Source organism: Saccopteryx bilineata, chromosome 3 (genome assembly GCF_036850765.1).
Source record: "Saccopteryx bilineata isolate mSacBil1 chromosome 3, mSacBil1_pri_phased_curated, whole genome shotgun sequence".
Lineage (NCBI taxonomy): Eukaryota > Metazoa > Chordata > Mammalia > Chiroptera > Emballonuridae > Saccopteryx > Saccopteryx bilineata.
This window is the reverse complement of record NC_089492.1, coordinates 304526976-304654397: the sequence shown is the minus strand read 5'-3', so window position 1 is coordinate 304654397 and position 127422 is coordinate 304526976. Positions and strand designations below refer to the sequence as shown.

The 127422-nt window shown below is 43.7% G+C and overlaps 2 protein-coding genes across 9 annotated transcripts; both read left to right on the top strand.

The window, feature by feature from the left end:
• The first annotated feature begins 19818 nt into the window (after positions 1 to 19818).
• Positions 19819 to 38176, top strand: LOC136332037 (zinc finger protein 345-like). 6 transcript variants are annotated; one of them, XM_066271283.1, is made up of 6 exons: positions 19877 to 20048; positions 26601 to 26761; positions 27776 to 27869; positions 33701 to 33771; positions 35384 to 35576; positions 36189 to 38176. In XM_066271283.1, the coding sequence occupies exons 4-6, from the start codon at positions 33703 to 33705 to the stop codon at positions 37505 to 37507; spliced, it is 1581 nt and encodes a 526-aa protein (XP_066127380.1). In that variant the 5' UTR covers positions 19877 to 20048; positions 26601 to 26761; positions 27776 to 27869; positions 33701 to 33702; the 3' UTR covers positions 37508 to 38176. The 6 variants fall into 6 exon arrangements, with proteins under 6 accessions (XP_066127378.1, XP_066127377.1, XP_066127376.1 ...); XM_066271284.1 differs by lacking the exon at positions 27776 to 27869 and adding an exon at positions 25435 to 25556; XM_066271281.1 differs by lacking the exons at positions 26601 to 26761; positions 27776 to 27869 and adding an exon at positions 25414 to 25556 and having other exon boundaries at positions 19819 to 19921.
• Positions 38177 to 45701: 7525 nt separating this feature from the next.
• On the top strand, positions 45702 to 80188 carry LOC136332031 (zinc finger protein 420-like). 3 transcript variants are annotated; one of them, XM_066271261.1, is made up of 6 exons: positions 45702 to 45840; positions 60674 to 60831; positions 63245 to 63291; positions 65308 to 65434; positions 75414 to 75487; positions 76898 to 80188. In XM_066271261.1, the coding sequence occupies exons 4-6, from the start codon at positions 65401 to 65403 to the stop codon at positions 78623 to 78625; spliced, it is 1836 nt and encodes a 611-aa protein (XP_066127358.1). In that variant the 5' UTR covers positions 45702 to 45840; positions 60674 to 60831; positions 63245 to 63291; positions 65308 to 65400; the 3' UTR covers positions 78626 to 80188. The 3 variants fall into 3 exon arrangements, with proteins under 3 accessions (XP_066127358.1, XP_066127356.1, XP_066127357.1); XM_066271259.1 differs by lacking the exon at positions 63245 to 63291; XM_066271260.1 differs by lacking the exon at positions 63245 to 63291 and having other exon boundaries at positions 45713 to 45892.
• The last annotated feature ends 47234 nt before the right edge of the window (positions 80189 to 127422 follow it).

Genomic DNA, 127422 nt, shown 5'->3' with positions numbered 1-127422 from the left:
GGCCTCAGGGGGTTGCATGCAGCCCACGGGCCATAGTTTGGGGATTCCTGACTTAGACTCTAGCTGTAAAGTATAGAATGTGACCACAACTCCAGTGCCTTGTGGACTTTTCCTGAATATGTGTAACTCCTGCTCTTTGGGACATTTCTTAGAATGTCACATAAAGGCTATTTTGCTTTGATGTTGAATGTCTCTTCTTCTAACTATATGTAATAAAAGAAATATAAAACAAATGATTAGCCTGACCTGTGGTAGCACAGTGGATAAAGCATCGACCTGGAAATGCTGAGGTCGCTGGTTTGAAACCCTGGGCTTGCCTGGTCAAGGCACATATGGGAGTTGATGCTTCCAGCTCCTCTCTCTCTGTCTCTCTCTGTCCCTCTCTGTCTCCTCTCTAAAATGAATAAATAAAATAAAAAATTTTAAATAAATAAATAAATAAAATATTAAAAAAAAAACCAAATGATTAGTACAATCCCTCCTACAGTTCCTCCAAAAATCTTAAATTGTTTTAGAGGATAAAAATTACTGATTCCATCAGAAATAATAGTTAGTAAGTAAATTTTTTCCATCAATCAATTTCAACTGATCCTTAAAAGTAGCATCAATATGCTTTTGTAAATCTAGAATTTCCATAGTTAAGTTTCCATATTTAACAAATGCTTTTTAACATTTTCCCAAGGGAAATAAGTATGATTCCAAGAATAGGGGTAACACAAAAAGTAGTTACATTCCAGTCAGATTTTAGCTTATTATCTTTGCAGGCTAACAATCTGATCTCCTAACATAATCACAGCCTGTTCTAGATCACTAACTTTAGCATTAGTGTTACTATCTATACATCTTTGAGAAGTCCACAGTTGTTCTGAATCTTCATGCCATTTTTGTACAAAGTCCACAGTCTGTATACTTTGATGTAATGCAACTCCAGATACAGCAGCCACAGTGGTTACAGCTATTAGTCCCATAATGATGGTGATGATCAGTCCAACCAGTCTCTTGGTTCACTTCAAAGACTTAATGAGATGTTGTAACAGCATCATGGAAGGAGAACCCTGCCACATCTGATGCATCTGTACTGGAATCCAGACTCCTGATCTGGCTCTTAAAATGATAGACTTTGACTATTTTTATTAAAAAGACTAGAAGAGTTAATACATGTATAAAAAGCACACTTATTGCAAATTATAGAATAATTTTCAGCTGTCCATTTGGTTTCACCTACAATAAACATGTAAGGCAATCTAACACAAGCAGATATGAAATGTGTCTCATTCTTCTTAAAGGTTAACATAGTATAATTAGAAGGATAATTCCTCCAAATTTCTCCTTTCTACACTGACATATGTTTAAGTGCCATGGCGGTTTTCCACAAATGATATTGTATAGGACCAAATTTTATATGAGGAGCTTGAGGTGACATCCCTCCTCCATGCCATACAATAGAGAGCCAAGCTTGAGCTTCTATTTTTAAACAATGTGGCTCATATCCTATACATATAGATAATCCCTCAACTCCTGTTGTATAATTTTCTAATCTTATTCCTTCTTCTGAAGGTACTAAGGGACCTTTATTATTAAAAGGTCCTGGAAGTCAATAGAGTCATTAACAAAAATAGGAACGGCACTATCTTCCCAATGAATAGCTCTACTTAATGGAGGATTAGGGACATATGCCCAGTAACTAAAATTTTCAGCTCTACTTACCATAATTGTTACCAAAGCAATCATTGCTAAAAACAGATTATTAGCATTTTGTTCTTTTCTAGTAGCTTGTAGCATTTTTTTTTTTTACCCTCAAGGGTCAGCTTTTTTTTTTTTTTTTTTTTTTTGTATTTTTCTGAAGTTGGAAACGGGGAGGCAGTCAGACAGACTCCCGCATGTGCCCGACCAGGATCCACCTGGCATGCCCACCAGGGGGCGATGCTCTGCCCATCTGGGGCATTGCTCTGTCACAACCAGGGCCATTCTAGCACCTGAGGCAGAGGTCATGGAGCCATCCTCAGTGCCCGGGCCAACTTTGCTCCAATGGAGCCCTGGCTGCGGGAGGGGAAGAGAGAGACAGAGAGGAAGGAGAGGGGGAGGGGTGGAGAAGCAGATAGGCACTTTTCCTGTGTGCCCTGGCCAGGAATCGAACCTGGGACTCCTGCACGCCAGGCTGACGCTCTACCACTGAGCCAACCAGCCAGGGCAAAGGTCAGCTTTTTACGTTGACCCCATCTTGGTATTTTAGCCTTTTCAATACTAGGCAGCGGCACCTTTAAGGTTCTTCTTCTAAAGTTCAATGTTTCCATCTTGGTAATGGGCGGATATGGAAAAAATTTATTTCTCTTACTCATGTTGTTAGTTTAATTCTTCGAACAGGGATCCAAAGGACTTCACTAGTTTCTGCAATGACACAAGCAAACCCTCTTCCCCAATGTTGCACTACACCAGGTACCCATTGATCCAACTCATTTTTATAATGCACAGGTTGATTAATCTTAGAATTATTTTTTGTCCAATGTCTGTCTGCAGCAGTCAAATTATCTTCTCCTGTATTTAAAAAATTTAAAGTAAATAAAGCTTTATGTAACGTAAGTCTAGGGGATAATCTCCTTCCTTCTCCTCCCTTTTGTTTAGTAACATATTTTTCAGAGTGTGATTACTATACTCAATAATCACCTGTCCTTGTGGATTATACAGAATTCCAGTAGTATGTTTAGTATTCCAAAATGCTAAGAATTGTTGAAACTTAGCAGATGTATAGGCAGGACCATTGTCAGTTTTAATTGCTTTAGGAATGCCCATAACATTAAAAGCTTCAATAAGATGTTGAATGACACAATCAGCCTTTTCTCCAGGCAAAGGTATGGCCCATTGAAAGGAAGAGTGTCAATAGAACAGTGTACATAAGATAGTTTTCCAAAGGAAGAAATATGAGTAACATCCACTTGCCACAGGTCATTACTGTGTTGTCCTCTAGGATTCATTCCTCCTGGTAATGGAGGAGCATTTATAACACTGCATTGAGGACAGTTTCTAACAATAGTATATGCCCTAAGTATGTAAAAGGACAAGATGTTTGAATTTTGTCTTCAGCTATAATTAAACCATACTGATTCAAGGTTTCAGAAGCATCTTTAAGGATGACTGGAAGTTCGGCATTATTTTCACAAGCTATCAGTATGTCATCTATATAATGGGTTATTAAAGATTGAGGATATTTCTGATGAATTTTTTCTAAAGGTTGATTTACAGCTTTTTGTGTTGTAGTTGCCTTTATCTTTATTTCTATAATAGCCTTTGGCTCTAGGCTTAATCTCTTTATTTCTTCTTCTGACGACTCAAAGATGTCAAGTCTCCCTTTCTTCTATTTCCGACTCATGCCGAGGCTTCAATCTTCTGGAAGGTATCTACTGGTCTCCCATATCTGTGGAGATAAGAGCAAATCCTCACCTCTATATTTTGCATATGTTGCTGTTGTAAATTAGCAAACTGTCCCTGTATAAAAAGTTCATCTTGTGTAATATTAACAGGAGGGTTAGCATTAGCATTCTGATTAGCTTGAATACAAGCCTGATACTCCTACTAAGTCATAAATTGTAACTATTCTGCTTTTGAAACAACAGTCCAAGCTAACATTTCTAAATTTTTTGAATTAAAACATTCAGAGTCTGTGAAGGAGGCTAGCAGTTCCTGCATATAAGGACAGTTAGTTCTATACTGGAAGAGAGCCATTTTTAACTCTTTAAGAGTTTTGACAGGGATTTAGGGAATTGTGGATTAGGTCCAAATGGAGTGAATGTGACAGAAAAAGCTTCTAATGCTGGACATATGAATTTTAAATCTCCTTCTTTAACTGCATGATAAGAATAGGTCCCTTAGCTTGTGTTTTAGGTGCAACAATAGGTACTGAATTTACAAATGGATTAGCAGAGGGGGGCAGAGGCTAATTATCTTGGTCAGTTTTGAAAGGGTTAATACTATATCAGATCTTCTTGTCAAAAGTTTAGACAGCCCTGGCCGGTTGGCTCAGCGGTAGAGCGTCAGCCTAGCGTGCGGAGGACCCGGGTTCGATTCCCGGCCAGGGCACACAGGAGAAGCGCCCATTTGCTTCTCCACCCCTCCGCCGTGCCTTCCTCTCTGTCTCTCTCTTCCCCTCCCGCAGCCAAGGCTCCATTGGAGCAAAGATGGCCTGGGCGCTGGGGATGGCTCTGTGGCCTCTGCCTCAGACGCTAGAGTGGCTCTGGTCGCAACATGGCGACGCCCAGGATGGGCAGAGCATCGCCCCCCTGGTGGGCAGAGCGTCGCCCCCTGGTGGGAGTGCCGGGTGGATCCTGGTCGGGCACATGTGGGAGTCTGTCTGACTGTCTCTCCTTGTTTCCAGCTTTAGAAAAATGCAAAAAAAAAAAAAAAAAGTTTAGACTGTATTTTGCCTGACCAGGCGGTAGCACAGTGGATAGATCATCAGAGTGGGATGTAGAGGACCCAGGTTCGAGACCCCGAGGTCACCAGCTTGAGCACGGGCTCATCTGGTTTGAGCTAAGCTCACCAGCTTGAGCCTAAGGTCACTGGCTCAAGCAAGGGGTTACTTGGTCTGCCAAAGGCCTGCGGTCAAGGCACATATGAGAAAGCAATCAATGAACAACTGAGGTGTCGCAGCGAAAAACTGATGATTAATGCTTCTCATCTCTCTCCGTTCCTGTCTGTCTGTGTCTGTCCCTATCTACCCCTCTCTCTGACTCTCTTTCTGTCTCTGTAAAAAAAAAAAAAAGTTTAGACTGTATTTTAAAAAAAGTTGCTCCTTTAATTGTTTAGAAGATAAATGTTTTTCCTCATCAGAGGCCAAATTCCCAATTTCTTCAGTGCCTGTTTTGCAGAATATGGCTTGACAAGCAGCCAACTGCCTGAAGCAGCTTGAGATAAATTTTTGAAATGACTTATAAGGGCCCTGCTTAATTTTGCTTAATTCCTTTGTTTTATAGATCTGAGCTTATCTTTACACACAAACAAAACAATTTTCAGCACAGAAACACAAGTATAACATGTAACTTTGATTAATCCTAATACTTAAATTATTATTTAACTTCTAACTTTGAATAAACCTTATAATACATTAGCCAAATTAAAGTCTTAAGGATCCATATTCTATTCAATTTAAATTTAAATGAGCGCTCCTTACAATTTCTAATTTTAAAACAAAAAATATATGGATAAAACTATTTTTTCAATATAAGAGCCGGTATTTCCAATTTTTGCGTGCAAAAACTTAATTCAGGCCTTAAAAAATAACATTTTAGACAACATTAGACAAAAACTAAAAAAAAAAACTAAACAGAAACTAGAATCAGACAAACCAGACAGAAACCCGGGGTTTCAGAGTACAATCAGACTAGAAAGATGCCTACCTGAGTTTAGTCAGGGCATTTCCTGACAGAGACTAAGGATGGATGAGACTAATCAAAATCTCCCGATAAGAAAATGAAACTCAGTGGCCACTAAGAGATTTTGTAATTGGATCCATCAGGAGTCCCCCGTCTAAATTTCTAGGCAAAGAATAATAAAGAAACAAAATGATAATTCAGAGGATTGTAGCTAAAACATTAAAGAAAATCAGTAAGCATTCTTCATTTTCTATATTTTTTTCTTTATTACTAAGACTGGAGAATTCCAAGGACTTCGTGATTCTTCTTCTTTTTTTTTTTTTTCCTTTTTATGTTTTTCTGAAGCTGGAAATGGGGAGGCAGCCAGACAGACTCCCGCATGTGCCCGACCAGGATCCACCTGGCATGCCCATGGAGGGGGGTGCTCCGCCCATCCGGGGCATCGCTCTGCTGCAACCAGAGCCATCCTAGCGCCTGAGGCAGAGGCCACAGAGCCATCCCCAGCGCCCAGGCAAACCTCGCTCCAGTGGAGCCCCGGCTGCGGGAGGGGAAGAGAGAGACAGAGAGGAAGGAGAGGGGGAGGGGTGGAGAAGCAGACGGGTGCCTCTCCTGTGTGCCCTGGCCAGGAATCGAACCCGGGACTCCCGCACGCCAGGCCAACACTCCACCACTGAGCCAACCAGCCAGGGCCGTGATTCTTCTTTATGTCCTAATTCTAATTGAGTTTGTACCAATTGATGTAATGCTTTAAGCTTCTCTCCTTTTAATAGGTACTGCTCCTTTAACAGCAACCTATATCAATATCAAACATTACCTGACGAGCTAGAGGCTGTAGGAATTCAGAATCAGACTGTAATGGCTGCAAAGCTAAAGAAATTAAATTACAGAGACCAAACAGAAAGAGGAATAGTGTCTCCTTGTTGATGATCATGCCGTAAAGCTCTCATTACTTGGTTCCAGTTTTTTAAACTTAAAGCAGCCTTTCCTTGTGGCTGAAACCAGTAACAATGCTTTCTTATATTTTAAAATAATAACTTAATATTTTTACTTTTTACAGTTATACCAGACCCTTCTAATAATGTTTGCAGTGTTTAATGTATTTGGGGGTCTTCATTGAGGAATTGGCGTGAGAATTCCCCATCACTCTGCCTCCCGAAGGATTCGCTTACCTTCTGAGAGGTCTTATACCCCCTTGGTCTGATGATCCTGAGACTGCAATCTCTGACCTCTTCAAGCCCCCATTCGGGGGAAGAGACATTCAACGTCAAAGCAAAATAGCTTTTATATAGCATTCAGCTCTAGAAATTAGAAAGGAAATGTATTGCAAGTTTCTAAAAAAGGTAGAAACATCAGCTGCTAAAACTAAGCATTTAGGCCTAACCAGGTGGTGGCGCAGTGGATAGAGCGTTGGAGTGGGATGCCAAGGACCCAGGTTTGAGACCCTGAGGTCGCCAGCTTGAGTACGGGCTCATCTGGTTTGAGCAAAAGCTCACCAGCTTGGACCCAAGGTCGCTGGCTCGAGCAAGGGGTCACTCGGTCTGCTGAAGGCCCATAGTCAAGGCACATATGAGAAAGCAATCAATGAACAACTAAAGTGTTGCAATGCGCAACAAAAAACTAATGATTGATGCTTCCCATCTCTCCATTCCTGTTTGTCTGTCCCTGTCTATCCCTCTCTCTGACTCTCTCTCTGTCTCTGTAAAAATAAATAAATAAATAAATAAAATAAATAAATAAATAAATAAATAAAACTAAGCATTTAGGAAGGGACGTTGCTCCTCCCTCACTCACATAACTATAACTAACTCTGGCCTCTAAGATGGCTGGTTAGTCACTCCTCTCTAAAATGAATAAATAAATAAACAAACAAAAGGAAGAGACTGATCTACAAATTAAACTGATGTCAAGAGAGTTTCCCCATATGTGTAATGCCTTGGACTGATCTGTTTAAGTAACACAGATTTTAATATAAGTAATTGAACTAGGTTGGTTCTGTTCATATTTTTTTTTAACTTTATTTATTTATTTATTTATTTATTGCAAGAGAAAGAGAGAGAAGAGGTAGAGGAACAGGAAGCATCAACTCCCATATGTGCCTTGACCAGGCAAGCCCAGGAATTTGAACTGGTGTCCTCAGCATTCCAAGTCTCCACATCTCAGTCCCGCTGCCTGGTCAGGCTGCTTCTATATCTTGGCCATTGTAAATAATGTGGCAGTGTATATATCTTTTCAAACTAGTGTTTTGTTATCTTCAGATAAATACCCAGAAATGGAATTGTTGGCCTCTTCTGTGTCTCCTGTTATAGCTTTGTTTAAAAGTCTATTTTGGGCCCTGGCCAGTTGGCTCAGTGGTAGAGCATCATCCTGGCTTGTGGAAGTCTTGGGTTCGATTCCCAGATGGGGCACACAGTAGAAGCACCCTTCTGCTTCTCCACCCTTTCCCCTCTTCTCTCTCTCAGTCTCTCTCTCTCTCTTTCTCTCTCTCCCCCCCTCCTGCAGCTGAGGCTCCATTGGAGCGAAGTTGGCCTGGGCGCTGAGGATGGCTCCATGGTCTCTGCCTCAGGTGCTAGAATGGCTCCTGTTGCAGTGGAGCAGCAGCCCAGATGGGCAGAGCATCGCCCCCTAGTGGGCATGTCAGGTGGACCTTGGTTGGGCACATGCAGGCGTCTGTCTCTCTGCCTCCCCACTTCTCACTTCAGAAAAATAAAAATAAAAAGAGTATTTTATCTGATGTAAGTATTGCTATCCCAGCTAATTTTTTTCATTTCCATTTTTAAGAAATATCTTTTATATCTCTTTACTTTTTGACTATATGTGTCTTTCAATCTGGAGTCTTATGTAGGCAGCATATGTGAAACTCTCATTTTTTTATCTCTTCAGTCACATTGTTGTTTTCAGTGGAACACTTGGTCAATTTACATTTAAGTAATTGTTCATAGGTATGTACTCATTGCCATTTTAATTGTTCTCATACTAGATTCATATCTGGTTGGTCCACTATCCTTACTCTTTGCCTTTACTAATAAGATATATTTTCTTTCATATATTCTCTTATTTCCCATTTTGACCTTTTCTTTTTCATTTAAAGAATTTCCTTTAGCCTGACCAGGCAGTGGTGCAGTGGATGGAGTGTTGGACTGGTTCACAGAAGATTCAGGTTCGAAATCCCAAGGTCACTGGCTTGAGTATGGGCTCATCCAGCTTGAGCACAGGCTCACTGGCTTGAGCCTGGGGTTGCTGGCTTGAACATGGAATCATAGACATGAACTCATGGTCACTGGTTTAAGCCCACAGGTCGCTGGCTTAAAGCCCAACGTCATTGAATTGATCCCAAGGTTGCTGGCTTGAGCAAGGCATCACTCACTTTGCTGTAGTCCCCTGGTCAAGGCACTTATGAGAAAGCAATCAATAACGAACTAAGGAGCCGGAGCAAAGAATTAATGCTCCTCATCTCTCTCCCTTTCTGTATGTCTGTCAATATCTGTCCCTCTCTCTGTCTCTGTCACAAAACAAAAAAGAGAGAGAGAGAGAGAATCTTAAAAGCAGCAAGAGAAAAACAACTAGTAACATGCAAGGGAATGTCCATAAAACAATTAGTGGACTTTCCCACTGAAACTTGGCAGGCCAGAAAAGAGTAACACGATATATTCAATATGATGAAAGGAAAAAACATATTAATACAACCAAGAATAGTTTACCCAGCAGGGTTATCATTCAGAATTGAAGGAGAGATTAAGATTTTCCTGTACAAGCAAAAGCTAAAGGAATTAATCACCAATAAACTGGCATGACAAGAAATGTTAAAAGGGAATTTTTAAAAATTTGATTGATTTTTGGAGACAGGAACGAGAAAGGGTGGCAGGATGAGGGAAAGCATCAACTCATAGTAGTCACTTCTTAATTTTTTTTTTTTTATGTGCCTTGACCGCGGGCCTTCAGCAGACCAAGTAACCCCTTGTTTGAGCCAGCGACGTTGGGCTCAACCAGATGAGCCCTCGCTCAAGCTGGTGACCTTGGGGTCTCGAACCTGGGTTTTCCAGCATCCCAGTCCGATGCTCTATCCACTGCGCCACTGCCTGGTCAGGCTAGTAGTCACTTCTTCTATGTGCCTTGACATGGTAAGCCCAGGGTTTTGAATCTAAACCTCAGTATTCAAGGTTGATGCTTTATTCACGTCAGGTCAGGCTAAAAAAAATTTTTTTTTGAGAGAGACAGAGAGAGGAACAGATAGGGACAGATATACAAGAAGAGAGAGAGATGAGAAGCACCAATTCTTCATTTCGGCTCCTTAGTTGTTCATTGATTGCTTTCTCATATGTGCCTTGACCGCGGGGGCTACAGCAGAGTGAATGACCCGTTGCTCAAACCAGTGACCTTGAGTTTCAAGCTAGTAACCTTTGGGTTAAGCCAATAACTATGGGTTCACATCTATGATCCCAGGGTCGCTGGCTTGAGTATGGACTCATCCAGCTTGAGCACAGGCTCACTGGCTTGAGCATGGGATTGCTGGCTTGACTGTGGATGAGCTGTGCTCAAGCTGGCAACTTCAGGGTTTCAAACCTGGGTCCTCCTATGACCAAGGCTGATGCTTTATCCACTGCACCACTGCCTTGTCAGGCTATCCTCAACTTTTTAATTCTTTTTTTATTTTTGATCTTCCAAATGTTTTTTTTTCACTATCATGTTTTTCTGATTGTTGCTCCATTCTTCTGTGTCATCTGATTTTCAGATGATTTCCTGCAGTATATTTTTCCTATCAGTTATTAAATTCTTCAGTTTTGACAGGCCCTTTGTTATCATTTTTATCTCTTTGAAGATATGATTGAGTTTATCCATTTGTTTATATAATTCAGTGAACATCTTTATATGATTATTGCTTTGAACCCTTCATTTAGTAGACAGTTTAGTTTCTTTTAGTTCTTCTTCTGGGGTCTTGTCCTTTTTTTGGTTTGGGACATATTCTTTTCTCTTCATTTTTCCTGTTTGTTTCTAGGTATTAAGTAGGTAGGGCTAAATCTCCTGGTCTTGAAAAAGTGGCCTTATTTGGAAGAGTCTTGTTGGGCCCTGTGGTGGAATTTCTCTGGTCATCAGAGCCAGGTGCTCCAGCAGTGTTTCTCGGGTGGACTAGTGTGGCCCTCTGTGTGTCCGGGCCACAGTTTCTATGGACACAAAGGCAGGCGAGTCTGGTCACTGGCCTGTTGTCTGTGAGGCACGGGCACAACGGGAGGCGGATTTAACGGCCAGCGTACTGGATGCGTGCCCTGGGCCCCAACTTTTGAAGGGTCCTGCAAAACCCCAACTTGACACTTGTTTCTAATGACACCAAGTACTAGGGGCCCAATATTTTCTTCTGCGCCCAGGACCTCAACCGACATTAATCTGCCTCTGGACACAACTATTATAGGCTCACTGGTGTGCAGGGCAGGCTTTGGGTGCGGCTGGCTGTGTGACTCAGCCTTACTCTTGTAAACACATTGGTGCGCAGGTGTCAACGAAGGCCTGCTCACTCGGTGTGGCAAAACAAGAGTTGTTTGAACGGGTGCTACGCTGAGTGGGTCCTCAGGGAAATGCCAGGGTGGAGTAAACCATGTTAGAAAAATTAATAGTGTCAGAAATGGTGCCTGCCAGTGTCACACCAGCTAGATTACAGAAAATGGGAAAGAAGTATGGCACACACCAGTACCGTTCAGCGAAAAGTTCCATCAAATCCTTGTCTCTCCAGCACACACCCTAAAATTCCTCAATGCATCAGCTTCATGTATGACCCAGCTGATCTTCAAACTGCTGTCTCTATCCCAGGACCCAAAAAGAATACAGCTTGTGTTACCTACAGCCCTTTGACTTTCCCAGACATAAGCCCCAGTGGTTTTCTTTTTTTTTTTCTTTTTCTTTTTTTCATTTTTCTGAAGCTGGAAACAGGGAGAGACAGACGGACTCCCGCATGTGCCCGACCAGGATCCACCCAGCACGCACACCAGGGGCGATGCTCTGCCCACCAGGGGGCGATGCTCTGCCCATCCTGGGCGTCGCCATGTTGCGACCAGAGCCACTCTAGCGCCTGAGGCAGAGGCCACAGAGCCATGCCCAGCGCCCGGGCCATCTCTGCTCCAGTGGAGCCTTGGCTGCGGGAGGGGAAGAGAGAGACAGAGAGGAAAGCGCCGCGGAGGGGTGGAGAAGCAAATGGGCGCTTCTCCTGTGTGCCCTGGCCGGGAATCGAACTTGGGTCCTCCAAACGCTAGGCCGACGCTCTACCGCTGAGCCAACCGGCCAGGGCTCCAATGGTTTTCAAAGCCAGATTTTATGGGCTTTCCTTTCCTGTTGCAGGTCTCCTACACTAGGGTTCGGACTTCTGATTCTTTAGGGAGATCCTCCATGCTTGTGACATCCCTCCCACTTGTGAGTCACTTTATGAGGAGTGAGGGAGGGTAGGTCCTGACTAGACTAAGGCTCCACCATGCCTACTTCTTTCAATGTGGTTTCCTCATCATTTACCGCATTTTTTGCTCCATAACACACACCTGACCATAAGACACACCTAGGGTTTGTTTTTGTTTTGTTTTGTTTTGTTTTGTTTTTGTATTTTTCCGAAGCTGGAAACGGGGAGAGACAGTCAGACAGACTCCCGCATGCGCCCAACCGGGACCCACCCCGCACGCCCACCAGGGGCGTCGCTCTGCTGCGACCAGAGCCACTCTAGCGCCTGGGGCAGAGGCCGAGGAGCCATCCCCAGCGCCCGGGCCATCTTTGCTCCAATGGAGCCTTGGCTGCGGGAGGGGAAGAGAGAGACAGAGAGGAAGGAGGGGGGGGTGGAGAAGCAGATGGGCGCTTCTCCTGTGTGCCCTGGCCGGGAATCGAACCCGGGACCCCCTGCACGCCAGGCCGACGCTCTACCACTGAGCCAACCGGCCAGGGCCACACCTAGGGTTTTTTTTTTTTTTTTTATTTATTGATTTTTTTTAATTGATTTTTAGAGAGAGAGGAGAGAGAGAGAAGGGGGAGGAGCAGGAAGCATCAACTCCCATATGTGCCTTGACCAGGCAAGCCCAGGGTTTCGAACCGGCAACCTCAGTGTTCCAGGTCGACGCTTTATCCCACTGCGCCACCACAGGTCAGGCCCACACCTAGGGTTTTAAGGAGGAAAATAAGAAAAAAAAATATTCTGAACCAAATGGTGTGTTAAAATATTTAGTAAAATACTGTATTTTTCGCTCCATATGATGCACGGGCATTTTCCTTTCCACTTTTTTTGGGGAAAAGTCCGTCTTATGGAGTGAAAAATATGGTATGTAGTTGTAGAAAATCCATTCTGCTAGTAGTCAGGTTGTTCTCAGAGAGAGCTGTTCTATATGCAGTTGCAGTTTTGGAATCAATGAGAGGAGGTGAGGTCAGTGGGTCCTCAGGGAAATGCCAGGGTGGCATTTTTTTTAAAAAAATTTTAAATATTTTATTTATTCATTTTAGAGAGGAGAGAGAGAGAGACTGAGAGAAAGAGAGAAGAAAGGGGGGAGGAGCAGGAAGCATCAACTCCCATATGTGTCTTTTTTTTTTTTTTTACAGAGACAGAGAGTGAGAGAGGGGGATAGACAGGGACAGACAGACAAGAATGGAGAGATGAGAAGCATCAATCATTAGTTTCTCATTGTGCATTGCAACACCTTGTTCATTGATTGCTTTTTCATATGTGTCTTGACCGCAGGCCTTCAGTAGACCGAGTAACCCCTTGCTTGAGCCAGCAACCTTGGGTCCAAGCTGGTGAGCTTTTTTACTTTGCCATCTTGAACTTCTAGCAGGTGCCTTGCTCTTGAATGCCAGTTTTCCTCATCCATGAAATGTCATTCCTGTAGAACTAATTTCTCCACATTGTTATGCACTTCTCATTTTTTTTTTGTTTACTAGAGTTACTTTAGTGAGACTTAAATATATCTCTTTGTGGTTTTCAGGTTGCAATGTTGTTGTTTTTTGTTTTGTTTTGTTTTTGTGACAGAGACAAAGAGAGGAACAGATAAGGACAGACAGACAGGAAGGAAGAGAGATGAGAAGCATCAATTCTTTATTGTGGCACCTTAGCTGTTCATTGATTGCTTTCTCGACTGGGGGGCTACAGCAGAGCGAGTGACCCCTTGCTCAAGCCAGTGACCTTGAGCTCAAGCTGGTGAGCCTTGCCCAAACCAGATGAGCCTGCACTCAAGCTGGCGACCTCGGGGGTTTTGAACATGAGTTCTCTGCATCTCAGTTTGATGCTCTGTCCATTGTGCCACTGCATGGTCAGGCCATGTTGCAGTGTGGTTTGTGTTTGTGTGTGTGTGTGTGTGTGTGTGTGTGTGTGTGTATGTGTGTTTTTAATTCATTTTTTAGAGTGGTCAGAGAGAGAGAGAGAGAGAGAGAGAGAGAGAAAGGGAGGAGGAGCAGAAAGCATTAACTCACATATGTGCCTTGACCAGACAAGCCCAGGGTTTTGAACCAGCAACCTCAGCATTCCAACTTGATGCTTTATCCACTGTGCCACCACAGGTCAGACCATGTTGCAATGTTTTACAGACTAATTTTTTGAACATTTTTTTATAGGTTATTTTTTTGTCCATATGTAGATCTTCCGTGGAGAATATTGTATTAAAGTATTTCTGACTGTTACTTAAAATGTTTTAATTTCAATTGATACAATAGTCTTTTATATCACAATTAGATGTACATGCTAGTTGTTAGACATATCTATAACTTACAGAGTGATCCTGCCAATAATTCTAGTACACACCTGGAACAATACTGTTTATACAATAATATTGTCTACATTCCCTATGCTGTAATATACATGCCAGTGACTTTTGTAACTACCCATTTGTAGTTTTTATTTTTTTAGAAATTAAAAATTATGTTGTTGTACTGTCACAGATCTTCAAAATCTAGGTCATTTTTCTTCTGTGGTGAATGTTATATCCTTGCCCGGGAGCACAAAGAGAGGTGACTCTGCCTTTCTTAAATGCATTACATCAGGATACTAATAGGATATCACACATGATGTTTACATGAACAATAAATCCGATGAGGCAAATAACAATATACATAAAAATAAGTATTTAGAACAGAATAAATACATCAAAAAGTAAATATACTGCTCACAAAAATTAGAGAATATTTTATTGCTTCTTATTTATTTTGAAATATCTAATTTTTGTGAGCAGTATAGTTACCATTGCCATTTCCTTCTCAGACATGCTCACAGTGAAATAAAAATCTGAGTTCATTTCTTTTTTTAAATTAAAAAAAAATTTTTTAAGGGATAGACAGGGACAGACAGACAAGAATGGAGAGATGAGAAGCATCAATCATTAGTTTCTCATTGTGCATTGCAATACTTTAGTTGTTCATTGATTGCTTTCTCATATGTGCCTTGACCGCGGGGCTTCAGCAGACCGAGTAACCTTGCTCGAGCCAGCGACCTTGGGTCCAAGTTGGTGAGCTTTTTTACTCAAACCAGATGAGTTGGTGCTCAAGCTGGCAACCTCGGGGTCTCGAACCTGGGTCCTTTGGCATCCCAGTCTGATGCTCTATCCACTGCGCCACTGCCTGGTCAGGCCCCATATGTGTCTTGACCAGGCAAACCCAGGGTTTCGAACCAGCAACCTCAGTGTTCCAGGTCGACACTTTATCCACTATCCACTGTGCCACCACAGGTCAGGCTAAGAGTTCATTTCTTTTTAGAGAATTAAAAAAATATATATTGACTGAGTTTAGAGAGACAGAGAGATGAAAGGGGAGAGAGAGTGAGAGAGGAAAGCATTAATTTGTTTTTCCACTTAGTTGTGCACTGTGGTTATTTCCCATATGTGCTCTAACTGGGGAATTGAAACTTCAACCTTGTCGTTTCTGGATAACGGCCTAAACTACTGAGCTAACTGGCCAGGGCTAAAAGTTCATTTTGAGAACATCACCTAAGAGGCAATATCTTTACTCATGCATGCAAATTTTGTAGTACCCTTAGGTTTTAAACAGACTTTAAACGTCAATTTTTACTTTTTAACCTCTTAATCTTTTGCCCAGCTCTCCAATGGCTCCCATCTAAAAACAGTCAATTTAGCCTGAACTGTGATAGCGCAGTGCATAAAGCATTGACCTGGAATGCTGATAACACTGGTTCAAATTCCTGGGCTTGCCCTGTCAAGGCACATATGAAAAAGCAACTACTACTACAAGTTAATGCTTCCAGTTCCTCTCTTCCCTCCTTTCTCTATCTCTTTCCTCTCTTACTATATAAATAAATAAAATCTTTCTGAAAATAATAAAATAAAAACCATCAGGGCCCTGGCCAGTTGGCTCAGCGGTAGAGCGTCGGCCTGGTGTGCGGGGGACCCGGGTTCGATTCCCGGCCAGGGCACATAGGAGAAGCGCCCATTTGCTTCTCCACCCCCACCCCCTCCTTCCTCTCTGTCTCTCTCTTCCCCTCCCGCAGCCAAGGCTCCATTGGAGCAAAGATGGCCCGGGCGCTGGGGATGGCTCCTTGGCCTCTGCCCCAGTCCCTAGAGTGGCTCTGGTCGCGGCAGAGCGACGCCCCGGAGGGGCAGAGCATCGCCCCCTGGTAGGCAGAGCATCGCCCCTGGTGGGCGTGCCGGGTGGATCCCGGTCGGGCGCATGCGGGAGTCTGTCTGACTGTCTCTCCCCATTTCCAGCTTCAGAAAAGTACAAAAAAAAAAAAAGAAACATAAAAAACAAACCAAAAAAAAAAAAACCCATCAGTTTAGTTAGCTCAGTCAGAGAGCAGCTTCCTGAAATGACAAGTTCATGGGTTCAAGCCCTGGTTAGGGCACATATGGTAAGCAAATGGTGAATTCTCAACTAAGTGGGAAAATGAATGGATGCTTTTATCTCCTCTCCTCTCCTCTCCTCTCCTCTTTCTCTCTAAAATGAATCAATAAATAATTTAAAAATAAATGAAAAACCATCAGTTGGTTTTCTGTGTCTATAAGTAAGTGTGTTTGTTTTGTCTTTCTGTTTACTTTGTTGTTTAGATTCTATATTAAGTGAGATCACTTGCTCTTAGTCTTTTTATGTTGGATGTATTTCAGTTAGCACAATACTCTCTAGTAACTTTATCTGTGTCTGTGTAATATTCCCCGTACCAAATTATTTTTATTCAATCATCTCTCGATGGGCACTTAGTATGCTAATGTTTTGGAATTCTTATGCTAAATACTTACAGATAGAATTGCTAGATCATTAGGAAGTTCTATTTTTAATTTTTTTAAAATTTCTTCTTTATTAATTTTTAGAGAGGAGAGAAAGAGAGAGAGAGAAGGTGGAGGGAGGAGCAGGAAGGATCAACTCCCATATGTGCCTTGACCAGGCAAGACCAGGGTTTTGTACCAGCGACCTCAGCATTCCAGGTCGACGCTTTATCCACTGCGCCACCACAGGTCAGGCTATTTTTAATTTTTTTGAGGAACCTCTTACAAAGGCAAGACTCAGTTTTCCTCCTTTTGTGAAGGGAGACATCCAGTTCTTCTCTACTGAGGTTTCTTCCCTCTGTGTCCCCTTCACTGTCACATGGCAACCACACTCACACAGACTATGAGACTTCTGCCACTTCTGGTCAGCAAATGTGTTGAGTTCTTTTCCCTTCCAAGCAAGTCTCTGGGACACCAGCTGGTTGTCCTAAAATTTAAAGCAATTCTTCTGACACTCTCACACAGAAGACAGCATGAAATCCCACAGGTTAAGGATTCAGGCTACAGGCTGCCCGTTCTGCCTACAGCACACATGAGCAAACCTGTGCCTGGCAGTATTGTTAGAAACTTCTAGGTATTTATTTATTTTTCTTTTTGTGACAGAGACAGAGAGAGGGAGAGACAGACAGGAAGGGAGAGAGATGAAAAGCATCAATTCTTCATTTCGGCTCCTTAGTTGTTCATTGATTGCTTCTCATATGTGCCTTGACTGTGGTGCTACAGCAGAGCGAGTGACCCCTTGCTCAAGCCAGTAACCTTAGGCTAGGCCAGCGACTTTGGGATTCAGGCCAGCAACTTTGGGCTTAGGCCAGTGACCACAGCATCATGTCTACGATACCACACTTAAGCTGCAACCTCACGCTCAAGCTGGTGAGCCCAAGCTTACGCTGGCGACCTCAGGGTTTTGAACCTGGGTCCTCTGTGTTCCAGTTTGATGTTCTATCCACTGTGCCACCACCAGGTCAGGCCTAACATTGTATTAAAACAGACAAACAGGCCCTAGCCGGTTAGCTCAGCGGTAGAGCGTTGGCCTGGCGTGCAGGAGTCCCGGGTTCGATTCTCGGCTAGGGCACCCAGGAGAAGCGCCCATCTGCTTCTCCACCCCTCCCCCTCTCCTTCCTCTCTGTCTCTCTCTTCCCCTCCTGCAGCCCAGGCTCCATTGGAGCAAAGATTGCCTGGGCACTGAGGATGGCTCTGTGGCCTCTACCTCAGGCACTAGAATGGCTCTGGATGCAACTGAGTGACGCCCCAGAGGGGCAGAGCATCGCCCCCTGGTGGGCATGCCGGGTGGATCCCGGTCAGGCACATACGGGAGTCTGACTGCCTCCCTGTTTCCAGCTTCGGAAAAATGAAAAAGAAAAAAAAAATAAAACAAACAGACAAACAGGCCTGACCTGCAGTAGTGCAGTGGATAAAGTGTCGACGTCGGAATGCTGAGGTCGCTGGTTCAAAACTCTGGGCTTGTCTGGTCAAGGCACATATAGGAGTTGATGCTTCCAGCTCCTTCCCCCTTCTCTCTCTCTAAAAATGGATAAGTAAAATCTTTTTAAAAAGTAACAAAAAGCCCTGGCCGGTTGGCTCAGCGGTAGAGCGTCGGCCTAGCGTGCGGAGGACCCAGGTTCGATTCCCGGCCAGGGCACACAGGAGAAGCGCCCATTTGCTTCTTCACCCCTCCGCCGCGCTTTCCTCTCTGTCTCTCTCTTCCCCTCCCGCAGCCAAGGCTCCATTGGAGCAAAGATGGCCCGGGCGCTGGGGATGGCTCTGTGGCCTCTGCCCCAGGCGCTAGAGTGGCTCTGGTCGCAACATGGCGACGCCCAGGATGGGCAGATTATCGCCCCCTGGTGGGCAGAGCGTCGCCCCTGGTGGGCGTGCCGGGTGGATCCCGGTCGGGCGCATGCGGGAGTCTGTCTGACTGTCTCTCCCCATTTCCAGCTTCAGAAAAAAAAAAAAAAAAAAAGAAAAAAAAAAAAAAGTAACAAAAAATAAAACAAACAAACAAGTGGCACTTGTCATTTAGCTCAGTTGGTTAATACAGTGTCTCCACGTGCCAAGTTTGCGGGTTACAGTGCCACTCAGGGAACATAGAAGAGTCAACCAATGAATACATTAATAGGTGAAATAAGAAATTGATGGTTCACTCTTTCTCACTCTCCCTTTTTTCCCTAAAATTAATCAAAGGAAAAAGTAAAGTTCAGGAAACAAATGCATGGAATGATTTGATAAAAGGATTGAATTAAGCTTCTTTTACATCAGGGTAAACCATGAAGATTAAAAATGACAATACATATAAGAGTAATCAAGTTGCCTGACCAGGTGGTGGTGCAATGGGTAGAGCTTCGGACCAGGATGTGGAGGACCCAGGTTTAAGACCTTGAGAGTGCCGGCTTGAGCGCAGGTTTACCAACTTGAGCGCAGGGTCACTGGCTTGAGCCCAAGGTCAGTGGCTTGAGCAAGGGGTCACTAGCACAGCTAGGACCTTCTAGTTAAGGCACATATGAGAAAGCACTCAATGAAAAACTAAAGTGAGGCAACTACAAATTGATGCTTCTTATCTCCCTCACTACCTGTTTGTCCCTGTCTCTCTGTCTCTGGCTTAAATTATTTTTTAAAATATTGAAAGAAATCATTTAAATTTTAGGAATAATGGCCTAGGTTGGTTCGGTCAATGGAGAGTGTCGGAGCACAGTATGGATGTCCATTATTTGGGGTCTGGGCACACAAGAGAAGCGACCATCTGCTTCTCTCTTCTTTCTTCTCTCACTTCTTTTTTTCCTAAAGGAAAATTTATTTTAAAAATGCCTGGGTGCAGGTGGCTGAGACCAGCAAAGGGTGTCAGTCCCCCATTCTCTCATTTCTATCCTTCTTCCTTTCCCTCAGCCAGGGTCTTAATTGGTTCCAGCACCGCCCTGGCATCGAGGATAGCTACATTGGTCAGCGCCATCAGACTCTGGTGCTAAAAATAGCTCGGTTGATTCCAGCAGCATCCTCAGAGAGGGATGCAGGGTGGGTCCCGGTCCACAGCGCATGCCTGAGTCTGTCTCTCTGTCTCCACTTCTCTCAAGAAAAAAAAATTTCTTAGTAATAATAATGTGGGTGTGTCATACCAATAAACGAGAAAAGACCATAACCAGTGAGAGGAATTAGAGGAAAGCCCAAGCTCCGCCCCTGCACCCGCCCCTCGCCCGCCGCTAGTTGGGCACCAACCCACCTCTGGTCCCCGCCCCGCCCATTGCGGAAGCGCTCGGGGGCGGGCGGTCCCCACCGCCCACTCCTCCAAGGTTTTGAGGCGATGCGCACGCGCGGCTGCTTTCAGACCTTGAAGTGGCTGTGGAGTCGGTAAGGACACGGAGGTCTGGAGACGGTCTTCCCGGTTTAAACTCGCTCCTCCCCGTCCCCATTCCTGCACGCGGGGCACCTGAGGGTCGTTGTGGACGCCAAGAGCCCCGCTCCCGAGCCCCCAGCGGTGAGTGCGGAGTCCCGGTGAGAGGCCCCGAGCCTGCCCGCTTCGCTGCCTGGTGGGGGCTCCACGTCGGTTTCCGGGGAAACTGAGGCCGCCCCGCCCGTGTCCCCCCCCCCCCCCCGCCGTGGGGCGTGGGACCCCCCTCCCCTGCCGCTGGGTTTCCTGCCTCGGTCCCGAGGGGGCAGCTCCCCTTCCCCCGCGCTGTTTAAAGTCCCGGGCGACGGACAGTGTGCGCCCCTCCCCCCGCCCGGCCTCTCTTGGCCCGTAGAGCCCAGACTGCACCCTCGGGGGGCCTAGGGACCTGCGGACCCCCTCCTGAAACCCCAACCCATTTAATAAGAGGCCCGGGTCCAGGAAGAGCACTTATATTCCTTCTTTCTTTCTTTTAAGTGAGAGGAGGGGAGATAGATCCTAGCTTGCGCCATCCACCCCGCCACCACCCTCTCCTGGGCCAGTGCTCCAATGCAGCTATTTTTAGCGTCTGAGGCTGTTGTGCTCGCTCAACTAGCTCTGCTCAGTGACAGCGCCTGGGGCAGAAACTTGAGCCAATCAGAGCCACTGGCTGGGGGAGGGGATGAGGGAGAGAATGCGGAGAGGGAGGAGGAGAGAAGTAGATTGTCACTACTCTCCTGTGCCCTGACCCAGATCCAACCTCAGACGTCCATACTCCTGGCCTGCACGCTATACGCTGTGCTAACCGGCCAGGGCCTGGAAGAGCACACTCTCCATGGGGAGGGGATCGGGGTGGGAATGCGGGGTCCCCAGAAGAGCCCCCGGCCCCGCGCAGGGAGGGCTGTGTGGGAGCGGTGACAGCGAAGGGGCCCCGGGACTCGACTCGCAGAGCGGGGCTGGGAGGGGTCAGGGGACACGGAAAGACACGGGAGGGGGAGGAGAGGTCAGTGAGGGGCCATGAAGAGATGGCCACGTGGAGGTGCGGGGGGGGGGGGGGGACGGGGGACGGACCGCGACGGGGAGAGTGACAGTAACCGGAGAAAGGAGCGCGAGGGGAAGAAAGGGGGAAAATCCCGAGGAAAGGGAGGGGCCCGGAGAGAAGGGCTCAGGGAGGGGGCTGGGGAGCAGAAGTGGGGGCGCAAGACGGGGCACTTCAGAAGGAGGGAGTGGATCAGAGGAGGAGAGCTGGGGGGGCAAGTAGGGACAGAAAGGGGGTTTAGGGATGAGGGAGCCGAGGGAGAAACAGCTCTGAGTCAGCCTGCGGGTAGGGGTGGCAGGAAAGAATAACAGGGCAGCAGGAGACACAGGTATGCGAGAGACTCGCAGACGTCCTTGTAAATGGGATCAATCACAAAGTTTGAGATAGAGAAACGGAAGATGAAATATATTACAGGAGTTTCAGTGAACAGGTGTAGGTACAGGAATAGAGAAAAGGGGAGAGAGAGCAGGGGAGGATAGAGGGAAACAGAAAAGGAGGATGGTGCACAGAAGCAGGGAGGGGATAGAAATATACATAGAGAACAATACAACAAAGGGCTACCTTGTCAACACGTGATGCTTTTTTTCTGTTTATAATTTTAAATTGAATTTATTGTGATGAACTTGGTTAATAAAATTATGTGTTAGCTTTTTCAAGGAGTATTAAAAGCATTGGGTCTTTGTTTCTTTCCACTGGATTTGCTTTTTTCATTAGATCTCACATTTAATGCATTTTTAAAAAACATTCTGAGACAAATTTAGTCTGTTGAATATCTGCTTTTTTGTAGTCATTAACTCCTGAAATAAGCATTGGTGATATTTGATAATGAGTTTTTAATAAACATTTTTTTCCAAATATGAGGTAGTCTCAACTCTTTAAAGCTTTTTTTTTTTTTTTTTTGTATTTTTCTGAAGCTGGAAACGGGGAGAGACAGTCAGACTCCCACATGCGCCCGACGGACCAGGATCCACCGGGCACGCCCACCAGGGGGCGATGCTGCCCACCAGGGGGCGATGCTCTGCCCCTCCGGGGCGTCACTCTGCTGGGACCAGAGCCACTCTAGCGCCTGGGGCAGAGGCCAAGGAGCCATCCCCAGCGCCCGGGCCATCTTTGCTCCAATGGAGCCTCAGCTGCGGGAGGGGAAGAGAGAGACAGAGAAGAAGGAGAGGGGAGGGGTGGAGAAGCAGATGGGCGCCCCTCCTGGGTGCCTTGGCCGGGAATCGAACCCAGGACTTCTGCACGCCAGGCCGATGCTCTACCACTGAGCCAACCGGCCAGGGCAACTCTTTATAAAGCTTTGACCATAGAAAACATTTCATTAAGAAAGATTCCGTATCATTTTCCCTTTAAATGTATTGGGTCTAGTTTAATTTATGAGCCCTGCATCCTTTCTACTGTGTATCATGTGTTGCAACAGCCATTAGTGCTTAATAACTGTTAGGCTATCTGAGAGTGCATTTGGTAAAAATGTCTATGATCTTAACAGTCAGGATCTAGTATCATGAATTCATCTAATGCAACTTTTTCATTAATTTTGTGTAAATTATTGATTTAGTGACTGTGAGCCCCCAAGGAGCTTTTCTCAAGTCTCTCTTTCCACTCTGAAAATCCTGAAGGACCTGAAACTTGGTTCTCACAGAGCCCGTCTGGTCATTGTGCAAGTTGATGCACATATTTTCACAGCTAACATTTTTTTCCAGCCTAAAAACCTGTGTATACTCTTGTTTTTAAAATAAGTCCTGTAGTTTTCTGGAAAAGAAGAAGGAATTCTGCCAAGGGAGCCAGTGTTAGAAGTTCAGCCCCAGTTTCTCACGGTACCTGGAGGTCTGAAGTCTGATCCCTGTCAGCCAGTGCTGCTGAAAACAGCTCTGAGGGAGCAATGCAGGCACCGCAGGGACTGAGATAAAGATGCCGTATCCTGGGCCCCACTGCAGACCTGCAGAACCAGAGCTTAGCGTGGAGCCCTCATCCCTGAGGGATCTGTATTTTTATTGGAGCTAACGGGTTCCCCACTTGTTTCAGATTAGATTACTTGAGGAATGTTAGCCCTTCCCCACAGTCTTGGAGAGCTGCTCTGCGTGGAGCAGCATTGTTGTTTTACTGAGCTGCTCCAGGTGATTCCAAAGTGAGCCCAGGGATTTACAGGAAGGTTCCTGGATGCATTTGTTTTACTTTGTTGTTTTGGGTTTTTTTACCTCTTTTTTTTGTTTGTTTTTTTTTTAAAGAGAAGGTGGCTTGGCAGAAGTCAGTTCCATTTACTCCTGTACTCATTGATTGACCTTTGGTGGTTGCACCTGGTTGGCAATTTATCCACACAGCCACTTGGCCAGGGTCATGAAAGAAATTGTATATAGAAGTCATAGAGCTAGAAGAAGTAAACACAGGCAACATGTGTTTGTGGCATAAGAGGAGCCCTTGGATCTTAGGAGAGAGTCAGGCACAGGTGAGTGGGGGGCACAGACATGCCCCAGAGAGGAGAGCTCCTGGGATGCATTAGTGAGAGTGGGGAGCAGGGATGGTCAGGGGAGGTGACAGGGTGTTGTGTTGGGTTTGGGCGTTCAGGAGAGCAGCGCCCGTTCTCATTGCTGTGGGAATGTGTGGACATCTGAGGGAGGAGAGCACGTGAAAACAAGAAAGAAAAGTCGTCTAGTGTGGTCGTGATGTACGTTGAATAGGAATTCAATGTCTGAAAATTTACATGTTAGAATAAATGAGATGCCATCAGAAACTATTTTGGAAAATCACTTTCTAAAATATAATATTCTACCATATCTACGCCTGAGCACAAACTGGATTGGAAATTGATTGAAAAATCTGTATCAAAACATCCATGGGTTGTTTGGTTTGTTTTTGTTTTTTTGTAATAAAAAGGTCTTTCTGTCTCTAAGCCAGTCACAGAGGAGGGCAGACCTTACAGCAGGGGTCTCAAACTCAACTCAGCATGTGGGCCGCAGAGCTAGATCACAGCCGTTTGGCGGGCCGCACTAGGTCTACAAAAGGCAACTGTTACGCAACACTTTTCTCACTGCAGTTGGAAACAAAAAAAAATCAGTACAACAAGCACAATCGTACATGCAGTTTACTCAGTGTCACAAAATGACCAGAAACTGTAGTTCGCATCACAACTCCTGTTAACTAAGGTAATATCTAGCTAGGATGCTAGAGAAATGAAAAATACAAGTAGGCCCCTAGGCTTACTTAATTTTATCCAAAATATTTTGAACTTCGTGGATTAGTCTGCGGGCTGCACAAAATTGTTCGGCGGGCCGCATGCGGCCCATGTGCCGTGAGTTTGAGACCCCTGCCTTACAGTGTGGTTGGGAAGCTGCTGCAGTGGGAAGGGCTGTGAGAGGCCCAGGTGTATCCCTGTTGTCATAGAGGGACACTGGTCTCCAACACGTCCCGTGCTCCTGCGTCCTCTCGGGACTCTGCTTTTGCTCCAGTGACCTCCATCATCACATTAGCAGTGGGGGCGCCTTGGTCTGATTCTTTAATTGCTTTGAAGACCTGGGAAAATATGCACATTGTATGCTAAGCTTTCGTGTTGTTTTAGTTTTGTTTTGTATAAAGAATGTATGAAGAAAATGGTTGACATCCTGGAATTTATTGCAGAAATCCCAGGCACATTGGTGATAGTTGTCATGCTTTCTGGTTTATAATTTCTATTTTTTTTATAGATTTTATTGATTTTAGACAGGAGGGGAGAGGGGGGAGACTCGTAGGGGTCCCCAAACTTTTTACACAGGGGCCCAGTTCACTGTCCCTCAGACTATTGGAGGGCCGCCACATACAGTGCTCCTCTCACTGACCACCAATGAAAGAGGTGCCCCTTCTGGAAGTGCGGCAGGGGGCCGGATAAATGGCCTGAGGGGGCTGCGTGTGGCCCGCAGGCCGTAGTTTGGGGATGCCTGGGGGAGAGAGAGAGAAGGAGGTGGGGGAGGAGCAGTAAGCATCATCTTTCAAAAGTGTCTTGATCAGGGAAGCCCAGGGTTTCGAACTGGCAACCTCAGTGTTCCATGTGAACGCTTTTTTTTTTTCCATGTGAACACTTTTATTCATTGTGCCACCACAGGTCAGGTTGGTTTATAACACCACAGGTCTAATTCTGGTTTCTAATTTCCAACAAGTTTCTATTGCATTTAGTCTCAGTAAATTCATAACAGCACAATGCACCTCACCAAAGTCAGAAAATCTAATTTTTTTTTTTTACTTCAAAATGTCCTTTGACTTTGTGCGAAATAAAGGAATTTCTACTCTGTATTCCATAGTTGCTCTGTGTCAGAATACTAATTTATTGTATCTATTTACCTCATAGAGTCCTTCAATAAGGTACTGCTATAGGGGACCTTAGAGTATTGCCCAGCAGGTAGGAAAGTGTCCACTGTTACCTGCTTTCATCATCACTGTCCTCCTTTCTTTCTTTCTTTTTTTTTTTAGAGACTTATTTATTCATTTTAGAGAGAAGGGAGGAGGAGCAGGAAGCATCAACTCTCACCTGTACCTTGACCAGGCAAGCCTGGGGTTTCAAACCAGCAACCTCAGTGTTCCAAGTTGACGTTTTATGCACTGCACCACCACAGGTCAGGCCTGCTTTTACTTTTTGATGATGTCTTTGTCATAGTTGTCTTTGGGATTCACAAGTACTGATACATGCTGAAAAGTTCTCCTTTGGTAAGAAGTGGGTTACAGAACTACTGGGCACTTCATATTTAGGAAAGAGTTTTGTTTTTCAGTTGAAGTTTACTTCAGTCCTTGGGGATTGCTCGGTTGGTTGTAGCGCTGTTGTGGAGCGTGGAGGTTGTTGGTGCCATCCCCAGTCAGGGCACATAGTGGGGCAGCTTGATGTTCTGTCTCTCTCTCTCCTTCCCTCTCTCAGATGAAAAAATGAAAGTTTACTTCTGGCAAAAGCAATGATTAGCTTTTTCTTTTTTTAGAATTAGATTTATTCATTTTAGAGAGAGGACAGAGGGATAGAATGGTGGGTGGCGGGGAGGAACGGGAAGCATCAATTCTTGGTGCGGCGGTTCTGTGCCTTGACCCGACAAGACCGCGATTTCCAATCTCCAACCTCAGCGTTCCAGGTTCAGGCTTTAGCCACTGCACCACCACAAATGGGACAGGTTTTTTTCTGAGAGTGATTACAGCCTGCACATTTTCTGTAAGGAGAGCTGAAATATAGTAAAACTGTACTTTTCTGACCTGTGGTGACTCTGGATAAAGTGGCAACCTGGAACACTGAAGTCACTGGTTCAAAGCACCCAGGTTTTCTGGTCAAGACACATGAGAGAAACCGGTGAACAACTGGGTTGAAGCCATGTGATACTTGTCTAATGGGTGCACTTTAATAAATAAATAAATAAATAAATAAATCTTTACATAGAAAAAAAATAAAATTATTCTTTAGACTTATTTTTGAACACTTTGCATTTTCTATGAAGTTTTCTTGCTGTGTAGTGCATGTCCTTCTGCACGTTTGCTCTTTGTGGGGTATGCTCACACTTAGAATTTATGGTTATTTACAAGGTTTCCTTTTCAATACTACTTGTATGTGGTATTTAAGATTTTGGGGATGAATTTCCTGTTCATGTTTTCCATTTTCTTTGACTTTTTTTTTTTTTTTTTAGATATTTTAAAATCATTTTTAGAAAGAGAAGAGAGAGAGAGAGAGAAGGTGGAGGAGCAGGAAGCATCAACTCCCATATGTGCCTTGACCAAGCGAGCCCAGGGTTTTGAACCAGCGACCTCAGCATTCCAGCTCCACACTTTCTCCACTGCGCCACCACAGGTCAGGCTTGTTTTCTTTTTTTTTTTAATTCAGTATTATTTTGTTTCTTTTCACTGTACAGCAGAGTGCTTATACCATCATATAATTTACAAAGTCTTTTGTTTTTTCTAATTTTCTAAAATTATTGAGTTTTAGAGAGTGTGAAGAAAAGAGAGACAGAGGGAGGCAGACAGGATCATTGATCTGTTTCTGTATGTGCCCTGACCAGGGGTTGTACTGGCAACCTCTGTGCTTCTGGACAATGCTCCAAGCCTGGGATATTTGCTGTACAGAGTTGGTACCATACGCAGTTCATACAAGATTATTTACTTTATTTCTTAGGCTGTACTTGGCATCCTATGACTGTAGTACATGCCAGTGTATATTTCTCAGTGGCTTCACCTTTACCTGCCAATTTTTCAGCCCCCACCCCCCTCCGGCCATCATTAGTCTGTTCTCTGTGCCTGTGAGTGTGTTTCTGGTTGGTTGGTTGGTTTGGTATTATTCTCTAGATGCCACATATGAGTGAGATCATATGGTCTGTGTCTTTCTCTGACTATTTCACTTAGCAGAACACACTCTAGGTGCATCCTTGTGACAAATGGTACGATTTAGTTCTTTTTCGTGGCCATTTATTATTCATATTCTTGATTTTTTTTTTTTCTGTGACAGAGACAGAAGCTGGGACAGACAGACAGGAAGGGTGAGATGAGAAGCATCAATTCTTCATTGCGGCACCTTAGTTGTTCATTCATTGCTTTCTCATATGTGCCTTCACTGGGGACTACAGCAGAGCGAGTGACCCCTTACTCAAGCCAGTGACCTTGGGCTCAAGCCAGCGACCATGGGGTCATGTCTATGATGCCACACTCAAGTCAGTGACCCCGTGCTCAAGCTGGTGAGCCCGTGCTCAAGTCAGTGACCTTGGGATTTTGAACCTGGGTCCTCTGTGTCCCAGACTGATGTTCTATCCACTGAACTACCGCCTGGTCAGTCTATTATTCATATTCTGTATTTTTTTTCTTTGTCTTAAAGAAGACCCTGCCTGACTTGTGTTGCTGCAGTGGATGAAGCGTCGGCCTGGAACACTGAGATCACCAGTTCAAAACCCTAGGTTTACCTGATCAAGGTATATATGAGAAACAACCACTATGACTTTTATTTATTTATTTTTTTGTGACACAGACAGAGACAGAGAGAAGGACAGACAGGAAAGGAGAGATATGAGAAGCATCAATTCTTTTTTTCTTTTTTTTTCTGAAGCTGGAAACGGGGAGGCAGTCAGACAGACTCCCTCATGCACCTGACCGGGATCCACCCGGCACGCCCACCAGGGGGCAATGTTCTGCCCATCCGGGGCGTCACTCTGTCACGACCAGAGCCACTCTAGCGCCTGGGGCAGAGGCCAAGGAGCCATCCCCAGCGCCTGGGCCATCTTTTTGCTCCAATGGAGCCTTGGCTGCGGGAGGGGAAGAGAGAGACAGAGAGGAAGGAGAGGGGGAGGGATGGAGAAGCAGATGGGCGCTTCTCCTGTGTGCCCTGGCCAGGAATCGAACCCAGGACTTCTGCACGCCAGGCCAACGCTCTACCACTGAGCCAACCAGACAGGGCAAATGTTCCAGGTTTGATTCCTGGTCAGGGCACACAGAAGGAGTGACCGTCTACTTCTCTATCTTTCCCCTCCCCCTTCTTTCTGTCTCCATGTCTCTCTCCTGCAGCCATGGCTTGATTGCTTCAAGCACATTGGCCTGGGCACTGAGGAAGTATCTCTGGAGTTCCACCCAGAGGCGGATTTAACAGCGGGTGCACTCGGTGCTCACCCTGGGCCCCGACTTCTGAAGGGTCCCACAAAACCTCACCTTTACACTTTTTTTTAATGACACCAAGTTATAAGGGGCTCAATATTTTTTTCTGCACTCGAAGCCTCAACTGACCTTAATCTGCCTCTGGCTCTACCTCAGGTGCTAAAAATAGCTCAGTTGCCAGTATGGCCCCAGATGGGCAGAGCATTGGCCCCAGTTGGGGGTTGCCGGGTGGATCCTGGTCAAGTCAGATGCGGAGTCTGTCTCTCTCTCTCCCCTCCTCACTTGAGAATAGAGGAAAAAGATAATTAAATAAAAGAGACCCTATTAAATTTCTTGTAATACTGGTTTAGTGATAGGTAAGTCCTTTAGCTTCTCTTTGTATGGGCAACTATCTGTTTTCTGCTTCTAAATGATTTCCTGGCTCAAGTAATTTTGGTTGTAGTTCTTTGCTTTTTTTCCCCCCACAGAGAGAGAGAGAGAGAGACAGGAAGGGGGGAGGGAATAAAAAAGCATGAACTGGTAGTTGCGTGCTTTAGTTGTTCTTTGATTGCTTCTCATACGTACCTTGACAGGGTGGGCTCCAGCTCAGCCAGCGACCGTGGGGTCCTATCTGTGATTCCGGGCTCAAGGTGATGACCCTGTACTCAAGCCTGATGAGCACCCGCTCAAACTGACAACTTTTTTTTTTTTTTTTTTTTTTTTTTCATTTTTCTGAAGCTGGAAACAGGGAGAGACAGTCAGACTCCCGCATGCGCCCGACCGGGATCCACCCGGCACGCCCACCAGGGGCGACGCTCTGCCCACCAGGGGGCGATGCTCTGCCCATCCTGGGCGTCGCCATGTTGCGACCAGAGCCACTCTAGCGCCTGGGGCAGAGGCCACAGAGCCATCCCCAGCGCCCGGGCCATCTTTGCTCCAATGGAGCCTTGGCTGCGGGAGGGGACGAGAGAGACAGAGAGGAAAGCGCGGCGGAGGGGTGGAGAAGCAAATGGGCGCTTCTCCTGTGTGCCCTGGCCGGGAATTGAACCCGGGTCCTCCGCACGCTAGGCCGACGCTCTACCGCTGAGCCAACCGGCCAGGGCCTGACAACTTTTGGGTTTCAAACCTGAGTCCTCAGCGTCCCCGGATGACACTTTCCACTGTGCCCACACCTGGTCAGGCTGCAGTTGTTTGCTTTTTATCTCCTTGAATATATTGTGCTAATCCCTTGTGGTCTCAAGTTTCTGTTGAAAAATCAGATGGCAGTGGTATGAGAGGCTTTTGTGTAGGTAGTTACTGCTTTTCTCTCTCTCTTTAATTGATATGTTTTGGAGAAAGAGAGGAAAGGATAGAGAGAAGAGAAGGAGAGAGAGAGGAAGAGAGAAGATAGCATTCATTCATTGTTCCGCATATTTGTGCATTCATTGTCACTGCTCCTGTGGGCATTAACTGGGCATCCATCTGCGACCCTGGTGTTTCTGAACAGTGCTCCACCGGCCAGGGCTGAATTATTCTCTTACTGCATTTAGGATCCTCTCTTTGTAACCTTTGCCATTTTAATTATTATGTTCATTGGAGAGGGCCTCTGTCAGTTGATCTGGATTGGGAGTCTGAGTTCCCTGGACTTTTTTGTATATATCCTTTACCAGGTCAGGGATGTTTTAAATTTACATTTTAATTTTAATTTTTTTATTACTTTGTTTTTAGCAAGAGAGACGGAGAAAGGAACAGACATAAAGGAAAAAGAGATGAAAAGCATTAATTCTTTATTGTGGCACCTTAGTTGGTCATTTGATTGCTTTCTCATATGTGCCTTGACCGGAGTGGGGTGTGGGAATGGGCTGGGGGACTTCTGCCGAGCCAGAAGAGCCCGTGCTCAAGCCAGCAACCGTGGGGTTTTAAACCTGGGTCCTCAGGCTTCCAGGCCGAGGCTCTATCCACTGTGCCACTGCCTGGTCAGGCTCCATTATTATATTTTTAAAACTGTTTTCACTTTCTGGCTTTCTCTTCTCATTTTGCACCCTAAAGATATGAATGATTTTTTGCTTGTAATTGTCCTACGGGCTCCTTATACTATTCAGTACTCATGTTTTTGGATTCTTGTTCTTTTTGCTGTCCTGATTGGGTGTTTTTATCCTCCTTGAATCTTGGTTTCATCTACTCTACTATAGATAGCTTGTAAAGGGTTTTCATTTTGCTTAGTGCATCCTTCATTTCTGACTGGTCCTTTTTCATGCTGTTGAGATTCTAAGTTCATTGAGCATCCTCATAACTAGTGTTTTGAACTCTACATTTAGTAGATTGCTTGTTTCCATTTCACTTAATTTTTTTTCCTCTGGAGTTTTATTCTGTTCTTTCGTTTGGGACTTGTTTCTTTCTTTCCTCATGTTGTCAGCCTCCCGGTGTTTGTTTCAGTGTATTAGGAGGAGTGGCTCTATCTCCCAGGCTTGACCAAGTGGCCTAATGTAGTAGGTGTTCTGTCAGGTCCAGTGTCTCTTCAGTTACCCAATATGGGCACTTGTGCTGTGCCCCTTGTGTGGTCTGTGCACACCCTCCTCTTTTTTTTTATTATTATTAATTTTAATGGGGTGACATTGATAAATCAGGATACATATGTTCAAAGAAAACATCTCTAAGTTGACGTTTGATGATGCTGCATTCCCATCACCCAAAGTCCAGTTGTCTTCTATCACCTTCTAACTGGTTTTCTTTGTGCCCCTCCCCTTCCCAACCCCCTTCCTCTCCTCCTCCCCCATAACCACCACACTCTTGTCCATGTCTCTGATTCTCATTTTTATGTCCTACCTATGTATGGAATCATATAGTTCTTAGTTTTTTCTGATTTACTTATTTCGCTCAGTGTAATGTTATCAAGGTCCATCCATGTTGTTGTAAATGATCCGATGCACACCCTCCTCTTATGGATGGACTTTGCTTGCTATTGGCAGGTCACTGGGGAGGATGTACCTTCAGGCCATTGAGCTGAAAGCACTGACTAGCTGTCACCACTGACCACTGTGGAGAGTCACCAGTGAAGGCGCCCACCCCACAGAGCAGGGATGAGGACAGCAGCGCTCTGGTGCCCGCTGAGTCAGCCCCTTGAGTGTGTGGCTTGTGGAAGGGGTTGGTGGTGGTGCTTTGAGGTGCTCTGATGCTGTCCGCTGGAGGAGCTGCTCTGGGGGTTCCCGGGAGGTGCAGGCCAAGATCAGTCACCACCTGTGTTTTGCTGGGGACACCTGGCATGAGGCACCTAGTGACCTGAATGTGGCTGCCCACTGATACAGTCTCAGAGGAGCTGTCTTTGCCATGACAAGTTACTATTTTATGCTCTTACAATAGTTGATGTCTGGCACTCGTGATATTTTGATTATAATATGTCCTTCTGCTGACTTTTTCATATCTATGTTACTTCAAATTCATTGATGTGCTTGAATTGTCTCTTTCTATGTCCAAATGTTGGAATTTTAAACTATTAATTTTTCATGTAAGCTATTTACTTCTTTTTATTCTGGTTTTTATGGTGCCCAGTTAATGTACAAAGGGGCTGGTTTAATGGTGTCCCATGAGTTCTTTAGGCTGTCTTTACTTTTCCACATTTTTCTTGGATTCCCTGTATTAAATTTTATCTGAACTATTCAACTTTATGTATTCATTTTTCAGCTTGGTCACATCTTTTGTTGATAATGCTACTGTATATTTTTACTGTAATATTGTGATTTTCAGCTTTCCTTTATTTTTGGTTTATTTTATACTTCCTTTGTTTATGCATTTATGTTTTGGTCATGCACAGTTATCCTGATATTATGTAGTTGTCAGTTTTGTCTTCTTTTCCATTTTAAGATGAATATTTTAAATTATTTTTCAGATAATTAATGTGTTTTTAGTAACATAGTGCCACAGTCTGGAGATTTGTTTTGTTCTTCAGATTGGTCTGTTTTCCCGTTTCTCTGTTTGTCTTCATGTCGAGTCGAGGTTTGAAATTGTAAACACCTAGGCCCTATGAACTTGCTTTTTATAGGAGAAAACAAGTAACAGTCAGATATGGGAGAAATTCTAATTTCTGTTATAATTTTATGTATAAATTGAGGATTGGCCTTGCCATGTTGCTCAGTTGGTTAGAGCATTCCTGCCACCCCACGGTTATGGGTTTGTTCTCCGCTCGGGGCACATACAAGAAACAGCTAAAGGATGCATAACTAAGTGGAACAACTAATCTTTGTTTTCTCTCTTTCATTCTGTCTCTTTCTCTCCCTACCTCACTCTCTTTAAAATCAGTAAATAAAAACTAAAAAATACTTTCGTGTGCATGTGTACTTTCAGATTTTTTCTGTCTTTTCCTTAGAGCCTGTGGTATCTTTATCCATATTTGTCTTTACTACGGCAGTCTCTGTGGTGTTGGAACAGTTATGCACCTTGTGACCTCTGTACCTGCTACAATGCATCCACCCTGTGCTGCCATGTGAGCGCTCTGTGTCAGGCTAAACAGTGAGATCAGGCCCTGGCCGGTTGGCTCAGCGGTAGAGCGTCGGCCTAGCGTGCGGAGGACCCGGGTTCGATTCCCGGCCAGGGCACACAGGAGAAGCGCCCAGTTGCTTCTCCACCCCTCCGCCACGCTTTCCTCTCTGTCTCTCTCTTCCCCTCCCGCAGCCAAGGCTCCATTGGAGCAAAGATGGCCCGGGCGCTGGGGATGGCTCTGTGGCCTCTGCCCCAGGCGCTAGAGTGGCTCTGGTCGCAACATGGCGATGCCCAGGATGGGCAGAGCATCGCCCCTGGTGGGCGTGCCGGGTGGATCCCGGTCGGGCGCATGCGGGAGTCTGTCTGACTGTCTCTCCCTGTTTCCAGCTTCAGAAAAAATGAAAAAAAAAAATTAAACAGTGAGATCATTGAACCCACATTCCCTCATCTCGTCATCTCTGTCTCTCCTGAAATGAACCTGGGAGTTGGTGTTTTCTTATAATAATATTACCACTATGGGCCAGGGTGTTTGAGCAGGCATTGTGGGCAAATGTTAACATTTTTTGTCTCTCTCATATGACTTTCCTTATTGTTACCTTTTGTTGGCTTGCTTGGAACTCAACTTACTTTTAGACTCCTCAGAAATGTAATTGGGTCAGTTTCTTCTGGTAAAGTGATTAACCTGAGTGTCATACTGTGAAAATTATTTTGTCTGTTTCAGCCATGTCATCTGAAGACAACCAGACCTTATTTGAAAAGCCAGAAATAGAAGATTTATCTAAAATAATGATGGTAAGCTATGGAAAGTGTGGCTTTGGTAATGTACACTTAATGAAAGCCTTGGTGTTTTGGGAAGACTTATAAGAAAGGATGTTAATATGAACAGAACTGCCTGACTTGTGGTGGTGCAGTGGATAAAGTGTTGACTTGAAATGTGGAGGTCGCCGGTTCAAAACCCTGGGCTTGTCTGGTCAAAGCACGTATGGGAGTTGATGCTTCCTGTTCCTCTACCTCTTCTCTCTTTCTCTTCTTGAAAAAAAACAACCAAAAAACAAACCTGAATAAAGTCTAAAAAAATACGAACAGAACCAACCTAGTGCAGTTACTCATTAAAATCTGTGTTACTTAAAGAGGTCAGTCAAAGGCATTTACAGGTATGGGGAAACTCGCTTGACATCAGTTTAATTTGTAGATCAGTCTCTTTCTTTTGTTTGTTTATTTATGTATTCATTTTTTAATGTTTTATATTGTTGGAAAGGAAATTGGGAAAAGTGAACTCTTAAAATCCATTGTTTGAATAGTCATTTTAATTGTTAAAATGTTGATGGGACCTTGGCTGTGTTGCTGAGTTGGTTAGAGGATTGTTCCAACACGAGAATATTGGTTTGACCCCAATCAGGGCACCTAAAAGAATCGACCAATAAATGCATATATATATAATATATATATATATTATATATATAAAATAAGAACAAATTGATATTTCACTGTCTTTTAAAATTATTTTTAAAGAAAACATTTATAATGGAATTAAATTTTCAATCATTTTTTTTAAATTTAGAGATTTTATATTGCACATAAAGGTTTGTTCCTTTTGTTTTTCCTTTTTTTTTTTTTTAGAGACAGGAGGTAGAGTGAAGGGACGAGCGAGATGAGAAATACCAACTGATAGTTGCATTACTTTAGTTGTTTATTGTTTCTCACATGTGCCTTGACCTGGGGCCTCAAGCCAGCATCCTTGATCGTCAGCCAGCTACCTTTTGGGTTCAAGCCAGTGATGTTGCGATCATGTTGATGATCCCACTCTTAAGTCACTGGCCCCACACTCAAGCTGACGAGCCCATACTTGAAGCCAGTGACCTCGGGGTTTTGAACCAGGGCCCTCAGCGCCCCAGGTCAACATGCTATACACTGTGTTAGCACCGGTCAGGCTAACCGGTCAGGATAGTACGTACAAAGTTTAAATGTGATCGATTGACTTATCAATTCCTGTAACAGGGCATCATTATTCTTCCACCAAAAAATGTTTTCTTTTATTCCAATGTCCAAAGTTTCATAAACGTGGGAGCATTTTTTTATACAGCCATCATGGTTTACTAGGTACCACAGAGTAGTTACAGAAGAATAACTGTACATGTTTAATGGATTTTATCTGTCACATATCCTGACCTGTGGTGGTGCAGTGGATAAAGCGTTGACTTAGAACACTGAGGTCACTGGTTCAAAACCCTGGGCTTGCCTGGTCAAGGCACTCGTGACAAGCGAGCAATGAACAACTAAGTGAAATAAACTTGTGTTGATACTTCTTGCCACCCCCTCCTCTCGCTGTAAAATTAATAAATCTAAAAAAGAACACACAAATTCATCTATCACTGAAAACCTTTCTATCTTCAATGTCTAACAGAGTACAGATAATGGAGACAGAGATTATCAGTGGAAAAAACATTGGGAAAACTTTAACCAAGAGTCCTATCCTAATGAAGATCAGAGAACTGAGCTTCCAGAGAACCGTGATAGAGATGGAAAAGATTTTGATCAAGTGTCAAATCAGACGGTTCATCATGATATGCATATTGTGGAGGAGACAAAGAAACAAGGTAAATGTGTCAAATATTTTTATTTTTGCATTTTTTTTTTTTCTGAAGCTGGAAATAGGGAGAGACAGTCAGACAGACTCCCCGCATGCGCCCGACCGCCCGACCGGGATCCACCCGGCACGCCCACCAGGGGCGAAGCTCTGCCCACCAGGGGGCGATGCTCTGCCCCTCGGGGGGGGGGGGGTCGCTTTGCCGCGACCAGAGCCACTCTAGCGCCTGGGGCAGAGGCCAAGGAGCCATCCCCAGCGCCCGGGCCATCTTAGCTCCAATGGAGCCTTGGCTGTGGGAGGGGAAGAGAGAGACAGAGAGGAAGGCGCGGCAGAGGGGTGGAGAAGCAAATGGGTGCTTCTCCTGTGTGCCCTGGCCGGGAATCGAACCCGGGTCCTCCGCACGCTAGGCTGACGCTCTACCGCTGAGCCAACCGGCCAGGGCCTGTGTCAAATATTTTAAGTCATCTTTAAATCATACTAAACAAGAGAATGTTCATACTGGCAAGGAAGCTTACAAATGTAATACGGGTGGGAGAGCCTTCAGTCAGATATGTAATCTAGATTTAAGAAAATCCCATTCTAGACAAAAACCTTAAAAATGTAAATGTGTTAAAACATTTAGTTTGTTTTTCAGGTCTTAGTCAACATCAGAAGAGTCACACTGAAGAGAAGCCTTACAAATGTAAAACGTGTGGGAAACAGTTTAAGTGGCCTTCAGGTCTAGTGGAACACGAGAAAATTCATACTGGGGAGAGACCTTACAAATGTGGAGAATGTGGCAAAGCCTTTTATTGCTCCTCAAAACTTGTTAAACATCAGGTCACTCATAGCGGAGAGAGAATTTACAGATGTAAGGAGTGTGGGAAAGGCTTTCCTTTTCAGTCATTCCTTACTGAACATGAAATGAGTCATTCTGGAGAGAGGCCTTACAAATGTGGAAAATGTGGCAAAACTTTTTATTACCGTTCGAGTCTCACGCAACATGAGAAAAATCATAGTGAAGAAAAGCCTTACATATGTCCAATATGCGGCAAAGCTTTTAAATGGCGTTCTGTTCTTACTGACCATGAGAATATTCATACTGGGAAGAAGCCTTACAAGTGTAGCGAGTGTGGCAAAGCATTTAAGCAGTCCTCAACATTTACTTTACATCGAAGAACTCACACTGGGGAGAAACCTTATAAATGTGGAGAATGTGGCAAAGCCTTTAATAGCTCCTCAAAACTTACTCAGCATCAGATCACTCATACTGTAGAGAAACGTTACAGTTGTAAGGAGTGTGGGAAGGCCTTTTCTTTGCGTTCATACCTTACTCAACATCAAATGACTCATTCTGGAGAGAAGCCTTACAAATGTGAAGAAGATGACAAAACTTTTGATGACCGTTCAAGTCTCACTCAACATGAGAAACGTCATACTGAAGAAAAGCCTTACATATGTCAAGTGTGTGGCAAAGCCTTTAAAAGGCGTTCATATCTTACTAAACATGAGAGAAGAATTCATACCGGGGAGAAACCTTTCCAATGCATAGAGTGTGGGAAAGCTTTCTATGAGCAAACAGAACTGACTCATCATCACAGAGTTCACACTGGAGAGAAGCCTTATGAATGTGGAAAATGTGGCAAAGGCTTTAAAACCTCTTCACATTGTACCGTACACGAGAGAGTTCACAGTGGAGAGAGACCTTACAAATGTGGAGAATGTGGCAAAACTTTTAAATCTTCTTCCCATTGTACTGCGCATGAGAGAATCCACAGTGGAGAGAGACCTTACAAATGTGGAGTTTGTGGTAGAGCCTTTCTGCAGAACTCAAAACTTACTAAACATTACAGGATTCATACTGGAGAGAAGCCTTATAAATGTGGTGTGTGTGCCAAAGCCTTCAGATGTTCCTCAAACCTTACTGACCATCAGAAAACTCATACTGGATATAATCCTTAGGAATGTACTCTTGATGCTACTGTGTTTTTATTTTGTGTGTGTGTGTGTTAAGTATGAAATCATAAGGTTGAACGTTGCTTTTTTAAATCTCTTTGAGCTCTTGTATATTAGGTGGGTTTCACTTATAGCAACTTTTTCATGGAAGACTGAGGTCATTGCAGATCACAATGTCTGAAGAAAATCTAACTGGAAATACTGGTTGTTGACTTAGAAATTTGTTCTTTGTCATCCTGAAGGGCATCTTTATTATTTTGATTAACATGAGACAGAGGAATATTGTTAATTTTAAATACTTTTCTCAAATACTCTTTAAGGAAAATATGGTGGCAGATTAAAAATTCTGAAGTATCATCATAGTAGCCATAGATTGAAGTGATGAATGTTAGCTGATGTGCTTGAAATAAAAAAGTGATGAGGGGTATCTGAGAAAGTGTTGATAAATCATCTCTAAATGTATAAAAATGTACTTTTATGTATTATGGGCTACTTAAATTGTTTGCCTCCATTCAATCAAAGAAACTGCAACTCTCAAATCTATATTAGAAGAACAAGAACAGTTCTTCTATGTTTGTAGTGTATATTTTTCACAAATATTTACAAAGTGTCATACTTTAGAGTATGTGTAAACTTAATAGTTTTTATTAATAAACCTGAATGATTTTTAATGTGTTCACGTATATTTTATTCAAGGTTGTAGGTAACAAGATAATTCTTTAGAAGTGCTCTGGCATTTCTTCGTTTTTATTTCAATGCTTATTTTATTGATTTTAGAGAGGAAGGGAGAGTAGGAGAGACCTGCCGCTTCATGATGTCGCTTCCTCGGGCTTTGTTTTGCGGAGCGAGCGGCCTAACCGGCCCCTGCCCTCTCCCAGGAGTGCGTGTGCTAGGTAAGAGCACACGGACTCCCAGCTAATGTCTGCTTCTCACGTTAGTCTTTGGCAGCCCCTGGTGGCCACTGTCTCCCTTGCACCTCACTGGGGTTCACTATATGTGAACCCCAGTTCTCAACATAGCTTGGGGAAGTCTTACTCTGTTTGGTTCATTCTGAGCAATATAAACTTTGAGAACCTGAAAGGACTGGGCAGATAGACAGTAATCAAGTCATGTGTTCTGAGTCCTGCTACTCTGCCGATAGGCTGCGGCCTCCGGGAACAGACTACATACCTGTGCTGTGCCTCCAGGGCTTGTGAGTTATAAAGTCTGCTTTCATTTGTCTTGTTTTTGAGAGAGGCAGGAGAGACAGAGACAGGAACGTCAAGCTGCTCCCAGAATGTGCCCTAACCTGACGGAACCGGCCACTTCAGCGCTCCGGAAGGACATTAACCAACTGAAGTCTCCAGCCTCCAGCCGGGCCTTAATTTGTATTGATTTTTAGAGACACGTAGAGGGGGAGGGAAAAGGGAAGTATTTTTTCTTGCACTTAGTCGAGTATTTTTTCTTTGTTTTGAGAGGAGAGAGAGAGAGAGGCAGAGTGAGACCAAGTGTATTTGTTTAATTTCCTATTTCCCATTCCTCTCTGTTTCTTCATTGTTATTCTCAGTTACAGAGGCGTTGCGGTCGTTTTCTTTTGAAGGGTTGTGGTCCCAGCATCTCACTGCTCGCCCTCTTCCACTCCAGCCGTGCCAGCCCTTGCGGGCTCTGATCAGCAGCTGAAAATTTTTCTCGTGTTGCCTGGCCGGTAGTTGCAGAGTGGATAGAGCGTCAGCCTGGAACGCTGATCGCCAGCTTGAAACCCTGGGCTTGCCTGGTCAGGGCACACACTACAAGCAAGCAATGAATAGCTGAGGTGTGGGGCAACTGTGAGTTGATACTTCTCTCTTCCTGCCCCCTGCCCTGAATAATCAGTAATTAAAATCTTTAAAACGATTTTATTTTCTCATGCAATGATACTTCAGAATTTGGAGAATATTTTGCAGTCTATTTTTCACAAAATATATATCCCACAACTTTTGTGGGGTTTGTTTGTTTGTTTGTATTTTTCCGAAGCCAGAAACGGGGAGGCAGTCAGACAGACTCCAGCATGCACCTGACCGGGATCCACTCAGCATGCCCACCAGGGGGGGGATGCTCTGCCCATCCCGGGGTTGCTCTGTTGCAATCAGCGCCATTCTAGCGCCTGAGGCAGAGGCCACAGAACCATCCTCAGCGCCGGGGCAAACTTTGCTCCAGTGGAGCCTTGGCAGTGGGAGGGGAAGAGAGAGACAGAGAGGAAGGAGAGGGGGAGGGGTGGAAAAGCAGATGGGCCCTTCTCCTGTGTTCCCTAGCCGGGAATCGAACCCGGGACTCCTGCACGCCAAGCCGACGCTCTACCACTGAGCCAACTGGCCAGGGCCGCAACTTTTGTTTTTAAGCAGAACCCTACATTTCTGTTTATATGGATTTTTGTTAAATAACAGAATGTCATTTGTGTTGGAAACTTGGAGTGTTCGGAATGTTCTTCATGGTCCTGATTTTTATTAGAGTCCCAGTGAATTTCTGTGTTATAGTATTACCTACTTGTTTACTGAAGTGGTGGAACCAGGACAAGTTTAACAAGTTTGATTCTCGGTTAGGAATATAGCCAAGTGTTGGTCATTCTTTTTGAGCAGTCTCTGAAATTTTGGCAGCTTTTTGGTTGAAACATCCTCTTTACTATGTGGATGCAAATTTATTTTCTATGTTTACCTCATGGCCAGAGTATGTTAATTGGTGCTACTTGTGCCTTGAGTGTATTTCAAGCCAAAACTACCGATTCCAGGAACTACAGGTGAGAAGAGTTTAAAGTGGAAGCACCAATGTTCATTGACCTTTTCAGTGTTCTGTCCTGAATCTGTTCAATCTCTAAATTTTAGTTCGTATACATGCACTCACCCTAAAATTCAACAAAACCATTATAGAAACTAGATATTGTATGCTTTTCTCGTGTGCTTCCTGATGTAGCTATAGCCTCACTGTATGCAGCATTCATATTTATATGCATCTACTAAAGTTTTGTGTCTAGTACTCCTTACCTGCAACAGTGGCTTTATGGATTTTACTTTGTTACAGGACAATGTACAGCTCATATAACAGTCATAGGAATAAAATCTTGGCCATGTCGAGTTGTTCTGTCTCCAGGTGGTATAGACAGTTTTAACGTTGAGGTTTTTTGGGTTTTGTTTTTTTTTTTTTACAGAGAGAGAGTCAGAGAGAGGGATAGATAGGGACAAACAGGAACGGAGAGAGATGAGAAGCATCAATCATTAGTTTTTCATTGTGACACCTTAGTTGTTCATTGATTGATTTCTCATATGTGCCTTGACTGCAGGCCTTCAGCAGACTGAGTAACCCCTTGCTCGAGCCAATGACCTTGGGTCCAAGCTTGTGAGCTTTTGCTCAAACCAGATGAGCCCGCGCTCAAGCTGGCAACGTCAGGGTCTCGAACCTGGGTCTTCCACATCCCAGTCCGATGCTCTATCCACTGCGCCACCGCCCGGTCATGCAACGTTGAGGTTTATTGGTGCAAATTACCTATACATTGATTTTTTTGTTTCATGTGGTTACTAGGAAAACAAACAAAGGTGACGTTAGCCCTAACTTTAGAGGATATGCTGTCTTCATTTTGATCCAGAATGTATATTCTGCTTTGGGGTCAAATGATCTCATTATATCAAATACATCTCGTCCAATATGTCTTATAAGACCACTGATATTTTGTTAATTTTCTCTCTGGAAGATTTATTCATTGATGTCAATGGGAAGTTTAAGTCCCCTACTGTGACTGTATTATTGAATTTAAAAATGCTACAACTAGCCCTGGCTGGATAGCTAAGTTGGTTAGAGCATTGTTGTGAAGCACAGAGGTTGCCAATTTAATCCCCAGTCTGTAAATACAGGAACAGATTGATGTTTCTTTCTTTCTCTCTATGAAATCAATAAAATTTGATAGCTATACACATATTAACAATCACTTAAAAAATTTTAAAAATCACTTAAAATGTTAATGGATTAAATGGTTCCATCAAGTCATAGGGTAGCTAGCTGAATGGATACAAGATCAAGACCCATAGATGTTGTGTCTACAAAACCCTCTTCAGAGCAAAAGACACAGAATTAAAGTAAATGGATGGAAAATATTTCACCTCCACTTTGAACGAAAGGCCACCACAGAACCTAGTGTGCACAGAATTTTGCTATAGTGAGAGATTTAATTGTGGACTGTGTACATATGATAGGGATGAGTAATCGTGCCCATAGTTAGCTGACCCATGTGGTAGAGGTGACTTTTTGCTTTTTCTTTTTTAGCAAGAGACAGACAGACTGAAAGGGAGAGAGATGAGAAGCATCACCTAGTAGGTGCAATACTCTATTGGTCTTTGATTGCTTCTCATACAAGTCTTGATGAGGGTTTCCAGCCAAGCCAGCAACTTTGGGCTTAAGCTAGGAATCTTGGAGTTTTGAACCTGGGACCTCAGCGTCTCAGGTCAGCGCTCTGTCCTCTGTGCCACCACTGGTGAGGCTCCATTAGTATTTTTTTGTTCTTTTTAATTTTAGTGAAAAGAGGGGAGGCAGAGACAGACTCCCACATGCACCCTAACCAGGATCCACCCGGCAAGCCCACTAGTAAGCAATGCTCTGCCAGCCCATCTAGGGCTCTTGCTCCATTGCAACCAGAGCCATTTTTAGCACCTGATGCAGACGCCATGGAGCCATCCTCAGTGCCTGGGGCCAACTTGCTCAAATCAAACCATGGATGCAGGAGGGGAGGAGAAGAGAGAAAGAAGCGAGAGGGGAGGGGTGAAAAAGCAGGTGGATGCTTCTGTGTGCCCTGACCGGGAATCAAGCCCAGGACTTCCACATGGCTGGCAATGCTCTGCCACTGAGCAAACCAGCCAGGGCCTCTATTAATATTTCTAATGGAAACTGTGGGACTAGGATTCTTGATCTTAGTAGAAAACTTCGTCCTTTGCCCTGGTGTATGATATTAGCCGAGGGCTTGTCATATAGGACCTGTTTTATGTTGAGAGAGTTGATTTTTAATTTTATTATTGTGAGGGTTTTTTTATCATGAAAGGGTAACTAATTAAATGCTTTTTTTTTTTTTGCATTCGTTAAGATGATTATGTGGGGTTTATTTATTCAATCTTTTATTATTCAGTATTACATTGAATGATTTTCATATGTTGAAGCATCATTGCATTTCAAGCTCCTTTTTCCATTTAGTCATGTATTATTTTGTTGTGCTGTTGAATGTAATGTGTTGTTGGTTTTTTTATTAGTATATGTCAGAAATATTCGTCTATTATTGTCCTGTACTGTCCTTGTCTAGCTTTGGTTTTGGGTAATTCTGACTTTGGGCTCAAGCCAGCATCCTCTGGGAGCAAGTCAGCTACCCTGCAATCATTTCAGGGAGCCCACGCTCAAGCCGGCTACCCCGCATCAAGCTGGTGAGCCTGACTGAGTTCAAGCCAGATTAGCCTGTGCTCAAGCTGGCAACATTAGGGTTTCGAACCTGGGATGTCAGCATCCCAAGTTGACACTCTATCCACTGCAACACCACCAGTCAGGCTATTTATAAATTTTAAGGTAACATTTGATGTCTGTTCATATTAGGCATTCCTTAAAGTCCTTTCATAATGGTATCTAAGAATCAATACAGTGAAAGGACCTACTTCATTAGTTCTGCTTGATTCCTATCCATGACTCCTCCAAAACAAGGACACTGAATGTGAAATCATAACAGTATGAGTGAGCATCAGGGAAGGCAGAGATTAGTATAAACTATATATGTTACAAGTGTTTATAAATCCGAGGTTTAGGGTGCCCATCTCTAGACAGATCACCTTAGGTTACCAGAAAGAATTCTGTACCAGAGGACCATGAAACTGCAGACCTGGACATTAAGGTCTTTGGGTTTTTTATGAGAGGAGTGATAGATTACTAAGGAGAGATTATGTGGTAGAAATAATGCAGAAGTAGTTCTTTTATTCATTGGATGGCAATAATTTGCGTATCAAAGATGCATTTAAAAAATGTCTTATTTTTGGAAAGTGTAGACAGAGTAGTTAACCAAGCATTTAGTCAAAAGAACTGAAATTGTATGTGCATGTTTGTGATTAACACTGAACTTCTGGCATTATCTTTTACCACTGTTTTATTTAGAATATATCTTAGGTCTCATGTTATAATGAATAAAATTTCATCATGTTTTCATAACCTGGATTGGATCACGTTTCCTGAACCAAAACCATGTTATTGTACCTGCACAGGGTGCTTCCTAACATAAACAAGTAAAGCATCCTTACACTCTGAAGTTGGAAGGAAGCTTTAACAATTTTCTTCCATGATTAAATCAAATAAGATACAATTTAGGGGCTATATTCTCATAATTTGCACATGAGTTATCTTTTTTTTTTTTTTTACAGAGAAGGAGAGTATAGACAGGGACAGACAGACAGGAACGGAGAGATGAGAAGCATCAATCACTAGTTTTTCGTTGCGCATTGCAACATCTTAGTTGTTCATTGATTGCTTTCTCATATGTGCCTTGACCACGGGCCTTCAGCAGACCGAGTAACCCCTTGCTTGAGCCAGAGACCTTGGGTCCAAGCTGGTGAGCTTTTTGCTCAAACCAGATGAGCCCGTGCTCAAGCTGGCAACCTCGGGGTCTTGAACCTGGGCCCTTCCGCATTCCAGTCCGATGCTCTATCCACTGCGCCACCGCCTGGTCAGGCGCACAGGAGTTATCTTGTCTCTGCATCTACCCCTTGACATTGGGGAGAGTATAACAACAATAACATAGCAGTGCATTTTCAGACTTGGTACTCAAACCTGCCCACCATTCAATAATAACTCCCTGGGATTATATTTCTTAATTTCTCCCAAATACAAACCTTGGCATGTTGCTTGATGTACATGAAGTGAAAATAGAACTATAATGAAGCCTGACCAGGTGGTGCAGTGAATAGAGCATCAGCCCATGATGCTGAGGAACCAGGTTCGAAACCCAAGGTCACAGGCTTGAGCACAGAGTTGCCAACTTGAACATGGGATCATAGACAAGACACCGTGGTTACTGGCTTGAGCCCAAAGGTCACTGGCTCTGCTGGATCTTCTCTGTCAAGGCACATATAAAAAAGCAATCAATGGCCTTGACCAGTTGGCTCCCTGGTAGAGCGTCAAGCCAGCGTGTGAAAATTCCAGGTTTAATTCCTGGTCTGGGCACACTGGAAAAGTGCCCATCTGTAGAGGCGCCTTTAACGGTGGGTGCATGGGGTGCACACTCCCTGGGCCCCAACTTCTGAAGAGCCCCACAAAACTTGACACTTTAATGACACCAAGTACTAAGGGGCCCAATATTCTGCATAATTTGCACATGAGTTATCTTTTTTTTTTTTTTTTTTAGAAAAAAAAAAAGACCGAGTAACCCCTTAGACTGAGTAACTAAGGGGTTACTCAGTCTGCTGAAGGCCCGTGGTCACTTGGGGCCCTCAACCAACCTTAACTCGCTTCTGCCCATCTGCTTCTCCACTCCTACCCCCTCTAGTTTCTTTCTCTTCTCTCCTGCAGCCAAGGTCGATTAGAGTGAGTAGACCCCCAGGCGCTGAGGATGGCTCCATGGCATCTGCCTCAAGTGCTAACATGGCTCTGGTTGCAGCTAAGCAATGCCCCCCTAGTGGGCTTGGCGGGTGGATTCTGGTCGGGGCACATTCCTGAGTCACCTCTTATTAAAATTAATAATATTAATAGGCCTGACCTGTGGTGGTACAGTGGATAAAACGCTGATCTGGAACGCTGAGATCCCAGGTTCAAAACCCTGGGCTTGCCTGGTCAAGCAAGGCACATATGGGAGTTGATGCTTCCTGCTCCTCCCTCCCTTCTCTCTCTCCTCTCTAAAAATGAATAAATATAAAATCTTCAAAATAATAATAATAATAATAATAGAAAGCAGTCAATGAACAACTGAAGTGTCACAATTATGAGTTGATGCTTCACATCTGTCTCCCTGTGTGTCTCTCTTGCAAAAAAAATAAAAGTACAGTATAGTAAACATACAGGAACATTAGGAATTCAAAATTTTGTAAATGACAGAACGACCCGTCCTTCTCCATTTTGCTGTCTGGGCACTGAGCAGCAGCAGTTTCCAGCCTGGCCATTGCAGAAGTGCTCGGTAGGGGAGTTCACCCCGCCCGCGTTTGCGGCAATGCGCACGCGCAGTTTCTAACAGACTGTGGTTGTGGAGTTCGGGAGGTCGCGCGGGATCTGGAGACGGTCTTCCTGGTTTAAACCCACTGCTCCCTGTCCCCTTTCCTGCACGCGGGGGGCGCCTGAGGGTTTTTGCGGACGCCGAGAGCCCCGCTCCTGAGCCCCCAGCGGTGAGTGCGGAGTCCCAGTGAGAGGCCCCGAGCCTGCCCGCTTAGCTGCCGGGTGGGGGCTCTGCGTCGGTTTCCGGGGAAACTCTGAGGCCGCAGCGCCCGTGTTCCCCCCTGCCTTCGGGCGTGGGACCCCCCACTGCCGCGGGGTTTCCAGCCTCGGTCCCGAGGGGGCAGCCCCCCCCACACACACACACACACGCTGTTTAAAGTCTCGGGAGACAGACAGTGTGCTCCCTTCCCCCCTCTCGGCCTCTCGGCCGGTGGAGCCCGGACTGCCGCCCCCCCCCCCCCGGGGCCTGGGGACCTGCGGACCCCCTCCTGAGACGCCACCCCATTTAATAAGAGGCCCAGGTCCAGGAAGAGCACACTCTCCATGGGGCGGGGATTCAGGGCGAGAACTTGGGTCCCTAGAAGAGCCCCCGGCCCCGCGCTGGGAGGCTGTGTGGGAGCGGCGACAGCGAAGGGGCCCCGGGGACGCGCAGAGCGGGGCTGGGAGGGGTCAGGGGACGGAGAGAGACACGGGAGGGGAGGAGAGGGCAGTGAGGGGCCATGAAGAGACGGCGACGTGGGGGTGCGGGGGGACGGGACCGCAACGGGGAGAGTGACAGTAACCGGGGAGAGGAGCGCGAGGGGAAGAAAGGGGAGAAACCCGAGGAGAGGGAGGGGCCCGGAGAGAAGGGCGCAGGGAGGGGGCTGGGGAGCAGAAGTGGGGGCGCAGGACGGGGCACTTCAGAAGGAGGGAGTGGCTCAGAGGAGGAGAGCTGGGGGGGGGGGCGCGTAGGGTCAGAAAGGGGGTTTAGGGGTGAGGGAGCCAAGGGAGAAACAGCTCTGAGTCAGCCTGCGGGGCGGGGTGGGGGGGCAGGAAAGATGAACAGAGGCAGCAGAAGACGCTGGTAAGGGGAGGGAAGAAAGACGCGGACTTGCACGGTGATGGGAGCGTTCAGAATGATCAAGGGTAAAGTGGACGTTAAGGTGAAATAGGTTTCAAGAGTTTCTCGGAACCCAGTGTAGGGACAGGAATAGAGAAAAGGGGAGAAAGAGCAGTGGACTGGGGAGAGGAAACAGGAAAGGTAGACAGTGCAGAGACCCAGGAAGAGACAGAAACAGATTCATAGACATATACACAGAAGCTGGAAAGAAGGGAACACCGTCCTGCTGAGTGGTGACCCTATGGGATGTGCATGATTAAGTGTGATACATGGGCTTCTGGCTTTATAATCTATTTAACAGTTGAGTTGTTTTATTTAAAAAGATTTGAATGAGTATTACCAATCTCCAGTTTCTAAGGCTTGTCAATTTCATGATCATTTGCTTCCAGTTGTAGCCCTGGTTCACTCAGGGGGGGGGTGAGACTTCTCTGTTGGTCATGGGTCTTTTCTCATTTACTGGGATGGCCAGAGGAAGGGGACCTAGGACGTGACATGACTGAGTCTGTCAACACTTAATGCTTTCTCTTCATTTTCTTTTTAATTTTAAAATGAATATATTAGGATGACAGTTAATAAAATTGTGAAAATTTTAGCTTTTCGAAGGAACATTAAAAGGATTGGTTTATTTGGGTTTTTTTTAATTTACCTAATTTTGAAGATAGTAAGGGAGAGTCTGTATGTGGCATGTCCCTGGATCAAACCAGAAACCTTTTCAAAAATCAGGATGATGCTCCAAACAAGTGACATATCCTGCGAGGGCAAAAGCATTGGTTTTTCTTTGTTTCTGTTGAGAGGATTTGCTTTTTTCATTTTATGTCTCCATTTTATGAATGTAAAAATAAAACTTTTTTAAGATAAGTCTTAATCTGTTGAGTATCTCCTTTTCTTTAAACAGTCATTGACTTCCAAAATACTTAAGCATTAGTGAGGTCTCTTAGCCAGCAGTTAACATTCTTTTCTAAATATGAGGCAGTCCTGGCCAGTTTGCTCAGTGGTAGAGAATCAGCCAGGTGTGTGGAAGTCCCTGATTAGATTCCCCACCAGGACACACAGGAGAAGCGCCCATCTGCGTCTCCACCCCTCCCCCTCTCCTTCCTCTCTGTCTCTTACTTTCCCTCCTGCAGCCAAGACTCTATTGGAGAAAAGATGTCCCGAGCACTGAGGATGGCTCCATGGCCTCTGCCTCAGGCACTAGAATGGCTCCAGTTCAATGACCCAGATGGGCAGAGTATCATCCCCTAGTGAGCTTACTGGGTGGATCCTGGTCTAGCACATGCAGGAGTCTGTCTCTCTGCCTCCCCGCTTCTCACTTCAGAAAATAAAAAAAATATATGAGGCAGTATCAGCTTTTTGAAAAATGACCACGAAAAGTCATGTCATTAAAAGACATTCCCTCTCTGTCTCTCTGTCTTTCCTCTCTAAAATGATTAAATAAAAAATAATAAAAAAATTAAAAAAGGCCTGACCTGTGGTGGCGCAGTGGATAAAGCGTCGACCTGGAAATGCTGAGGTCACCGGTTCAAAACTCTGGGCTTGCCTGGTCATGGCACATATGGCAGTTGATGCTTCCAGCTCCTCCCCCCTGTCTCTCTCTCCTCTCTCTCTCTCTCTCTCTGTCTCTCTGTCTTTCCTCTCTAAAATGATTAAATAAAAAATAATAATAAAAAAAAGACATTCCAAGGCTTGACTTGTGGTGCAGTGGATGAAGTGTAGACCTGGAAAGCTGAGGTCACAGGTTTGAATCCCTGGGCTTGCCTTGTCAAAGCATTGCCAGAAGCTGATGCTTCAAGTTCCTCCCCACTGCCTTTCATTTTTTCTCTCTCTAAAAATAAATAAAAGCTTTTAAAATAAGTTATTAATGCCTGACCAGGAGGTGGTGCAGTGGACAGAGCGCCAGACTGTGATGCAAAGGAACCAGGTTTGAAACCCTGAGGTTGCTGATTTCAGCACCAGCTAGTCCGGCTTGAGCACAGGCTCACCAGCTTCAGCCTGGGGTCGCTGGCCTGAGGCCAAGGTCACTATCTTGAGCAAGGGTTTACCTACCTGCCCTGCTGTAGCCCCCTGGTCAAGGCACATATGAGAAAGCAATCAGTGAACTACTGAGGTGCCACAACAAAAAATGGATGCTTCTCATCTCTCTTCCTTCCTGTCTGTCCCTATCTGTCCCTCTCTCTATCTCTCTGTCAAAAAAAGAAAACCGTTGTTACTAAAATAAGATTTCTGGCCCTGGCCAGTTTTCTCAGTAGATAGAGTATCAGCCCTGTCCACGGAAGTGCCGGGTTTGATCCAAGGTCAGAGCACACCTGAGGAGAGACAATCTGGTTCTCTTCCTCTCCTTTTCCCCCTTCCCTTTCTCCTGTCCTGTAGCAGGCAGTTGGTCAACTGGTTTGAGCATCGGCCTCAGGCCCTGAGGAGAGCTAGGTTGGTTCAATTGTCGGTCCCAACAGTGTGCAGGGTGATCTGAGTTGGAGCACATGTTGGAGTGTGTCTCTCCATCTTCCCTCCTCTTACTAAAAAAAAAAAAAAAAAAAAAAGATTCCTAATTGTTTTCTGTTAAATAAAGTGCATCTAGTTTAAATTCTGAATCTTCTATCCTTCTGTTTATCATACGTAGAAGTATCCATTGGTACTTAGTAAACAATATTAGGCTTTTCAGTGGGCAGTTGGATCTTAACTGGCAGAACCTTATGTCATGAGTTCATCTCTTGTTCAATAGCCTTTTCTTTTATGTGATTTGTTGATTTAGTGACTGTGATCCACCAAGGAGCTGTTCTGCTCAAGTCCCTCTTGTCCACTCTGAAAATACTGAAGGACGGCTTGGATTGACCTAAATCTTGGTTCTTTCAGAGCCCGTCTATTCATTGTGTTATTTGATGGGCATGTTTTCACAGCTAACATTTTTTCCATGTATTTATCCTCAAAACCTGTGTTTATACTTTTTTATTTTTTAAATCTGTGGTTTTTCTGAGAAAGAAGGAATTCTACCCAGGAGCAGATCCTTCTACAAGTCCTAGCCCCAGTCCCTCAAAGTACCCAGAAGTCTGAGGTGTACTGTGTCTGAGACCCGTCAGCCAGTGCTGCTGAAAAGAGCTCTGGGGGAGCAATGCAGGCACCGCAGGGACCGAGATAAAGCTGTCATATCATGAGCCCCACTGAAGACTCATAGAAACACAACTTTGAGTGGAGCCCTCATCCCCAAGGGATCTGCATGTTTATTAAAGCTAAAGCGTTCCCAAGTTTCTATTAGATTACTTAATGAGTTCTTTTTATACTTTGTAAAAAATTTAATATTTAATTTATTGTGTTCACATGGATTCAAATGTCCCACTAAATATAACTCCCTCACCCCCCCACCCTTGTATCCCTTTTTATACCCTCTTTGCTCCCCTCCCCCTAACTCCCTTCCCCCATACCTCTAGGATTTGTTGTCCTGTTATCTATATCTTTGTGTTAAGTATACAGCTAGTGCTCGCTTACGACCATGATTGGTACTGACAGACCAGTCATAACACGATTTGGTCGTAAGTTGAGTAGGCTATATGTACAGTACTGTGAAATGATGCTATAAAAATCTTTAAGTCATATTTTATCATAATTTTCTTTCATTATTGTTATACATCATAATTTTCTTTGTTCATTTTATGCCATTTGTATCATCTCTATACCATTTTGTTTCTTATTTTTACATTCGTCAGGTGCTCGCTTCGGCAGCACATATACTAAAAAAAAAAAAAAAAAATTGGAACGATACATTCGTCAGGTTTAAGAAAAACACTGCATTACCAGTACAACTGGTTTAATATTTGCAAAGACAATTTCCTCTTAGTAGACATCTTGGGAGGGGTTTGATGAAAAATATCCAAGACACAAAACACAAATTGCTGTACCGAGTCTGGGATAACAGTTGAAATGGTGCACGCAGAGATGGTAGTGCTGCCGGAAGTTGGTCCGCACTGTCGTACGCCCAACTGGGCAATGCTTGCGCTGCCAGACGCAGAGCAGTCGTGGCTAGTGGTTGTGGTCGTAAAGTTGAATGGTCGTAAGTTGCATAGGTCATAAGTCAATCAATATTTGTATATTGTTTCATAATCACTTTACCTTCTCTGATCCCATCCCCTCATCCCCCTGCCCTCTGACTGCTGTCCCTCTGGTCCCTGTGACCCTGCCTCTGCCTCTATTCCATTCCTCAGTTCACTTTGTTCATTAGATTGCACATATATGTGAGATCATATGATATTTTTATTTCTCTGCCTGGCTTATTTCACTTAGCATAATAATCTCCAGGTCCATCCATGCCATCACAAAAGGTAAGATTTCCTTCTTTTTCACAGCTGCGTTGTATTCCATTGTGTACATGTATCACAGCTTTTTAATCCACTCATTCACTGATGGACATTTGGGCTGTTTCCAGATCTTGGTCATTGTAAACAATGCTGTAGTAAGCATGGGGGTGCACTTAAAGAGTTTTAAGAAGGGACATAACCTCAGCCTTTCCCCACAGAGTTGGATAACTGCTCTGGGTGAAGCTGCACTTTTTGTTTGTTTGTTTTTTGTTTTTTGTTGGGTTTTTTTACAGTGACAGAGAGTCAGAGAGAGGAAAAGATAGGAACAGACGGGAACGGAGAAAGATGAGAAGCATCAATTATCAGTTTTTCGTTGTGACACCTTAGTTGTTCATTGATTGCTTTCTCATATGTGCCCTGACCGTGGGGCTACAGCAGACCGAGCAACCCCTTGCCTGAGCCAGAGACCTTGGATCCAAGCTGGTGAGCCTTGCCCAAACCAGATGAACCCGTGCTCAAGCTGGCAAACCTGGGGTCTCGAACCTGGGTCCTCCGCACCCAGTTTGACGCTCTATCCACTGCGCCACCGCCCAGTCAGGCAAAGCCGCACTTTTTTAATGAGGTATTCTGGGTGACTTTAAGGTAATCAGGAAGGTTTCTGGACATGTTTGTTTTCCTTAGATTCCCTCTTTTCTATTTTCTTTCTTTTTTTTTTATTGATTTATTTTCGGGGAGAGAACTTAGTTGTTCCATTTAGTCGTGGACTCATTGATTGACCTGTGGTGCACTGGGTTGGTGTTTTATCTAAGCAGCCACTTGGCCATGGCCATGCAAGAAATTTTGTGTAGAAGTCACAGAGGCCCTGGCCGGTTGGCTCAGTGGTAGAGCGTCGACTCCTGCTTGCAGGAGTCCCGGGTTCAATTCCCAGCCAGGGCATACAGGGGAAGCACCCATCTGCTTCTCCACCCTTCCCCCTCTCCTTTCTCTATCTCTCTCTCTTCCCCTCTCGCAGCCAAGGCTCCATTGAGCAAAGTTGGCCCTGGGCATTGAGGATGGCTCCACGGCCTCTGCCTTAGGTGCTAGAATGGCTCTGGTTGCAGTGAAGCAACACACCAGATGGACTGAGCATCGCCCCCTTGTGGGCATGCCGGGTGGATTCCGGTTGGGCTCATGCAGGAGTCTGTCCCTCTGCCTCCCCACTTCTCACTTTGGAAAAATACAAAAAAAAAAAAGTCACAGAGGTACAAGTAGTGGATACAGGGAACAAGTTTCAGAGGCAAAAGAGGAACCTTCAGAGCTTCAGAGAAAGAAAGTCAAAGGTGAGTGGGGGGCACAGACATGCCCCAGAGAGGAGAACGCCCAGGATGCATTAGTGAGAGTGGGGAGCAGGGATGGTCAGGGGAGGTGACAGGGTGTTGTGTTGGGTTTGGGCATTCAGGAGAGCAGTGCTGTTCTCATTGCTGTGAGAGTGTGTGGACGTCTGAGGGAGGACAGACAGGTGAAGACAGGAAAATAACACAGTGGGGTCTCCCTGTAGGAGCTCATTTTTCCTGACTCTCATGTGAGGAAAGACTGGATGGTGATCTTTTTGTCAGGGGAAAGCCCAAGTCCAAGGAGGGTTATTCCTCCTCGATTTTGTAATGCTTGTGAGGAAGAATTTAGGTGAGTGACAGGGTGCAGAGTTTAAGCAAAGCAAGCAGTTTATTAAGCACAGCTATGCACTTGGCACAAAGCACAAGAGAGCAAACTCATCTAGCCTGAGTGCCCCTATGTGGGAATACTTCTGTGTTAGGCTCACTTGCTGGTTTACCAGCTGCAAGTACTTTGTCTTTTTAGTGCATGAGCATGTGGCAGTGCTACGTGTGTATACTCTTTGTGAGACTGTGGGTGCGTGTGCTCAGGGACTGCAGTGGCAGATTGTCTGCCCACGGAGCCATTTTGTTCATTTGCCTGAGAAGCGGTTTTCCCCTGCCTGTTTGCTTGTCCACCATTGTGAGACTTTATTAAACAGGAATGGCCCAATTCTTTCTGGTTCTGCAATTACTTTACTGTCTGTCCAAATTCAGTGAGAACCTGCCTCACCCGTACCACTGGCATTACACTATTTTGGGGGGTCTTAGAGATTATATACTTTTCAGCTGTAAATTTCAGGGCTCCCTGTTGGGTAAACAAGTGTGTTAGGCTTGCTCACTTGTACTTTCCCTGATTGGTGCACGAGCACTGGGCAGCACCATGTGTGTATAGTCTACTAAGGCCGCAGGTGCTTGCCCTCAGGGCGGCAGATTGTAGATTCCGGATTGCCTGACACCACTGAGGAAGGCCATTTTTTGCTATTGTTTTCCAGAGAATCAGTCTCCCCCAACCCTGTTTGTTTGTTCATGAACCCTGATAGAGAAGCAATTTTCCCTGTCTGCTTGCTTGTCTTTTGTTGCGAGACTGTAGTGAACAGAGTGGCCCACCATTTTCCGGCTCCTCATTTTCTATACCGTCTGCTTGAATCTACTGGGAACCTCTATGGCAAGGGTCGGAAACCTTTTTGGCTGAGAGAGCCATAAACACCACATATTTAAGCAGTGAGCTTTCCTTGGATGTGACTGCTTTCAGTCAAGAGTACTTGGCCTCGACCTTCACTTCTTTAGGATGAGAACAGAAAGTCCATGAGAGCCATACAACGACCTGTGTACATTAGGCATTATCCAATAAAAATTTGGTGTTGTCCCACAGAACAGCTGTGATTGGCTCCAGCCACCCGCAACCATGAACATGAGCAGTAGGAAATGAATGGATTGTAATACATGAGAATGTTTTATATTTTTAACATTATTTTTTTATTATTAAAGATTTGTCTGCGAGCCAGATGCAGCCATCAAAAGAGCCACATCTGGCTTGCGAGCCATAGATTCCCGACCCCTGCTCTATGACCGCAGTCTTGGGCCTTACACTCTCCTTCCTTGATATTGGGACTAGCATACAGGGTGTCAAGGTGGTGTGAACATCTAGTGATTTTGTTTGGCAGACCTTAGGACTGAAAGGCAGGAACTGCTGGCTGAAATGGAAACATGAAGCTAGTGTGTTCCAAAAGTAGTTTATTTTAACCCACCTGGGTGCAAGCGGGCTGAGACCTGAGCTGCGGGAGATAGCATTAAATATAGGGCTTGCTGCAGGCATTTGCTGGCATGGGGCTCATGCTCAAATTAGCATGTCTTGGCTTGTGGCCTTGGTTACTGACTTGATGAGCAGGAGGAGGAGGATTCAGCTTTAGAAATCTAAGTTCTATCTGATGTAGCACAGCCCTAATCATCATGGTTCTTTCTGGTGACCTTGGTAAATCTTGAGGACAGCTAAGAGGTCCTGGTATACAAACAACCATTGTGATTTAAACTCCACTGTCAGGTCCTTCCCCAATATAAGCTTTCCCTGACTTTCCTGCAAAGGTAAACTTTTTGCTACATTTCAAAGTAAAGCCTAGGAAGCCATTAAGAGAGGGAATACCAAGCAAATTACCTTCAACCTCACAGTGGGAGATGAGTGTTGTTAATGTTCAGGGTTTCATGAAGAGGAGCCTCAAAGGAATGAGGCAGCAACAATAATACCGCAAATGGAGGACCCCAATCTCCAGGATTGAGGTGCCTTGGAGAGATCAGCTATCCTATTAAGCAGAAATATGTCATCTTGCATAAGAAACTAACAAGTAGAATACAGAGTACAATTTTGTTGCTTAGTTTTGCAAAACTGATTAGATTTCTCTTGCCCTTTCTGGGACAAAATACCATCTGCTGTCTGATTCCTGAGCCTGCAGAAAGCTCCAGTTGGGCAAAACACTCATGTCCTTGGGCTTTCCTTGGATGTGACTGCTTTCAGTCAAGAGTACTTGGCCTCGACCTTCACTTCTTCAGGATGGGAACAGAAAGTCACTTGGTGCTTTGGCTTTCCTCCAATAGATGAGAACGTTCTGGGGCTTTTTTGTTTTGTTTTACTTTGTTTTTGTATTTTCTGAAGTTGGAAACGGGGAGGCAGTTAGACAGACTCCCGCATGTGCCCGACCGGGATCCACCCGGCACGCCCACCAGAGGGCGATGCTCTGCCCATCTGGGGCATTGCTCTGTTGCAACCAGAGCCATTCTAGCGCCTGAGGCAGAGGCCATGGAGCCATCCTCAGCGCCCGGGCCAACTTTGCTCCAATGGAGCCTTGGCTGCCGGAGGGGAAGAGAGAGACAGAGAGGAAGGAGAGGGGGAAGGGTGGAGAAGCAGATGGGCGCTTCTCCTGTGTGCCCTGGCCGGGAATCGAACCCGGGACTTCTGCACGCCAGGCCGATGCTCTACCACTGAGCCAACTGTCCAGGGCCAAGAATGTTCTGTTTTGAGGCCTAGTGGAAGTTAGGTGAGGGGAATTTGAGTTTTAAAGGGGCTCTGGATTTAAAGGAGCCTTGAACCTAAACCTAACAAAAGTAACTTGGGAAAGTAGTAAGAGGAAGAAGTAAGGGAATAAATCCTGAGGGGACGGAGGGGCCAAGAGAGAAGGGCACTTAGGGGATGGGGCCTCATTAGCAGGAGTGGGGGACACAGGGTGAAGCACTTCAGAAGGAGAGAGTAGTACCAAGGAGGACAGTTGGGGGAGTGAGTAGGGATAGAAAGGCGGTTTAGGGATGCAGGAGCAGAGGGAGAGACAGCTCTGAGATTCAACCTGCAGCCGGAGGAACATGAAATATGAAGAGGTGAAGCAGGTGTTACAAACTGGAGGGGGAGAAAGACACAGATACACATGGAGATGGAGCATTCACAGAAACTGCAGAGATTGAGCATCTGAAGAAGAAATCGGTTTCAAGAGCTTCTCAGAAGAGGTGTAGAGACAGGAATAGAGAAAAGGGGAGAAAGAGCACCAGAGAGTGGCTTGGAAACACAGGAAAGGACGACTGCAGAGAAACAGGGAAAACACAGAAACAGATCCATAGATGGAACTACATTGAAGCAGGAGACTGGTGTGAGGTTGGTGGTTGTGGCTATGTAGATTCGCATTGAATTCAGGCAGACGGTAAAGGAACTGTGAAGCCAGAAAATGGTGGGTCATTCCGTTTATTCAAGTCTTGCAATAGCGGGCAAGCGAGCAGGCAGTAAAAACTGCCTCTCTCTCTCAGCTGATGAGCAAACAGGCTGGGGAAAATCCCCTTCTTCCACAAACAATAGCAAAAAAGTGGCCTCTCCCAATGGTGACAAGCAATCCACGATCTACAGTCTGCCACCTGCAGCCTTACATAGACTATACACACATGGTGCTGCCCTGTGCTCACACACAAAATCAGGCAAAGTACAAGCAATACTAACACACCTGATTGCCCAACATTCCACCCCTGCAGGGTTGCTTGCTTCACAATCTACACGACAGGTACTTTCCACTATGGTCCCTGTGGGAGGAGTGGGGTACATTACATGAACAGACTACAGCAGGGGTTGGGAAACTTTTTGGCTGAGAGAGCCATGAACGCCACATATTTTAAAATGTAATTCCGTGAGAGCCATACAACGACCCATGTACCTTACACATTATCCAATAAAAATTTGGTGTTGTCCCACAGGACAGCTGTGATTGGCTCCAGCCACCCGCAACCACGAACATGAGCTGTAGGAAATGAATGGATTGTAATACATGAGAATGTTTTATATTTTTAACATTATTTTTTTTTATTAAAGATTTGTCTGCGAGCCAGATGCAGCCATCAAAAGAGCCACATCTGGCTCACGAGCCATAGGTTCCCGACCCCCGGACTACAGCAACAGCGCAAGTCATACCATTACAGTAATTACAAAGGTGCCCTTCACAATGTCTCCCTGAGCACTCTGCCTAAGCTCTAAAAGGTCTTTATTAGGTCTGCCATCCAATTTTTTCCTATCTGCCCCAGACGTAATAAAACCTACCCACATCTGTGTTCTGGTAACCTTTACAGCCCATCTCCCTAGTTAGTCGGGGGCTGGGGGTGGGGCAGTATGGGCAGCACCCCTCACTGCTTTATGATCCTGTGCTGCCGCCAGCTCCTCCAAATCTGCTACCATCAGTGTAACCACGTCTTGCCATCAACACTTCTTCATCTGGCCCATGGGACTTCAGATTGAAAGCAGCATTTTTATGTAATTTCTGAAGGAGCTTTAGTAGCTCACTATAGCAATCCACCTACTCACTTCTCCCTGCAAGTATCTGGAATACTGCCAGAGTGTATGAATGGTGGCCATCACCCATTCTAATAGGGTTATGATTTCCTGGGTTTTCATGGCAGTTCTGAAGACTCTCCCTTAAGGAGTGCATGGTAATAGTGGCCATTTTCTCCATCTCTGTTCCCGAGAGCATGATGCCATCCACCCCTGTGTCCCCAACCACAGCAACCAGGCTACCAGGAAGTTGGTAGGTTTCTGCCTGAAGTGCACCCCTATCTCCATCAGTTCTTCCTGGGTGTAAGGACAGACAACAGTGGACTCCACCACCTGCAGAATGGGTTTTGCTTGCCCCCGAAGGACTCTTAGGTACTGGGTTTTTTACCTTCTGGGCAACCACTGGTTGGGCTTTGAGTCTACAGATAGCAGCTTCCGTCCAAAACTCCTCTTCCTCCAAGGAGGTGGAAATGTTTACTCCAGTTGGCTAAAATGCAGCTCCATCTTCAGTGCCTGCTCTGGCTCCTGCAGTTGCTTTCTCTCGGCCTGAAGATGAGATTCTAGCTCTTGAACTGCTGTTGTTTCTTCACCAACTGTCGGTGCGAACGTTCTACTTCCAGGGCAAATTGAAGCTCACAAACCTGTAACTTCTCCAGAGAGAGCTCTAGTTTCAGGTGCCGTTGGTCGTTGGTGTTCAGCCTGCATCTCACACTGCAGCTTTTTTTTTTTCCCCAGAGACAGAGAGAGAGTCAGAGACAGGGACAGACAGGAATGGAGAGATGAAAAGCATCAATCATCAGTTTTTCATTGCAACACCTTAGTTGATCATTGATTGATTTCTCACATGTGCCCTGACTGTGGGCCTTCAGCAGACTGAGTAACCCCTTGCTCAAACCAGCAACCTTGGGTCCAAGCTGGTGAGCCTTGCTCAAACCAGATGAGACCACGCTCAAGCTGGCAACCTCGGGGTCTTGAGCCTGAGTCCTCCGCATCCCAGTCCGACGCTCTATCCACTGCGCCACCACCCAGTCAGGCTCACACTGCAGCTTTTGAGATTGGTCCGCCTCCTTCTCCAGTGCTTGCTCCAGTTCAAGACATCACTGGTTTCTCAGCCTATAGCCTGACCTGCAGTTCTCAGACCTGCAGCTCTTTCCCCAGTGACTGTTTCAGCTCATGCCATTGTTGCCACTTGGTCTGCAGCTCACCCTGGAACTTTAGATTTCAGGCAGCTTCTCGCACAGAGCTCTTGGTTTCTGCTTGCAAGGTTGTAAAAAGCACTCAGGCCACGGTCTTTGAAAGGAGAGCCTTCGGGAACCATACACTGGAGAGCAGTGACCACTTCTCTACCCCACTGTTCAAGGGTGTTAGCGGCTCCATACCAAATTGGTCTGAATCCTCCCTGCTGCACCAGATATAAGGCAGGTGGTTGTGGCCATGCAGATTTCCATTGAATTTGGGCAGATGGTAAAGGAACTGTGGAGCCTGAAAATGGGCTGTTCAGTTTATCAGAGTCTTGCAAAGGGAGACAAGCCAGCAAGCAGGGAAAACTTCTCTCTCTCCCAGCTGATAAGCCAATAGGCAGGGGGGAAATCCCCGTCTCCTGCAAACAGTAGCAAAAAGCGGCCCCTCCCAATGTAGATGCAATCCACAGTCTACAGTCAGCCGCCCTGAGGATCAGAACCTCCAGCCTTACATAGACTATACACATGTGGTGCTGTCCCGTGCTCATGTGCCAGTCAGCTAAAGTATAAGCAAGGAAGCCTAACACACTGATTTGCCCAACAAAGGAGAAACCTTGTCTGATGAGTGGTGAGCCTCTGGGATGTACATGATTAAGTGGTAATACACGGGTTGTGGTTTTATAATCTACTTAATAGTTGCTGAATTGTTTTGGTTACAAGGATTAAAATGAGAATTACCAAACTCCAGTTTCTAAGGTTTGTGAATTTTAAGATTATTTGCTTCCAGTTGCAGCCCTTGTATACTCCGAGGTGTGAGACTTGTTCAGTCATGGGTCTCATTTTCTGGGATGGCCAGAGGGAGGTGATCTGGGACAAGAAATGACTGAGTCTGGCAACATGTCATGCTTTTTGTTTCTGTTTATAATTTTAAATTGAATTTATTTATATGAACTTGGCTAATTAAATTATATGTTTTAGCTATTTTAAAGTATTAAAAGCATTGGGTCTTTTCATTTCCGTCTACTGGATTTGCTTTTTTATTCAAGTGTCTCACATTTAATGCATTTTTAAAAAACGTTTTGAGATAAATCTTAGTCTGTTGAATATCTTTCCTTCTGTACATAGTCATTAACTTCTGAAATAAGCATTGGTGATATCTCCTAATGAGCTCTTAGTATTCTTTTCTAAATATGAGGTCTAAACTTTTTAAAACTTTGACCATAGAAGTCATTAAAATAAAAAAGATTTCACATCATTTTACTTTTAAATGAATTGTATCTAGTTTACATTCTGAGCCCTGCATCCTTTCTACTATGTATCATGTGTTGCAACAGCCAGTGGTACTTAATAAGCAGTATTAGGCTATTTTTGTCTGCACTCGGTAAAAACATATAATCTTAAAAGTCAGAACCTACTATCATGAATTCATACAATTTTCAGCAGTTTTTTCTTTCATGTGATTTGTTGAATTAGTGTCTGTGAGCCAGCAAGGAACTGTTGTTCCCCTCAAGTCCCTCTTGTCCACTCTCAAGTCCAAGGAGGCTTTTTCTTCCTTGATTCTTCTCACTGTTGCAAGAAAGAATTCAGTTAGGGGACAGGGAGCAGCATTCAATCAAATCAAACAGTTTTTTAAAGCAAATCTATATTCTTGTCAAGAAGAAGAGCAGGTAAACTTAGCTAGCCTGAGTGCCCATACTTCTTTGGGTCTCAGAGATTATATGCTTTTCAGCTGTAAGGTTTTCTTTCTTTTTTAATTATAAGTGAGAGGAGGGGAGGCAAAGACAGACTCCTGCATGCACCCCAACCGGGATTCACCCAGCAAGGCCACTAGGGAGCGATGCTTTGTTACAACCAGAGCCATTTTTAGCACCTGATGTGGAGGCCATGGAGCCATCCTCAGTGCCCGGGGCCAACTTGCTTCAATTGAGCCATGGCTGCAGGAGGGGAGAAAAAGAGAGAGCGAGGTGAGAGAAGGGGAGGAGAAACAAGAAGTGAGAGGCAGTGGTGGTGAAGTAGATGGTTGCCTCTGCTGTGTGCCCTGACTGGGGATTGAACCCAGGACATCCACACTGGGCTGACACTCATCACTGAGCCAACTTGCCAGGGCCCAGCTGTAAATTTCAAGGATCCCCTTCCCTGATACTGTGACTAATGTACAGGTTTTTAGGGCCCTGTGAACATCTGTTGGTTTTGTTTTGGCAGACCTTAAACTGCTGATTCCCTACTTTAGTGAGTGCAATAAACCCGCATTTTTTCACCCTCCACTTTTCCTGCCCTGATTGATGTCTAATATTTTCAGCATTTCCAGATCCTTCTGTGAATGTGGTGGAAGCAGATTAAGGGGCAATCTGGACACCTGTGAAGGTACATTCTCTAAATGTAGATTTGACTCTTCAACATACCTGAGAAAACCAGCCAGAGCAAGAGCCAGACCAGGACAGAATGGCTGCTTCTCAGGTAAGCGATGTGTCCTGGGCAGAGGCTGTGTTTGCTTTTCCTCCTACTTCAGTGGGTTTAGGACCCACAACCTTTAATTCTCTACTTTTTGATGTTCTTGTAGATGGAGGTTGCTTCCATTTAGCACTTATTTTTCTCTCTCTCTTTTTTTTATGATCTTTAAGGTATCAGGTTGTATATTTCTCTTCATTTCCCAAAATCTCCTGTGCATTCTCTGAATTCAGCTTTTCTGGCGGTATGAACAATTCCCACCATGAATTAGTCACTATAAACTACTGGAAACATCCCCTCTGTGACAGATCAACCTGGGAGGGCACCGTGTCCACCATCCCTATGGGGATGGTCAGAGGCTCGGGCATCAGTGAAGAAGGGAGTAGGCTTTAGGTTCATGTGGCTGCAGCGTCAGCTCTGTGGGTCAGGATTAAGAAAAATAACTTCTACAGATCAGAATAGCTCAGAATGTACTGACAGAAAAGAGCAGCTAGAAGAGACTTCCTCACTAGATTAGTCAGAAAGACTTGCTATTTAAAGGAACTGTTAAGAGAACACAACGTGGGATGCATCTTTCAATTGACATTTGCAAGAAGCTTATGATTTCTATGATGTGTGTGTGTGTGAGAGAGACAGAGAGAGAGAGAGACAGAGATAGACAGACAGTGGGACAGATAGGGACAGACAGACAGGAATGGAGAGAGATGAGAAGCATCAATTCTTCATTGCGGCACCTTAGTTGTTCATTGATTGCTTTCTCATATGTGCCTTGACTGAGGGCCTACAGCAGATCGAGTGACCCCTTGCTCAGGCCAGCGACCTAGGGCTCAAGCTGGTGAGCTGTTATCCAACCCGGTGAGCCCACGCTCAAGCCCGTGACCTCTGGTTTTGAACCTGGGTCTTCTATGTCCCAGTCCAATGCTCTGTCCTATCCACTGTACCACTGCCTGGTAGGATATGATAATTTTCAAATAGGGATTCCTCATTTATGTATTCTTTTGCTGTTGTCACAGCGGTGACGACATGTTTATCATGTGCCTCAGTCACCTGATACTCATTGTCCAGTCCACCTGATACTCACATGGCTGAGGTACTACTTCACTGCAGAATGAATAATTCCTTTTATGATTAACAAGTGTCCAGTAGGGATCTGTGAGGAATGTGCAAAACCATCCCGTGTCATCTGGAACTCCCCTCTTCTTGGTTTCTGTTGCTTTGAAAATGAAGGCTCTACTTTTATTTCCTGGAGAACATTGCACATTCAACTTTTGTGGCAGAAGTTTAACCAATGAGACCTAGTCTCTGTAAATTTCATGATATTCCAGTCTTGTTGCAGACGTACTCTTCATTTCCCTTTTTTGGATTTTCAAGGCAATAAAAGAATGGTATAATTATTATTTCTTTTTCATTTTTGTTTATTGACTTTAGAGAGATGAGGAGGGAGAGACAAATATTGATCTCTTCTTGTACATGCCCTGACTGGGGATCAAACCACAATTTTTGTAAATTGGGAGGCTGGATGCTAGCCCATTGGTCAGCAAACTCATTAGTCAGCAGAGCCAAATATCAACAGTACAATGATTGAAATTTCTTTTGAGAGCCGGATTTTTTAAACTTAAACTATATAGATAGGACATTGTTATTAACTTAATTAGGGTACTCCTAAGCTGGCCTCATTCAAAGGGCCAAAGAGCCACATGTGCTCGCAAGCCGCGGTTTGTCAACAACTGCTCTAACCTACCATGCTAACCGTCTAGTGGGAATCATATTATTAATGTATGTCCAGTTCAGTCAAACTTCTAAGATACAGCTCTCCACTAATGATACACTAACATTTTCAAAGAAATGAAACAGTAAGAAACAGTAGTTCTAATTTTTTTAATTGTTATGGGTGTTTCTGTTTCTACTGTGTTCATGAAACGAAGGGCATCATCCACAAAGAAATTAAGATTTACAGAATTGTAAAATAATCTTGGTTTTATTGAAATGAAAATTTTATTTTCTATTAGTTTTTTTATTTTTTTGATGATGATGATGATAGAAGAGATAGAACGACTCCCGCATGCGCCCTGAACGGATCCACTAGGCCACCCCATCTGAGGTCCATGCTCAAGTCAACCGAACTATCCTCAACGCCCATGGCTGACTCAAACCAGTTGAGCCACTTGACTGCGAGAGGCGAAGAGAGAGAAGTGGGAATGGGTTGGGAAGAAAAGCAGATGGTCGCTTTTCATGCTTGCCCTGACTGGGGACTGAACCCAGGCCATTTGCAAACCAGTCCTCTTTCCCCTGAGCGAACTGGCGGGGGCCTATCAGTTTTCACTTGTACCTGGTTCCTATATGTATGTGTGTTTGTGCATAAAATGTTAACATCGTTTCAGTTATTTTTCCTTCTTTCTTAAGATGTTTTCGTTATTTTCAGTTACAGGAACAGCTAGGAACATTCATGAAGTTTCCTTATGCTGATTGGTCAGTATATTTTTTGAAGAATTCTAGATCAAATTTGGAGTAAAACTTAAGATTTATCATTTGCTGTTATGTTTCACATAGTTTTCCCATAACAGAGAAAGAATCTTGCTCTAAGATTACAGTGCTCCCTTGTCTGTCGCAGGGGTTAGGCTCCAGAACCCCCATGACAGGCGAAAATCCACCAAGTAGCGACCTTATATTTATTTTATTATTTATATATATTTTTTTATTTATATATTTTTAAGGCTTTATAAACCCTCCCCACACTCTTATAAACCTTTCCCACACTGTTATAAACACTTCCTGTACATTTTCCATATGTGCTAATCTTTGTCTACTCATCTGCTGTACACTACATATTTTATTTCAATTTAATATTCTTTTAATATGTTTTAATTAATATTTTTTATTTTTTTATATTTTCAATTTTTTAGGCTAGAAAATGCCTATTTTACTACAAAAATAATTAAAATAATAGGTACATAAAAATGCCTATATACAGTACCTCAAAATCCCACGATGTAGTGAAAAATCTGCGATACAAAATTAGATATATACAATTTAAAAATCCGTGATACAGTGAGACCATGAAAAGTGAACTGTGATATGGTGAGGGACGACTACTTAAAGTAAATTCTCAGATAGGATTGTGGTTCCTGTGTTTTCTGGTCCATGAGAAGTGTCAGTTCCATAGGTCCCAGGCTGGGTGTTCAGAGCATCTCAAGATACACCAAAGTGGCAGGTGGATTCCCTAACGTAAGACCGAGACACTGAGGGGGGTTGGGCAGTTTGAAAAGAGTAAAGGGATAAATGGAGATGGAAGAAGACTTGACTTTGGGAGGTGAACACAATATAATACACAGATTATGTATTATTGAATTGTGCATATGAAACCTACATAATTTCAGTAATTAGTGTCACCGAATAATTTCAATAAAATGAATCAAAGAATGGACAAATCAAAGCTTATAGAAAAACAAGAAGGTAGCCACGGCGAGATTGCTCACTTGTTTGTCAGATTATACTGAAGGGAAGAGGTGGCCTGTTTGATCTCCGGGCCGGGTGCATGCTGGAGTGGATCGCTGTTCCCTGTCACGCTCTTTCTCTCTAAAGGAAAAAATAATCAGTAAAATAAACTTTAAGAAAAAGAAATAAAGTAAAACAAGAGATACATTTTATGATTTAAGAAAGAAATTGAAAAATGCATTCTTTAGAAAAATGCAGGTAACAAGTGTTAGACACCTATATAATGAAACGTAATAACATACGTGATTGTAGATCCCAGGAAAAGAAATCAACAAATGTATAAATTTGGGGAACAGCAAATCAATGTTTCTCTCTTTCTGTTTCTAAAGATCAGTAAATGAATTTTTTAAAATTCCATAAACCTTTCAGTTCAAAGTCATGTATGAATTTATTCCTGTGATTTCGATATCTGTGCAGTTTAAATGTATGGCATGTGTCTCTCTATTTCCCTTCCTCTCACTTAAAAAAAAGTGGGGCACATGACCTAGATACATCAGTGGTGCTGATAAAATGGGAGCATGTTAAACACGTGGCTCACAGGCCCCATTCCAGATTCCCGATCAGAATCTGTGTTTTTACAAAACTGCAGTTTATTATTGCCCGTTTAAAATTGAAGTACTTACACTTCTAACTCATCGTGACACTTCTAGTTGAAAAACAAACAGAACTCATTGTGAGTTGTGTTCAATACAATACAGCCTTGACAAATTCATATGCCTGTGTCAATGTCTTAATGTTAAAGCTTATTTTCCTGCAAAGTAAAGTCTCTGCAGTGCACTTGTGGACACGTGCCATCCTCATTTCTCAGTTGTAGAGACAACTTGAGAGGTAATTGCTGGATCAAAATTACTTTACTGGATAATGCAGGATACTCTCCTAGGTCTAAACAACTTCTAACACTGTATTCACGTTGGATGACTATTTGAACTCTGCCATTGGCCTTTAGTTGATGTGTGTGTGTGTGTGTGTTTGTGTGTTTTTTTTTTCTAGGGACGATTGACCTTCAGGGATGTGGCCGTGGATTTCTCTCAGGAGGAGTGGGAATGCCTGGACCCAGCTCAGCGGAAACTGTACGTGGATGTGATGTTGGAGAACTACAGGAACCTGATCTCCCTGGGTGAGGATGACTTCCCTTAGAACTTTATTGTGCATCTTCAGGTTTTCTGTTTCTTTTTTAACATTGGGGGCTTCTGCTTTGGATGGTAGACTTTCAGATTCTCGTTCTCAAGGACCAAATTGGAGGTTTGCTGCTGGATAAGTAAAGGTTTCCTGCTGGATAAATAAAGGTTTCCAATGTATGTGGAATAGGAAATCAATGTCTGAAAAGTTTACATGTTGTCTAGAATAGTTAAGATTTGATCAAAAAACAGTATTTTGGGGAAAATATATTTTTAAAGATTTTATTTATTGACTTTAGAGAGAGGGGAGAGGGAGAAAGTGTGCTTCTCATATATGCCTTGACCGAATAAGTTCAGAGTTTCGAACTCGAGAGCACAGTCTTCCAGGTCAATGTTTTAAATCCATTGTGCCACCACTGGTCAGGCTGAAAAATAATTTTCTAATATATTGTCATATTCTACCATGTCTCCTTATCTGGCACTGACTGGATTAGAGATTGAGCAATCTCTATCAAAACTCATGTTCCTTTTTTCTAATAAACAGAGCTTTCTGTCTCTAAGCCAGTCCTGGTCATTTTTGTGGAGGAAATAAGGGAGTACTGGGATGGGAACTGAAAAAAGACAGTATCCTTCCAGCCAGGTAGGTGGGATGAGGAGGCAGGTGACACAGGTGAGAGATCTAAAGGTCATGGAGGAGGCCAGACCTTATAGCAGGGGTCCCCAAACTACGGCCCGCGGGCCACATGCGGCCCCCTGAGGCCATTTATCCGGCCCCCGCCGCACTTCTGGAAGGGTACCTCTTTCATTGGTGGTCAGTGAGAGGAGCATAGTTCCCATTGAAATATTGGTCAGTTTGTTGATTTAAATTTACTTGTTCTTTATTTTAAATATTGTATTTGTTCCCGTTTTGTTTTTTTACTTTAAAATAAGATATGTGCAGTGTACATAGGAATTTGTTCATAGTTTTTTTTATAGTCCGGCCCTCCAACGGTCTGAGAGACAGTGAACTGGCCCCCTGTGTAAAAAGTTTGGGGACCGGCCCTGGCCGGTTGGCTCAGCGGTAGAGCGTCGGCCTGGTGTGCGGGGGACCCGGGTTCGATTCCCGGCCAGGGCACATAGGAGGAGCGCCTATTTGCTTCTCCACCCCCACCCCCTCCTTCCTCTCTGTCTCTCTCTTCCCCTCCCGCAGCCGGGGCTCCATTGGAGCAGGGATGGCCCGGGCGCTGGGGATGGCTCCTTGGCCTCTGCCCCAGGCGCTGGAGTGGCTCTGGTCGCGGCGGAGCGACGCCCCGGAGGGGCAGAGCATTGCCCCCTGGTGGGCAGAGCATCGCCCCTGGTGGGCGTGCCGGGTGGATCCCGGTCGGGCGCATGCGGGAGTCTGTCTGACTGTCTCTCCCCATTTCCAGCTTCAGAAAAGTACAAAAAAAAAAAAAAAAAAAAAAGTTTGGGGACCCCTGCCTTACAGTGTGGTTGGGAAGCTGCTGCAGTGGAAAGGGCTGTGAGAGGCCCAGGTGTATCCCTGTTGTCATAGAGGAACAGCTGGTCTCCAACATGTCCCGTGCTCCTGCGTCCTCTCGGGACTCTGCTTTTGTTCCAGTGACCTCTGTCATCACATTAGCAGTGGGAGCGGGGTCCTTCCCATGGACTGTGAGGGCCACTGTGGTCTGACTCCTCTTCCATTGCTTTGGGGACCTGGGAAACCTGTGCACATTGCTGAGTAATTATAACTAAACTTTTTTTTTTTAAGTGTTGTTTTTGTCTCATGTAAAGAGTTTTTGAAGGAAATGGTTGAGCTCCCAGAATTTGTTGCCAAAATTTCAGGAACACTAGGGACAGTTTGTCGTTTCTGGTTTTATAATTTCTCATCCTGTGGAATTTTCCAACAAGACCCTACCACGTTTAGACTCAGTGCATTCATCACAGCACCATTCACCTCCCCAAGTGAGAAACTCTAATTTTCTGTTTCACTTCAAAATGTCCTTTGGCTGCCTGAGCTGTGGTGGCGCAGTGGACAAAGCATCGACCTGGAATGATGAGGTTGCCATTTTAAGACCCTGGGCTTGCCCTGTCAAGGCACATATGAGAAGAATGTTGATGCTTCCCGTTCCTCCCCACATCCTCTCTCTCTGTATCCTCTCTCTAAAATCAATAAATTGCCTGACCAGGCGGTGGCGCAGTGGATAGAGCGTCAGACTGGGATGCTGAGGACCCAGGTTCGAGACCCCGAGGTCGCCAGCTTGAGCTTGGGCTCATCTGGTTTGAGCAAAAGCTCACCAGCTTGAGCCCAAGGTCGCTGGCTTGAGCAAGGGGTTACTCGGTCTGCTGAAGGCCCGTGGTCAAGACACATATGAGAAAGCAATCAATGAACAACTAAGGTGTCACAACACACAACAAAAAACTTAATTATTGATGCTTCTCATCTCTCCATTCCTGTCTGTCTGTCCCTGTCCCTCTCTCTGACTTTCTCTGTCTCTACAAAAAAATAAAAAATTTTAAAAAATCAATAAATCAATTTTTTAAATGTCATTTTACTTTGTATGATATTAACAAAGAAGTTTCTAGTCTCTGTGCCACAATTTCTCTGTGTCAGAATAGTTTAATGTATCTATATATATACCTCATAGAGCTCTTCAATAAGTTACTGCCGTAGGCAACCTCAGAGTGTTGCCCAGCAGGTAGGAAAGTGTCCACTGTTACCTGCTTTCGTCATCACTGTCATTCTGTAATCTCTCCTGTCCAGTCCAGAGCTTCCTGGGACTGTCCTGTGTGTTTTCACTTTCTCATTAGGTCTTTGTCATAGTTATATTTTTGGATTCACAAGTGCTGATACAACGTGCTGGAATGTTCTCTTTTGGTAATAAGTGGGTTACAGAATTATTAAGCACTTCATATGTAGGAAAATGTTTTGTTTCTCAATTGAAATTTACTTAAGGCAATTTCTTTCTCACCATGTTCCTTATTCATGGTGTACTTAATCTGAAATGTTTCATTTTAAGATTAGTCTTTCCATATTTTGCAACTTTTTAATGGTTTAAATTAGAAACAAAATTTTTACTGAGATGGATTGCAGCCTAGATGTTTTGTGTAAGAGTAGCTGAAATAATTTTCTCATGTTATTTTATTATTTCTTTATTGCCTGACTCATCAGTGGTACAGTGGTTAGAGCATCATCCTGGGATGCTTAGGACTCAGGTTCAAATCCCCAAGTTTGCAGGCTTGAGTGCAGGCTTAATAGTATGAGTGTAAGGTCATAGGCATGACTCCATCTTTGCTGGCATGAGCCAAAAGGTTACTGGCTTGAGCAAGGGGTCACTGGTTTGGCTGGAGCCCCCAGTCAAGATACGTATGGGAAAGCAGTCAATGAACAACTAAGGTTGTGGCATCTATGAGTTGATGATTCCTGTCTTTCTCCCTTCCTGTCTATGTCTATCTATCTCTCTGTCTCTCTCTTTAGATTTTATTTATTTTAGAGTGAGGAGAGAGAGAATGGCGGGAGGTGAGGGAGGAGCAGGAAGCATCAACTCATAGTTGCTTGTCACATTTGCCTTGACTGGCCAAGCTCGTGGTTTTGAACCAGTGACCTCAGTATTCCAGGGTGACCCACCACCACTGTGCCACCACAGGTCAGGTTCTCTCTCTTCAAAAAAGAAAAAGATCTCGAGATATTGGCACTACTCAATGAAAGTACATTCATTACCTGAAAAAAAATGGAAAATAATCATCTTAAAAACATTAAACATGCCTGACCTGTGGTGGCGCAGTGAATAAAGCGTCGACCTGGAAATGCTGAGGTCGCCGGTTCAAAACCCTGGGCTTGCCTGGTCAAGGCACATATGGGAGTTGATGCTTCCAGCTCCTACCCCCTGTCTCTCTCTCCTCTCTCTCTCTCTCTAAAATGAGTAAATAAAAAAAAAAAAAAACATTAAACAAAACTGATAATTACATAATTATAAGAAAACTGCATGACCAACATGAACATGCTTAGACAAAGAAAATACAAAATAAACCACACAATAATAAAAAGTTGAAAAATATATTGTCCAATTTCATATATTGTCCAAATTTAAAAATACAGTAAAAAGCATTAATGAAAGGCATGATAAAGCTAAAGAAAGAATATAATAACCTGTACAGAATTTCTTAAAAAGTTCAATACAGCTTGACTGGTGGTGGCACAATGGATAAAGCATTGACCTGGGATGCTTTTATCGCTGGTTGGAAATCCCGGCCTTGCCTGGTCAAGGCACGTATTAGAAGCAACTACTATGAGTTGATGCTTCTCATTCCTCACCTGCCTTTCCATATCAAGCCAATCTAAAAAATCAATAAAATAAAATCTTTTTGTTTGTTTGTTTTAGAGAGACAGACAGACACAGGAAGGAAGAGAGATGAGAGTCATCAAGTTGTGGTTTCAACATTTTAATTGTTCATTGATTGTTTCTCATATATACCTTGATAGGGGGAGGGGAGCTCCATCTGATCAAGGGACCCCTTGCTCAAGCCAGCAACCTTAGACTTCAAATTTGTGACCTTTGGGCTGAAGCCAGTGACCGTGGCGTCATGTCTATATTCCCACACTCAATCCAGAAAAGCCCATGATCAAGCCAGCCACTTCTGGGTTTTGAACTTGGGGCCTCAGTGTCCCAGGCTGACACTGCCTACAGTGCCACCTCCTCAGCAGGCTATTTAGGTTTTCTGATTGACCCATGCTTTTCTCTTTCTCTGTATGTCTTTATAGCAGTTGTTGACTTTTGGATGCAGACCACCAGGTTTGATAAACTTAGTTTCTTTCTCTCTTATTTATTTATTCATTTATTTATTTACTTACTTACTTACTTTGTAACAGAGACAAGAGAGGAACAGACAGGCAGGAAGGGAGAGAGATGAAAAGCATCAATTCTTCATTTCAGCTCCTTAGTTTTTCACTGATTGCTTTCCTGTATGTGCCTTGACGGTGGGGGGGGGGGCTACAACAGAGTGAGTGACCCCTTGCTCAAGCCAGTGACCTTGGGCTAAAGCAGCAACATTGGGCTTCAAGCCAGTGACCTTTGGGCTCAAGCTAGCAACCATGGGGTCATGTCTATGATCCTATGCTCAACCCAGCAACCCCATGCTCAAAATGGTGAGCTGTGCTCAAGATGGATGAGCCCATGCTCAAGCCGGTGACCTCAGAGTTTCTAACCTGGGTCCTCTGCATCCCAGACTGATGCTCTATCCACTGTGCCACCATCTGGTCAGGCTTTTTTATTTTTATTTTATTGATTTTAGAGAGAGGAAAGTAGAGAGAGAATAACATCTGTCTGTTCCTGTGTGTGCCTTGACCAGTGATTGAACCAGCAACCTATGTGGAGATGAAGCTTTGACCAGCCTAGCTCTTCAGCCAGAGCTGAACCTGTTTTCCACCTTTGGAAACAAATAACAATCACCTGTGGTAGAAATTCTAATTTCTGTCAAATGGGTCTGGCTGAGTAACTCAGCTGGTTAGAGCATTGTCCCCATACACGAGGGGTCGGGAACCTATGGCTCGCAAGCCAGATGTAGCTCTTTTGATGGCTGCATCTGGCTCGCAGACAAATATTTAATAAAAAAAATAATAATGTTAAAAATATAAAACATTCTCATGTATTACAATCCATTCATTTCCTCATGTTCGTGGTTGCGAGTGGCTGGAGCCAATCACAGCTGTCCTGTGGGACAACACCAAATTTTTATTGGATAATGCGTAACATACAGGGGTTGTTGTATGGCTCTCACGGAATTACATTTTAAAATATGTGGCGTTCATGGCTCTCTCAGCCAAAAGGGTTCCTGACCCCTGCCATACACCAAGGTAGTGGATTTGTTTCCTGGTCAGCGCACATATACAATCAACTTAGGGGTGCAGATATAAGTGGAACAATAAGTCAATGTTTTTCTCTCTGTATGTCTAGCTCTCTCTTCCCATACTACTTTCTTGCCCCCTTTCTGTCTCTCTAAAATCAATAAATAAAGTCTGACAAGGTGGTTACACAGTCAGTGGATAGAGTGTTGACCTGGGATGCTGAGGATCCAGGTTTGAAACCTTGCGGTCGTTAGAGGAGCACAGGCTTACCAGGTTTAGTATGGGGTCACTGACAAGAGCTGGGATTATAAACATGATCCCATGGACACTAGCTTGAAGTCCAAACCCGCTGGCTTGAGCAGGGTATCAGCGTTTGCTGGAGCCCATTGGTCAAGGCACGTATGAAAAAGCATTTAATGAACAAGTCAAGTGTCACAATTACAAGGTGATGCTTTTCATCTCTACCATCCTGTTGCTCTGTCCCTGTCTGTCCCTTTTGCTCTCTTTCTCCCTCTCTCTCTCTCACTCTCTTTGTCTCATACTAAAACAAAAACAAAAACAAAACACAATAAATAAATACGAAAAGAAAACTTTTCTGGATGTGTGTTCTTTGCTTTTGTGTATAAGTTCCACATTTAAAATATTTTGGTTTTTTTCTTTAGAGCCTATCTCTCTATCCATGATATTTGTCTTTAGTACCGTAGTCTCTGTGGTGTTGGAACAATTACCTTTTTCTTTTTAGTTACCAATGCAATGAACCCACCATGTACTGCTACTCTTTTAGATCTGTATGTCATACAAAACAAAAGCAGTATTTATTTCTTCTTTAATTGAATTCGGTAATATTTTATAGATTGTATTGTACAAGTCTTTTATCTTTTTCATTAAGTTAACTTCTGAGTAACTTAAATTTATTTTTTAGAGAGAGAGAGAGATGAGAAGCATCAACTCATAATTGTGTCACTTTGTTCATTGATTGCTTTTTTGTATGTGCCTTATGGGGGAACTCCAGCCGAGCCATGACCTCTTGCTCAGGCCTGTGACTCCTGCTCAAGCTGGTGAGCCCGCGCTCAAGCCAGCAACCTTGAGGTTTTGAACCTGGGACCTCAGCATCCCAGGCTGATGCTCTATCCACTGCACCACCAACAGTAACCCAAAGTGTCTTATAGTTCTTCATGCTATTATTAATGTCACCTTATTCTTAATTTTTTTTAAAGATTATTTGTTGCCCTGGCAGATAGTTCAGTTGGTTAGAGCATTGGCCTGAAGCACAGAGTTTGCTGGTTTGATCCCCAGTCAGGGCACATATAAGGAACAGATTTATGTTCCTCTCTCTCCCTGCCCCCTCACTAACATTAATCAATAAAATTTTTTAAATAAAAGTTTATTGAGTTTATTGTTACTGTGTAAAAAGAGAACTAATTTTTGTATGTTGATTTTGTATTATAAATTTTGCTTCATTTCTTTGAATTGTTATTTAAATGTGGATTATTTAGAGTTTTCTAACATGTCACCTGTCATCTTACTTGTGTTTTTTCCAATTGTATGCCTTTTATGTTTTTCCTCGCCTATCAGTTGAGGCTAGGACATCTAGTACTGTATGAGATCAAAGTGATAAGAGTGGATGACAACCTTGCATTGTCCCTGGTTACAGAAGGAAGGTTTTCGTCTTCTACTGTTGATTATGTTGTTCGTTAGGGCTGTTTATTTATGATCTTTATTACTTTCAGGTATTTTTTTGCTTCCTAGTTTTTTGGCTAGTTTTATGAAAACAAGATTGTTCATATATTCAGTTTAAATTTCTGCATTATTTAACAGTGCTCACGTGGTTTTGACCTCATTCTGTAACTGTGCCCTTACATTTTTTTATCCCATGTGTTGAAACACCCTTTCCTTCCAGTAGTGTTTCCACTCATCCATGGTGTATAAATCATATACTCTGACTTTGAATTCATTTTGTCAGTATTTTATTGAGAAGTTGTGTATCATTGTTTATCAGAGATTTTGGTTTGTGGTTTTATTTATTTGTAGTACCTTTGTTTCTTTTCGTTTGTTTTGAAAATTCTTTTATTGTGCTATTGGGCTTAGATTATCTTCATCCTTGATGTATAAAGTTATGTTGTTAATTTGATTTATTTTTCCTGTAAGTAGTTTTCTCTATAAAATTTCCTATTGGTATTAATTTCTCTGAATCTCATAGTATTTGGCATATTATGTTTTATTTCATTTATCTCAATTTATTTTTGTTGTTGTTGTTGTTACACTGGTTTATATTATTTTTCAGCCCACAAATACTTTGTCCCTTTCATTTTCATTTACTTTTGATTCTTAGTTTCATTTCTCTGTGGTCAGATGATACCTGTCTGATTTGCATCTTATTAAATTTACTGAGCCTTGTTTTACAGAATAACCAGTTCACAGCACAGGAGAATATCCTGTGTTTGATTGAGACCATAGTATATTCTGTCCCAGGCTGGGTAGTTCAGTTGGAGCATCATCTTGATAGGCCAGGGTATTGGGTTTGATTCTGGTGAGGGCAAATATAAGAATTAACCAATGACTGGAAAAGGAAATCAGCGATTCTCTCTTTCTGTGTCTGTTTCCCTTTCTCTAAAATCATTATATAAATATTAGGAAAAAATTTTAAGTCATTTATTGATTTTAAAGGGACAGAAACACCAATATGTTTCTGTGTGTGCCCTCACGGGTGATCAAACGTGCAACCTCTGTGCTTTAGGAAGACCTCTAACCATCTGAGTGATCCAGCCAGGGCAAAAAATGGGTCTCTCTTAGCCCTGGCCGGTTGGCTCAGCGGTAGAGCGTCGGCCTAGCGTGCGGAGGACCCGGGTTCGATTCCCGGCCTGGGCACACAGGAGAAGCGCCCATTTGCTTCTCCACCCCTCCGCCGCGCTTTCCTCTCTGTCTCTCTCTTCCCCTCCCGCAGCCAAGGCTCCATTGGAGCAAAGATGGCCCGGGCGCTGGGGATGGCTCTGTGGCCTCTGCCTCAGGCGCTAGAGTGGCTCTGGTCGCAACATGGCGACGCCCAGGATGGGCAGAGCATCGCCCCCTGGTGGGCAGAGCGTTGCCCCTGGTGGGCGTGCCGGGTGGATCCCAGTCAGGCGCATGCGGGAGTCTGTCTGACTGTCTCTCCCCGTTTCCAGCTTCAGAAAAATGAAAAAAAAAAAAAAAAAAAATGGTCTCTCTTCTTTTTTTCTTTTTTTTTTTTAAGTTTATTATTTTTATTTTTTCTTTACAGGGACAGAGAGAGAGTCAGAGAGAGGGATAGATAGGGACAGACAGACAGGAACGGAGAGAAATGAGAAGCATCAATCATCAGTTTTTCGTTGCAACACCTTAGTTGTTCACTGATTGCTTTCTCATATGTGCCTTGACCGCGGGCCTTCAGCAGACCAAGTAACCCCTTGCTTGAGTCAGCGACCTTGGGTCTAAGCTGGTGAACATTTTTTATTTTGCTCAAGCCAGATGAGCCTGTGCTCAAGCTGGCGACCTCGGGGTCTCGAACCTGGGTCCTTGGCATCCCAGTCCAATGCTGACTGCGCCACTGCCTGGTCAGGCAAATGTTCTCTCTTCTTTAGAGGCTGTGGAACCATTGTTTTTACCTCTTGTCTTTCTTTCATAATGCAGTCCCCTTGCTTTTTAAACAGTCGCCTTTCTTAAAAATCAGCCACCAGAGTACATCCATGGTGTCCTGTCATAATTCCAGTGCTTTGTGTCCCACAAAAGAGAAAACAGTTTCTCAGGCAGTGGCAAAAGCACCAGATCATTAGACACACAGTACCCTCATTTATTTCTCTCCAGAGGAGAAGTGGGCTTTGGGAGTTTTCTCACAGTACTGGCATGGTATATCCAGGAGTATGGTCTGCTATTTGGGACAAATATAAGCATCTTATCTTTCTTTTTTGATAGGTATCTTTCACTGAGGCTCCTGTAGTCTGATTGGCTCTTGGAACCCTCAAAAAAGGGCTATTGTGTTAGTGATTGTTTCTAAATTCACTTCTCCATTAAAGAGTGAAGTTCTGATACTTCCTAAAATACCATATTGCTGAAGTCCTGTACTCAGTACTAATTATGTTCATTAAAATTTAAAGTATATTTACTTGAGTGTAGTTTGTGAAAATTTATTTTGTGTCTTTCAGTTATGTCTTCTGAAGGGACCCAGGGTTTGTTGCCAAAGCCATACATAGAGGATTCATTGTACAAGATGCTACTGGTAAGATATGGAAGGTGTGGCCCAAAAATGAATACTTAATGAAAGATTGGAAATGTTAGCTCAAGTGTAGGTCAGAAGATGTTATGATGGACATAGCAAAACTGGGGCTGTTACTTTTAATAATATCCTTGTTTTTGAAAATAAGTCAAATATATAAAACATCTTGTTAGAATTACCTCTTTAAATCCATTATGTTTTGAGAACAGTATCCTAAACACAAAGAGTCAAAACAATTATTTTTTTTTAAGCAAGGGGACAGAGAGACAGAGAGAGGGACAGATAGGGACAGACAGACAGGAAGGGAGAGAGATGAGAAGCATCAGTTTTTTGCTGTGGCACCTTAGTTGTTCATTGATTGCTTTTCCATATGTGCCTTGACTGGGAGGCTGCATCTGAGCCACTGATCCCTTGCTCAAGACAGCAACATTGGGCTCAAGCCAGCGACCATAGGATCATGTCTATGATCCCTCGCTCAAGCTAGCCACCCTGCGCTCGAGCTGCTGAACTCGCACCCAAGGCAGATGAGCTCATGCTCAAACCAGTGACCTCAAGGTTTTGAACCAGCATCCTTTGTGTTCAAGTCCAGTGCTCTATCTACTTCACCATCACGTGGTCAGGCTCAAAACAATTTTTATATTTATACATACCTATTCTCTGAAAGGAAATTGGCAAAATCTGAAGTTATCTTGTTAGTATTACAAATAAATACTCATTGGGACCAGGCAAAATATAGTATTGGTTTAAACAATGATTCAAATCAAACGTTTCTGAAAATCAGAGATTAAAAATGCAAATGGAAATTCTAAAGGGTATCATTTTGAGAATCTTTTATTTTTTATTTTTAAATTTGTTTTTCTTAAGTGAGAAGCAGGGAGGCAGACTGACTCATGCAAGCACCGTGATTGGGATTCATCTGGCCAGCCTCCTACTGGGTGATACTGTACCCATCTCGTGCCGTGGCTCCACTGCTCGGCATCTGAGCTTATTTAGCACCCGAGACGAGGCCATGGAGCCCTCCTCAGCACCCAAAGCCAACTTGCACCAACTGAGCCATGGCCGTAGGAGAACAGGGAAATAGAAGGAACAGGAGGAGAAATGGAGAAGCAAATAGTTGCTTCCCTTGTGTTCCCTGACTGAGAATCAAACGAGTACATCCACATGCTAGGCAGATACTGTACCACTGAGCCAATTGGCCAGGTTCGAGAATCGCTTAAATAGGAATTTTTTATGCTTTTACTTTGAAGTAACCCCTCCTAGATCCAAAGTCTGTATTTAATACACTTGGCAAGGTTTTTATGCAAATACCATGGTTCAGAAGGTTTCATGGAATAGGTAATTGGGAAAAAATTTTACATGTTTAATGAAATTAGAGCCCTCACTAATGGCCTTTATATTTTTAATGATTACCAGATTACATGTAATGAAGAGAGAAGTAATCAGTTTAACGAATCTTGGAACAACTTTTACCAGTGGTCAAATTCGAAAAGCTATTCAAGAACTACCTTTTCAGAGAACCATCATAAAAGTAAGAATGTTTTTAATCGAACCTCAAATCTCAATACACATCAGAATAGTTATATTATAGAGAAGACAAACCAAAATAGTGAATGTAACAAATCTTTGAGCCAATATTTCAATATTAATCAATTTGAGAATATTGATACTGGGGAAGAAGCTTACAAATGCTGTCAGTGTAGGAAATTCTTTAGTCATTTATCCAGTTTAAAGAAACATAAGAAAATCCATATGGCAGACAAGTATTACAAATGCAAAGAATGTGACAATACTTTTACTTTCCATTCACAACTTACTGTCCATGAAAGAGTTCATACTGGTGAGAAGAAATACAAATCTGAAAAATGTGACAAATCTTTTATTCTGCATTCTAAACTTACTAAACATAAGAGAATTACTACCAAAGAGAATCCTTACACGTGTGAAATATGTGGAAAAGCCTTTAATAAGCGGTCCAACCTTACTGAACATGAGAGAATTCATACTGGAGAGAAGCCTTACCAATGTGAAATATGTGGCAAGACCTTTAGTACACGTTCAAAACTTACCCAACATGTGAGAATTCATACTGGAGAGAAACCTTACAAATGTGAAATCTGTGGCAAAGACTTTACTACGTGGTCAAGACTTTCTCGACATACAAGAATTCATACTGAAGAGAAGCCTTACAAATGTGAAGTCTGTGGCAAAGCATTTAAGCAGCAGGTAAAACGTACTAAACATGAGAAAACTCATACTGTAGAGAAGCCTTACATATGTGAAACATGTGGCAAAGCCTTTAGGTATTGTTCGGATATTACTCAACATGTAAGAATTCATACTGGCGAGAAGCCTTATAAATGTGAAATATGTGGCAAAGCCTTCAATCGGTGGGCCAGACTTACTGTGCATGAGAGAATTCATACTGGCGAGCAGCCTTACAAATGTGAAATATGTGGGAAAGCCTTTCATTATCCTTCAGATATTACTAAACATGTGAGAATTCATACCGGCGAGAAGCCTTACAAATGTGAAATATGTGGCAAATCCTTTAAGCAGCGTTCATATATTACTATGCATGAGAAAACCCACACAGGAGAGAAGCCTTACAAATGTGAAATATGTGGCAAAGCCTTAAGTAGGCGGTCAACACTTACTCAACATATGAGAATTCATACGGGAGAGAAGCCTTACAAATGTGTAATATGTGGCAAAGCCTTTAGTACGCGATCAAGACTTACTGAACATGAGAGAATTCATACTGGAGAGAAGCCTTACAAATGTGAAATATGTGGCAAAGCCTTTCAGTATCCTTCAGATATTACTAAACATGTGAGAATTCATACCGGTGAGAAACCTTACAAATGTGAAGTATGTGGCAAAGCCTTTAGTACGTGGTCAATACTTACTCGACATAAGAGAATGCATACTGTAGAGAAACCTTACAAATGTGAAGTCTGTAGCAAAGCATTTAATCAGCTGATAAAACGAACTAAACATGAGAAAACTCATACTGTAGAGAAACCTTACAAATGTAAAGTCTGTGGCAAAGCATTTCGTAAGCTGGGAAAACGTACTAAACATCAGAAAATTCATACTGTGGCAAAGCCTTTAGGTCTTGTTCAGATTATACTCAACAGGTGAGAAGCATTACAGATGTGAAATATGTATCAAAGCCTTTAATTGGAGTTCAGTAGAACATGCTACAATTCATACCAGAGAGAAGCCTTACAAATATAAACAATGTTGCAGAACTTTTATTCAGCATTTATAACTTATTCAACACATGAGAATTCATACCAGAGAGAAACATTAAATGAAGAATGTAGGAAACCTATTAGCTGGAACTACAATATCAGAGAATGCAACTCTATATCAGAGAATGCAACTGGCTAGAAATTTCATCTTTGTAATAGATGATGGAAGACCTTAGTTCAAAATACACACTTCAAAATCTAACCCAGAATTTCTGCTGCCCAAGTGACCATAAAGATGTATATACATGTGGGAAACTATTGAATTGAAATCCAGTTGGAGGCCCTGGCTGGGGGCTCAGTGGTTAGAGCTTTGGCCCTGCGTGCAAATGTCTTAGGTTTGATCCCCACTCAGTACACACTGGAGAGGCAATCATCTGCTTCCTTTCCCTTCTCCCCCTTTTGTCTCTCTTCCCCTCTCACAGCCAGTTGGCCAGTTGGTTCCAGAATTGGACTCAGACACTGAAAATAGTTTGGTTCATCCAAGTTCCAGCCCTAGGTGCTGAGGATCACTCATTTGGTCAGTGTTAGCCCCTGGGCAATGGGTATACCTTGGTGGATTTGAGCATCTTCCCCAGACTGAGGTTACCATGTAGATTGGGGTCCCCAAACTTTTTACACGGGGGGCCAGTTCACTGTCCCTCAGACCGTTGGAGGGTCAGACTATAAAAAAGCTATGAACAAATCCCTATGCACACTGCACATATCTTATTTTAAAGTAAAAAAACAAAACAGGAACAAATACAATATTTAAAATAAAGAACAAGTAAATTTAAATCAACAAACTGACCAGTATTTCAATGAGAACTATGGGCCTGCTTTTGGCTAATAAGATAGATGGTCAATGTGCTCCTCTCACTGACCACCAATGAAAGAGGTGCCCCTTCTAGAAGTGCGGCGGGGGCCGGATAAATGGCCTCAGGGGGCCACAGTTTGGGGACCCCTGGTGTAGATCCTGGGAGAGATACATGCGGACACCTGTCTTATCTCCCCTCCTCTCACTAAAAATAAATAAATAAATAAAACCTGAAATATCACTGAAGATCAGTCTGTAAGTAATAGTTTTCACTTATTATTCCAAATTATAATATTATAGGTAATAATTTAAATTGTAAAACAGTTAACTTTCTTTTGATTATGCTTCATTATATCATGGGTTGGATGTTTAAATATATCATATATCATTATTTAGAATCAATTTTCTCTTACGTTGACATTATTTGAGATATTGTGACAAAATATATTAAAGTGATTCTACTCTCACATCAGTTGCTGCTGTGTTTTTATTCCTGGTGTGTATGAGAAATTGTGGGTGATTGTTGTAGAGGTCTATGACCTCTTTCTATTCATTTGGTTTTAGTCATATCTCCTTGTTATTGAAGATTAGGGACATGATCATGTACAGTGTCTGAAGAAAACCTAAATGGAGGTGTTTGTGGTTCACTAGAAACTTTGATTTAAATCATCACCATGAAGGTGTTCAGAGCATCATTATTGGCATTAATGTAAGAGGGAGGACATTTAAAAAAGAAGATGATGGCCTGACCTGTGGTGGCGCAGTGGATAAAGCGTCGACCTGGAAATCCTGAGGTCGCCGGTTCGAAACCCTGGGCTTGCCTGGTCAAGGCACATATGGGAGTTGATGCTTCCAGCTCCTCCCCCACTTCTCTCTCTCTCTGTCTCTCCTCTCCCTCTCTCTCTCTCTACCTCTCTCTCTCTCTCCCTCTCTCTCTCTCTCTCTGTCGCTTCCTCTCCACTCTAAAATGAATAAATAAAAAATAAATAAAAATTAAAAAAAAAAAAGATGAAGGCACATTGCCTGACCTGTGGTGGTGCAGTAGCTACAGCATAGATGTGAAACGCTGAGGTCTCAGTTTGAAACCCTGGGCTTGTCCTGTCAAGCCATTCAAAATGGAACTATTTCTAGTTGATGTATCCCACTCTTCCCCACCCCTTTCTCTCTCCTCTGTTTAAATTTTTTTTTTTTTATTCATTTTAGAGAGGAAAGAGAGAGGGAGAGAGAGACAGGGGGGAGGAGCTGGAAGCATCAACTCCCATATGTGCCTTGACCAGGCAAGCCCAGGGTTTCGAACCGGCGACCTCAGCATTTCCAGGTCGACGCTTTATCCACTGCGCCACCACAGGTCAGGCTCTCTCCTCTGTTTAAAATCACTAAATCTAAAAGAAAAAAAAAGACTGAATTTTAAATCTTATTACCAGTTGCTTTTGTGTCTGTGTGTGTGACAGAGACAGTGAGAGACATGAAGAGAGACAGATGGAGAGGAAGGTAGAGAGATGAGAATGATAATTATTTGTTGCAGCACCTTACTTGTTCATTGATTGCTTTCTCATCTGTGCCTTGACCCGGGGATCTACAGCAGATCCAGTGATCCCTTCCTCAAGCCGGCGACCTTGGGCTCAAGCTGGTGAGCCTTGCTCAAACCAAATGAGCCTGTGCTAGACCTCAGGGTTTCGCACCTGGTTCCTCTGTGTCTCAGTCCCATGCTCTATCTCAGTTGCCCCCAACCTTTTTTGGGCCAAGGACCGGTTTAATGTCAGAAAATATTTTCACGGACTGGCCTTTAGGGAGGGACGGATAAGTGTATCACGTGACTGAGACGAGTCAAGAGTGGGTCTTAGACAGATGTAACAGAGGGAATCTGGTCATTTTTTAAAAATAAAACATCATTCAGATTTAAATATAAATAAAATGGAAATAATGTAAGTTAGTTATTCTTTCTCTGCGGACCGGTACAGGTCTGCAGCCCAGGGGTTGGGGACCACTGCTCTATCTAGTGCACCACCGCCTGATCAGGCAGTACTTTTTCTCTTGATGTTATATGTTTGTATACTGAAGTAAAAAACACGGGAGAATTGAAATGTATTTTATTGAATGTATAGAGTTTTATGAAATGAATAAATATTACAAGCATAGTTCCATAAAGTTTTTTTCACCTGTGAAGAGAATGCACATTATTATAGGTGCATAGAATATGCTCTTGTGCACTGAATGTTAAAAAAGAGTAAGGAATGTAAATTTTTTTTTTTTTTTTTGTATTTTTCCGAAGCTGGAAACGGGAAAGACAGTCAGACAGACTCCCGCATGCGCCCGACCGGGATCCACCCGGCACGCCCACCAGGGGCGAAGCTCTGCCCACCAGGGGGCGATGCTCTGCCCCTCCCTCCGGTGCGTCGCTCTGCCGAGACCAGAGCCACTCTAGCGCCTGCCTGCGGGAGAGGCCAAGGAGCCATCCCCAGCGTCCGGGCCATCTTTGCTCCAATGGAGCCTTGGCTGCGGGAGGGAAAGAGAGAGACAGAGAGGAAAGCGCGGCGGAGGGGTGGAGAAGCAAATGGGCGCTTCTCTTATGTGCCCTGGCCGGGAATCGAACCCGGGTCCTCCGGAAGCTAGGGGAATGTAAATTTTTAATTTCCACATAGGCCAGCTGCCAGGCAGGCACCTACCTTACAGAGAACTGTGAAGACAAGTGCCATTTTAACTACTAATTTGTGGAACTCAACAAAAAAGTATTGATCAGTTTTGTAGAACCGGTGCAAGAGCCGGCTGAATCCCACCACGGTGTTTGTCCCTGTCTCTTTCCATCTCTCATCTCTCAAAAAAAAAATTATATAGATATATATATGCATATACATGTATATATGTATATGTATATATGTAAGGTGACCAATCGTCCTCCATTAGGGAGGACAGTCCTTTTGTAAGTTCTGTCCTCCCTCGAAAAGTGTCCTCCTACATGTCCTCCTTTTTGATATTGGAAGACGAATCTGTAAATGTCCGTACTCGATCGATGCAGTTGATCCATTGCGTGAGATGTGACGTATTTGTATCCAAATGAGTTTTTTCTTACACTTATTAAAAATAAATAGGCATGTAAGCATAATTACAATATAAAATATTACAAATGTTTTTATTATGCATTTATATTATATTTTTGCAATGAATAAAATGTTTCTTTTATTTATGATATTTTCAATTTATTTTTGTCCTCTTTATAGTAAAAAAAAGTTGGTTACATTAATATATGTATATATGTGTTTGGCAAAGATCCAGTTGAATCGAGAGTTATAAATTTAATTTTGTAGAAATAAAATTCAGGCCCTGGCCGGTTGGCTCAGTGGTAGAGCGTCGGCCTGGCGTGCAGGAGTCCCGGGTTCGATTCCCAGCCAGGGCACACAGGAGAAGCGCCCATCTGATTCTCCACCCCTCCCCCTCTCCTTCCTCTCTGTCTCTCTCTTCCCCTCCCGCAGCCAAGGCTCTACTGGAGCAAAGTTTGCCCTGGCGCAGAGGATGGCTCTATGGCCTCTGCCTGAGGCGCTAGAAATGGCTCTGGTTGCAACAGAGCAATGCCCCAAGATAGGCAAAGCATCGCCCCCTGGTGGGTGTGCTGGGTGGATCCCGGTCCGGGAGTCTGTCTGACTGCCTCCCCGTTTCCAACTTAAGAAAAATACTACAGGCCCTGGCCGGTTGGCTCAGTGGTAGAGCATCGGCCTGGCGTGCAAGGGGTCCCGGGTTCGATTCCCGGCCAGGGCACACAGGAGAAGTGCCCATCTGCTTCTCCACCCCTCCCCCTCTCCTTCCTCTCTGTCTCTCTCTTCCCCTCCCACAGCGAGGCTCCATTGGAGCAGAGATGGCCCGGGCGCTGGAGATGGCTCCTTGGCCTCTGCCCCAGGCGCTGGAGTGGCTCTGATCGCAATGGTAAAACGCCCCAGAGGGGCGGAGCATCGCCCCCTGGTGGGCATGCCTGGTGGATCCCCGTTGGGCGCATGCGGGAGTCTGACTGTCTCTCCCCATTTCCAGCTTCGGAAAAATACAAAAAAAATGAAAGAAAGAAAGAGAGAGAGAGAGAGAGAGAGAGAGAGAGAGAGAGAAAGAAAGAAAGAAAGAAAGAAAGAAAGAAAGAAAGAAAGAAAGAAAGAAAGAAAGAAAGAAAGAAAGAAAGAAAGAAACACTACAAAAAAATAAAATTCAAATTTTAATAATAATGATGTGGGGAAGTCTATATCCAGCGACAGCAGCTGGAGGAGAGCTCAGGTAGCTCCTCTATCCCGCCCGCTCCAATGAGCTGTCTTGACAGAGGCTGGTAACTTTTCACTCCCTCCCTAGGCAGAAAACAATTCGAAATCTGACCTCAAACGTCTTTTAGGTCGTGCGCATGCGCATTTTCTTAATGACCCTTAAAGGCAGTAGAAAAGATCACGATGCCTGACCTGTGGTGGCGCAGTGGATAACGCGACGACCTGGAAATGCTGAGTTCGCTGGTTCGAAACCCTGGGCTTGCCTGGTCAAGGCACATATGGGAGTTGATGCTTCCAGCTCCTCCCACCTTCTCTCTCTCTGTCTCTCTTTCTCTCTCCCTCTCTCTCTCCTCTCTAAAAATGAATAAAAAGAAAGAAAGAAAGAAAGAAAGAAAGAAAGAAAAAGATTTAAAAAAAAACTATTAAAAAAAAAGAAGAAGAAAAGGTCACGAGGCTGGGGTGCAGGTGACGGGATTCCTGGTTTAAGCCAGACCCTCCCCGTCCCCGTTCCTATAGTGGGGAGCCAGGGACCTCGGAGTCATGTCTGTGATCCCACCCTCAAGCAGGGGAGCTAGGTTCCCTCCCCGGTCCTGAGTTTCCCAGGCAGAGATGCGCTATCAACTGCCCAACCCCCTAATCAGGCCCAGAGAACTCTGTGGCAAATACCTTATCCAAAATACAACCCATGGAGGGTCATCATAATATGAAGTGCTGAAGGAAATCTTTCAATTTTAGGAATAATGATATGGGTAAGTCAAACTAATAAACAAGGAAAGGCCGTAACCAATGAGAGCAGGTAGAGTGGAGCCCGAGCCATGCACACGCCCCTCTCCCTTCTTCTGTCAGTCACAGGCCGCCGTGTGTCCCGCCCCGCCCATTGAGGAAGCGCTCAGGCGGCCAATCTCCAGCCGGCTGTTGAGGCAATACGCACGCGCAGCTTTTTAATTTAATTTTATTTTTTTATTATTTTACAGAGACAAAGTCAGAGAGAGTGATAGATAGGGACAGACAGACAGGAACGGAGAGATGAGAAGCACCAATCATCGGTCTTTCATTACAACACCTTAGTTGTTCATTGATTGCCTTCTCATATGTGCCTTGACAGCGGGCCTTCAGCAGACCCAGTAAACTCTTGCTTGAGCCAGCGACCTTGGGTCCAAGCTGGTGAGCTTTTGCTCAAACCAGATGAGCCTGCACTCAACCTGGCCACCTCGGAGTCTCGAACCTCGGTCCTTCACATCCCAGTTTGACGCTCTATCCACTGAGCCACCGCTTAGTCAGGCTTACAGCGCCTGTGTCTGTGGAGTCGCAACGGTTAACCGTCCTTCCCGGTGTAAACCCGTCCCCATTCCTGCACGCCGAGAGCCGCTCCCGAGCCCCCAGGGTGAGTGCGGAGTCCCGGTGAGAGGCCCCGAGCCTGCCCGCTTCGCTGCCGGGTGGGGGCTCCGCGTCGGTTTCCGGAGAAACTCTGAGGCCGCCCCGCCCGGTGTCCCCCCTCCGTTGGTCGTGGGACCCCCTGCCGCAGGGTTTCCTGCCTCGGTCCCGAGGGAGCAGCCCCCTCCCCCGCGCGCTGTTTAAAGTCCGGGGAGACGGACAGTGTGTGCTCTTCCCCCCGCCCGGCCTCTCTCGGCCGGTAGAGCCGGGACTGCCCCCCTCCACCGCCTGGGGACCTGCGGACCCCCTCCTGAGATCCAACCCCCATTTAATAAGAGGCCTGGGTACAGGAAGAGCACACTGTCCATGGGGCGGGGATTCGGGGCGAGAACGCGGGGTCCCCAGAAGAGCCCCCGGCCCCGCGCGGGGAGGCTGTGTGGGAGCGGCGACAGCGAAGGGGCCCCGGGGACGCGCAGAGCGGGGCTGGGAGGGGTCAGGGGACGGAGAGACACGGGAGGGGAGGAGAGGTCAGTGAGGGGCCATGAAGAGACGGCAACGTGGGGGTGCGGGGGACGAGACCGCGACGGGGAGAGTGACAGTAACCGGGGAGAGGAGCGCGAGGGGAAGAAAGGGGAGAAACCCCGAGGAGAGGGAGGGGCCCCGAGAGAAGGGCGCAGGGAGGAGGCTGGGGAGCAGAAGTGGGGGCGCAGGACGGGGCACTTCAGAAGGAGGGAGTGGCTCAGAGGAGGAGAGCTGGGGGGCGAGGAGGGACAGAAAAGGGGGTTTAGGGATGATGGAGCCGAGGAGGAAACAGCTCGGAGGCAGCCTGCGGGGCGGGGGTGGGGCTTGTGGAACAGGAACTGGAGAAACTGGGGTTACTGGCTAGGGTTTGGGAGAACAAAGACGTCCACGGAGATGGGAACAGTGGCACAGACTGTTTAGATACAGCGTCTATATTGGAACTAGGTTTACAGAGACTCTCGGAATAGGTGTAGGGCAGGAATAGGGAAAGGGGAGAACGCGTGGTGGAATGGGAGCAGAAACACAGGAAAGGACGATTGTGCAGAGAAGCAGGGAAGACACAGAAACGGGGCTATAGACGAAACTACATAGAAGCAGGAGAAGGGGAACCCTGACTTGATACGTGTTGAGCCTGTGGGATGTGAATGATTAAGGGGTGATACATGGGCTATGGGTTTATAATCTATTCAATAGTTGCTGAATTGTTTGGGTTAAAAGGATTGAAATGAGAATGACCAGTCCCAGTTTCTAAGGCTTGTGAGGATTATTTGTTTTGAGTTTCAGCCCTTGTAAACAACGCGGGGCGGGACTTGTGCTTCAGTGATGGGTCTCATTTTCTGAGATGGCCAGAGGGGGATCTGGAACAAGAAATAACTTGAGTCTCAGCATGAGACAGGCATTGTGAGAATAAATTTAGAGAACACTCACCATGTCCCAGGCACTGCTACACTCTCTTTGTGAATGGTAACAATTCATCTTGACCACAGCCTTGTTAAATCAGTTCAGTTACTCTCTCCATTTGACATATGAGAGAGCCCAGGCCCTGAAAGGTTAGGAAACTTGCCTTCAGTGGAAAGGTCGGAAATCAAGCCAGGCAGTGTGACCACCAACTCAGACCTTAAGCTGCATTGCTCTGGGGCGGTAGGGGGTCACTCAGGGAGGCACATGGTTGGAGGGTAAAGAATGGAGACTTCAGGTGATGGGGTGGGGAGGGGTGATTGGGAGAGCAGGACAGAACCAATGACGATGCCAGGATTTCTGCCCCGAGCAGCTGGGAAGTCCGTGCCCTTTGCTGGGCTGGGACCTGCGAGAGAGAACAGGTGCTGGGGGAGGGGGCGCGCTGGGAATGAGGGGCCCCATGGGCAGACGTTCAGGTGGGTTTTTGAACGTGCGCATTATGGTTCTGTTAGACTTGAGGAGGAGATCCTGGCTGGAGACGCGGAGTTGGCCGTCATCAGAAATGCTTTGTTCTTTTTACTGATTGCTGAAGCTTTGGTAAGGACTAGAGACCTTTCAAAGATGCTTTGGTTTCATTATGTTTGACTTCTTTTAGAAAAATTGAATCTCTTATCATGACTTAATGTATTCACTCCCTTTCTCTTCTCACATATATGGATATATATGTATGTATGTATATAGAGAGGGGAGAATAGCTATAGATAATAGTGGTAACACCTAGATGGTAGATATATCAGGTCTACTGGAAAGTTCTGTCCGTGTCTATCACAACAAGTTTCGACACGTAAACACATGTTTATTTGGTGCATGTGTACCTCTCTATTTTTATCACTTAATGTATACATACTGACGTAACAAATTAACTAAAACAAAGTAGATTCACGTTAGTCTTATGTGTGAAGCGATAGTGTACCCATGGCTACTGATAAAGTTCATTTACGCCACTGTAATTTTTACGAATTTCAACAAGGAAGAAATGCTACAGAAGCATGTAGAAATTTATTGAAAGTGTTTGGTGAAGGTACAGTTTCTGATAGGACATGCAGAAGATGGTTCGAAAAATTTGAAACAGGTGATTTTGACCTTTCTGATAAGCCACGTTCTGGGCGACCATCTTTGATTGATGATGATGTTGTTAAGACCATGTTGGAGCAAGATCCTTTTCTGACAACATGGGAGATCGCAGAAAGGCTTGATTCAGCTCAGCAAACCGTTTCGGACCATATTCGGAAGATAGGATTGGTGTGGAAATATCCAAGATGAGTGCCACATGAATTAAGTCAGAAGAATTTGGATGATCGAGTCGTCATATGCACATCTCTGCTTGCTCGGAACAAAATCGAGCCCTCTTGAACCGGATGATAACTGGGGATGAAAAGTGGATTACCTAGGAAAACATCGTAAGGAAAAGGGCACAATGTGAACCCAGAAAACCTAGCCCTTCCACCTCTAAACCAAATTTGACTCTGAATAAGAGAATGTTGTGTATATGGTAAGACATTCGAGGACCAATACATTATGAGCTTTTAAAACCGAACAAAAAGCTCAATTCGGAGAAATATTTTCAGCAACTGGATAATTTAAAGACAGCAGTCCAAGAAAAGAGGCCGGCGATGTTCAATAGGAAGAACATCATACTGCATCATGATAATGCCAGGCCACATGCTGCTTTGGGGACTCGTCACAAAAATGCAGCCTAGCGTGCGGAGGACCCGGGTTCGATTCCTGGCCAGGGCACACAGGAGAAGCTCCCATTTGCTTCTCCACCCCTCCGCCGTGCTTTCCTCTCTGTCTCTCTCTTCCCCTTCTGCAGCCAAGGCTCCATTGGAGCAAAGATGGCCCGGGCGCTGGGAATGGCTCTGTGGCCTCTGCCCCAGGCGCTAGAGTGACTCTGGTCGCAACATGGCGACGCCCAGGATGGGCAGAGCATCGCCCCCTGGTAGGCAGAGCGTCGTCCCTGGTGGGCGTGCTGGGTGGATCCCGGTCGGGCGCATGCGGGAGTCTGTCTGACTGTCTCTCCCTGTTTCCAGCTTCAGAAAAATGAAAGAAAAAAAAAAATGCAGAACTAGGCTGGGAAATTCTGTCACATCCACCATATTCCCCAGACTTAGCACCCTCCGACTATCACTTGTTTTTGTCCTTACAAAATTTTTTGAAGGGCAAAAAATTCAAAAATGAAGAAGATATCAAACAAGCACTGGTTCAATTTTTTGCATCAAAAGATAAAACATTTTTCAAAAATTGGATATACAAATTGCCCTCACGCTGGCAAGAAATCATTAATAATAATGGCAATTATATTATTTAATAAAGTTTATTAACGGTAAGAAAAATTTGTATTTTGTTTTATTCCAAAAACGGACAGAACTTTCCGGCAGACCTATATTTAAAGGAACTCTTAAAGTACACAATGAATGGGGTTTACCTTTCAATTGACATTTGAAAGAAACTTTTGATTTTTATGATAATTTTCAAGTAATGATTTCCTTACTTATGTATTGTTTTTGCTTTTGTCACAGCAGTGATGATGTGTTTATCTCTGTGCCTCAGCCACCTGAGACTCATTGTCCAGTCCCCCTGACACTCACATGGCTGAGAGCCGAGGTCACTGCAAAGTTAGTAGTTTCCCATTATGATTAACAAGGGCCTAGTAGGAATTTGTGAGGAATGCAAAAACTTCCCATGTCATCTGGAAACTCCCTTCTCTGTTTCTGTTGCTTTGACAATGTGAGCTCTGCTTTTATTTTCTGGACAGCATTGTACATTCGGCCTTTGATGTGGGAGCTTTAACCAATGAGGTCTTGTTTTTATGAATATCGTGATATTCTATAGTCATGTTGCAGATGTATTCATTTTCCCATTTTGGATTTTCAAGGCAGCAAAAGAATTATCTAATTATATTTTTTAATTTTTATGTCGGGAGCCGATTCACTAATGCTGGCTAACTAGGTCACAGCAGGAGAAGATTCACAACTGCTGGTTGACAAAGTCACAGCAAAAGAAGATAGAGTCACCGCAGTGAAGACCAACAGCTGCAGGTTGACAAAGTCACCGCAAAGGAAAGGCACAATGATACTTCCCCCTTTAATCTTTTGAATTAATCTGGCCTTATATCCCCCCCTTTCTTGGGTGTGTGCTATTATTTATGGCACAGGGATAATAGTACCGTGCTTTCCCTGTAGATTTGTAGTAATTTATTTGGAAATGAGACAGAAGGTGTAAGTTCCACAGAAAAGCCTGTAAGCCCCTTGAACTGGGCTCATAAACATAAGAGGCTGGCCATGATATCCCTCATAAAGGGTTAAGTTTGTAGGAGAATTTCTTCTTATTAATCATGTTAGAAAGAATAAAGTTAGAACTTAGCTAGTATATGAATATAGTAAATAAATAAAGTTTAACTAGACATTAGAATCTTAGGTAAAGTGGAGTGGAGTGGCCTGTTGCGTGGCCTTGGATAGGAGTGCAGCTGGCTAGTAAAGAATGTTTTGTTAAAAGACTTGTTTTGTCACTGAAGGCAGTTGCTGGGCTTTTCTCAGTAAAACATTCTCATGAGATTTTTGTATTTTCTAAGAATAAGGAGAGGAATGTGGTGGGATTCATAGCAGCAATAGCAACTAATGCCTTCTGATATTATGTTGCTACTAGCTATCTTGCAGGTGCACTCTATGTATCTTTAAGTAAAAATTACTCTTAATACTATGTCAGTTTCTTAAATAGCAAGCCTTTTGTAGTCTTGTGAAAAAAGAATTAGGACACTACATGAACTCAAGGCTATTTGCCTGAGCAAGCGGTGGTCCTTTGCTAGTCCTTGATGATTTCGTCTGCTATCTCTTTCTGCGCCCTTGACTCACAACAACAGTAAAATAGAGTTATTAATTAGTACTAATCTTTTAGAAGTTTGTACCAATATTGTTATTACTATTCAAGTTATTGTATAACTGTACTTTGAATAACTTACCACCTGACTTGTAGCTTATAGATATGAATTAACTGTTATCTAGAAATATGTAACCATAGTGAAACTAAAACAATTATGTATTCAAAATACCATGTGATTGTAACTTAGTGTGTGTGCATAAAAAGTAAAGTTAGACCAGCCATTGGCAGAGATGCCTGGCAGTAAATGCTAACCAGAGAATAAAGAGAAAGAAAAGAATTCGGCTCTCTCACTCGATTTCGCCGATGCCATCTCTTCCTGTGGGACCCCTGGATTCCCCCCGGGGCTGGACCCCGGCATTTTTATTTCTTGAATTTAGAGAGATGAAGAGGGAGAGAGAATTATTTTTCTCTTACTATGTTTGAACTGTCTGGGTTTGAACCTGCAATCTTTGTGAATTGGGAAGATGGATGCTCTAACCTACCATGCTAACTGGCCAGGATGATCATATTACTAATGTATGTTCAATTCAGTTAAAATTCTAAGATACAGCTTTCCATTAATGATTCATTGAAATTTTGAAAGAAATGAATAAGAAACAGATGTTCTAATTTTTTATTATTTATTTCTTTATTTTTATTATTATAATTATTTTTAATGTGAGAGGCAGGAGGCAGACAGCCTTCCGCATGTGCCCCAACCAGGATGCACCTACAGAGGACACAAGAGGGTGATGCTCTACCCATCTGGATCGTTGTTCTATTGCTTTCAAATGAGCTATTTGAACTCACATTTTTTTTGTATTTTTTTCGAAGTGAGAAGCGTGGAGACAGACTCCCACATGTGCCTGACTAGGATCCACCCTTCATGCTCACTAGGGGGCGATGCTCTGCCCATCTGGGTCTTCACTTCATGGCAACCAGATCCATTCTAGCACGTGAGACAGGGAGGCCATGGAGCCATCCTCAGCGCCTGGGCCAACTTTGCTCCAATGGAGCCTTGGCTGCGGGAGAGGAAGAGAGAGATAGAAAAGAGAGGGAAAGGATGGAGAAGCAAATGAGTGCCTCTTCTGTGTGCCCTAGCCGGGAATCAAACCTGCAACTTCCACACACCACACTAATACTTCGCGACTGAGAACAACCGGCCAGGGCTTTAGTTCTAAGTTTTAAAAATTATACTGGGTATTTCTGTCTCTACTGTGTTTATAATAGAAAGGGCATCATCCAGAAATAAATCTGTAAGTTTTACGGAATTGTAAAACAGTCTTGATTTTATTGAAATGAAAGTTTTATTTATTATTATTATTATTATTTTAATGCTAAGAAGGAAGATAAACTCCTGCATTCACCCAGGCTGGGATTCACCTGGCCACCCTTCTAGGGTGATGCTAAAATCATGTGAAGTATCCTCAGTGCCCATTTGCAACTCATACCAGTTGAGTCACTGGTTGTGGAAGAGGAAGAGAGAGAAGGGAATGGGTTGGGAAGACAAGTAGATGGTTGCTTCTCATGTATGTCCTGACCGTAGATCAATCCTGGGACATTTACAAGCCAGTCCTCAATCCTCTGAGTGAACCAGCCAGGACCTATCAGTATTCAGTTGTACCTGGTTCCTATACGTATGTGTGTACATGCATAAAATATTGTTATTTATTTTTCCTTTTGCTTAACATGTTTTTGTTATTAGTTATAGAAACCGCTATGAACATTCATGAAGTTTTGTTATGCTCGTTGTTCAGTGTTGTATTTTTGTAGGTATTTTAGATTTAGTTTGGAGAGAAAATTAAGGTTTACCCTTTAGTGTATGTTTCATAAAATATTCTCATAACAAAGAATGAATCTTGGTCTAAGATTATTTATAGCAAGTTTGTCCATAGGGTTGTGGTTCCCATGTTTTCTGGTCCATGAGAAGTATCAGTTCCATAGGTCCCAGGCTGGCTGTTCAGTTAGAGGATCTCAATATGCACCAAGGTTGGAGCTTGATCCCCAGTCAAAGCGCATATAACAGCGAAACACTGATGGGGTGGGGCAGGTAGAAAAGGGCAGAGGGAGGATGAATGGTGATGGAGGGAGACTTGGGGTGGTGAAAACATAATACACTATATACAGTTTATAAGTTATAAAATTGTGCACCTAACACCTATATAATGTCAGTAATTAATGTCACTAAATAATTAAAATGAAACAAAGAAATAGCAAAGCATATAGAAAAACGTTAAAAGTAGCTCTGGCCGGATAGATAGCTTGGTTGGTTGGAGCATTTTACTGAAGCAAAGAGGTTGTGGATTCAATCCTCAGTTGTGCAATGAAGAACAGGTCAATATTTCTGTCTCTTTCTCTCAAAAAAAAAAACCAATAAATGAAATAAACATAAAGAAAAAAGTTAAAGTAAAAGATACATTTTATGATTAAAAATGGAAAAAGTTAGTTCTTTAGAAATATGCAAATGGGCCTGACCTGTGGTGGCACAGTGGATGAGGCATCGATCTGGAATGCTGACATCACCAGTTCAAAACCCTGGGCTTGCCTGATTAAGGCACATATGGGAGTTGATGGTTCCTGCTCCTCCCCCCTTCTCTCTCTCTCTCTCTCCTCTCTAAAATGAATAAAATTTTTAAAAAAAGAAATATGCAAATGACAAGTATTAAACACATATATATTGAAGAAATGGAATAAAGTACGTGATTGTGGATCTCGGGACAAGAAATCAACCAAAGAATGCATAAATTTGGGGAGCAGTAAATCAATCGATCACTTATTTCACTCTAAAGACCAGTAGATGAAAAACTTTAAAATTCTATGAACCTCTTTCTGTTCAAACTCATGTATATATTTCTTCTTGTGATTTGTATTTTTGTGCAATTTGAAAGTATGGCATGTGTCTTTCTATCTCCTTCTCACTTAACAACAAAAAAACAGTATCTCAGGCCTGATAGCTCCATTTGTTAAAGCATCGTCATGAAGTGTGTAGGTTGCTGATTCAATTCCAGGTTAGGGCAAAAAAACAGATGAATTGGTGTTCCTGTCTGTTTCTCTCTCCCCTTTCCTTTCCTCTTAAGCTAAAATGAATAAAAAGTATAAATGTCCTGTGACCTAGAAACATTGGTGTCACTGATAAAATGGACACGTGTTGAACACATGGATCATGGCCGCATCCCAGAACTTCTCCATGGGAATCTGCGTTGTTACAAAACTGCAGTTCATTGTTGTCCACCGTAAAATTGGAGAAGTACTTAACACTTCCAACTCATCCTGACTTTTCCAGCTGAGAAATGAACACATGTGATTGTGAACTGTACAAATACCACCTTGACAAATCCATATGCCTGTGCCGATGTCTTAAGTTAAAGCTTATTTTCCTGCGAAGTAAAGTCTCTCAATTGTGTTTGTAGACACTTGTCATACTCATTTGTGAGTTTTACTCTTTTGTGTTGGATATTTTTTTTGTGACAGAGTCAGAGAGGGACAGAGAGACAGGAAGGGAGAGAGGTGAGAAACATCAATTCTTCATTGCAGCACCTTAGTTGTTCATTGATTGCTTTCTCATATGTGCCTTGACTGGGGGCTACAGCAGAGTGAGTGACCCCTTTCTCGAGCCAATGACCATGGGCTCAACCTTGTGAGCCTTGCTCAAAGCATATGAGCGTGCGCTCAAGCTGGCTACCTTGATGTCTCGGGTCCCACACCTGGGTCCTGCGCGTCCCAGTCTGTTGCTCTGTCCACTGCACCACTGCCTGGTCAAGCCTCATTTGTCAGTTTTAGAAAATACTTTAGAGGATATTGCTGGGTCAAAATTATCTTACTGGATAACTCAGGATTCTGTCATAGATCAAAATCACTTCTCCTAACCCTGTTTTCATGTTTGGTGACATTATGAACCCTGCCCATCACCCTTTGACAGTGTGTCTTTTCTTTCAGGAGACTTTGACCTTCGGGAATGTGGCTGTGGATTTATCTCAGGAGGAGTGGGAATGCCTGGTCCCAGCTCAGCGGAAACTCTACGTGGATGTGATGTTGGAGAACTACAGGAACCTGGTCTCCCTGGGTGAGGATGACTTCCTTCAGAATTTTATAGTACATCTGCAGGTGGTTTTTTGTTTTGTTTTGTTTTGTTTTAACATTGTTTTTGGGCTTCTGATTTGGATGGGAGACTTTCAGATTCTTGTTCTCAAGGACCTAATTAGGGGTTTGCTGCTGGAGTAAAAAAAGGTTTCTAATGTATGTGGAATAGGAAGTCTATGCGTGAAATATTTACATAGTGTCTAGAATAATTACGGTACTATTCTAAAACAGTGTTTGGGAAAGAAATTTTTTTCAAATTTTTATTTACTGACTTTAAAAGGAGGAGAGAGAGAGAAAGGGTGCTTCTCATTATGTGCCTTGACCAGGCAAGCCCAGGGTTTTGAACTGGAAACCTCAGCGTTCCACATTGACATTTTATCTACTGTGTCACCACCAGTCAGGCTGCAGAATAATTTTCTAAATATTATCATATTCTATTCTGTCTTTTTAGCTGGCACTGACTGGATTAGAAACTGGGAAGTCTCTATCAAAACTCATGGAGGTTTTTTTTGCATTAAACAGGGCTTTCTGTCTCTAAGCCAGTCCTGGTCATGTACTTGGAGCAAGTGAAGACGCGCTGGGATGTGACGGGAAGAAAGACACTACCCTTCCACTCAGGTAGGTGGGATGAGGAGGCAGATGACACAGGTGAGAGATCTAAAGGTCACGGAGGAGGCCAGACCTTACAGTGTGGTTGGGAAGCTGCTGCAGTGGGAAGGGCTGTGAGAGGCCCAGGTGTATCCCTGTTGTCATAGAGAGACAGCTGGTCTCCAACACGTCCCGTGCTCCTGCGTCCTCTCGGGACTCTGCTTTTGCTCCAGTGACCTCCATCATCACATTAGCAGTGAGGGCGGGATCCTCCCCATGGACTGTGAGGGCTACTGTGATCTGACTCCTCTTCCATTGCTGTGGGGACCTGGGAAATCCTGTGCACATTGCCGAGAGCATCAGAACTAGACCTTTCTTTTTCTTAGGGGTTGTTTTGTCTCATGTAAACAGTTTATGAAGGAAAGGGTTGAGGTCTCTGAATTGGTTGCCAAAATTTCAGGAACACTAGGGACAGTTGTTATGTTTCTGGGTTTATAATTTCTATTCCTGTGGAACTTTCCACGAAGACACTACCGCATTTAGATTCAGTGCATTCATCTCAGCATTGTGCTCCTCTCCAAAGTGAGAAACTCTAATTTTCTGCATCATTTCAAAATGTCCTTTGGCTGCCTGAGCTGTGGTGGCGCAGTGGAGAAAGCATCGACCTGGAATGATGAGGTTGCCATTTCCAGACCCTGGGCTTGCCCCGTCAAGGCACATATGAGAAGCATGTTGATGCTTCCTGTTTTTCCCCACATCCTTTCTCTCTCTCTTTCCTCTTTCTAAAACAAAAAACTAAGATCTTTTAAAAATAATTTCTTTTTACTTTCTATGAACCAGCAAAGATATTTTCATTCTGTTCCATTATTTCTCATAGTAGTTTAATGTTCCTATGTATCTCATAGAGTCCTTCAGTAAAGTACTACCATAGGTGACCTTAGAGTGTTGCCCAGCAGGTAGGAAGGTGTGCACTGTTACCTGCTTTCGTCATCACTGTCATTCTGTAATTCTCTCCTGTTCAGTCCAGAGCTGCCTGGACTGTGCCTGGTGTGTTTTCCCTTTCTGATTAGATCTTTCTCATAGTTGTGCTTTTGACTCAGCGCTGGAATGTTATTCTTTGGTAAGAAGTACGTTACAGAATTATTAAGCACTTAATATGTAAGAAAATGTTTTGTTTCTCAATTTAATTTTATTTCAGGCAAAATCAATAATTTGGCTTTTCATTTACTTTTTATTTTTATTTGAAAGAGAGAGAGAGAGGAACTGATAGGGACAGAGAGGAATGGAGAGAGATGAGAAGCATCAATTCTTCATTGCAGCACCTTAGTTGTTCATTGATTGCTTTCTCATATGTGCCTTGAGGGGGGTGGCTATAGCAGAACGAGTGACCCCTTGGGTTTCAAGCCAGTGATCCCCAGCTCAAACTGGTGAGCGCTTTCTTTAACTGGATGATTCTGTGCTAAAGCTGGTGATCTCAGGGTTTCGAACGTGGGTCCTCCATTTCCCATTTCGACAGTATCCACTGTGCCTCTGCCTGGTCAGGCTGGTTTTTCATTTTCTTTCTCACTATGTTCTTTAATCATGTTGTACTTAATCTGAAATGTTGTATTTCAACATTAGTATTTCCATATTTTACAACTTTTTAAGGGTTTAAATTAGAAATGAAAGTATTTTTTACTCTGGTGTTTAGTATAGCCTACATGTTTTGTGAAAGAGTAGCTGAAATAATTTTTTCATGTTTATTCCTTTTTACCTGACCCATAGCAGGTACAGTGGTTAGAGCATAGTCCTGGGATGCTGAGGATCCAGGTTCAAATCCCCAAGGTTGCAGGCTTGAGCGTGGGCTCAGTAGTGTGAGAGTGGGGTCATTGGTATGACCCCATCTTTGCTGGCACAAGTTGAAAGGTTACTGGCTGGAAAGTGGTTACTCTTTTGACTGGAGCCCCCCAAGTCAAGGCACATATGAGAAAACAATGAACAGCTCAGTTTTTCGTAACTATGAGTTGATTTATAACATTTCTCTCCCTTTCTATCTATCTGTCTGTCCATATCTCTGTCTCTGTTTAGATTTTTCTTATTGATTTTAAAGAGAGGAGAGAGAAAGGGAGAATGGCGGGGGTTTAGGGAGGAGCAGGAACCATCAACTCATAGATAGTTGCTTCTCATATGTGCCTTGATCAGTCAAACTCAGGGGTTTGAATGGCAACCTCAGTATTCCAGTTGGCACTGCATGATGGTGTCACCACTGGTCAGGTCCTCTTTCTCTTAAAGAAAAAAATATAAGAAAAAATGAGATCTCCAGGAATAGGCACTACTACATCATTGAAAACACATTCATTACCTGTAATAATCACCTAAAAAATGTTAGACAAAACTGACAATTACATCTTATATAAATAAAAATGTAAATGTTCATTTGTTCAAAATCTTAAATCTCTGACAGTTCTTCACTAATTGCTTTGAAATTTTGACACAACGTTGCATTTGAATACGCACGTATTTTTTTTTTTTTCATTTTTCTGAAGCTGGAAACAGGGAGAGACAGTCAGACAGACTCCCGCATGCGCCCGACCGGGATCCACCCGGCACGCCCACCAGGGGCGAGGCTCTGCCCACCAGAGGGCGATGCTCTGCCCATCCTGGGCGTCGCCATGTTGCGACCAGAGCCACTCTAGCGCCTGGGGCAGAGGCCACAGAGCCATCCCCAGCGCCCGGGCCATCTTTGCTCCAATGGAGCCTTGGCTGCGGGAGGGGAAGAGAGAGACAGAGAGGGAAAGCGCAGCGGAGGGGTGGAGAAGCAACTGGGCGCTTCTCCTGTGTGCCCTGGCCGGGAATCGAACCCAGGTCCTCCGCACGCTAGGCCGACGCTCTACCGCTGAGCCAACCGGCCAGGGCCGCACGTATTTTTATATACGTATATTATATAGATGTCACACCTGTGACAGGTAAAAACATGCTTTTTTTGAAAAATAACAACATCTGTTGGGCGTAAAGATAACAATCAAAGTAGATAACCGGTGGGTTGTTCCATATTCACCTTTGCTATCAAAAACACACAAAGTGCACATAAACATGGAATACTGTAACTCCATTAAATCGATCAAATACATTTGTAAGTACATGGATAAAGGCAGCAACATGGCAGTTTTTGGCGTGCAGCCAGAAAGAAGTGGTAGGAATGCAGTCATACATATCAATTAAATCGCACAGTATAAGGCTGGAAGATACATAAGCAGCAATGAAGTTATATGGCGAATTCTTTCATTTCCCATACATGAACGAAGTCCAGCTGTTGTTCACTTAGCAGTACATCTAGAAAATGGACAACATGTTTATTTCACAGCTGCAAATGTGCAACAAATAGCCCTGAATCCACCGGCTACAACATTAACTGCTTTCTTCACGTTATGTCAAAATGACGTGTTTGCAAAAACACTGCTGTATTCGGAAGTGCTTACATATTACATATGGAATGCGAATATAAAATCATTTGAACGACGCAAACAAGGACAGCAAGTTGACGGACAACCTGGCATATTCAAAGAAACTGCAATAGGCAGACTGTACACCGTGCATCTCAATCAAGATGAATGCTTCTTTCTTTGCATGCTGTTGGTAAATGTGCCCAGTCCAACATCTTTCCAGCAATTGAGAATTGTCAATGGCATTACACATGGCACTTTCTGCAGCGCATGTCAACTTCTGGATTTATTGGAGAACGACTGACACTGGGTTGTATGCATTAATGACGCGTGCAACACATCACATCCAAATCAAATTTATGCATTGTTTGCAATCATATTGGCTACGTGCTCTCCTTCATCTCCAACAGAGTTATGGGAGAAATATAAACTGCACATGGCTGAAGATATTTTCCATCGAATATGCAAGGAAAATTCAAATATGAACATAGATTTCACAGCAGAAATCTACAATGAAGCTTTGATAATGAATGAAGAATTGTGCTTAGAAATCACGAACAAAGGTCTCAATCAATTGGAAATGACATCACCGAATCGATCTGCTGCTGCTTTGTTCGATGTAGAATTGTGTCATGAACAAAACTACTACAGGGGTGATCTTTTGTCATATGTGCAATCAAATATTCCTAAGCTAACACTTGAGCAAAAAGGCATTTACGATCAAATAATGCAAACTGTCAATAACGGGGTTGGAGTAATCTTAGATGCCCCAGGAGGAACTGGTAAAAACATTCCTAATTAGATTGATTCTGGCAGCAATTCAATCCCAAAATGACATAGCCTTAGCTCTTGCGTCGTCCGGAATAGCTGCGACATTGCTACCAGGTGGAAGAACTGCTCATTCTGCTTTGAAATTGCCATTGAACATGCAATTCATTGAAACTCCCACGTGCAACATTTTCAAAGCATCTGGTATGGGAAAAGTATTGCAGAAATGCAAACTTATTGTTTGGGATGAATGCACAATGGCGCACAAAAAATCGCTCCAGGCTCTTGATCGACAATTGCAAGATTTGCGTGGAAACATCAGACCATTTGGGAACACATTAATATTGATTGTAGGAGATTTCAGGCAAACATTACCTGTAATTCCTCAATAGACACCAGCGGATGAAATAAATGCCTGAAATACTCTATTTTGTGGCGACACGTCAAGACATTCAAGTTAACTACAAATATGTGTGTCCAGCTGCAAAACGATCGATCAGCTGAGATATTTTCACATCAATTGCTGGAGATTGGTAATGGAAAGGTGCCAGTTGATCTGACCTCAGGACAAATTTTATTGCCTCATAACTTCTGCACTTTAGTGACGTCAAAAGAATTGGTTGAAAAAGAATTTCCCAATATTCAAACCAATTATAAGAATCACGATTGGCTGAGTGAACGAGCTATTCTTGCAGCCAAGAACAAAGACATCTACAAACTTAACAATATTATTCAGTCTAACATTTAAAGCGAGGCAGTCACATACAAGTACGTCAACTCTGTTGTAGAAGCAGATGAAGTGGTTAATTATCCAACAGAATTTTCTAATTCACTTGATCTGCCAGGAATGCCACCTCATGTACTGCAATTGAAAATCATTGTGCCAATTATCATGTTGCAAAATATCAACCAGCCAAAGCTTTGTAACATTGTAGAAGCAACAATCTTGACAGGACCTTTCAAAGGTGAAAATGTCCTCTTCCTTGCATTCCTATGATTCCAATGGATATGCCATTTCAATTTAAGAGATTGCAATTCTCAATTCGATTGGCATTTGCAATCACCATCAACAAAGCTCAGGGCCAATCTTTAGAATTGTGCGGTTTAGATCTAGACACGATTGCTTCTCACATGGACTATTATATGTTGCGTGTTCTAGAGTCGGCAAACCAGACTATCTCTATATTTGCACAGACAATGGAACAACAAAAAATATTGTATACCCACAAGTATTGTGAAATTAAACATATTAGAAATGTGCGCTTTCTCTTTTCTTTCTTTTCTATTTATCCAGACTGAGCCACAACAACACGTGGCCGGGTACAGCTAGTACTTATTAGGAAAAGTGCATGACCAAAATGAAAATGCTCAGAGAAAAATATAGAATAAACCAAACAATAATAAAAAGCTAAAAGTCATATTTTCCAAATTTAAAAATACATTAAAATCATTAAATAAAGATAAGCTTGAAGAAAAAATATAAAACGTGTACAGAATTCATTAAAAGTTTCAGTACAGGATGTGAGGGCGATCTGGCTGCGACATCTGTCACCCCATTGATCGCCAGGGTTGATTCGGCTGATCTGGCTGGCTAGGCGGGTGTCCCCTTCCTCCCTCACCGCTCCATGTGCGTCCCTCCCAAAGCTGCGCGCTCGGTCGAAGAGGACGACCTTCCCCGCTAGAGGAGAGGACCGTTCTTCGGTCAAGGGTATACGAGTAGCTGCGCTCCCCTGCTAGAACCTCCAAACAAGTCTCAAGCTCCATTTGTAGGAGAACATAGGGTAGTCAAGCTTCCAAGACTCCAGACACATCCAAGTGAGGCGCTGCATGTGGCAGTCTGCCTTTCTTTAAAAAAAAAAAAAAAAAAAAAAAAGTTTCAGTACAGCCTGACCAGGCGGTGGCACAGTGGATAGAGCATTGGACTGGGATGCGGAAGACCCAGGTTTGAGACCCCGAGGTCACCAGCTTAAGCGTGGGCTCATCTGGTTTGAGCAAAAATTCACCAGCTTGGACCCAAGGTCGTTGGCTCAAGCAAGGGGTTACTCGGTCCACTGAAGGCCCATGGTCAAGGCACATATGAGAAAGCAATCAATGAACAACTAAGGTGTCGCAATGCGCAACGAAAAACTAATGATTGATGCTTCTCATCTCTGTTCCTGTCTGTCTGTCCCTGTCTATCCCTCACTCTGACTCTCTCTCTGTCTCTGTAAAAAAATAAAATAAAATAAAATAGTTAAAAAAAAAAAAAGTTTCAGTACAGCCTGACCCATGGTGGTTCAGTGGATAAAGCATCGACCTTGAATGCTGAAGTCGCTGGTTGGAAATTCCAGGCTTGCCTGGTCAAGACACATAGGAGAAGCAACTACTATGAGTTGATGCTTCCCACTCCTTTCCCACCTTTCTGTCTCCGGCCAGTCTAAAAAAAAGTCAATAAAATTGTTTTATCATTTGTTTTAGAGAGAAAGACATGAAGAGATAGATAGATAAGAAGCATCAAGTTGTAGGTCCTCGCTGGTTGGCTCAACAATACAATGTTGGCCCAGTGTATGGATGTTCCGGGTTCAATTCCTGGCCAGGCACACAGGAGAATCTCACATCTGCTTCTCCACCCTTCCCCCTCTCCTTTCTCTATCTCTCTCTCTTCCCCTCCTGCAGCCAAGGCTCAACTGGAGCAAAGTTGGCCCGGGTGCAGAGGATGGCTCCATGGCCTCCGCCTCAGGCACTAGAATGGCTTCAGGTGCAGTGGAGCACCACCCCGGGTAGGCTTCCTGGTGGATCCTGGTCGGTCACATGTGTGAGTCTCTCTGTCTGCCTCACAGTGAGGTACTCTGAAGTGCTTCTCACTTCAGAAAAATATTAAAAAAAAAGCATCAGGTTGTGGATTTGGCACCTTAGTTATTAATTGCTTTCTCATATATGCCTTGACAAGGGATGTGGGGAAAGGCTCCAGCTGAGCCAGTGACACCTTGCTCAAGTCAGCAACCTGGGGCTCAAGCTAGTGACCATGGGGTCATGTGTATGTTCCCATGCTCAAGCCGGGAAAGCCCATGCTCAAATCTGTGATTTTTTTGTTTTAACTTGGATCTTTAGTTTCCTAGGCTTACACTATCTACTGCACCACTGCCTGGTCAGGCTGTTTAGTTTTTCTGATTGAACCATGTTTTTCTGTTTCTCTGTATATCTTTATGTCATTTGTTGAGTTTTGGAATGTAAACAAACAACTTTATAAACTTAGGGCTTTTTCTCTTATTATTTTTTGTTTGTTTTATTGATTTATGAGAGAGGAAAATAGAGACAGAACAATAACATCTATCTGTTCCTGTGTGTGCCTTGACCAAGGATTGAACCAGCAACCTATGCTGGGATGAAGCTTTCACCAGCCAAGCTATCCAGCAAGGGCTGAACTTGTTTCCTGCAGGAGAAATCGAATAACAGTCACCTGTGTAGAAATTCTATCTTTTGTCAAACTTTTGGAGATGGGTCTGACTGAGTAGCTCAGCTGGTTAGATTATTTCCCCCATACACCAAGGTAGTGGATTTGTTGCCTGGTCAGCGCACATATAGAAGCAACTTAGGGGGTGTAGATATAATTAGAACAACAAATCAATGTTTTTTTCTCTGTGTCTAGCTCTCTCTCCCCATATTACTTTCTTGCTCCCTTCTCGTCTCTCTAAAATCAATAGATAAAACCTGACAAGGTGGTTATGCAGTGGATAGGGTGTCGACCTAGGATGCTGAGGATCCAGATTTGAAATCCCAAAGTCGCTGACAGAGCACTGGCTAACCAATGTGACTGGGGTTGCTGGCTTGAGCTGGGATTATAATCATGACCCCATGGATGCTGACTTGAAGCGAAAGCTCACTGGCTTGAGCAAGGTGTCCGTCTCAGCTGGGCAAGTCATGTATGAGAAAGCAGTCAATTAACAAGTGCCACAACTTCAATATAATGTTTCTCATCTCTCTACTTTTCTGTTTCTCTGCCCTGTACAATCTTTTATCTCATACATTAACTTCTGAGTGTCTTATAGTTATTTTTTAGAGAGGTAGACAGATAGGAAGAGAGAAATGAGAAGCATCAACTCAGAGTTGTGTCACTTTAGTGGGATGTGAATGATTAAGGGGTGATACATGGGCTATGGGATTATAATCTATTCAATAGTTGCTGAATTGTTTGGGTTAAAAGGATTGAAATGAGAATGACCAGTCCCAGTTTCTAAGGCTTGTGAGGATTATTTGTTTTGAGTTTCAGCCCTTGTAAACAACGCGGGGCGGGACTTGTGCTTCAGTGACGGGTCTCATTTCCTGAGATGGCCGGAGGGGGATCTAGGACAAGAAATAACTGAGTCTCAGCTTGAGACGCTTTTTCTTTTCTATTTGTAATTTTAAATTGAATTCATTGGTATGAACTTGGTTTATAAAATTATGTCAGTTTTAGCTTTTTCAAGGAATATTAAAGAATTGGCTGTTCTTTGTTTCAGTATACTGGATTATGTTTTTTAAATGAAATGTCTCACATTTAATGAATTTGTTTTGGGTTTTTTTTTAGATTTTCTTTATTCATTTTTAGAGAGAGAGGGCAAGAAAGAGAGGAAAGGGAGGAGGAGCAGGAAGCGTTCCAGGTCCAAGCTTTATCCACTGTGCCACCACAGGTCAGGCCATTTAATTCATTTTTTAAAAACTTTAGGCGCTGGCCGTTTAGCTCAATAGTAAAGCATCAGCCCTGTGTGTGGGTGTCCTGGGTTTGATTCCAGGTTGATTCCATATCAGACAAGACTATCTGCTTCTCCACCCCTCCCCCTCTCTTCTAGCCCCCTACACTTCCCTTTTCTCCTCCTCCTCTTTCCATCCTCCTCCCTCTGTTTCCCCCTCCCCTTCTCTCCATGATTTCATTGATATGAGCCAGTTGGCCTCCTAAACTGAGAAGAAGGCTCTGGCTCCTTGCCTTCTGCCTCAGAAGCTAAAAAACTGTCTCAGTTGCCCAGCAAAGGAACAAAGACCCCCAGCATCGCCCCCTATTGGGCTTGCCACGGTGGGAGGAGTCCTATGACTCGGTCTCTCTGCCTTCCCTTTTCTTACAAAAAAAAAAAAAGCACTTTTTGAGATAATCTTAGTCTGTTAAATATCCTTTTCTGTATAATCATTAAATTCTGAAATAAGCATTAGTGATATCTCGTAAGGAGCTCTTAACATTCTTTTCTAAGTATTATGTCTCAACTTTTTAAAACTTTGACCGTATAAGTCAAGGGTCTCAAGGCCGTGTGAACGGCTGGTGATTTTGTTTTGGCAGACCTTACACTGCTGACCCCCTCCATTAGTGGGTGAGATAAACCCCCATTTATTCATCTTCCTTTTTTCCTGCTTTGATGGATATCTAGTCTACCTAGTACCTATTATTTCCAGTATATTAAGTTTCTTCTGTGAGTGTGGTGGAAGCAGATTAGGGCCTTGTAAAGCCAGAAGGCAGGGCCAGGGCCACTATCACAGCCGCCTTGCCCATGCAGGTTCGCATTGGATTCGGACAGTCGGTAAAGAAACCATGGAGCCAAAAACTGGTGGGCCATAGCCTTTAATCCCAGCTTGCACCCGGCGGGCAAGTAAAAATACACACTGGGCTCCAAAACCCAGTCACACTCAGTGCTCACAAAGCCACTGACTTATCCGAGTTTCCTAGAATCGAAGGTTTCTAGCTCACCAGCCTTATTCTCCTCAGTTCCCCATCTCCTTCCTTATCCCAGATACAAACTCTACACAAACTGGCATCTCACTCAGCACTCCGCCATCTTGGCTGCTTCTCCTGGCCTACTCCACGTGGCCTCCTTCTGCTGTCTGCTCTGCTCTCTACTCTAATGATAATCTCAGGAACCAAGAGCCCAAACTCTCGTTCCGCCCCCATTTTATATTGTAGCTTCACAACCTCTAATCCAATATACAAAATAGGGAAGTCTCTAGTAGAGTCACTTCTCTGAGGCATGATTGGATTGCACCACCCCACATCAAAAAGGGTGGGAAAGGCTTAATCCCAAAACCAAGCCCCAGGCTGCAACGATCCACAGAGACACACATTAATATCACCTGGGCAACGGCCTCTTTAACAAAGTGAGCATAATACATTTTATCTGCCCAACAGGCCTGAATATACTCCTGTGAAGACTTGACTCTTCAACGTATTGTCACCTGAGAAAATAAGCAGGACCAGGACAGAATGGCTGCTTCTCAGGTAAGTGAAGCGTCCTGGTCAGAAGCTGTGTTTGCTTTTCCTCCTAACTTCAGTGACTTTAGCACCTGCAACCTTTAATTCTCTACTTCTGATGTTCTTGCAGATGGAGTTCGCTTCAATTGGCTGAGTGAATGACCTATTCTTGTGGCCAAGAACAAAGACGTCTAGGAACTTAACAATATTATTCAGTCTAACATTCAAAGCGAGGCAGTCACATACAAGTACATCAACATTGTTTTGGAAGCAGATGAAGCGGTTAATTATCCAACAGAATTTTTGAATTCACTTGATCTGCCAGGAATGCCACTGCATGTACTGCAATTGAAAATCAGTGTGCCAATTATGTTGCGAAATATCAGCCAGGCAAAGCTTTGCAACGGCATGCGGCTTGCAGTAAAAAAATTAATGAGCAACGTCATAGAAGCAGCAATCTGACAGGATCTTTCAAAGGTGAAGATGTCCTCATTTCTCGCATTCCTATGGTTCCAACAGATATGCCATTTCAGTTTAAGAGATTGCAATTTCTGCCCTGGCTGGTTGGCTCAGCGGTAGAGCGTCGGCCTAGCGTGCGGAGGACCCGGGTTCGATTCCCAGCCAGGGCACACAGGAGAAGCGCCCATTTGCTTCTCCACCCCTCCGCCGCGCTTTCCTCTCTGTCTCTCTCTTCCCCTCCCGCAGCCAAGGCTCCATTGGAGCAAAGATGGCCCGGGTGCTGGGGATGGCTCTGTGGCCTCTGCCTCAGGCGCTAGAGTGGCTCTGGTCACAATATGGCGACGCCCAGGATGGGCAGAGTATCGCCCCCTGGTGGGCAGAGCGTCGCCCCCTGGTGGGCGTGCCGGGTGGATCCCGGTCGGGCGCATGCGGGAGTCTGTCTGACTGTCTCTCCCTGTTTCCAGCTTCAGAAAAATGAAAAAAAAAAAAAAAAAAAGAGATTGCAATTTCCAATTCGATTGGCGTTTGCAATCACCATCAACAAAGCTCAGGACCAATCTTTAGACTTGTGTGGTTTAGATCTAGGCATGGATTGCTTCTCACATGGACAATTATATGTTGCGTGTTCTAGAGTCGGCAAACCAGACAATCTCTATATTTGCACAGACAATGGAACAACAAAAAGTATTGTATACCCACAAGCATTGTGAAATTAAACATATTAGAAACGTGCGGGCCCTGGCCGGTTGGCTCAGCGGTAGAGCATCGGCCTAGCGTGCGGGGGACCAGGGTTTGATTCCTGGCCAGGGCACATAGGAGAGGCGCCCGTTTGCTTCTCCACCCCCCCCCCCTCCTTCCTCTCTGTCTCTCTCTTCCCCTCCTGCAGCCAGGGCTCCATTGGAGCAAAGATGGCCCAGGCGCTGGGGATGGCTCCTTGGCCTCTGCCCCAGGTGCTAGAGTGGCTCTGGTCACAGCAGAGCGACGCCCCAGAGGGGCAGAGCATCGCCCCTGGTGGGCGTGCCGGGTGGATCCCGGTCGGGCGCATGCGGGAGTCTGTCTGACTGTCTCTCCCCGTTTCCAGCTTCAGAAAGGTAAAAAAAAAAAAAGAAAGAAACGTGCACTTTCTCTTTTCTTTCTTTTCCATTTAACCAGACAGCCACAGTAACGCGTGGCTGGGTACAGCTGGTAAGTTATAAAATTGTGCACCTAACACCTATATAATGTTAGTAATTAATGTCACTAAATAATTGAAATGAAATGAAACAAAAAAATATCAAAGCGTATAGAAAAAAAGTTAAAGTAGCTCTGGCCGGATAGATAGCTCCAGTTGGTTGGAGCATTTTACTGAGGCGCAGAGGTTGTTGGTTCGATCCTCAGTTGTGCATGCAAGAGCAGGTCAATATTTCTCTCTCTCTCTCTCTAATTGCCTTTCTCCCCCCCCCCAAAAAAAACCCTAAATTAAATAAACGTAAAGAAAAAAGTTAAAAGATATATTTTATGATTAAAAATTGAAAAAGTTAGTTCTTTAGAAATATGCAAGTGACAAGTATTACACACATATACATTGGAGAATTGGAGTAAAATATATGATTGTGGATCTTGGGAGAAGAAATCATCCAAAGAATTCATAAATTTGGGGAACAGCAAATCAATCAATGTTTATTTCACTCTAAAGACCAGTAGATGAACAACTTTAGAATTCTATAAACCTCTTCCAGTTCAGTCATGTATATATTTCTTTCTGTGATTTCTATTTTTGTGCATTTTGAGAGTATGGCATTTGTCTTTCTATATCCTTCTCACCAAAAAAGAAAGAAAGAAAGAAAGAAAGAAAGAAAGAAAGAAAGAAAGAAAGAAAGAAAGAAAAGAAAAGGAAGGAAGAAAGGAAGGAAGGAAGGAAGGAAGGAAGAGGAAGTATCCCAGGCCTCATAGCTCCATTTGTTAAAGCATCGGCCTGAAAGTGTATATGTTGCTGTTTTAATTTCAGGTTAGGGAAAAAAAGAAATGGATTGATATTCCTGTCTGTTTCTCTCTCGCCCTTCTTCTTCTTAGGCTAAAATGAATTAAAAAATATAAATGTCATGTGACCTAGAAACACTGGTATCACTGATAAAATGGACACGTGTTGGCCTGACCTGTGGTGGCGCAGTGGATAATGTGTGACCTGGAAATGCTGAGGTCGCCAGTTCGAAACCCTGGGCTTGCCTGGTCAAGGCACATATGGGAGTTGATGCTTCCAGCTCCTCCCCCCTTCTCTTTCTCTGTCTCTCTCCCTCTCCCTCTCTCTCTCCTCTCTAAAAATGAATAAAGAAAAAAAGAAAAAAAATGCCAGTTGTGAATCTCGAATGCCATTATTATGTCTTTCTCATTAATTGTCATGTTATTTGTTCAAATTCTGCTTACTGTTTTTAAAATGGACACGTGTTGAACACATGGATCATGACCGCATCCCAGAACTTCTCCATGGGAACCTGCATTTTTACAAAACTGCAGTTCATTGTTGTCCACGGTAAAATTGGAGAAGTACTTACACTTCCAACTCATCCTGACTTTTCCAAGGTGAGAAATGAACACAGCTCATTGTGAATGATACAAATACTACCGTGACAAATCGCTGTGCCTCTGCTGTCTTATGTTAAAGTTTATGTTTCTAAAAAGTCAAGTCTCTTCAGTGCACTTGTGGAAGAGTGTTATCCTCATTTGTCAGTTTTACTCTTTCGTGTTGGATTTTTTTGTGACAGAGACTAAGAGAGTCAGTCAGGAAGGGAGAGAGGTGAGAAGCATCAGTTTTTTGTTACGGCTGTTTGGTTGTTTATTTGCTTTCTCATACATATCTTCGCAAGGTGAGGGGTGGGGGTGATTATGGCACCCTGAGGGATCACAGGTTTGAGCCAGCAACTGTAGGCCAAACCTGGTGAGCCTTGCTGAAACCACATGAGCCAGTGCTCAAGATGGCGACCGAGGTGTCTTGGGGTCTCCAACCTGGTTCCTGTGCATCCCAGTCTGACGCTCTGTCCACTGCACCACTGCTTGGTCAAGCCTCATTTGTCAGTTTTAGAAAATACTTTAGAGGATATTGCTGGGTCAAAATGATCTTACTGGATAACTCAAGATTCTGTCATAGGTCAAAACCACTTCTAACCCTGTTTCCATGTTTGGTGACATTATGAACCCTGCCCATCACCCTTTGACAGTGTGTCTTTTCTTTCAGGAGACTTTGACCTTCAGGAATGTGGCTGTGGATTTATCTCAGGAGGAGTGGGAATGCCTGGACCCAGCTCAGCGGAAACTCTACATGGATGTGATGTTGGAGAACTACGGAAACCTGGTCTCGCTGCGTGAGGATGACTTCCTTTCTGAGTTTATTGTACATCTGTAGGTGGTTTTTTCTTTGTTTTGTTTTAATGTTTGTGGGCTTCTAATTTGGATGGTAGGTAGACTTTCAGATTCTAGATCTCAAGGACCTGATTGGGGGTTTGCTGCTGGAGTAAAAAAAGGTTTCTGATGTATGTGGAATGGGAAATCTATGTCTGAAATATTACATAGTATCTAGAATAACAAAGGTGCTATTCTAAAACAGTGTTTGGGAAAGAAATTTTTTTTTCAAGTTTTTATTTATTGACTTTAAAAGGAGGAGAGAAAGAGAAAGGGTGCTTCTCATATGTGTCTTGACCAGGCAAGCCCAGGGTTTTGAACTGGAAACCTCAGCGTTCCACGTTGACATTTTATCCACTTTGCCACCACCAGTCAAGCTGCAGAATCATTTTATAAATATTATCATATTCTATTATGTCTTTAGCTGACATTTACTGGAATAGAAATTGGGAAGTCTCTTTCAAAACTCATGGGTTTGTTTTTTTTTAATAAACAGGTCTTTCTGTCCTGTCCTGGTCATGTATTTCAAGCAAATGAAGGAGCACTGGGATGTGACGGGAAGAAAGACACTATCCTTCCACCCAGGTAGGTGGGATGAGGAGGCAGATGACACAGGAGAGAGATCTAAAGGTCAGGGAGGAGGCCAGACCTTACAGTGTGGTTGGGAAGCTGCTGCAGTGGAAAGGGCTGTGAGAGGCCCAGGTGTATCCCTGTTGTCATAGAGGGACAGCTGGTCTCCAGCACGTCCCGTGCTCCTGCGTCCTCTCAGGACTCTGCTTTTGCTCCAGTGACCTCCGTCATCACATTAGCAGTGGGGGCGGGGTCCTCCCCATGGACTGTGAGGGCCGTTGTTGTCTGGCTCCTCTTCCATTGCTGTGTGTGGGGACCTGGGAAATCCTGCGCATGTTGCTGAGCAATCAGAAATAGACCTTTCATTTTCTTAGGTGTGTTTGGTCTCATGTCAAGGGTTTATGAGGGAAAGGGTTGAGGTCTTGGAATAGGTTGCATAAATTTCAGGAACACTAGGGACAGTTGCCATATTTCAGGGTTTATAATTTCTAATCCTGTGGAACTTTCCAAGAAGAGACTACTGTGTTTAGACTCAGTGCATTCATCACAGCACCATTCACCTCCCAAAGTGAGAAACTCTAATTTTCTGTGTCACTCAAAATGTCCTTTAGCTGCCTGACCTGTGGTGGCACAGTGGCAAAGCATCAACCTGGAATGATGAGGTTGCCATTTCCAGACCCGGGGCTTGCCCCGTCAAGGCACAATGAGAAGCATGTTGATGCTTCCCATTCCTCCCCACATCCTTTCTCTCTTTCTTCTCTCTAAAATTGACAAATCTTGCCTGACCAGGCAGTGGCACAGTGGATAGAGCGTCGTCTGGGATGCAGAGGACCCAGCTTTGAGACCCCGAGGTCTCCAGCTTGAGCGTGGGCTCATCTGGTTTGAGCAAAAGCCTACCAGCTTGAACCCAAGGTCGCTGGGTCCAACAAGGGGTTATTTGGTCTGCTGAGGGCCCGCGGTCAAGGCACATATGAGAAAACAATCAATGAACAACTAAGGTGTTGCAACACACAATGAAAAACTAATGATTGATGCTTCTCATCTCTCTCCATTCCTGTCTGTCTGTTCTTGTCTATCCCTCTCTCTGACTCACTCTCTGTCTCTGTAAAAAATACATAAATAAATAAATTAATTAATTAATTTTAAAAAATCGACAAATCTTTTTAAAATAATTTATTTTACTTCATATAAATCAGAAATTTCTATTCTGTGTTCCACTATTTCTCTGTGTTATAGTAGTTTAATGTTCCTATGTATCTCATAGAGTCCTTCAGTAAAGTACTGCCATTAGTGACCTTAGAGTGTTGCCCAGCAGGAAGGAAGGTTTCCGCTGTTACCTGCTTTCGTCATCACTGTCATTCTGTAATTCTCTCCTGTCCAGTCCAGAGCTGCCCGGGACTGTGTCCTCTGTGTTTTCCCTTTCTGATTAGATCTTTGTCATAGTTGTGCTTTTGGACTCAAACGCTGGAATGTTGTTCTTTAGTAAGAAGTGGCTTACGGAATTATTAAGCACTTCATATGTAAGAAAATGTTTTGTTTCTCAATTGAATTTTATTCAGGAAAAAGCAATAATTTGGCTTTTCAATTTCTTTGTATTTTATTTGAAAGAGCAGAGAAGGGGACTGATAGGGACAGTGTCTAGTTCTCTCTCCCCATATTACTTTCTTGCTCCCTTCTGTCTCTCTAAAATCAATCGATAAAACCTGACAAGGTGTAGCCCTGGCCGGTTGGCTCAGCGGTAGAGCGTCGGCCTAGCGTGCAGAGGACCCGGGTTCGATTCCCGGCCAGGGCACATAGGAGAAGCGCCCATTTGCTTCTCCACCCCTCCGCCGCGCTTTCCTCTCTGTCTCTCTCTTCCCCTCCTGCAGCCAAGGCTCCATTGGAGCAAAGACGGCCCGAGCGCTGGGGATGGCCCCTTGGCCGCTGCCCCAGGTGCTAGAGTGGCTCTGGTCGCAACATGGCGACGCCCAGGATGGGCAGAGCATCGCCCCCTGGTGGGCAGAGCGTCGCCCCCATGGTGGGCGTGCTGGGTGGATCCCAGTCGGGCGCATGCGGGAGTCTGTCTGACTGTCTCTCCCTGTTTCCAGCTTCAGAAAAATGAAAAAAATAAATAAATTAATTAAAAAAAAAAAAAACCTGACAAGGTGTTTACGCAGTGGATAGGGTGTCGACCTAGGATGCTGAGGATCCAGGTTTGAAATCTCGAGGCTAACCAATATGACTGGGGTTGCTGGCTTGAGCTGGGATTATAATCATGACCCCATGGATGCTGGCTTGAAGTGAAAGCTCACTGGCTTGAGCAAGGTGTCCGTCTCAGCTGGGCAAGTCATGTATGAGAAAGCAATCAATTAACAAGTGCCACAACTTCAATGTAATGTTTCTCATCTCTCTACTTTTCTGTTTCTCTGCCCTGTCTGTACCTTTCACTTCCTCTCTCTCTCTCTCTCTCTGTTTCTCTTACTAAAAAAAAACCAAATTAATAAATAAATACTAAAGGAATACTTTGTGGATGTGTGTTCTTTGTATATGTTTCATGTTGCACCCAATCGCGCAAAGACAAATGCTGGAGTCCGTTGGAGAGTACAAAAAAATTTTATTGGCCAAAATGCAAACCTGCGCAGGGGTGAGCTCCCAGTGGTGGTCACTAGGAGTCACACCCTTTGCTTACAGACTAGGGGTTTTTATAGCAAAGCAAGCAAGCAACTCGGTACAGAAGCTGAGTGTGGCGTTTGGCGATTGGCTTAAACATGGGGGGTTATAGTCACATGCCTTGATAACTAAGGGTTCAAGCTAGGGGTATAGTGGAAGATTTTAAAATTACAAAACTTTTGTTTTCTATAAGGGCTGCAAAACAACTTCAGGATGTGGGGTGCAGATTGCTGCTCTAGGGGTTTTCGCAAGTAACATACTGTAAACTTGTGGTTTTCTAAGTTCCTGATTATACTTCTGCTGTTTAGGGGCTTTTGCAACTCTGGAGTCCAGATAAACTTTCCACTTAATGTGTTTTATATAGACACTTCCCTTATAAAAATTTCACTAGAGTGCTACATTTCACATTTAAAATATTTTCTGTTTTTTCTTTACAGCCTGTTATCTTTTTGTCCATGATATTTGTCTTTAGTACTGCAGTCTCTGTGGTGTTGGAACAATTACGTTTTCTTTTTAGTTACCACTACAATGAATCCAACAGGTACTGCTATTCTTTTAGCACTCTGTGTCATGCAAAACAGGAAAAGGGTCATCAAGAAGCTGCAAAACAACAAGATCATTGAACACGGTGTTTTTTGTCTATTTATTTGTTTATTCTTTCATTTTATGTAGCAATATTTTATTGATAATATTGTACAATCTTTTATCTCATTCATTAACTTCTGAGTGTCTTATAGTTATTTTTTAGAGAGGTAGACAGATAGGAAGAGAGAAATGAGAAGCATCAACTCAGAGTTGTGTCACTTTAGTGGTTCTTTGATTGCTTTTTCATATGTGCCTTGATCGGGGGTGGGGGAGGGGACTCCAGCAGAGTCAGTGACCTCTTTCTTAAGCAAGAAGAACCCTGCAGAAGCTGGTGAGCCTGCGCTCAAGACAGCGATTTTGAGGTTTTGAACATAGGAATTCATCATCCCAAATTGATACTCTATCCACTGTGCCACCAACAGTCAGCCTAAGTGTCTTATGTTGTTTGATACTGTTATTAATGCCACCATATTTTTAATTTGTTTTCAAAGATCACTTGGTGTCCTGAACAGAGAGCTCAGTTGGTTAAAAGCATTGTCCCAAAGCTCAGAGTTTGCTGGTTTGATTCCCAGTCAGGGAATATACAAGAACAGATTATTGTTGCTTTCTGTCTTATTCTCTCTCTCTCTTTCTCTCTCTCTCCCTGCTCTCTCCTCTATCCATTCCTCTCTTGCTAATATCAATGATTAAAAATTTTTTAAAACCATTATTGTTATTCTGTAAAAAGACAACTAATTTTTTTTTATTCAGTGCGAGGATAGGAGGCAAAGAGACAGACTCGGCATGCGCCCTGACGGGATCCACACCAAAAATTACTAGGGGGCTGTGCTTTGTTGCTCAGTAACTGTGCTCCTTTTTACTACCTGAGGGGAAGGCCAGGCAGCTTTCCTCAGTGCCTGGGGCCAACTTGCTGCTATGGAGCTATTGGTGCAGGAGGGGGGAGAGAGAGAAAGATAAGGAGAAAAAGAAGAGAGAGGGGGAAGGGTTGAGAAGGAGATCAGTGCTCCTACTGTGTGCCCTTACCAGGAATCAAACCCAGGACATCCACATGCTGAGCCTAATGATCAGGGCCAAAGAAAAGTAATTTTTGTATGTTGATTTTTTTTTATCATGCCATTTCCTCCATTTCTTTTGAATTGTGTATTTTATAATGTGAATTACTTAAAGTTTTTAAATATACTATCTGTCACCTGCCAACAGAGGTCATCTTGTGTTGTTTTGAATTTGTATGGTTTTTATATTTTCCCTTGCCTATTTGTGGCGGCTAGGACTAGTACTATCTAAGATCAAAGTCATAACAGAGCATGACATCCTTACATTATTCCCGATTACAAGAAAAAGGTTTTCATTTTCTACTATTGATTATGAAGTTAGGGCTTTTTATTTATGATCTTTATTACATTCAGGTATTTTTATTAATTTTTGCTTGGTTGGCTAGTTTTATGAAAACATTTTTCTTATATTCAGTTTAAGTGTTTGTATTATTTAACAATTCTCACGTGGTTTTCACTTATTCTGTTACTGTGTTATAAAGTGCTGCACCCCTAGATTCTGAAAGGCACTATACCTCATTTCATCGAGTTCACGTAGAGACACCCAGTCCAGATGAATTTTGAAGAGTTTTATTAAAGGAGATTTATTAAATATGCCGACTGCATATGGATGACACGGGTCAGCAGACCCAAATCATTCAGTCCCCCAAAATAGTTCAGGGGCTGCTTATATACCCCTGATCACACATGAGCGTGACATTATGGCACACTGACAGCATTTGTTTAGGGGATACACAGAAACATTAAAACTTTCAAGGTAACACAATCAAAGATGTTTACAAATCTTTTAGGGTTCATCTTCCCTCACTAGCCTAGAGGTATTTTACTCTCAAGATTACAGGAAGGAGGAGGAACTGCAATCAGTGTAAGATAGTATGTAAATTCTGCCTCCTATTGAAGAAGTTTCTCAGTTAACCTTTATTTTAGATTTAAAACTAAATGACCCATTGTTCTTGCAAGCCAGAAACTTCTACATTCTTCTCTTCCCCCTCCCCAAAGGAAGGACGGAACAGGAAAGCCAGAGCTTTCCTTCCAGAATAAGCTGAGGAACAATTTTTTTTTTCATTTTCTGTTGCATGGGGTTTTAGAACTTTTTGTATATATTTTTGCATCACTCATTCAAAATCTGAAATTTGTTTTTTGGTGCATGCTGTAGTTTTTATGTAATTTTAATTTCTTTTTGTTACAGTTAATGGCATGCATTGCTATTTAAATTGGAATTAAAGGGCAACGACTCTTGGATTGAACATAACCACGAGGCAATTAATGTTTTACAAACATCACTTTTACATAATTGTAGTTTTTAAATGTAAACAATTATTATCTGATAAAAACACTCTCTTATTTTGTTTTAAGATTGAATCATGGCTTCTTCGAGTAGGTGTAAATGTAAGAATAGTCCTGACACCTTCTTTTAACTATGTGGCTGTTACATACTTCAATGTCAAAGGCTCAATATTTCATCATTTGTGACACGTGCGTATATTGCCTACTTTCAAGTTCCCCCAGGCGATCAAGACAAGAATTGGGCTCCACATATTGTGTGTCAATTGTGAGGAAATGCTTCGTGACTGGACAAAAGGAAAACACAAAGGAATGCCTTTTGGTATTCCCATGGTTTGGCATGAACCTAAGGACCCAGCAGTGACTGTTATTTCTGTCTGATCCATACAAAGGGCATCGGCAAGAAAAAATGGCATATGATCACATATTCTAATATTCCTTCAACAACCTATCCCACACTCCGAGAAACTCCAGGTTCCAGTTTTCAGTGGTTTTATTTCTTCTAAGGACAAAGAAAGTGAACATGGTGATCAAGTGTATTTTTTTTTTTTTTTCCTTTTTCTGAAGCTGGAAACAGGGAGAGACAGTCAGACAGACTCCCGCATGCGCCCGACCGGGATCCACCCGGCACGCCCACCATGGGGCGACGCTCTGCCCACCAGGGGGCGATGCTCTGCCCATCCTGGGTGTCGCCATGTTGCGACCAGAGCCACTCTAGCGCCTGGGGCAGAGGCCACAGAGCCATCCCCAGCGCCCGGGCCATCTTTGCTCCAATGGAGCCTTGGCTGCGGGAGGGGAAGAGAGAGACAGAGAGGAAAGCGCGGCGGAGGGGTGGAGAAGCAAATGGGCGCTTCTCCTGTGTGCCCTGGCCGGGAATCGAACCCGGGTCCTCCGCACGCTAGGCCGACGCTCTACCGCTGAGCCAACCGGCCAGGGCCATCAAGTGTATTTTGATAAGATGCATGAGGAAATGGTTGTAGAATCTGAAGGGTCTTCTTCTGATGCCAAGCAGTCATTAACCCCTCAGCAGTTTAGCCAACCCGAATTGAATGACTTAGTAAGAGATTTGGGCCTATCAAAGAAAGCAGCTGAGTTATTAGCCTCCAGGCTTCAAGAAAAGAATGTACTTCACCAGTCAGCTAAAGTTTCGGATTTCAGCAAGCATGAACAAATTTTTGTGGACTTTTTTCCTGAAGATAAACACTTTGTTTATTGTCATGATATCAGTAGTTTTCGGCCCTGGCTGGTTGGCTCAGCGGTAGAGCGTCGGCCTAGCGTGCGGAGGACCCGGGTTCGATTCCCGGCCAGGGCACATAGGAGAAGCGCCCATTTGCTTCTCCACCCCTCCGCCGCGCTTTCCTCTCTGTCTCTCCCTTCCCCTCCCGCAGCCAAGGCTCCATTGGAGCAAGGATGGCCCGGGCGCTGGGGATGGCTCTGTGGCCTCTGCCTCAGGCGCTAGAGTGGCTCTGGTCGCAACATGGCGACGCCCAGGATGGGCAGAGCATCACCCCCTGGTGGGCAGAGTGTGGCCCCATGGTGGGCGTGCCGGGTGGATCCCGGTCGGGCGCATGCGGGAGTCTGTCTGACTGTCTCTCCCTGTTTCCAGCTTCAGAAAAATGCAAAAAAAAAAAAAAAAAGATATCAGTAGTTTTCTCAGTCAGCTAGGTGTTACTATTTAAAGTCCAACAGAATGGTGGCTATTTCTTGACTGCTCTAAATGGAGTCTGAAATGTGTTCTACACATGGTAATGTTTATGCTGCGGTTCCAATTGGTTATTCAACTCATCTGCGAGAAGACTGTAATGACATAAAAATAGTCCTCGACTTTCTGAACTATGAGAAGCATAACTAGATCATTTGCATTTGTATGGATCTTTTTTTTTTTTGCTTTTTTTTGCATTTTTCTGAAGCTGGAAATGGGGAGGCAGTCAGACAGACTCCCGCATGCACCCTATCGGGATCCACCCGGCATGCCCACCAGGGGGCGATGATCTGCCCCTCTGGGGCATCGCTCTGTTGCATCCAGAGCCATTCTAGCGCCTGAGGCAGAGGCCACAGAGCCATCCTCAGCGCCCGGGCCATCTTTGCTCCAGTGGAGCCTCAGCTGTGGGAGGGGAAGATAGAGACAGAGAGGAAGGAGAGGGGGAGGGGAGTAGAAGCAGATGGGCGCTTCTCCTGTGTGCCCTGGCCGGGAATCGAACCCGGGACTCCTGCACGCCAGGCCGATGCTGTACCACTGAGCCAACTGGCCAGGGCCTGTATGGATCTTAAAATGGTAAAATTTCCTGCTGGGACAACAGAGAGGTTTCACGAAGTATCCTTGCTTTCTGTGTTTGTGGGATAGCCAAGCTTGAGAGAAACACTGGACACAGAAGGAGTGACTGAAATGTGAAGTTCTGGAAATAGGGATGCAAAATATTGTGAATGAACCTGTAGTTAATCAAGACAGGATCATTTTTCCTCTGCTTCACATCAAACTTGCTTAATGAAACAGTTTGTTCAAGCTTTGAGTAGAGAAAGTGAATGCTTTCAACATACTATTTCTGCTTTTCCTGCCTTGTCTTTTGAGAAAATAAAAGCAGGTGTATTGGATGGACCTCAAATTTGAACCCTCATCATATGTGACAAAGAATTTGCCAGGAAAATGAATAAGGAGGAGAAAGCAGCATGGCAATCTTTTGTGGCAGTTACAAAGAACTTCCTTGGCAACAAAAAGGCAGAAAACTATGAACTTCTGGTTCAAAGGATGCTATTGGCTTTCCACGACATTGGATGTAACAAGAGCGTTAAGATTCACTTCCTGAACAGTCATCTTGATAAGTTTCTCAGAAATCTTGGAGCTGTAGCCTGACCTGTGGTGGCACAGTAGATAAAGCGTCGACCTGGAAATGCTGAGGTTGCCGGTTCGAAACCCTGGGCTTGCCTGGTCAAGGCACATATGGGAGTTGATGCTTCCAGCTCCTCCCCCCTTCTCTCTCCTCTCTCTCTCTCCTCTCTAAAATGAATAAATAAAATAAAATAATAAAAAAATAATAATAAAAAAAGAAATCTTGGAGCTGTTAGTGATGAGCAGACTACTGCTGGAGCATCAAACAAGATTGTCCTCAACAAGTACACAAACACAAGAGCTACAAACGCAAATTTTTGCCTGAATAGAATTTAAATAAGTTTTGCGTAAATTTTATGATTAAAATAAGTGTTTTAATATGTTCTATTTTGAAATTGTAGACAAATTCTGATGTAATCATTTCTTTTAGAGTGTTAGTGTATTTACTGCGTTATATAAATTATTGTTTTCACAAAGATGCTCAAGAAGACATTCTACTTCATTATGTTAAACTAAATTTTGAAAATTTTACAATAAGATGAAAACCTAAAATCTTGAATTGCAAATAAACAGTAGCTTACAGAGAAAAACTAATGTCAGATTTGAGATTAGCACAGTTGAATTAGGTAAGAACAAGTGTTTTTGTGGATGCAACAAAAATTTTGTTCTCCTGTGATATCAAGATTAATGTTTTTTCAGCTTTTTGGTACTTTACAACAATTGTGCCCTTAGGGTTTTATTTCCCATGTGTTGAAACACCCTTCCTTCCAGAAATGTTTTCACTCATTCATGATGTATAATATATATACTCTGACTTTGAATTCAGAGTGTTAGTATTTTATTGAAAACTTTTCCATAAGTGTTTATCAAACATTTTGCCTTGTTTTATTTGTTTGTAGTACCTTTATTTGTTTGTTGTTGTTTTTTTCCACAGAGACTGAGAGTCAGTGCAGGGACACATAGGTTCAGACTGACAGGAAGGAAGATAGATGAGAGGCATCAATTCTCCGTTGTGGCATCGTAGTTGTTCATTGATTGCTTTCTCATATGTGCCTTGACTGGGGGGAGGGGCTCCAGCAGAGAGCGAGTGACCCCTTGCTCAAGGCAGTGACTTTGAGCTCAAAGCAATAACCCCACATTCCGTCTGTTGAGCCTATTTTCAAGCCTGATTGGCCCACGCTCAAGTCTTTGACCTTGAGGTTTTGAACCTGGGTCCTCCATGTCCCAGTCTGATGCTCTATCCACTGTAGCACTACCTGGTCAGACTCTTTATTTGTTGCTTTTCACTTTAGTATTTTGAAAATTCTTTTATTTTGCTAATTATTGGACTTTGATTTTTTGTTATATCTTTGATGTGTAAAGTTGTGTTGTTAAATTGATTTCTTTTATATTTCCTGTAAGAATTTATCTATATAAGATTTTATTCTGGTATTAATTCTTTGAGTAGTACGAATGTTCATGTACGTCCTCATGCCTGCAGACCATCCAGAGTTCAGTTGTATGTGTAAGGCAACATTGAAAAAAGGCTAATGTATGTTTTTTTTTGTTTCCTTAAATTAATTATCAAACAAACATGATTTTAAGCTCATAAAACTGTAACTGCAACTAATTCAATTTTTAAAGAAAAACACTGTCAGGGGTCTGCAAACATGAAAAAACCCACCGCTCAGGGATAATTTCTCTGAAACCCATGATATTTGGCATATTGTATTATATTTCATTTGTCTAGATTTATTTTATGATTTCCTTTTTGTCCACTAGTTTATGTGATTTTATAATCTACTAATATATGGTGGCCACTGAAAGACTGAATAATATAAAATAAAAGTAACTTTTACAAACACAATTTTTAAATTTTTTATTATTTTATTTGGAAAAACAGTAAATTTTTTCAGCATTATGTGTGAAAAACAACATCCCTCAGATGACCACCATTTTACTGCTCACAAATATAGGCTTTCTCAAACCCTTCAGTTTTTCAGTGTCCACCCTTTCTTTGTGTCACTTTCATTTTCATGTGCTAATTTTTTTTTTTTTTTTTTTTTTTTTACAGAGACAGAGAGAGAGTCAGAGTGGGGGATAGACAGGGACAGACAGACAGGAATGGAGAGATGAGAAGCATCAATCATTAGTTTTTTTTTGTTTTTTTTTTTATTTTATTTTATTTTATTTTATTTATTCATTTTGGGGGGGGGAGAGAGATAGAGAGAGAGAGGAGCTGGAAGCATCAACTCCCATATGTGCCTTGACCAGGGTTTTCTTTTCCTTTTTTTTTTTTTTTTTTTTTTTTTTTTTTAATTTTATTTATTCATTTTAGAGAGGAGAGAGAGAGAGACAGAGAGAGAAGGTGGGGAGAAGCTGGAAGCATCAACTCCCATATGTGCCTTGACCAGGCAAGCCCAGGGTTTTGAACCGGCGACCTCAGCATTTCCAGGTCGATGCTTTATCCACTGCGCCACCACAGGTCAGGCAATCATTAGTTTTTCATTGCGCATTGTGACACCTTAGTTGTTCATTGATTGCTTTTTCATATGTGCCTTGACCATGGGCCTTCAGCAGACCAAATAACCCCTTGCTTGAGCTAGCGACCTTGGGTCCAAGCTGGCGAGCTTTTTGCTCAAGCCAGATGAGCCCGCACTCAAACTGGCAACCTGGGGTCTCGAACCTGGGTCTTCCGCATCCCAGTCTGACGCTCTATCCTCTGCGCCACTGCCTGGTCAGGCTCATGTGCTAATTTTTTATAGTTTCATTCCTCTGTGGTCAGATGGTAACTGCCCAATTTGCATCTTACTACGTTTACTGAGCCTTGTTTAGTGGAGTAACTGGTTCTGTGCACAGGAGAATATTCTCTGTGATTGAGAACATTGTGTATTCTATCCCAGGCTGGGTGACTCAGTTAGAACTCGATCTTGATAGGCCAGGGTGTCAGGTTTGATTCTGGTGAGGGCAAATACAGGAATTAACCAATGACTGGAAAAGGAATTCATCATTTCTCTCTTTGTCTCTTTCACTAAAATCAACATATAAATATTTAATATGTTCTCTCTTCTTTAGAGCTGTGCAGCCATCATCTACCTCAGGGGTCCCCAAACTACGGCCCGCGACGGCCTTTTACCCAGCCCCTGTCGCACTTACGGGGATTCAGCTGGTTCCCTGATTCATTTCAATTGTAAGCGATTGAAATAATGCGCCCGCCGCTATACAGGAACTCTCTTTCCTGTATTGCGCTGGGCGACAGACTGAAGACTGAGGCGCTGGGTCCACAGCGCGGCAGCGGCTGCCGCACTAGGTAAGTATATTTTTTATTTATTTTTTAATTGGATTTTAAAAATGGACCTACATTGTGGGCAGAGACCTGAACCTACATGGGAGGCAGAGACCTGGATCTACATGGGGGGCAGAGACCTGGACCTACATGGGAGGCAGAGACCTGGACCTACCTGGGAGGCAGAGACCTGGACCTACATGGGAGGCAGAGAACTGGACCTACATGAGGGGCAGAGACCTAGATCTACATGGGGGGGCAGAGACCTGGACCTATATGGGGACAGAGGACATGGACCTACATAGGGGGCAGAGGGCATGGACCTACATGGGAGGCAGAGACCTGGATCTACATGAGGGCAGAGACCTGGATCTACATGAGGGCAGAGGGCATGGACCTACATGAAGGGCAGAGAGCATGGGACCTATATGGAGGGTCAGAGAGCATATATATATTGGTATTTAACTATTATCAATTTGGAATCCCTAGGAAACAATGACGTCAAGACAGAGAAAAATGGACTCAGAGTGTATATTCAAAGAACAGTGGACTTATGATTACTTTTTCATGCAGTACAAGGAAAGAACTGTGTGTTTGATATGTCAGAATATAGTGTCTGTGTTCAAAGAGTATAATTTGCATCGACACTATCAAACTCAACATAAAGATAAATATGATTGTTTGGTTGGAGATGTGAGAAAAGATAAAATATTAAAACTGAAAAATTCATTGTCAACTCAGCAAAATACTTTTGTGAAGCAGAAGCAGCTAAATATTTCATCACTGCGAGCAAGTTTTCAAGTTGCCAAGCTAATAGCTTGCGCTGGCAGACCATTCGTGGAGGGAGAATTTGTTAAAGAGTGCCTTCTTTCTGTTGCCAAAGAGATGTGTCCAGAAAAGGCAGACTTATTTAGTACAGTTAGTCTTTCAGGATCTACAATAACACGAAGGATTGAAGAAATGGGGGACAATTTGCATCAGCATTTGCAAAACTCTGCAAGAAAACTTTCTTATTTTTCCTTGGCACTCGACGAGAGCAATGATGTTCGTGATTCTGCACAACTTCTAATTTTTATTCGTGGGATGAATGACCATTTCGAAGTCATAGAAGAGCTTGCTGCACTGCAAAGCATCAAAGGAACAACTATGGGAGAGGATATCTATGAAAAGGTTTCCCAAACTGTGAAGGATTTGGAGCTGGACTGGGCTAAACTATCCAGTGTGACAACTGATGGTGTGCCTAGCATGGTGGGGCCTAAGAAAGGAGTAATTGCTCGCATTAACCTAGAGATGGACAAACTTAACTGTTCTCATCCAATAGTCATACACTGCCTCACCCACCAACAAGCACTATGTAGTAAATCACTGAAATGGGACTCTGTTATGAAAATTGTGGTACATTGTGTTAACTTCATTAGAACTAATGCACTAAACCACAGGCAATTTCAGGAATTTCTGTCTGAGCTAAATGTGGCCTATGAAGATGTTCTGTACTACACAAAAGTCCGTTGGCTGACTCGAGGGACAGTTTTGAGATATTTCTATGACTTACTTCCACAGATTACAGCTTTTATGCTTTCAAAAAACAAGTACCAGAGCTCAATGATGCAGAATGGAAATGGCACCTCGCCGTTCTGACAGATGTAACAGAGCTACTCAACAGTTTCAATGTGCAACTTCAAGGAAGAGGGAAGCTCATCTGTGATATGCAATCACATGTGAAAGCATTTGAAGTAAAATTAGGCCTCCTTATTAAACAAGTGAAGGAGGAAAATTTCTGCCATCTCCCCTTAACTCAAAATCTGTTAGCGGAAAAACCCTTGATTGCATTCCCAAAAGAAGTATGTGTGGATTCACTGGAAAAGTTGCAAAAGGAGTTCCAATTCAGATTTAAAGAGCTTCATCTCCATGAACAGGACATTCAGCTTTTCTGTAACCCATTTTCTTTTCTTTTTTTTTTTTTTTTTTTTTTTTTTTTGTATTTTTCTGAAGCTGGAAACAGGGAGAGACAGTCAGACAGACTCCCGCATGCACCCGACCGGGATCCACCCGGCACGCCCACCAGGGGCGATGCTCTGCCCACCAGGGGGTGATGCTCTGCCCCTCCGGGGCGTCGCTCTGCCACGACCAGAGCCACTCTAGCACCTGGGGCAGCGGCCAAGGAGCCATCCCCAGCGCCCGGGCCATCTTTGCTCCAATGGAGCCTTGGCTGCAGGAGGGGAAGAGAGAGACAGAGAGGAAGGAGGGGGGGTGGAGAAGCAAATGGGCGCTTCTCCTATGTGCCCTGGCCAGGAATCGAACCCAGGTCCCCCGCACGCCAGGCCGACGCTCTACCGCTGAGCCAACTGGCCAGGGCTGTAACCCATTTTCTATTGATATTGAAAATGTGGATTCAATTTACCAAATGGAACTGGCTGAACTGCAGAATTGTGACTCTCTGAAAGACGCATTCAAGTCAAACAACTTGCCTAATTTCTATGCCTCTCATCAGAGACATATCCTAATATCAGGAACCATGCTCTTAAAATGTCAACAATTTCTGGCAGCACTTATGTCTGCGAACAGACATTTTCCAGGATGAAAAATTTAAAATGTCCAACCCGATCTAGACTAGCCGATGAACACTTACATCATTTGTTGCGGCTAGCAGTGACAAATATGGAACCGGACATTGACTATCTGATTAGCCAAAAGCAAGTCCATAGTTCCCATTGAAATGTTGGTAAGTTTGTTTATTAAAATTTACTTGTTCTTTATTTTAAATATTGTATTTGTTCCTGTTTTGTTTTTTTACTTTAAAATAAGATGTGTGCGGTGTGCATAGAGATTTTCATAGTTTTTTTAGTCCCGCCCTCCAACGGTCTGAGGGCCAGTGAACTGGCCCCCTCTGTAAAAAGTTTGGGGACCCCCGATCTACCTCATGTCTGTCTTTCATACTGGAGTCCCCATGGTCTTAGAACAGTCACCTTTTTATGAAAGTCAACCACCACAGTGCATTTATATTGTCCTGTCATAATTTGAGTGCTCTGTGACCCAGAGAAGAGAAAGCAGTTTCTCAGGCAATGGCAAAAGCCAGATTATTAGACACACAGTACACTAATTTATTTCTCTCTAGAAGAGAAGTGGGAATTGGGAGTTTTCTCACAATATTGGCATGGTACATCCAGGAGTATGGTCTGCTATTGGGGACAGATACCAGCATCTTATCTTTCTTTGTAGATATGCACTTTTTACAGTGGCTGCTGTGGTCTGATTGGCTCATGGAATCCACAAAAAAAGGACTGTAGTGTTCGTGATTGTTTCTAAATTTACTTCTCCATTAAGGAGTGAAGTTTTGATGCTTCGTATTGTACCATGTTGCTGAAGTCCTATACTAAGTACTAATTTTGTCAATTATTATTTAAGGTACATTTACTTGAGTGTATGGTATAATTTATTTTGTATCTTTCAGCTATGTCTTCTGAAAGGACCCAATATTTGTTGCCAAAGCCAGACATAGAAGATTCATTGGACAAGATGCTACCAGTAAGATATGGAAGGTGTGGCCCAAAAATGAATACTTAATAAAAGATTGGGAATGTTAGCTCAAGTTCAATGTCTGAAAATGTTATGATGGACATAGCAAAACTGGGGCAGTTACTCTTAGTAATATTCTTGTTTCAAAAAGAAAACATATAAAACATCTTGGAAGAAATACCTCTTTAAATCCATTATGTTTGGAGAACAGTGTGCTTCTAAACACGAAGTCTAAAAACAGTATTTTTTTTAACCAATTAAAACAGGAGAGAGGGACAGATAGGGACAGACACGTGAAAAGTAGAAAGATGAGAAGCATCACTTCTTTGTTGCAGCATCTTCGTTGTTTAAAGGCTTTTTTTTTTTTAATTATTTATTTATTTATTTATTTTTACAGAGGCAGAGATAGACAGGGACAGACAGACAGGAACGGAGAGAGATGAGAAGCATCAATCATCAGTTTCTCGTTGCGCGTTGCGACTTCTTAGTTGTTCATTGATTGCTTTCTCACATGTGCCTTGACCGCGGGCCTTCAGCAGACCGAGTAACCCCCTGCTGGAGCCAGCGACCTTGGGTCCAAGCTGGTGAGCTCTTTGCTCAAGCCATATGAGCCCGCGCTCAAGCTGGCCACCTCGGGGTCTCGAACCTGGGTCCTTCCGCATCCCAGTCCGACGCTCTATCCACTGCGCCACCACCTGGTCAGGCAGCATCTTCGTTGTTTATTGATTGCTTTCTCTTCTGTGCTGTGACATAGAGTGGGGAGCTACATCCATGCCAGAGATCCCTTGCTTAAGCCAGCAACCTCTGGCTCCAAGTCAGCAGCCTCTGTGCTCAATCCAGCAACCATGGTGTTATGATCCCAGGCTTAAGCCAGTGACCCCACGCTTAAGACTGTGAGCCTGCTCCGAAGCTGGATGAGCCCACCCTCAAGCCTGCGACCTCAACGTTTTTAACCAAGGTGTCCCCTATGTCACAATCTAATGGTCTGTGTACTGCGCCAACACCTGGTCTGGCTCAAAACAATTTTATAAACATACCTGTTCTCTGAAAAGAAATTGGTAAAATTTGAAGAGTTATGTAATCCGTGTTAAGTATAAATACTTATTTAGCTCATCTAAAATATTGTATTGGGTTAAACTTTTCTGAAAATCAGAGATTACAAATGAAAACAAATTCTAAAGAATATGATTTTGAGAATCTTATTTATTTATTTATTTAGTGAAGTGGGAAGGCAGACAGACTCTCACACACAGCCCAACTTGGAGCTACCCAGCCATACCTCTACCCAATGATGCTTACCATGGTAGTCATTGCTTTGTTGCTTAGCAGCCAAACTATTTTATCACCTGAGGTTAAGCCAGGGAACCATTCTCTGCACCCAGGCCAACCTGCTTTTACAGAGCCATGTCGGCATGAGGGGAACAGAGATAGAGAAGGGAGAAGAAGAGTGGAGAAGCAGATGGTCACTTCTCCCCTGTGCCCTGAATGGGAATCAACCTGGGACTTCTAACTTCCAGGGTGACACTCTACCAGTGAGCCAAGCGGCCAGATCCAAGAATCTCTTAAGCAGGGATGCTTTATGCTTTTTCTTACAAGTAATTCCTCCTAGATCCAAAGCTTATAATTTAATAGACTTGGAATCATCTTCATACAAATATCATGGTTTCATAGAATACTTAATTGTCAAAAACTATTATGTTTAATGAAGTAAGAGCCTTCACTAATGGCCTTGTATTTTTATGATTACCAGGGTACATGTAATGGTAAGAGAAGTTATCCATTTAATGAATTGGAGCAACTTTTACCAGTGGTCAAATCCAATTAGCTATTCAAGAACTAACTTTTCAGCAAACTGTCACAAACATAAGAAAGTTTTTTTTTTCTTTTTCTTTTTTTGTTTTTTTTTTGGTATTTTTCTGAAGCTGGAAACGGGGAGGCAGTCAGACAGACTCCCACATGCGCCCAACTGGGATCCACCCGGCATGCCCACCAGGGGGCGATGCTCTGCCCATCTGGGGCGTCGCTCTGTTGCAAGGAGAGCCATTTTAGTGCCTGAGGCAGAGGCCATAGAGCCATCCTCAGGGCGCGGGCCAAGTTTGCTCCAGTGGAGCCTTGGCTGCGGGAGGGGAAGAGAGAGACAGAGAGGAAGGAGAGGGGGAAGGGTGGAGAAGCAAATGAGGGCTTCTCCTGTGTGCCCTGGCTGGGAATCGAACCCAGGACTCCTGCATGCCAGGCCGACGCTCTACCACTGAGCCAACCGGCAAGGGCAGAAAGTTTTTGATCAAACCTCAAATCTCAGTATACATCAGAAT

What these genes read in the sequence shown, in the direction of transcription:
- LOC136332037 (XM_066271281.1), top strand. An exon ending in ATTTATCTAAAATAATGATG is followed by an intron (nt 33,772 to 35,383) that starts GTAAGCTATGGA and finishes AATGTCTAACAG; the next exon opens with AGTACAGATAATGGAGACAG. An exon ending in GGAGGAGACAAAGAAACAAG is followed by an intron (nt 35,577 to 36,188) that starts GTAAATGTGTCA and finishes TAAAACATTTAG; the next exon opens with TTTGTTTTTCAGGTCTTAGT.
- LOC136332031 (XM_066271259.1), top strand. An exon ending in CAGGAACCTGATCTCCCTGG is followed by an intron (nt 65,435 to 75,413) that starts GTGAGGATGACT and finishes TGTGTCTTTCAG; the next exon opens with TTATGTCTTCTGAAGGGACC. An exon ending in CATTGTACAAGATGCTACTG is followed by an intron (nt 75,488 to 76,897) that starts GTAAGATATGGA and finishes AATGATTACCAG; the next exon opens with ATTACATGTAATGAAGAGAG.